Source organism: Cydia splendana, chromosome 11 (genome assembly GCF_910591565.1).
Source record: "Cydia splendana chromosome 11, ilCydSple1.2, whole genome shotgun sequence".
In the NCBI taxonomy this organism is placed as follows: domain Eukaryota; kingdom Metazoa; phylum Arthropoda; class Insecta; order Lepidoptera; family Tortricidae; genus Cydia; species Cydia splendana.
Window position 1 is genome coordinate 7,437,055 of NC_085970.1, and position 121,956 is coordinate 7,559,010.

Here is a 121,956-nt window from a genome sequence, read left to right on the forward strand (position 1 = left end):
CGGAACAACCGGCGCTGGCCGGATTACGTGTCAATATCAGAGGCGTATTTACCCTAGGGCCAATCCGGGCCATAGCCCGGATGCCGCCCCTGGCATTGCATTTTGTTTTTCTTCCTTGACTTCTGGGGCGGCGAAACGTATTGGCCCGGGGCGCCATATTTCAAAATACGCCCCTGGTCAACATGGCAATTAAATCCAAGAATGTACGGTGAACATCATTCTAGTCTAGAGAAAAGTCTGCAAAGATTTTGATAGCATACTCAGTGCAAGTGTTATTTTAGACGTCAATCTTCTATGAAATTATGACGTATTTAACACTTGCACTGCGTATGCTCTCAAAATCGTCTAACTCAAATTATACTAAAACTATTTATATGTAGGTACCTATTATGAGTAATAGGTACTCACGGTCAAAGTGGCCAAATACATGTAATTATTCTATTCTAAGTAATTAATGCTATAGAGTATAGGCTATGGCCATCACACGTATTACATCAGTTCTAAGTTCCATAAACTCATTTGGGCATAGGCATCGCAATGTGAAATTACTGGCTGGCCAACTTGCACACAGTAACATTTAACTAATCACTTTTAGACTTTATCTCCATGCAATACGGCTTATGATAGGTCAGTTAAATCTGTTGACGATACACACGGATTATGTTAGTTACCTAACTTTATAAGGAAAATAGTAGGTACCTAGATTTAAATTAGGGTAATGTTACCTTTTAGTCGGAGTAGGACGGGTTGGTATTAAAATTTTAAACAATAGTGCATTATGCAGAGTGCATGTTACCGCCACAATATATTTTATAACTTCACTCAGAATCTTGTCATAAAATAGTAAGGTCTTCAAATTGAACTACTGTGTAAATAAATGAACTTGGCGAGTAAAAACATTACCCCGTTGGAAAATTTGATAGATTTAAAACGGCCATAGAATTACCATTATTCATTATTTACTGAAAATGTTCCTGTAACTAGTTAGATTACTATATATTCATATTCACCTACTGTAAAAAATCTCGCATAAAAATATATTATGTCTTAAAAACTAGAATTTTAAAGTAGCCCCTGCATTTGATAGTCACCCCGTTCTACCGTACCGTTTTTGTGATATTTTATCAAACGCTATCTAGGTATAATTATCATCATCATCATTATTGTACGTTTTGTGAGCTTGCTATCTAATTCGAATTTCCCACTCTTTAACTCTAAAGTTAGCTGGAAGAGATCCCTTATAGGGATAATAGTTCCCCTTCGTTCCTAAATTTATGTAAATTTCATGTGAACCTATTTTTGTACAATAAAGTGATTTACTAGTACTACTTGATATTTTTATGGCACCGTTATTTTTGACCGTCAAAAATATCAGTTAAATTAAAAGCTTTCCTATATACTAATACAATACATCAAATTTTTGATTTTCTGCTTTCATACAATGTTTTTTGCTCCTCGAAATTTGCAACTTGTATAATATTGTGTACAGTCATGGACATTAATTGTTAATCCGTTGAGACATGAAGCTAATTTGATTGCTAAATTGTTATTGTACCTAATAAGTCTTATACTATTAAATGTCAAATGCAAAAAAAAACCTATAGACCAAAAATCCCTAAAATTAATATCTCAACACTTCACCGGTTTTTTTAAATCCAAGTTCATTTAAATCCACACGCATCTGATAAACCCTAAAACATGTTTTAAACCTTTTTAAGCCTTATACAAGCACATATTAGTATGTTGGCAACACTGACGCCTCCAAAACGGAAACGGAAGACATAAAGAGCGTACTCGGGAGCGATAGCGTGGTAATGTGATGAAATGATGGCTAGATGGCGGCACTGTGCATGCTTTACATAAATAAAGTTTACCGTAAAATGGGGTGAGTAGGGTCAAAACTGAAATTCAGACCTCGATAACATTTTATTTTTACATATGAAAACTGAATAGTGTATATAATAAGTGTTCCGGACGTTTGTATTTTAGTTTTTATTTTATTTTGGGTAGTTCCATTTCATAACTTTGACGATAAAGAGGAAAACCCACCTCACCCCATAGTGCCTCGTATTTGGGGTGAGAGGGGTTTTCATACAAAGGTGATTTTGGAAGATTGTTGGATCGATTTTTTTTATTATGCGTATTACTATAGCTCCATTTTAAATTGGAATACATTATTTTTGTAGCAGTAGCCTTAAAACCCCTTCTCACCCCCCTCTCAAACCTTCTCTCCCCATTCATAACCCACCTCTCCCCGCGAAACCTACTCACCCCGTTTTACGGTACTGTTTGGCTGGTATATAGGGGGTATTCGAATTTGACCTATTTTACACCATCACCACCGTTACACCGTTACCACTTAACAACTGGGGGTTAAAATAGATTGAGATAAATGTACCCAATTAGTCAAGAATTTGCATATGAAATCAGCAAAACTCTAAAGACATTGATGTCATTTTGTACTTAATCAGTTTGTGTAATAATGTCCTACAATATTTATTTATTTATTCAAATAGCACGAAAATATCACAGAAGTGCAAGCACACTCAACGTACCCTGAAGAGAAATTGCCCGAGGCGTATGGAACATAACTATGAAACTTTATATACGTGTAATTTTTTAGAATTAGTTTCGGGATCAGCCACTAGTTTAAATTCAGAACTCTGGTGACAAAAAATTATAAAAGAAAATCAACCGAGGTGCGCTAGAGCCTGACATTAGTGATATTCCGCCTGACATGTTCAGATATTTGCGAGCACCTTCGCCGCTCCGATATATCTGATGGCTACTACACCTACTTACGTTGAGGCGAGATCCTTTTTGACATCACTATTTCATAATATGTGATGTCACCCAATGTGTACGCATAAGTGTGATGTTACTTTTTCAAAAGACCTCATGCGGAGATGCCAAGTTAACATAAGTACAGTTAGCAAAACTATTACATACGCTATATCCGCAATTCTGCATACAAGTATGTATAAAAAAACCGGACAAGTGCGAGTCAGACTCGCCCACCGAGAGTTCCGTACTTTTTAGTATTTGTTGTTGTAGCGGCAACAGAAATACATCATCTATGAAAATTTCAACGGTTCAATTATCACGGTTCATGAGATACGGCCTGGTGAAAGACAGACAGACAGACGGACAGTGGAGTCTTAGTAATAGGCTCCCGTCCCGTTTTTACCCTTTGGGTACGGAACCCTAAAAAATAATAATCGCCTTGACCTAACCCAACAAACAATTAGGCGACACTTAGCGCTTATTTTATTACCTAAAGACATATAACGGCTGGAGAATAGCTATATACTCTAAGCTTACAGGCTCTGGTGACATCAAGGTCTTTAAGAAGTCCATGTATAGCTTTAAGATCCACAGTAGCCGTTTTGGCCGCTATAATGGATCTTAAGCAGCTAGTGTTATAGCTCAAAGTGAATTCTACCACCTTAACATCTATATGAGTAATAAGCAGCTGCAATTTTCACTTAAGGTTCTAAACAGGCGATAAAAACTCTTTTATAGCTCCGTTACTCGTAATCGCTTCTTAACTCTCTTGTCTCACTTACAGTCGAAAAGAGAAGTTATGAGTCACTTTTATAGATCATGTAGTCGCAGACGGGCGTTATTCAATACCTTAGTACATCTTATAGTGTTATTAGAGTCTTACTTACAACCTAAGCCTATAGCGCCATGTTAATATGACCGATGACTCAATAAGCAAAACAAAAACTGTTAATTAGAACGTAAATACTTAATAAAAATCGATAATTTTACTCAATATAGACATAATGTTAGTATTGTTGTATTTAAAACCGGACTTCACGTATATTGTGTAATTTTGCGAAAATTAAATACGGTGGACCACAATTTAAAAAATATTATATTCAGATAAATATGCAAAGGATCAGAGGCCCTTTAAAATTTTGTTAGTAATACATATAGTTATTGACAGTGTAATTAATTTCGCCATCATAAATCCGCAGATAACACCGGCATCGGTGAACTAAAATAATTATTTGCTTTTATTTATCCGCCATTACATTTCACTTCAAGCTGTCACAGTGCAAGCTTACAAATAATAATACAAAATGGAAACATCTGCAACCAAAGCAGTCAGGGCTAAGGAAAAAATGTGCAATTACCTTCTTGAGTGTTACAAATATTGACTTTAAATGCTAATATACCATCTAAAGCTGAAAGTATCATCTATATAGCTCTACACTACTACTCAAACAGTTAGTAGTCGCTTATTTGGCACCCTTTTAAATCCTAAGTTGTTAATCAACGCTATTACAGCACTACTTTAGCGCTCTTCTACTACAACAGTTTGTAGTCACCTATATGCAACCCATATAGCTCCTAAAGAATTAATTAACACTATTGTAGCTCCACTATACCGCTCTTATGTCTCTTTTTTTATCCCCTAACCCTACTGTAGCACTGTTATAAATCTTACGGTAATAAAATTTGTGCCCAATCCGGGGTTAAAACGGGGTTATAGCCGGCTATAACTCCTATTTTTAGAGTACTAACAACACCTAAAGAGTAAATAGGCGCTTATATAAATCTCTTGTAACCCTTAAATTTAGCGCCTAATGTTAGTTGGGAATTAACGTAACGTACGAGAGAATTGCTTTTGACCTATAACTAATTCCCCCGTCATTATTTCGGTCGGTGCCATGAACTTCTGACCCAAAGGGGAAACTAAACCTTATTAAGTACCTATATAATTATATACTTAAATGCGGTAGGTGGCAGGCAAGGAGGTACGGGGTGAATTAAACTAAATATTTGCAAATATACGTTTCGATACGTATACGTCGTAATTTCATTATTGTTTATAAAATCAAGCTAAACAAATCTACGAGTAATATCTAAATTCGGATATTGCGTTGATCCTCTTCAGTACCGGTTATGAAATATCGTCCGAAAACGGTCTAATTTTCCGGTATTTCGGGATTTCTAAAATCCAGTATTCATGGCCTAGTCTTTGCATTGGATATATATGCAACATTGGATACCTGGAAATAGTAGATATTAGTACTGGAAATAGTAGAAATGTAACCTTTCAGTTGACAAAACATAACCTGAAATTCTGAAACTAGAACTGTACTGCAGTCAAATCAAAGAGAAGCTACAGGGCTCGCATAATTAGCAGTAACACAAGCTTCCCTGGTCGTTAGGCGACAATGACCCACGCTAATGAGCTGTGTGCTAACACAGCACACAGTTTTGGAACATTTGTTTTATTTAAGATAAAAAAGAGGTAGAGTATTCATAGTCTGTATCTCTAGGTATTTAAAAAAAATTAACAAAATCTACCCTCAAATGGCTTCTTAAGCCACATTACATGATCAAATAATGTAGGTTAAAGTCAGGTCGTTCAGTGACAGATCCAGGTGGTAGGTATTTGGTTGGTTAATCAATAAATGTTATGAAACCCGAAAATGTACAAATTATTTGTGTAAGTACTTTTGTTTAAGTACCATACAGACTATACAAGAAGTATAGTTATGGCTGTGTAGCCATAATTAGGTACTTGTACCTATGCTTGTACAATCATATCCTTTAGTATCGTTTGTTAACTACAAAATTGGCAAACAGCTTCAAAACGGGAATTAAATCCCAATAGATCATTGGCTGTAGAGTGGGATTTTCCCCTGATTGGTAACCACGGTTGATAACCAGCTTAACTATAAATTAAAACTACTATCATTGCCTATTTTCTTCAAACAGCTTTCGGCAAAACCAAACGTTTGTTAAAATAATCAACAAGATGCAAAGTAAAAAATCTTTGTCAACATATTTTGGCCCTGTAGATGTTGTATGATTATAACTTGGGTAAAATCCCAAATTTTCAATAAAATCTTACGGCTAGGGGCGCCTCTCTAAGGCCATATGGCTCAAATATTCGCTGTCCTCGGGTGTAGTCTTGGTAGCTCAGATGGCAACGCATGGGCTAGTGATTCAGTGCCGCGAGTTGGAGTATCGTCCGAGACAGTGAATTTTTCCACTTTTAATCATTAACGTATATATATCTATGGACTGGCCTTACGGGCACTAAAACTGGTACTAGTTCAGCGGTGTTACTCACGAATTCCAGCCAATCGTGCATTCTAACGCAACTAGTTACGACCAATAGCGCGCGTGATGCGAACTCATCAACCAATCGCGTTGTAGCGGTGTCACACCGCTGTACTGGCTACGCTGCCCATAAAGCCAGTCCCTAGATATTTATGTCAATGCTTTTAATTTATTTCTAAGCTTCACAGAAAAGACGCAATTTTCCCCAACGTTTGTGACCCAAATACGACAAAGAAAAGGGAGACTCACATAAACTTTGGCACATATGATATGATGAACAAGTAGATAGGTACTTATAACTAACTTTACTTACCAACTTACTCTACCAGTCCAGTTACTAAACACTAAACTTGTGTTTAGAACTTCAGAAGTGCTTGACAAGATCGGAACACTGTTGCACTTGAATCATGACATAAATGCCTTTGTTTACAGATACCTACTATCTGCTGCATGCTGCATGTTATGGATATCGCGAGAAGTTTAGGGTTTACTTCTTTGTTATAGTTTATATATAGTCAAACAATGTTGCTGAAACGAGCAAAACTGGCAAACGAGCAGACGAATCGCCTGATGGTAAGCGATTACCGTCGATCATGGACATCCGCAACACCAGGGGGGTTGCAAGTGCGTTGCCGGATTTAAGATGGGAGTACGCTCTTTTCTTGAAGGTTTGAGGCAAGAAGTACTTTTATTTTTTATTACGTAACGTGCACTTACGGATACCGTTTTATTACTGTCTTCTGTGGCCCTTTGTAAGTAGTAAGGTGACCACGCGAGACCACAGTACGGCATTGGTAATACGATTCCTCAGGGCTGACTTAGTTGTGCTACTAATACGTATTTATTTGTATGTATATAAGTAGTTATGCTTATGTTTTGTAGAATCGATGGAAAGCGTAAACAAAGCGGGGTCAAATGGGATCCAAATCTTCCAATGAAAAATACCTAGCAGAGTTGAAACAGAGGTAAGTTGAAACTAGCGACGAATTCATACCTACCGCGTATTACCCCCGTATACCCTCACTTTCTATTAACCTATCAATACAGTGAATCTCTTATCTATACTACACACATACACACATACACATACATTTCTTATCTTATACAGTTTCTACCTGTGGAAACTTGTAATTGGCTTACTGTTTCTATGTTATTACCTAACTTGTTACTCAAGCTGTAAATTTTCCTAATAAATAAAATAAAATAAAATAGATAAGATAAAAGGTTACGCGACGCATCGCGTTTATGACTTATGACACCTCTGTAACTAAAGATGTGTGTGAGATGTATATCACCTAGAAGTCTGCGTGGAAGTATGATGATGATGATGAGATGATATAGATAGATAAATCTATCCTATAACTAGTACCTATCTAACTTTCTCGGGCCTAAAACTATCTCCATATACATATGTACCAAATTTGTTCTAATCCGGTGCAGCGGTAGAGCGATTGCAAAGACCTCTAGGTCAATGCGGCCAATTCCGTCGTACGGAAAATTCCGTCAACATGCGTTTTTCTCTAAAACGGTATACAATTAGTAATTTCCTCGACAAAGCAGCGATAGCTTTTAGTTTCAGCAATCGCTGCTTTGTCGAGGAAATAACTAATTGTGTACTGTTTCAGAGAAAAACGCTTGTTGACGGAATTTTCCGTATGACGGAATTGGCCGCATTGACTTCGGAAATCTATACGATCCATTGATGACGATCTTGTGTCGGAAATAGTTTTCAAAGTTAGCTTTTCAGTACGGCAGCGGTTTTTTAACATTTAAGGTTCAAGTAAAGGCTAGGCTAGGCTAGTTGAGTAAGTTACCTATAGAAACGGCGCGGTGTGTTGATTAAATTGTTGCACATAAAATATACTGCAGAAGTAAGCATAGTTTGTAAGTAGGTACCTTCTTAAGTAGGTACCTTCTTTGTGCTTTAGATGTTTTCTGAAATGGAAGGTCAATTGAGAGTAGGTACCTATAGGCAGGGTACCTAGGTAGGTAGGTACCTATAGTTAACACTGAATTAACCGTTTTTCAGGCCGCACCAATCTACAAGGAATTCCCAAAAAATCCAAATATACCTATTCCAATTGTGCTTTACTGGAACACTAAAGTGGAAAAGGGATCACGTAAAATCAATTCACGACATCCAATAAATGAACTATTAATAAGAAACTAGGAACGCGACCATAATACCAATAACGTGAAATCTAATAAAACATTCGACATTATAATAATAGCAAACGAATAAACATCGCCAGAAAAATATGCCTGGAAAAAAAATATAGCAATGTGATTTAATCACTTATTTGCTCATTAAGCCTATCAGCACGGTTAGCACAAGAGTGGCACAAGATAAGCGCGACAGACAAGACAAGCGAGAAAAGGCGCGATATAGGGCTCTCTCGCGAATCGGTAGCATAAGACCTGCGCGACAACCTGGAGACCTACCGCGAAAAGCGAAATGCGTAAATTGCGGGGATCTTTCTCTTTTACTATAATGAAGGCGTAATTAGAGTTAGGTACCTACAGAGAAAGATGCCCACAATTTATGAACTTCGATTTTAGCGGTTACAGCCCTGCAGGCTCGCGGACAAATGGGAAAGCGACAAATTGTTGTCCCTTGACAATTCCACGCGAGATAATCTCAAAACTCGTAGCACAAGCATGCAAACATAAGCATGGGAGACAAAATACCAAAATCGATAAATTGACAGATCGAGATAGAAATTGACGCGCGACTGCTGTCTGCCTGTCTAGAACAAGAGCCCATGACCCAAGACTGCCAGACTTAAGTCTTAGTCTAAAAGCTAAAAGTTTTTCTATGAATAGCCCCTTAAATAACAGGTAAGAAATAATGTGGTCACCCACGGACTGGTTAAAAGCTTGGCTTGAAAAAATTTTAGCTGAGTTTATCCAACATTTTAATATAATTAAATAGTTTTAATTCTAACGTACAATGCTCGTTCAGTAATCCGAATATTAGCAATAAATAAATCGCTAAAAACCAAACTATCATTATCAGCTACTACAACCATCAATCGCCCAACACATGTCTGCAAGCCGTTTATCTATAAAAAAATCTGTTAATGATTTCCGCATGATTTATAGTGTTGGGACCAAAAAATGGCGGCAAAATTAAAATGGCGGCAGCATGGACGGCAAGTTGTCAACATGGGGCAACTTTCGCTTGTGATTAATAACTCTCGAAGTTATCAGCTATGGGCACAGGGGAGCTTGGTGCAGTAGGGAATAGTAGACTAGCATGCATTTTAGTAGGTAACTATTCCCAGTGGTACCAACTAAAATTGTGCAATTGTGCGTTGTAATACGGTATAGAAACAAAGTTAAACCAACAAAAGTCTGCATCGATATTGATAGCCCACGCAGTGCAAGTGTTATTTAAACGTCATAATTTCATAGAAGTTTGTAGTTTAAAATGACACTTGCACTGCGTGGGCTGTCAAAATCACTGCAGACTTTTCTCGGTCTGACTCTATGAATCACTGCAGTAATATTATAATGACATCCATTACGAAAACTGAAAAAAAAGATTTGGTTGTTTTATAAAGTGGACTGTTGTGGACACTAGAGATGTGCGCCGATGGCAAAATCATCGGCGGCGGCGTCCGATGATTTTTTGACCGGCGGCGGCGGCGTGATCGGCGTGAAATCGGCGTGGCATAATTTTTGATACTGCATGAGAACGTGGCCGTAGAAACTCTACATTAAAGCTTTCTGAGTATTTACTAGGCTATCTAAAACATATTATGAGTGTTTTCTAAATTATTGTCGAAAATTATATCCCATCACGTCACTTGGCATTTAGCAACCATTTCTTACTAACCTGACGGTTACCAACGGTATGTTTAAATATTAACATAAAAATAATATACATATATAGGTACTTTAAAACGCTACATTCTATGCAATACCTATAATGACTTTGTAAGCGGAATACAAATAAAACACATAAATCATTATAAAATATTTTATACGAAATAATGATGAACTACTTTAGTGTTTTTTTAGTGTTGAGTGTTGCAAAGACCCAATTCATGTCCCTGAATGAGCCAGATCCAAGCGACAATAGCCCAATTTCCATCGATGGGCAACTAGTCACCATGTGCGATCAGTACAAGTATCTGGGTAGTATGATGCACCATTCTGGGAATGTGGAATGCAACATTCAACACCGAATAGCCGCTGCTTGGCTAAAATGGCGAGAAGTGACTGGTGTTACGTGTGACAGGAGAATGCCGGTCAAACTCAAGGGTCTGGTATACAAAAGTATAATAAGGCCGGTTCTTATGTATGGCAGCGAGACGTGGGCAACGACTCAAAGACACGTGCATACCATCCAATGCTGAGGTGGATGTGCGGCGTTACCAGGCTCGACATAATCCGTAACGATACGTACGAGGAAGCCTGGGCGTGCGCGACATTGCCGATAAAATGCAGGAGAGCAGGCTGCGATGGTATGATCACGTAAAATGAAGGCCTTCTGACTACGTAGGAAATTTGGCGCTACAACTTTCCATCCCAGGTCGAAGATCTAGGGCCAGACCCAGAACAAGATGGAAGGATGTAGTGCTAAAGGACATGAGTGAGTGCAAGTTATCCGAGGACGATGTCGTGGACAGGGCGAAGTGGAGAAGGTTAAGCGGGAAAGCTGACCCCGCCACCATGTGGGATGGATAGCTAGGGAGAGAGAGAGAGAGAATGATGAACTACTTTACATTTGTCTGAACTGAATTATCAGAAATGTATGTTAGAATAAAGATGTCATCGTTTTCGAAAGTAAACGCCAGGTTGATTCGCTCAACAGAATGTCTTTGAAGTGTCCCGTGTCGCATGGCACTTGCAGGGGAAAACCCGCGTGTCTTCAGACCTACATACTGCGAGCGACTACTCAAAGATTTGAAAGACGAGCCCTCTAACGTAAAATCGCTTGAAAAACTTTTTATGAGATAATACATTGTATTTCATAAAAGAGTTTTATGGAATATAAAGGTCTACTTTGTTTTCTTTACTGGTAGCTTATGATGACCCTTGGTGATTTAAGTTCCTATAAGTGTAATTGCTTAACCTGACTTTTATAACTTTCATTGAAATATATATTGTTAAGTAAAGAAGCCGATAATCACGATAAAATGACTACCTATATTATATGATAAATAAATCAAACCATATCTATCATATGATGACCCTTATGCGCGTCACCAGCATCACACGAGATATCATAAAATACGCAATTATAATCGTAGTGAATGCTGGCTGGAGATTCTAAGAAGAAAATAGCATTTGTATGTCCTAGGATATGCATACTTGCAATTTTCTTGACTTTAGTTCACTGATTAAATTGACAATCAAGAGACTAAAACAAAATGCGTTTTACAAAAAAGCTGTGCGATAAAATATTAAATAATAACCTGTGATCCAGAAACTAGATCTTGTTTAAATTAACGCTAAATCGTTATCACAGCTAACACCGCAACGACAAAAATGATGCTAATTTGGTTCACTGGCAAATAATAAGCGAAAAAGCATAAGGATCTTCAAATTATATGTCTGATACTATCTACTCACTACGCAAAATGCAATAAGACACGTTAGGTATCAAAATTTCCCACGCCGATTACACGCCGGTCAAATTTATCGGCGGCGGCGGCGTGGAAAAATCGTCGGGGGCGGCGGCGCGGCGGCGCGGCGCACATGTCTAGTGGACACTATGTAATTGAATTACGGGTAGTTTACCGTCATAAGTTCTGTCATTTTTTCGATTAAAAATGTCAACCTGCAGGATGGGGTTCTGTATTTATCTATTGTACCTACTGTTTAAGAACTACTGCGGTAGCACCCCGGAATCTGCCAGTCACCCAACACATTTTGTGTAGGGGTGAAATTATGGGCAGAATTAATTAAAAAAGTAGTCACGACCAACCTGTAGCTGAAGGCTAAATAAACAAGTAATTAATAGAGAACCAATAAACTTATAGTGCGTAGGAAGATAAGGTTAATGCTATGATTGCTATGTCGTTAATTATTTTGGAAATTATTCGTATACTTACAGGACATTGTAGGTGTTGTCCAAGTCGATCTAGAGTTAGACCAAGAAAAGTCTGCAGCGACTTTGATAGCCCACGTAGTGCAAGTATCATTTTAAACGTCAAACTCCTATGACATTATGACGTATAAATAACACTTGCACTGCGTGGGCTATCAAAATCGCTGCAGACTTTTCTTGGTCTAACTCTATCATAGCTGACATGATCTAATCTAAGAAATCTTTAGGTATCTTAAATTGATATATTCATATTCATATTCCTTTATTCAGTATTGGACGTTTATATATAGACGAGTGGATACGATTACTTACGAAACGTCCAATCTTGTTGTTTTACTAAATTTCCTGTCCGTTTTCACATAATCGTATACCAAGTCAACTTCCATTCAATTATGATACCCTAGTAGCTTCCATCAACTCGAGTGTTTTGAACGTATCAGTTTAGATACTGCTACAGCTTGTCCTGCCTGACATTGGGACATAATGTTATGTTAAGTTATATAATTTATTACATTCCCATCCATTCGAAAATAGCCCCTATAACTATGGAACAAAATTCAATGTTCTGCATCGCATTACGACCACATTAGCTTATCGAGCGCTTGAAGCGCTTCAAAATGCTTTATGGTATCCGTTTCCTGAGAAATGGCGTCGCTGGACCAGCAATGGACGAGTTGGATAACGTAACGACTTCATATCACTTTTGCGTTGAGATATGGAACCCATTAAGGGTAATAAACTCTGTTTTTATACTAAAGTTGGATTGGGCAAATCGGGTAGAAGATTGGGCAAAAAACTTGTTTTCTGGGATATAAGATATACCTACATTTCTTCATCTTAATCTATTGCAATAAAGTGAGAAAATGTATACATATTTGTGAACTTAACTGTAAGTATTTTCAGCTAAGAGCCGTATTCTCAAACAACAACTGTTTAAATACTGATGTCAGGAAAATTTAACAAAGCAATTAATCACAACCAATGCCAATAACAAACAATTGAACGTAACAATTAAGCATACTGTGACTAGATGAGAAACTGTTGCTATGCTAACCTGCAGTAGCAGTGGGGAGACACTCCAGACTTCGGGCAAACTCGGCTCCGTTCGGCTCAGCATTGCTCCGAGCAATTAGGGTTGGCACCACTTGACGTCCTTTTGCGTGCACGACCACAGATAAGATAATCACCTGATTCACTTGAATTTTGACAACCCTAAATAGTCGAAAGGGACAGTGCCATACATTAGACAGGGATAGCATGATTCGTCCCTGTATCACTGTCAAACTTCGGTTTTATAGGAAGTGTCCTTTCTGTACTACTGTACGGTGAGTAGACACATGACGTATTGAGTATTAAGGTCAACACGTCATGTGACATTAAGGTGACATTTAATAAATAGAAAATATATTTAATAAAATAAACAATAATTCTAATTACATTTTCATAAAGGTCACCTAAATGCCACTCACGTAGGCCACTAGTATAAGCACCAATTTACTCAATAAAGATGTTCAGTATTCAGCAGACTTTCTAGTATTCATTAAGTACCCGAACGCCCCACATTACATGGCGACCCTGCCAGTGGGACTGCTCAGCAGTCCTGTTATCATCACCACCTTCGGAATCGTCTAAGTTGCGCCGCCCAGCCATCCAGCCAGCCAGCCAGCCACCCAGTCACCCAGCAAGCCAGCTAGCCAGCACCACTAAGCACAGCACTTGACCGCGTCGCGCAGCTACGACCCTGAACAACTATGGAACCGAGCACAGCTTCAGCCCAGTGCGGCAATACGATCACAGTAACAATAAAGGTAAACACTGATGGACAGCCTACAAGAACAGCACAATGGACAAGGAAGCAGCCACATACCCGCCATCGACCCCAACCGCCAACCCCGCCAGTACAGCGTACTCAGCAACACCACCAAGCCAACACATCAAGGAAGAAGAATAAAGGGCGAGCCACACGCCACATCCAAGCGACCATAACCACCATTAATACTACAATAGAAGACCAGGATGAAGACTGGACAAAGGTACCTACATCAAACTAAATAATCTTCTTTACACATATTTTTTTTCTCTCTCTCGAAAATTATCATAAAATATAGTCTATTAAATCTAAACTATAATCTTAATAATGTATAAACTATTCTTTAAACATGCAGATACGTTTGCGAGCGATATTCCAAATTCTACTATCTATTAATTATAATTAATTTACGATTACTACTTGATGACGAAAAACAAAACATGAATATATGAAAAAAAAGAAAATATATTCACCAGTTAACCACAAGTAATTCACTTTAAAGTAAAAAAAAAATATAAAAAAAAAAATCAGTACAAAAAAAAAAGGTTATATATGTACGTATAGATAAAATTAAATATCAACAACTTATTAAAATAAAACAAGTAATAAAACATACATATAGATAAAATTAAATATCAAGAACTAATTAAAAAGCTAGTTATTAATTTCGTTTAGTAGTACCACTGTATATATATTGTATATAAAATAAATTAAAAAGAATATAAATTGATATAAAAAAAAATTAAAATGAGACAAGTAATAAAACAAAAACATTTTCTAATATCCATCAATAATTTCAACCAGTGCATCATTCGTTAATTAAAACAAATAAACAAAATTTAAACAAACAATTTACCTCATAAAGTTAACTCAAAAAAAAAAATTATACAATCAGCAACATTAAATAACTAACACGGGGGTGCATTCCATTATTTCCATTTTTGCAATTAACTTATATTATATATCTTTAAGACCACAATATAAAAGAAAAAAAAAATAAAATAAAAAGCACCTCAAATCAAATCAATCAAATCAAAAATATACTTTATTCATGTAGGCCTAGCAACAAGCTCTTATGAATCGTAATTAATCTTAATCTAATTATCAGAGCAATTTATTGATGTTAATATTATTCCATAATAAAATTGGATTATTATACATATCAAATTTAACACTAAGAATTTCACAAAAGGATCGTCAAACATTAAAAAGATTGTATAAAAAATACTAGTCTAGAATTTCTAGAATAAAATCTAAATGTCAAAAAAAAAAGCATAAGTAACAAAAGAAGTAGATAGTATTACATCGGAATATCCATTTCCTCATCAATAATCAAATATATCTAATAAATAAATAATCATTTCGAATAACAATTAATCCCACGTTGTAATATCATTCATGTAGTCTTGTGTGGTATAATAAGCTTTAGAAATAAGTTTACGCTTTACATAATTCTTAAATTTATTAATAGATAATTCAGTAATATGGTTTGGAAGTTTATTATAAAATCTTACACAATTACCCATGAATGATTTTTTAATTTTATGGAGCCGAGTGAAGGGCACTGCGAGCTTATGTTTATTTCTAGTATTAATATTATGAATTTCACAATTTTTCCTAAAATTTACAATATTTTTATGTACATACAGAATATTCTCATAAATGTATTGACAGTGCACTGTCATTATGTCAATTTCCTTAAATTTATCTCTAAGTGAGTCTCTATGGTTCATTTTGTATATTGCTCGAATAGCCCTCTTCTGCAGAACAAAAATGGTATTTATCTCTGAAGCACCGCCCCACAGTAAAATACCATATGCCATAATGCTATGGAAGTAACTAAAATATACTAATCGAGCTGTTTTCACGTCAGTTAACTGACGGATTTTGCTCACTGCAAAAGCTGCAGAGCTCAGTCTATTCGAAAGAGTAGCAATATGGGGACCCCACTGGAGTTTAGAATCTAAAGTTATACCAAGAAAAACTGTACTATCAACTAATTCCAATTCCTCATCCTTCACAATGACACTTGTTTGCACATGCCTTACGTTACTACTAGTGACAAACTTAATACATTTAGTCTTTTTCTCATTTAACAATAAATTATTAACATTGAACCAATTTACTACTTTTGAAATGGCATTGTTTACATCATTGTAAGCTTGTTGCTGTCGTTTGACTTTGAAAATAAGTGAGGTGTCGTCTGCAAACAATACTATATCATCAACACTAACACTCAACACTAACACTAACAAACTAACCTAACATTTCAAAAACCCACTAACCCACTACTACCCACCGCTAACACTAATACTAACAAACTAACCTAACATTTCCAAACAAAACCCATTCCCAACATAAAGACAAAACCACTAACAAGCTAACCTCACATTAACTTTGACTAACTGACAAACACTAGAATCTACTTTTCCACACATTAAACAACATCACTTATGGTCTTTTCAAATTATTATCCAATTTAACGTTCAAAAACTTAGCTTTCACACCATTTGGTTTTCAATAGGTAACATATTTAATATATTTTTGCAAAGGCCCTCTTAACCAGTTACAATTTAATTTCGTGTTTTCCAAAAAAAAAAAACCCCCCAATCAAATCATATCACTATTGCAATTTATCAATCACACTTTTATTGGTAAAATAGAAGTATTTTATATGTCAACACTTCATTACTATTTTAAAACACATTATTATTTTATACATGAAAACATTACTTACACAGAATATTTGTATGTCTCACGGAACAATGGTGTTCCGGACCTTTGGGAGGCATGCGCGGAGCCGAAGCCAACACGTAGAGGCCCTTTTGACACTTTAATGAAATGTAAGGGGTACACCGAGCGGATGCTGCCCTTGCCCGTGTCATGGGACGCACGCAGAGGCAGCACCCACCAGGGTGTAAGGGCTTTTGAGAGTTGATGGAATCTAAAATGAACTAGGTTATTGGGTGAAAGCGATGGACTAAGTACTGAGCTATGGGGTAAAAAAAACCGGACGCCTGCCTAATAAAACGGTATGCAATTTTATTTCCGGCAGACGGTGACTCGCCCTCACAAGATGGGCCCCCACAAAAAGCGACATCTAGGATGGCTCAAGGGCAACACCGGACAGAATATTATTATTATTTTAGGTCAAATAATTTCAACTCACATATACTTTAATACCTTTAATGCGAATTATAATCTATTTCTTTTATTATTATCTGTTCAAGTTAAAAAATTGATTACATTTTTTTTTATTAATTAACGATATAACTTATTTCTATGACATGTAGTCAATCTGAGTAAATATTTTGTTTTTAAATCTAAAGTAAATAAATAACAATCTTACATTAACTTACATTTATATATCAATAATATTCAATCCACGAATCTACTACATAACTAATGAATTATTGCATAAAAATAAGAAATTGCCATCAGCCACTCACCACTCTCATATACCTATAATAACCAAATGTAAGGAATAATAAAAAAATTAATTATAAAATCAATATTCACATCCAACAAATTGGCAATAACAACAAAACATACAAAGTAACACATATCAACACTAACTACTAATCTACTTAAACATACGATTAATGGAATGCACCAGACTTGTGAAGGCCGCGTCACGCGTTCTCGTCACACGTCACCAAATACGGATGTACATGCAACACATGCCATGTCATCTCAAATTTTCAAGTACATAAATTGAAGAAAAAAAAATAACCATAAACAGTTCATACATTTGACGCATTATTAGAGTTTTAAACTAAAAATTATTTACAACATATAATATGAAAATCAAGTACTTAGGTATCAAATAAATATAATGAAAGACAAATAAACAAAATAAAAGGGAAGGAAAAATATAAACATCACATTGAAAGAGCTAAAACAGATAAGTGTTGCAACCAACAATTAGCCTGATCAACTAAAAGTTATTGTGACTCTTATATGCTTTAAGTTTTCAAAATGATGATTTCCTTTCAAAACGGGGTAGCTCGTGAAAATAAATAATGTAAGCAAGGTACACCAGGATACACCCAGGCAATAACCCTTGAAACCTAAACAATTCGAGCGAGCTCTCAATTGCAGCGGTCCTTGGGCACACGGAAAGGTTTTTTTGTTGTTCCGATGTGTGAAAACAACTGTCTGGCAATACATATTACGCGTAATATGTATTAGCGCGCTATAATAAATAATATTTTTTCTTGTATCCTTAATAAATATGTTGTATGTAAAAAAAAGGTCGGCCGACCGAGAGCGCTATTAAAAGGCACTGTGTACTTTTTAAAAGACAGGTGACGGGTATCACTAAGTCAGCTTACATTATTAGGTCACAATGCAGACATTACAAAATGGCTCATTGGCGATCTATTCTTACAATAATAAACAAATTTTCCACAAATCACGAGCAAGAATTCTGAAAAGAAATAAATAAAAACAAATGAAAACCCCAGGGAAAATAATAGACACTATAACACATTAGAATAGCATTTTTTTTTACAAGCACTAAATCCTTGAGACATCATGATACGGTCGAGTTACCTTGCATGAAGGTCCTTGGACACATAATATGTTTATTAATATAAACATGTGTTAAAAAAACAGCCTGTAATAAAAAATATATACTTACATATAAAAATCAAATATAGCATTATACTAAATAAAAACCAACTATTAATCAAAACAGAAAAGGAAATAAATGATTTTTACCCAAATAAATAAATAAATTTAAATGAAAAGAAAATAAATAAATAATACAATAAATTATGTACTAAATATATTTATGAATAAAACTAAATTAAGACAAAGAACATTAATTATAAAAAAAAAAAAAATTACGTAATACCAACATTAAATAAATACCTACAATTACAGTGGTAATAATAAACAAATCAATTAAATAAAAATAAAAATACGTACAAAATTAAAATAAGTTAAATTAATAATAAAAAACATACGTGTAAAATATAAATACAATACAAATACACTTTGTATTGTGTCCATAATATAATAATAAATTAGTGAGTTAATGACCAGTTTACATGTCAAAGAGAATTCTCAAAGATACCTAACAACCTACTTGCCATACCTACAATAGGTCAAGGTATTAAAAAAAAAAACAAACAAACATATAAAATAATACAAAACTTATTTCACTCAAAAGCATACCACTTAATTTAAAAGTATAGAGTATTATATTATACTACAATACCAGTTTTTCGTCATCAATGTAGAAAAATCCTTTTAACCACATAGTTATTATTACCCAATGTATAAAAGAGCCATATACTGTTATTTAAAATCAGGGTACAAATATTAGCATTAAGTAAGAACATATTGTAAAAAAAAAACCAGTCATGCACCACAAAAATAAAACAACACACACATATGAATGCAACCATTACATTGTCAATGACATATTATCAAAATTATATATCAAATTTTCAAATTATTATACTTTTCGGCATCTAAAAATATCAGTCTACACTAAACCGTAATTTCATATAACAAATAGACCAAATTTATAATTTTAACTCTTATTCTCTAGAACGTAAGTATAGATTGCAAAAGTCCCAGGACGACGCTAGACATAATTTAATTAAGACAAAACAACTTAAAAATCAAAAAATAATAATAATAATAATAAATAAATAATAATTCATGTAACTATAACGTAGGAGACTTAATAATAATAAAAAAAGGAAGATAGAGATAACATGGACCCCGTATACACGGAACTCTACACAGTAGTTCAAGACCAAGGTCAAAATTTAAAAATATTAGTATCAGGAAAAGAAACATTGTACACCAAAACAGAATAAAGCACTATTACCATTAAAACTCACCTCTTCGGCACACCAGACACGAGAAACACACACACATACACACACAAACACACAAGTCAAATTCAAACGTAATTGCAAGTTCCATGATCGACACAAATCCACGAAGCAAGCGACAGAACTGATCTAATAATCTAACAATCCACATTTCTTATTTTATAAAATGCAATTCAAAACTGATCACATTTAAACTTACCAAGCCGACAGAATCCAAAAAAGGCTCTCCATCTTCCTTATTAGAACATAAGAAAGCAAACGACGCATTGTTATATCTAATGTTACATAGGAATAATTTTAAGTAAGACACGTACTAAATGTCAATACCGCACTTTTAGCTATAAGATAAATATAGTCATGTAACCTTTAGGATATTCAATAGCAGAGTAAGCAAAAAATCATAAATGACACCAAGGTGTTTATTGTAATTTAATAACAACAAAGTAGAAATACGTAACAGGAAGTGAAAACCAAGTATTATAATAACATTTAAAATCTAAAATAAATAATTTTAAGTACCTATTAATGTGTAACATGTTAACCACAGTTTTTTTTTATTTTTGAAATATTTTCAACATTGTAAACCTTTAATTGTTTAAACCATAATTTATCTTTAAACAACTTTTTAAAATAATCCATTAAATTATTTTATTTAACATACCTAATTAAAATTATATCCAATTTAATATTTAAGATATCCTTGCATGTTTTTTTTTAAGGTAGTTTTAGTGTTTTTGTTTGTATTTTTTTTTAAATAGCTATTATATACATATACGTTTTGTTTTAGATTATAAGATTAACATATATTGGAATAGTTAGAAATTAATGTCTAAGATTAAGTTATTGTTTATATTGTAATTACGACAAAAATATATTGTAACCTATTTTTGTCTCAAAAAAAAAACGGGGAAGGTGTACGGTGAGTAGACACATGACGTATTGAGTATTAAGGTCAACACGTCATGTGACATTTAAGGTGACATTTAATAAATAGAAAATATATTTAATAAAATAAACAATAATTCTAATTACCTTTTCATAAAGGTCACCTAAATGCCACTCACGTAGGCCACTAGTATATAAGCACCAATTTACTCAATAAAGATGTTCAGTATATTCAGCAGACTTTCTAGTATTCATTAAGTACCCGAACGCCCCACATTACACTACCGAGTAGGTACAATTAGTACCTACTCGGTAGTACAGTAGGTTCTGGACCAGTAGGGTGGAAGAGCTGCGGAAACCTTCCAAAAGGTTGGATCAGTTCTCGGATAATTCTAGAGCATCTCAAAATCAAAGAAGTGGTAATTTTGATCAAAGGAAATTTTGAAGTTTCCCTGATCTTTCCAGTTTTACAGTTTTACTTTTTCCGCGCCCCCTATAAGGCAGAGCGAAATACCAGTCAAGTAACGTACTTGTTCGTTACCCTTGAATTTTTTTCTTATTTTGCTGGTACAGTCGCCATCAGATTTATCGGCGCGACCAAGGTGCTCACAAATATCTGAACACGCCTCTATTGTCAAGGCGTTAGAGTGCGTGTTCAGATATTTTTGAGCACCTCGGCCGCTCCGATATATCTGATGGCGACTGTACATACCACAAAATTAAAAAAGGAGGAAGAGGGAGAGTTTTTGTTGAATTAATATTTTTTTTAGTATTTTCAACTTTCTGCTTTGCTAAGATCATGAGAGATCATATCTTTATATGTGTAGTTTATAATTAGAATATTGTTTAGAATAACCTGATTTGTGATTCATAATTCTTCTCGTTGTCTACAATCCTGCACTAAGTACAAGTTTTCTGTTTGACCCAATGGTTGACTGGTAGAGAATGCCTCAAGGCATTAAGTCCGCCATTTGTTATCGTGCAATAAAGTTTAAATAAATAAAAAATAAATAAATAGACTTAATATTATGTCTTATTATTTTTTTTGGTAATTCCATTTGGCGCAGATTGTAGTATAGACTGACGCATATATAAGGTGCTAACAAATTAGTCACGGATATTTTTACAGCTGATAGTACTCGGTTCTCGGAGTACATTTAAGTATGAAACATCATTGGTTTTGTTATCTTGTTTTGGAGAAAACTACGAAACAAATTTGCTACGTTAAAACACCCTGTTAATAAGATAATTAAATGAGACCACTTTAGACATTCTAAAACCTCTTTAAACTATCATTTCCCACCGAATCATAACGACATTTAAGAAAAACAACTTTTGACGTGACATGACAGACAGTGTTAAACATCTTGACAGGTACATAATAGGATGATTATAATTTTTTTTTTGTTCGGTAAATGAAAACAAAAAAATGATATACAAAGGTTCCTTAATTACAGTTAAAAGTTAATTGTTTTAATGTAATGTATCATCTCTTAAAATATCCGTGACTAATTTGTTAGCACCTTATATATAGCATTTGTCCAAATAGGTATTGAGAAGAATATAATTATAAAATTCTGCCCAAACACGACAAGTCAAATAAACACGTCGTTTAGCAAATTTAGACTTTACTATTTGGCGTTATGACTTCATTTAGATCTTTTATTATTGTAGCTGTATTGATTAGCCGATACATATTTGGGGTATAAAAGAGTTGGATTTCTTCCAGTAATCTTGTGTGATATCAGCTTCGGTACCTACAACTTGTCCAAAATGCTGAAGTTCGTTGGTTTACTCGCTTTCGTGTCAGTGTCTTATGCAGCTGTAGCAATATTCCCTGCTGAGGAAAAACCTGTAGACTTAAGTAAGACCTACCCCTTAGGGGCCTAAACAAGATGAGAATACTTGATATAAAATACCAATCGAAACTTAAACAATGTATGGAAATAGTCACGTTTGGCGTTTGTCATGCGTGTACGATTGTCAACTTGGCTAGGTTACAATCCCCCCCTGGGTAGAATAGCCTTGTTTGTTCGTGTATTTTTCGTTTGTCTGTGATGGTGGCATCGCACCGGCCAGGTATTTAGATCATCTTTTTTTTAATTCCTAACCAATTTTGATGATACTTACGTCAATCGATTTGTCTTAATTCCTTTGATTCTTCGCGTTTTCCTTGCGTTGGCGTGGTGAAAAATTCTGTGTTTCCCTCAGCAGCAAAGTTTGTTTAACCCTCGTGCCTTGGAACCCTCCCACGATCTTTTTATATACTTAATATAGGAGGCGAACGAGCAGACGGATCACCTGATGGTAAGCTAACCGCCGCCCAAGAAAACCCGCAATACTAGAGCGGTTGTAAGTGCGTTGCCTTTAAGATGTGAGTACGGTCTTTTCTTGAAAGTTTGAAGGTCGTATCGGTCCAAAAATACCGCAGGCGACAGTTCATTCCACAGTTTAGCTCTGCGAGGCAGGAAGTTTCTGGAGAAATCCACATTTGAGGACTCCCAACCATCTAAGTGGTGAAGATGGAAATGTCGCGTAGGGCGATGGCGGAATGAAGCGGCAGGGATTAATTCGCGCGATTCCTCAGAGCACTCCCCGCTCGTGACTTAATTTTGGGATCATTCGCTTGCTAAGTTCTCAACATTAGCACGGGCTATACAACAACTAAGTATGCACCCTTGTGAAACAACATACTATTATAAACTTTTTTTTTTTTCATTTTTCAGCTAACCAAGAAGGATGTTATATTTCCAAGATAAACCGAGTGCTGCGATACGATGTTAACTTTTATCCAAATACTGATTGCGCAGTGTACATTTGCAAGAGCTCAAACAATCAAACACTGTATGAAACGTAAGTAAAAGATGTTATTTATTCAAGTTACGGTTTCTTATCTCAAAATTATCGATCGCTGCGTGTTCCAAAGGGGATTTTTGCGGAAGATTCCCTTCGGTCGTGTTTTAATTTATCGCCATCCGTTGCATATTTCCTATTTTTCGCACTTGTATCTTAATGTACTAATTTTATACAAGGTGAGGTATATCTATGCCTAATCTGGATAGTCGTTTTAAAATTACGTTTGTATGGAGAACCGAGCTTGCTGCGGACAAAGACATAATATATGTAACTATCTATTCTCTTTGCTGCGGACTATTAGAGTTAGACCGAGAAAAGTCTGCAGTGATTTTTGATAGCCCACGCAGTGCAAGTGCCATTTTAAACGTCAAACTTCTATGAAATTATGACGTACAAATAACACTTGCCCTGCGTTGGCTATCAAAATCGCTGCAGAGTTTTCTCGGTCTAACTCTAACAACGTTACATGTGTTCTTCTATTGCTTATTTACTTAATGTATATGTATCTTTTTGACAGTTGTGGAGTAAAAGCTATTCGCGATGGCTGCAGAAGAAGCGCCATAGATAACAGCAAACAATACCCTGATTGTTGTTACCAAGAAGTATGCGATGGGACCACCATCCCAGCTACTGAAGCGGAGGCTATCGCTGCTTAAACGGTTATAACAACAGTGTCAATAAAATGCATAATCGCTAATTATAGTTTTATTTATTCCTTCTTTTTGACATTGATTCCCGTACAAACTGCAATCACAGAATAAATAATAGTACTACCGTCCAGAAAGGACACTTCCTACAAACCCGAAGTTTGACAGCGGTTCAGGGTCGAATCATGCTTGCCATATATTAGATATGGCACTATCCCTTTCCGCTATTTAGGGTTGTCAAAAATCAAGTGATTATCTTATCTGTGGTCGTGCACGCAAAAGGAAGTCAAGTGGTGCCAATCCTAATAATTGCTCGGAGCAATGATGAGCCTAACTGAGCCGAGTTCGACCGAAGTGAGGAGTGTCTCCCCACTGCTGCAATAGGTAATGTTGAAGATCCTAATAGGGATCTGCCATCTTATGACCTGAATCCGAATCATAAACATGTACAGTAGACACTTCACGCCAAAGCAAGTGCTGCCATCTACCGATCTTGTACATGTTCTTGTGCAAAGTAGGTTCTACCTTCTGCCATCTTGTAGGCTACCATTGGAAGCATAAACTTCTCATTTACGCCTAGCACCAAAAATTTGACGGCTCCTGTGTTGCCCAATTACCCTTCGGGCCTACAAGTTTAAATATGCAGCTTTTTTCTATTATGGCTTGACAGACTATAATTATTTATACCTATGTTACAAGATTACAAGTAAAAAAACACTATCGATTTTTTTACAGAAATAATCGATTAATCGAATACAGTATTAAGTATACTTGGTCAAGCAGATCTTGTCAGTAGAAAAAGGCGGCAAATTTAAAAAAATGTAGTCGCGAAGGATTATCGTTGCATAGAAAATTTTAATTTCGCGGCTTTTTCTACTGACAAGATTTACTTGACCATCTATACAAGTCAGATACAAGTGCATGTAGAACATGTGTAAAGCCCGCTCCACATTGAGTCGATTTCGCTGTCTGCGATTCACGCGCATAGTCTGGAGGGGGCTCATAGTCTCGGAGTACAGTCACCTGCAAGAATATGTTACACAATGAAGGCCGCAAACATACCTGACACGATCTTATTTGTAGAGCCATAAGAGCGTCTCACATATTTTTGCAGAGTAACATATTATTGCAGGTGTACTGTGACTGTACATAGTACATGTTCCTTTGTTCCTTTGGCCTGACAAGGGTTCATCATTCCTTTACGCCATACTTAGTAGAGTGCTGTTATGTTAGTATTTCGTACATTTTCGTAAATTCGTCATCCTACAATGCTGTTTTGCTAATAAGCTAATCTTACAAGATTTTTTAACGTAGATTTCATGAACGCTCGATATTGGTTTGGTCTGACATTGCTTTTTAGTTAGTGTAGCCACCGTTGGCGCTAGTAGTATATACAGCTGTAATGCTCAGCCAAGATATGGTCGGACCGGATCGATACAGCGATTTAGAGCACGATGCTTGTTTTTGTATTAATTAATCTTAATTGTAAATAGTCGTTATGTTGTATCTTCTTGCTGTGTAACTTTTTTCTTATTCAACTAACTGTTTACTGTATGTTATTTCTGTCTTTTTTCTTCTTGTCTGTTACCTTCCGTGATTCTTCTCACTTGATGGTCTCATCGGAAGATCAGCGCTGGAAGCCACCAGCAACATGCTGAGATGGGGCCATTTCGTGGCACTTTAATCTTATTTTGTGTTTTCTTTTATACTATGTACTGTTCCGATTGTTTGTGCTTACGAATAAATCTATTCTATTCTATTCTATTCTATGTGTTCAACAAAAACATAAGCTGACCAGACCAAAATCACGGTCCGGTACGCCCGTCTGTTAGCACTATTGGGATGTACATTACTTGGTAGTACATTAACGGACTTCGTTTTTATTTTTAACTAGGCGGCAACACTAGCAGTTCACTGTCACCATGGTATAATAATATGTCTCGCTGTCACTTGTCTGAAGTCACGTCACATCACTCACAACACAACATCCCGTAGTATCCATGCGTCCGTTTAGTTGTCCATGCCAAGTCCATGCGTTGTCCGTTTCCCGCTGTCGGCCATGTTTTCTTTGTGTCGCACAAACAATAAATTGTGTGTATTGATAGCCTGATATTATAGGCCAACAACCCGAGGTCGCATTAGTAATAATTTGCTGCGACATAGTTCATTCTGTACTGCTTAGAATACATAACTGGACCGCAGAAATACCGGTAAGTTTCTTTCAGACTTGCGTTATTTCTCATTTTTGAACCGAAATTGGCTAGCTTTATAGGCTAAATTGATATTATAATTAACCTTATATAATAACTAGAATCCCCTTTTAGTTCACTCCACTAACTAACCTAAATAATTTAATGCCTATTGTAGAGAGCACAAAATTGCCATTAACCTTTTTTTGGGAGGTTTTATTTTATAACTACTACTTGAAAAACTAGCCCTCATAAATTTGTTTTTAACCACCCATGGCAGTGTACATCGTGTACATTTGTTGCATTAATTTAGGTAGTAGACATTTTGTCTCAAAGCGATGTGTTCAATATTCTTTGAGATGTCTTTTACTACCAGTGAACGGTTTACTACACATATTTGACACGAAACAGATTTGCTACAGTCAAACAAAATGCTCTGCTTTCATTAAGGGGATTGTATTATTATATTATATTGTTGAATACACTAGCAGCTGAAAGCTGATGCTTGTATATCACTGCACTTGTTTTTTTTAACAATTAATGTTCATTTTATGTTAAGTGTTTGTCAAGTCTGTTTTTATAATTGTTCACTGAAGGAGCAGTATCACTGTTTCTGGTAATTTATTCCACTCGCATACGACTTGCACTTTAATAAATGCTAACTTTAATTTTATCATATGTTCTATGCTGCAAGTGGAAAATGGTATTTTGCAAAAGTCATATGACAAATCTGATAAATTTTTTTCTCATTCCAGCTTGGTCATCAGAATGCTCAGTGAAAGCAATATATGCTATAAGGATGTTTACAACATCAGATGCTCTAGAGAGACTACCAAACTTCAGCTACATTCTTACACATTCCGGACAGTTGACATAGCGGTCTCTGTAGCAAGCATCTGCAAATGATGTGAATTTTAAGGTATGTTTAAGGTCATTATTTTATTAAATGACCACAACAAAACCTCAAATCAAAGACATACCAGTTTAGTTGGATTCACAACACAGGCTTCATAAGGTGGCAAAATCAGCAACATGCCTCATCCCAAACAATTGAATGATGATATCCACATTATTCACAACAAGCTTCATCATATTGAAATAATAAGGTCATTATTTAATTGTTTGCAATGTGATCTACATAATGTGAATGCTCATCTAGACATAGGCTCATAGTTAATTTTATTAGTCCGGTTAATGCATTATATTGCCTATATTGTCGAATTATGGTGATTGACTATGAAATAGGAATTTTCATACAATGAAATAAAAAAAAAAACTCAATTTTATTACAAATAGTAAGTAATTAAGTATTTTAGATGAGGATAGGGCTCAGATTTTAAAATTAAGGCCCCAAAGTTTTTATTTATTAAAATTAATTTTATTTATTAGAATTCTTTGCAAAATTGTATGACTAATATTAGTAATTCCCTTCTGTTTTACCTCAAGTCAGAAGTAGGGAAGTGGGAGGTATGCATTCTCTCTCAAAATTTAATTTTTCCTTTATTTAGGAAGTGGCCAAAAGTAGTTAAGTCACCATCAAATAGAGCTGCCAAGGTGTTCAGAAATATCTCAACCAAGCATTTATGTATGTGAACCTTAGCCGCTCCAACATATCTGTCCACCACTGTGTATATACCAGTCCGACCACACTTAATTTTCATGCTAAGTGCTATGTCAAGTATGGAGCTTATAGGGATATGTATGCATTCTTACTGCCAAGTTTGTGTAAAATTAGCGTGCTCAGAGTCTGGCGGTGCTAACAGGAACATTCCAAATATTGTAAATATTTTTGCCATTACTTAGCTAAACTTGTTGGTTTTACTTTCCAGGGTTGTATGCTGACTTCAGTGCAAATTAAGCTATGCCCAGATCGGATGATGCATTTTGAACAAGTCAGAACTACATCAACTTGCTTATGGCGACAGTCTGTTGAGGGCAAACTGTAAGCAACGAGCCTCTACTGAACAGGAGTGAGGCCAGAAGGGTTTCTGAAGATAGGAGGCTTGGCATCATCATGATCATCTCCTAGCCGTTTTCGGCTACAGCGACTGCTTTTCTACCGCTGAGAGCGTTGCTGGTGCGCTCTCAGGTGACTGACGTAGTCAATCTTTGCAGAAAATGTGCGGCCACACTCGCTGCAGGTCAGCACCCCTCCGTCGTAATTATACGTGATGGCCACAGGAGGACTGGCCTTTAGCTCGTCACGCTTAGCGTCGCTTGTGAAGGCCCTCTGCACATCTGGGGTGCCTTACGACAACAACAACTTGTTCCTGTCGCACATGTCCAAAAAAATATGGCTTGAACGATGGGCAAGCAGAAAATGATCATCCTGCTATTATTCTATGGAACATGAGATGGATGCTAAGACTGGGTTACCATTACCAAAACCAGTGAAAGATTGTTATTCTAACGCTACTACACCTACCAAAGGCAAAATAATTGTATGAACAAACTAACACTTTATAAACACTGGGATCAGAAGGTTGGAATTGTCAATTTAAAGTCACTGAATATCACATAAAAGTTATACATTTGTTATATCAAAAACTATAATTATAGGATTAACATTGAAGGTCAATTATATCAATAAATTTAGTAAAACTGTTACAGTAATTTACAAGTACGTTTACACGTTTGGAAACTACCGGGCAGGTCGTAAGACGGGGAGCAACTGGCGAGGCCCGCACCTCGCGGCTCGCATCTAGAATGTATTGTCAGCATTCCTGTTACATAAGAAGATTAATTTGTTTTGGCTTACATGGAAAAATGATTGTATTTAACTTTTGAAACAAAACGAAATTTCCTTCACTGAAAACAAATGGGGATACAAAAGTTTTCAATGCTAAGTAATGAAGAAAATTTGGACGTTTGTGTTATTTGTTCCCGTTTTATTTAACTCTCAGATATCTTACAAATAACCATCAGCAATCAACGGTTTTATTTATAACAGTAACAGGGAATATGGTTGTTAAGTCTGTCCCTTTGTCATGTCACTGTGTTGTCTGCAGATGCCTTTCCATCACTATCTAGGATCTTCAGGGTATATATTTTGCCTTGTCAATTTGTTACTGCTAGAAAATACCTGACAAGGAATCAGTTGAGCGTTTGGAAAGTAAATAAACTAAAACATAATATCTACTAAAAATGCGATTATTACTTATTAGATACAAACCAAACATTGCAATGGTTTATTTTTTGGCCAGGGATGCCTTTTTCTTATAAATAGTAGTGATTTAATGCATCTTTTGCAATAACTCCAGCCAAATTGGCCAATGTTACCATGGCGCTCACTAGCAAACCACGGCTGCGAGAGACATGTTGAAATTTTTGCTGTCCTCAATGTTTTTCTTCTGAAGTCGTTAATTTTTCGGAAGGGACACCATTCTGCGCCACATTTGTAGTTTTTCTTGGTGGATTCCCCATCCTTCTGAAGTAAGAAGTGTAAGGGTTGTGTATAATTTATAAATCTCACCTCACGGTTTTCTTCATCATGAATTTAATTTGCAATTTTATGCGTCCAGCGTTGCCTAGTCGTTATTTGACTTCATGAAATTGATATATAATTCTCCTTTGTCATATTTTTATTCAATCTTTATTGAGAAGGAGAAGAGGGGTACTTATCTTAAAAAATAGTAAGAAATATTAACATCCAAGTCTCGATAATGTAACTTAAACCTTTTATTTCACAAACATAACATAAAATAAACAACTGTTAACTCTCCATAAACAAAACAGAAAATAAAAATAATGATATAAAAAACACAAATTTTAAATTACAATTGCAGAACCCCCCACAAATGCTGCCTCCAGAAACCTCTCATCCACCCGCTCTGCACCCGTTCAATCGACCACGGTGGCGGGATTCTTCTCTGGGGGCAGTACTTGTTATTGGAAATTGTGCCTGGCAGAGCGCGGCGGAGTGGTTGATCATGAAATGAAAGTACTGACGGACTTTGGAGAACTCACATTTTTATTAATAATTTAACTACATGATACGTGCTTACAGATGGACGGCTTGAGACAGAGAGAGCAAGAAAAGGACAGTATAATTTGACATTGACAGATATATCACAGACTAAATAAACAACTGTATTCTTTTAAGAAAAGGGTGTACGTATTCCAACTTTCCAACACTTGTGAGGTCTAAAGTATCCATACTGCGCGAACACCTCTTCCTCACGCTTTTCTAAGCGCTGATATCTTGTCTTCATGTGACGCAGTATGTGCCCGAATACTCAAAAGTATAAATGATCATTTGCTTTGGGATCGAAATTATCGTATGTCCGTCTCCATTTCGTTCGCATATCGAGGTGCCGTTTCGGAATAAAGCCTGGAGAGAATCGTTCTGCTCTTTTTGGGCGGAAAGCATTTTATTAATTTGTTAGTTCAACTAACAAATCTTGTCGAAAAGCAAAGCAACCAACCTGTATTTTTCGGTCATTGTTGTCGCCTTCTGTTTCAAATGGTTCATTATAGTCGGACTGATGCCCGGGTCTAAGTCCATGTTTTGTAGCTGAGTCTGTAAGGTCCTAATACTGGGTAAGGCCACCAGTTGTAGTAAGTATCGATACGTCTTAGATTTCTTATATATCGCAATTGCTAAGGCTTTTTCTAAAAGACTCCATAGTTTGCCTCGCGCATTTCTATTGTGATTGCATAAGTATGCAGTTATTAGGGTCTTAAGTGCCAATGACTTTATACGGGGCATTATATTTCCTTCTCGCAATGTAGACATTTTTCGCTTATAATAATCAATTTTTTTCAATAATTTTCTTGACTTGTGCTTCTGCAGATTGATCGGGTTGTCTTGGCTCGGGTTGCAAAACTTCAGATGTAACATTTATATTCACGGCTGTAAATGATAATACAGGATAGTTCTAATTTAAGAAAACACGAAAGGACACATACTGGGGCGAAGCCTTTTCAGTGTAGCTACTGTGATTACAAATGCAGTCAGAAGTCAAACTTACAAAAACACCTGATGATACATACTGGGGTGAAGCCATTTCAGTGTAGCCACTGTAATTACAAATGCATGCATGGAGGATCATTATCCTCTGTAGCAATTTCTAACTGGTCAAGGTCTGGAGTTTTATCTAACCTTTGCATGTATTTCGGCAATAACTTCCATTGTAGTTGATGTTTTACTTTGCACCTCAACTGATCTTGAACTTTCGGGTCTTGATTCTCTACGTATTCCTCTAGTGATTCTCATTTCATTGGTGAATTCACAGCTAACGGATCTTCTTGAATTGATAGATTACGTGGATGTATGTTTTCCTCTTCTTCTGGGACTATAAACTCGTCTTGAAATACGTCTTTATTCAGAGGATATATTCCTGATTTTGTAAAGCCATTTGAAGGGGTGCCCACAGAAGCATCTCGCGAGTACGCTTTCCCAAACAGCATAGACACCTGAAATGTCGTAACTGTTCTTCCAGGATGTTGGCGCAGCCATTTTTCTGTTACGTCTATATAGTAAAGGCTCAAGGGCTTAAAAAATGACACGGCCAGAGGCTGCAACTTATGAGTTGTGTGGCCCGGAAATGAAAGGATCACCACGCCGTGCGTTTTTGCAAACGTAATAGCGGCCAGATCTTTAGTGTGACTGGCGTGACCGTCTAGCAAAAGCAAAACTTTCTTCTCTGGAGTCGGTTTCACAGTTTCAACAAAATGTTGCAGCCATACATAAAATATATCTTTGTTGATATAACGATATACGAATATGGTACCAGGCGGTGCTCCATCTCTCATCTTTAGCTAGTCGGGCTGATGCCCGGCTCTAAGTCCATGTTTTGTAGCTGAGTCTGTAAGGTCCTAATACTGGGTAAGGCCACCAAGTGTCGATACGTCTTAGAGGAGATTTCTTATACATCGCAATTGCTAAGGCTTTTTCTAAAGGACTCCATCTTTTGCCTCGCACATTTCTACTGTGATTGCGAGAATATGCAGTTATTAGTGTCTTAAGTGCCAATGACTATACGGGGGCATTATATTAATATATTTTCTTCAATTTAGAAATTTTCCGCGTATAATAGGTAATAGGTAGGTATTCATTTTTTTCAAAAAAATTCTTTTGCGAGGTGAAACTTGTAAATATGTGAATATAAAATATTTACATTACATAAGCAATTTATTTCAACGAAAAACACAAAAATAAAGACAAATAGTTCCTTTCCATAATATAATAATACCACAATATTTCTTTATTTCTGATAAAAGATAAATTGAAGGTGCAGTTTAACAGCTTCTCCAAAAGAGATGCAGTTATTTGCCATACTAACTTTTATTTCTTTTTGCCTTTCATGTCCTGAGTATGACTTGTTTGTGGCGAAGTGAAAGCCATTGCATGAACAGCAAATGGCCATTCTCCTCCTCCACTACACAGGTATTTCCAGGATGCATTTATCCGCACTTAAAACATTTGGGCTTCGAACGACAGTTATTTTTGGTATGGCCAGCATATAAAATGGATGGATTTTAATTTTTAATAAACATTAATATTTAGGGATCCCCTAGGCTGCAATACAATGTCTTCTTCGTCTTGACATTCCCCGTTGTCTTATTGCCTTGCCTCCAGCAACTTTAATTGACAATATGGAATCTTTACTCCGCAAATACAGCTGCCGTCTCGGATAATGTATGAGACGGAAGTAGGCGGATAAACTAACGAAATACCACTACTTAATGTCTATAGGCAGCTTAACCAAAAGTCGTCTCCTTCACGAATTACCTTCTAAATACCTAAAACTGTTATGGATGTGTTCCTCGTTGCGTTGTCGTACTCTCATATTACTCAAAGGACTACTGCACTTTGCTATTCGATCACGACGTTGCGATATGATGGACGGCCAAGAGTGTCATTTGTCAAACGTGTTTCACATATTTTCTTCATCTTACGATTGATTTCCTTGTGATTCTACAGAATTTCTTTTTGGTCAGAAGTACCTATAAAGAACAGTCTTGACAAGTTTGCCCTGCAAGCCGATTCCTTTAATTTTTCTGGCATCTCGCACAAGGCCCGGTATACCCCCACTACGTCCAAGCGGGCGCTGGATGGATTATAATTTCAGTATGATGGAATCAAGTGAAACGGTCTCGGCACTTTTAAACGCCGCTGACTAAGTATTCCAAAACTCAAACAATCGAGACATTTCCACTGGGCCTTACGCGAACGTAGTTTACGGTAGCTCGTTTCCCCTTAGGTCGCATGGCCCGATTGACTAGTCCGATCAATCGGAATACGAATATTTTTTTTTTCCTGTTGGCTCGATTGATCGGACTATAAGGACTTCTCAAATCCTGTCAGTCCTACTATCGGAGTGACAGGATTTAAAACCGCTCATGGATTAAGCCTGTTTTCGGTGTGAATTAGAATTAGTAAATTTTATATATTGAAATAATAGGCATACTATTAACAACATCATAATTTAGTTTTATTATCGTCTAAAAACTGTAATAAATTGATGAAAACTTACATGAATGGTAATCGTTCCGCGGCATTTTTGTGTTTTTTTATTACAGCATGTCCATACTGACGGCCTTTTTTATACGTTTTATTTTTATGGTATTGATGCCCTTTATTCAGTAGTACGCAACCACCGTTACGGCGTAAGAATACAATTTTGTAGTGATCTATTATTTCCTCCATCTTCCGTCCGTCCGGTTTAATAAATTGATATTGATCAGATGTTGACATTATGAACTGACATCGCATCAAATAAAATATAGAAAAGTTTATCAAATGCCAGTGTCTAGTAATGAGTTAAGATTAGATAACCTTTGTGTCATCCGGACTTAGCAAAATATCAAGTCTACGGTTATGTCCGATCAATCGATCCAACAGGAAGAAAAAACGACCTCGTGGTTCGATCGATCGAACTAGACGAACTTTTAAAATCCCATTACTCCGATAGTAGGACCAAAGACATATGTAACTTCGTATAAGAAGAATAAAGTCTAAGGAAAAAACGTGCCTCGGAATTCAAGTAAAAGTCATTATCGAATAGATGGCGCACACACCTTTAGCCTATCCTCGGCTAGATGGCGCGACGACACCGTGTCATATTTAACAATTTTAACACATAGATATCAGTGAATGAACATGGATCAAAATGATATAAAAATAATAAAATCATTTATCCATATATATACATTTTTTGATAACTCTATACGTTTTCGTTTTGAGTTTTAGTCGTGTGTTGATAGATGGCAGTAAATTTACTGTGACTACAAAATTTACAATGACAGGACCCCTCTATACTATCTATTCTTTTTGGTAGGACTGACAGGATTACGTTTTCCGCTTTGTAGCGAAAAGTGCCTAAGACTAGAGAACCTGCCTAGGTAGCGGGTCACTGGCAGTGAAAGTATATGCGTTCAGAAAACTGATACAAAATTTTGAATTCTCGTTGAGAAATTTTAACTTTTTACTCTGAATACTTAACATGGCCAGAGGCTGTATGATTACGCCTACTATACTATAATAAAATAGAAATGAAGTTAAAATTTAAGTTACATTTGAAGGACTAACACGCCCAAATGTTAGCCCTTCATGAAAAAGCTGGATTCCGCCATAAAGGCGTCGCTCGCACCCTTATCAATGTATCTAAAACAAAGGGGATGCATGGTGAAAACCTGCGTGACAAACTTTTCGTCGAAAATGGAAAGTCTATTAAAAATCTACATACAATGAATCACTCGTTTATTCTCACAGGAATATTTTTAATTCAATGCGATGTGTGCTACTCTGCAGCGGCGCCACCATAATGAATACCAATGAATTATGTGGTGAAATGATGTACATAAAAGGTACATCATGTACGTATAATGTTTATGGCTGTACCTGTGATAGGAAACGAAATAATCGGCATTGAAAGTGGCGCCGAAACGGTATGAATTGTAAGAGAGGCGCGCGGGTGAGCGAGACGGATATAGAAATTCTTACCGCGGGACCGCGCTCCCGCGGCCCGTTCCGATTTCCAATAATAATAGTTATTTGTTTTACAAGGGGGCAAAGTTGTTGTTTAACCGCTCGTGCTAATATTGATACCCGAGCAAGCGAAAGATTCCAAACCACGAGCGTAGCGAGTGGTTCGAAAAATGGAATCTTGAGCGTTGCGAGGGTTTTAAAGCACGAGGGTTAAACAAAATTTGTCTCCGAGTGAAACACAAAATTTTTCACCTCACCAACCCGAAGCAAATATTAAATGTTAAATACCGTCATTATAGCCAACTTTGCCACCAGGAGAAACTTTGCCCAAAACGACAATTTTAAACATTAAATAATAGATTAAATTATTAAATATTTAAAGGAAATAGGTTAAATTTGTGACAAAACTATATACCAAACATATGCTCAACTTGACTTGGGAATTTTCAGCGAGTTGTCAAATATAGGGTATATTTCAGAGGGCAAAAATTGTTGAAAAATGAATGCAAGTAGAAAAAAAAATGAGAACACTGACAAATATTTCCGGGTTTCAGTTATAAAACATGAAGCATAGATTATGTCCATTGAGGTTTAATCTAAAAAGGCCTAAAGACACAAAAGTTTTGGCGGTGGGCAATGTAATCCGGTAATTTACAGACCTATGGATGCCAACATTGCCCACCACTTAAAACGGCTTAGGGTTGTCACTTTTGACAAATTTACCCAACTTCGCAAGTAAGCGAATGTTATGGTTATGTTTTGTACACTAAAGTAAGTTTATAATTATATACTGTATTTGATTGGTCTTATTATCCTTTATTTAGATGTTTTATCCCTTTACGCCTGAAAACTACAGCAAAACTCATATTTTAGTCCATTAAACTACAGGTTTTCTCTAAAGTGACAACCTTAGCCTTTGTAAAATGCTTAGGTGAGTCTTGTATGGAAATGGCCAAAAACGGGTAGGCAACATTGCCCACCAATTCAAAAGTTATTACACTTATCGCTAAGTTATTAACAGGGAACGGTACGATTGCCCAAAACCATTAAATAATCCTTAAGGGGCCCACTGATTAACAGTCCACCGGACGGTATCGGCCTGTCAGTTAGAACAAAATTTTGACAGTTCCGAACGACTGACAGGCCGATACCGTCCGGCGGACTGTTAATAAGTGGGCCCCTTTAGACATCATCATCATACATACGAGCTGTATTTGAACACCAAATTGACGTGGGCAATGTTGGCGCAAATCCCGGATATCTTTGCCCGCCCTCTAAAACGCCAAAAAAAGTGGGTAAAAACATGATTTAAAAATGTTCTTTAATTAAACTGATGCGTTTGATCACTATGGACGTGCTGAGCAAAAAAAATCATATGATGTGTTATATTTTTTTTTGAGATATTCGTGTTTTTTCAAAAAAAGCGGGCAAAGTTGGCTATAATGACGGTATCAAACAAAATCAAATCAATTTCAAATTAATGTTATTAAATATTTATCATCCAAAATCATCATTTAAAAGTCAATTCTACCAGTAAACATAAGAAAACAACTCAAAATTTGCATTTGATTACTTTGCCTCACATGTGAATTACTGATAGCAAAGTGCAACTTTGCTATCCGTTTTTGAAGTGCAAAGTAAGTCTTTCCGAGCTGGTGTGGTGAAAATTAAATTACCTAATGCAAATTTTGAGCTGTTAACTTATACGTTACGTATTATAATATGTATTGTCTTCGGTTACCGCGATTGCATATGTTACTCATGAAATAAAACTATTAAAACGGATTATATCGCGTATAAAGTTAGACCAAAGGAAGTCTGCTGCGATTTTGATAGCCCAAGCAGTGCAAGTGTTATATATATCGCGGTCTGAGTACCCACAACCCACAATACAAGCCTTCTTGAGCTTACCGTGGGGCTTAGTCAATTTGTGTAAAAAAATCCTATGATATTTATTTATTAATTTGTTTGATATTTTACATTAGTATTTTCGTCGGGTTGGTGTGGTGAAAAATGTTGTAACTCTCGCAACGCTCAAGATTCCATTATTCGAACCAATAATTCGCTTTTTTATATAATTATGGACAACAACTTTGCCCCCTCGTAAAACGAATAACTATTTTTCTTTTTACAGATACATAAACATAACGAAAGCCAAAACAAAAATATTATTTATGAAAATAAGTTCAAAAACTAAAACCCGACTACTGAAAATCGCAATGAAACAAGATGTAATTCTTATCTGAAACTATCATACAGAAAATGTTATTTAATTATATACTTTTAAATAAAAAAAAAATACAACATACTTAATATAATTTTTCTTTTGATACAAAAGTACAGACACAGAAACATAACGAAAGCAATAACAAAAATATTTATTATTAAAAAATCGGAACGGGCCGCGGGAGCGCGGTTCCGCGGGAAGAATTTCTATCACCATCTCGCTCACCGCGCGCCTCTCTTACAACTCATACCGTTTAGGTGGAACGCGGAATTGAAATGTAAATAAAATCACTAATCAATGCAAAATAATTCTCTTTTTTCAATAGGTACGTAATAAGCAGCATTAGTACATCAATTTACTTAAGAAAAAAATTATTAATATCATTTCCATCTATGAGTACTGTGTGGCGCCGCTGGGGAGTATTCTCCCCAGCGGCGCCACTTTCAATGCCGATTATTTCGTTTCCTATCACAGGTACAGCCATAAACATTATACGTACATGATGTACCTTTTAGGTACATCATTTCACCATATAATTCATTGGTATTCATTATGGTGGCGCCGCTGCAGAGTAGCACACAATGCGATCTGCGCGGATCCAAATTGCAATCAGCTCATCGGCCGAAGGAAAGGAAAAAGGGGACAGCTGGAAAGTTCTCTCTAACCAAAGACAAAAGTCAAATGTTACCAGAGACACGATGGGAAGGATTCTGTTCATCACCGAACAAAAACGCAACGGTATAATTTCGATTAAACTATTTTTGAAAAATAAATTATTAAATATATTACCAAATATTGAGGTGACGAGAGGAGAGAGGAGCAGAGGGGTTATTAAATTAAACACATGCGCTCTATCTAATGGTCCGTTTACTAGTAACTAATAATATCATCTGTCTCCCTATACTATACCACATTACAGGGGTAGTTAGCAAAGAAAAATGTTTGCCAATAACATTTTTCTTTCATTTTTAATTATCTGGCATAATAAAACTTAAAATATACGGACCTTGTAATGAAATTAAAATCGCTGTCTTTCGACATGCCTTCATGGCCTGGGTGCTGGCTCTGCCGGCTGCTCCTGCTGCTCATCGGCTGGCTGCTGGCTCCGGAGACGTCGGACCAACGATGCCCTTTGTCGCATTCGATTGAACCTGGTCAGCTCCCGCTGTACCATCCCACGGTAGTACCTGAAGTATTGTCGAATCCCGTGGTCGCGACGCAGATGGCCAGTAGCGTGGCCACCGTAATAAGAACGTACACCTGACACCAACACGATAATGTTTTGGTGTTTGTAGGAATATAAATATTAATGATTCTTATTTTGTCAGGTTGCATCGCAGGTCGATTTATTATAGGAAAGAGACTTGTTTCTATATAGGACAGAGACAATAAATTCACTAAATAAACGTACCATGTGTAGCAGGTTTAGAGGTACACTGTGCTGTTGCAGCACATGGATGTTGTAATGGTGGGTCTCGGCGTCCAGATCCGTGCGGCCGCCGTCGCCGTGTTGTATTATTACGGCCTCCTCGTTCTTCTGCTCACAAACACACTTGGAACATTGTTTCCCCATGATTACGATATTTAATTTTGCTGTCCGTAACGTGACTGCGCACGAGAGGTTTCCGAAGGTGACTAGCCATTGTACGCGAGTAGTAAAAAGTCTTAGTAAGCATAACGTGTCACGGTCGCCATGAGGTGACGAGAGGAGTAGAGGAGTTATTAAATTAAACACATGCGCTCTATCTAATGGTCCGTTTACTACTAACTAATAATATCATCTGTCTCCCTATACCTATAACCACGATATTGTTTAAATTGATTTTCTAAGAAACAAAACTATTCTTTACGGATTTTAGTCGACCAGATTCAATTAATAAATACAAAAACGATAGGAAAGTTTTTACTAAAACTGTAAAAGACGGTAGACGACAAAGCTCGAAAAAACTCGCTGTCAAACGTCAAAAGTAACAAGGTGAAAGGATCCATAAGATTGAGATGTATGAGAAATATTAAATTTGGATGAAAATGAGAACGTAAGTAGGTTAATTTAGGATAAAACTGTATTTACATAGACTATGGATTCCGACGAAGAAACACTCTGTTAACGTTACTGTTGAAACGGAAATTACGTAAAAAGAAGAGAAAATATTGTCGTCGATATTGGCAAGATCCTCTATGGAATTCTGGAATTCATGAAAGTGACTATTTTGTGTTGTATAAAAGAGTGAAAAAAAATTAAAAACACTTTTTTGAGTATTTAAGAATGCCAAGAAAAACATTTGAGGAACTTCTGCTTATAATTCAAAACGATTTAAGACATCGCGATACAAAATTCAGAATGTAAATTTCACCCGAAGAGAGACTAGTTATTACATTGAGGTAAGTAAAACGAAATCCTTCATAGAATTTTGTGTTTATTTATTCAAACATGCATAATTGAAAGTGGCTTTGTCGTTGTTGTGATACTTGTAGTATATTAGTTAAGGGTACTTGTAAAATACTGTATCTACCTACATTCATATATGGGGCATTTCACGTCAAGCGGGCAGCGAAAAAAGGGTAACGATCCGGATTTTGTTTATAACTGGGTTAATTGAACATGTATGTGATCTAAAAAAAATGGCATCTTTACTTTTTTTATTTATTGCTTGGTTACGATTATATACGACTTTAAAAAAAATACAAAATCTGAGTAATGGATTTTTCAAATGTCGTGGATGCAAATCATCAAATGCATTTTAAAATAACTTAATGGTGTTTTATATAGAATAATAATGTTATTTCTTGAAAATGAAAAAAAAAGTTAAATTTAATTTTTTTTTCATTTAGTAAACTGGAAGTATATATAAAAAAATTTTTTTTTTCTAACTTCGCATTTTTTTTATTTTTTTTATTTTAGCATAAAAATGTAGTTTATAACCTGGAAATGTTATGTAAAAAAAATTATAGTTGTATCTTGAAATTCGTAAAAGAAACTGATCAAAAAACTATGGTGCTGCACGGTAGTCACGGCACGTTTTCCTGAGTTGTTTCGTAGTGCGGTGATATCAAGTGTAACATATGGTTTATAAGTATGCAAAACGGCTATTACTATTACGATATTATTAAAATTAAGTATAATACTTCTATATTTTTTATGTTTTTTCATTGGGCACTTGGAATAAGTAAAACAAGAGAGTAGCATGTAATAAAATCTTTTATTTATTTGGTTATTTTAACTACTTTAGAGTCTGTGGTAAAACTGGTCCGTTTTATAGTTATACCCTCAGGTGTCGGTAGAAAAGCGTGGTATTTTTTCGTTCCAGGAATGGTGATAGCCCTGTCAAATCGTGGTTGCAAGAACAGTCTGTGTTGCTGTATATCTTCCTTGGCACAATAATATACTGCTGTTTCCTTTAACGATGTTCTCGCCCATTCATATAAACGCAAAGGTGTAGTTATTGCTCTGTTTGTTGGCATTTGAAGGCTTGCACGAGTTGCTAGTCTTTTCAGGTTCCCGCCAAGACCATCGCAAGGCCCCTTTCCATGTGAAGTTGCATGAAAATGAATTTCTGCTTCAATGCCAAAGTCATCTTTATAACAATGTATATTAACAAAGTTAAATCTGTTTTTAAAATGTTGTGAGGCTCCATCGGTGCTATACATAATTTTTGTCACTGCAATATTTTTTTCTGAGAGATGTGTGTGAAATATTTTCTGAAATGCGTAAAATGAAGCTGTATCGTGCTTTAGATCATCGGATATCATTACAATGCTTCCGTGTTGTAATTTATTCTGGTCTTTGTAGTAAAATACCGATGTTAGCAGCGTTGACTGATCATTATTCCAATGAAAGGACTGTGCGGAATCTTGTATAACGAAACTGTAATTTTCGGCAAAATCGCATTGGACTAAGATTTCACCTTCAGATATTGTCTCTTTTAGCTGTTTAAAAAAGAGTGCTTGTTGTTCAGCGATATATGCATGTGGTTTTAGGATATCTAAAGCATTACAAAAGCTATCCACAAAGTCATCTGCGGGAAGCACTTGGGTGACTATCGAAAAGCGGTCCGTTCCCATCCATTGTTCATACTGAACGTTTGTGATGTTATTGTCATCAAAAACATTTTTTAAGTGATCCCGAATCGCATCCAATCCAGGACAATCGTTACAACGTTCAGTTGGGGATGATTTAGATGTCATCAAGTGACATTTAGACGTAGGGTTAGGGCACATCATTCTTCGCAGGCACTCTTTATAACAAGCAAGGTGGATGTTGGTTTGAGCTCCATTGAGCATAAGTTTAACATTCTGGTGATATGTACACACACACACAACGTGGGTTCCGGAATCGCCAGCAAGGACACTGTTTCGGCCTGAGTGTGTAAAACTTAGTTAAGCCTACCTTAATGTCAGGATACTCATTTTTAAACTGTTGATACAACTCATTAATGTTGCACATCAAAAGTTGTTTCTGCAAGTGTGTTCTGCCGTCGTGCGTTTTGACAGATACAAAATCTTTTTTTCCAGGCATAACTCTGCTAATATCTTCACGAAGATAAAATGCTCTGACTAACTCTTCTGTTTCGACCGGTAGCTTACGGCCACTACGGGAATTGGGTGATGCCAAAACGCCAAATTGATCCACAAGTTCCTTAGCCTTTTTAGCTTGTCGTCGCGATGTCCCAAATTCTTCTGCGAGTTTGCTTTCACTCCAAGACTTTGGAGCAATAGTAAGTATTAGCATTTTCTTAGACGCAGATGTAGACGGCTCATTGTATTTCTGTTTCAGCTGACACAGAATTTCCTCATCTGCTATAGCTATGTCTGTTTGAGTAGAAACAGTTTTACGACATTCGTCTTCCGGAACAAATGAATCACTTTCTTGGTGCTGTGAACAATCAGTTGATATCTGGCTACCTTGAGACGACTGCGACTGCACAATATCGGGATTGTTTTCCGGCGATATTTCCTTAGAAAGTCGTATTCTGCAGGACGTGCACACGTAAACAAATGCTGACAATCCCCACTTCTCAGCTAAACTTGTAGAAATTTTTCTCACAATTTTAGTTCTCGGGTGAGATGTTAATTTAAAAGGATTATAACATCGATCACCGTAATAATTCATAGTATTCAAATATTGAATATTATTGCGACTAATAATACGACTAATTGCAGAAAACAGAACACAACGCGGTAGCGGCCTAAGTGACACTAAGAGGTAACGGAAATTCAAATATCGAATGACGCTTGCATAGCGTCACTATCTATCTCTTTCTAGCATATAACGTCGATATGAGGTGATAACTTACTGGTACCAATTATTTAATAAGAGATTTGTTTATTTAATTATGTACAGTCAGCATGTACATGGAGATAAAATATTGCTTCTCATTTTATTTTCGTATCACAAAAGTAAACAAGAAGTGTTTTTCATTAAAATACTTATAACATATTGCAGTGTTTGCCTATGTTTGCCATTTAGACTGCCATATTAAGCAACATTTCCGTACGGAGAGACGCGTAACCTAGCGCAGTACCTTCATACTTTGATCACATGTCTTCTACGAATTTCAAGATACAACTATAATTTTTTTTACATAACATTTCCAGGTTATAAACTACATTTTTATACTAAAATAAAAAAAATGAAAAAATGCGAAGTTAGAAAAAAAATTTTTTTAAATATAAACTTCCAGTTTACTATATGAAAAAAAAAAAAAAATTAACTTTTTTTTTCATTTTCAAGAAATACCATTATTATTCTATATAAAACACCATTAAGTTATTTTAAAATGCATTTGATGATTTGCATCCACGACATTTGAAAAATCCATTACTCAGATTTTGTATTTTTTTTAAAGTCGTATATAATCGTAACCAAGCAATAAATAAAAAAAGTAAAGATGCCATTTTTTTTAGATCACATACATGTTCAATTAACCCAGTTATAAACAAAATCCGGATCGTTACCCTTTTTTCGCTGCCCGCTTGACGTGAAATGCCCCATATAATAAATCAGGTTGAACTAGCTCGCGTGTTTTACTACATGGTGACAGCGGTGGCCACTAATTAATTTGAAGTTTGCGTATTTCTCCACCTCTAACGCGTTCTAAAGCAAAGGCATTACATAATAATCCAAAGATCGATGACCTCTTTTAATATGTAAGTAGTAGTCAGACGCACAGATGTTACAAATCAAGTAGCTTAGTAAGCTATTCCTTATCTTGTTAAATATGTTTAATTATTGTGTCCAAGATGAACGTATTATGCACTATTACTAATTAATTTATTAGCATCCTTAATTTCTATGCTATAAGACTCAGATTGCATTGGTAGTCTTGGCGGTTATGTTCGTGTTGGACATTAAGAGTAGTTATATAGATAGAAATAGTTATATGAATATTTCTGTTATTGGCATGGCAATGTAAATTTGTCAGTTTGTTATTATTTAGTATTATTTAATTTTGTAGCTCACTTAATGAAATGAAACTTAACTAGCGACCTGTTAATTAATTTGTGTGTATTATATAGGTACATAATTTAAGTAATTAGTTTTTTTTTTCCCAAGTAAAATGTATAAAGATATCTATATTTCTTTTTACGTTTTGTTTTTCCGAAAGGGATGAGATGTAGTATATTAGTTAAGGGTACTTGTAAAATACTGTATCTACCTACATTCATATATAATAAATCAGGTTGAACTAGCTCGCGTGTTTTACTACAATACTTATTAATACTTAAACTACGAGTATATAGATACTTAATTGTTGAAATATAATATTTCCGAGCAACAGTCTTCATTCGCTGAATCACAGGTTGATTACTAATATTATGCTAATCATAATCAACACTACAATTATTTAAGAAACAATTCTTAATGAATAAATCATAGATTGATTATAATTATAACTTATCAAAATTTGACCTATTTATGCAAAAATGATCGATAAACTAAATCACAAATTAGGTAAGGAAATAAGTAATCATAATAAAATTAACAATAACTTGGACTAACATTATTTGGTGAACACTATTCAATCTCAGTTAACTTTAACGGTAATATAAAATGCCAAGCAACGAAAAGTGTTTCTTTAACTAAATCAGATATATTTTAATTAAGAAAATAAGTAAACATAATCATAATAACTTTAAGTAACATTATACAAAAGGAACAATTCTCACTGAATAAATCACAGATTAATAAAATAACCTAATAAAAATCAATATTTTTCAATTTTCATTATACACCATGGGCCTGAATAACCCGAAATTATAAAAATTATAATGATATTAAGAAATATCTGGATTTGGCTTAGATTCAGAGATATTTTTTTAAATATTTAATATATAATAATATTATTAATTATTTAATAATTTTTTCGTCTTACTTAACTCGGCGAAAAAGCATTTTTGACTGAAGTTTACACCACTATGTATTCTAGTCTTGTCATACTAATTGACAGATATTAGAAAATAAATAAACCCCTCTTACTAAAAAAAAAATTTTTTTTTGAAAAGGAAGTCCTAAATTTTATTTTTAGGTTATGACTTATTAAATGCTATGTAAAAGTATTCAAAAATCTAAAAAAACAGTCTCTTAAAATTATAAAAGTCATACAACATTTTTGTTTGTTTTTATATCAAAAATGTGTGGTTAAAATCTTTCGGGTTATTCAGGCCCACGGTGTAGGGCCAAAATACTTTTTAATGCCTAATCCGAGCATACAAATTTCGAACAAAATTAAAAATAAAATATTAAATTTCTTTGTTTTTTTAGGTAAATATAGATTAGTTATAGTTCGATTTATAATATGCATACCTCTGCAGCGATAGTTTTAATGAGTTTATTATATTTCTGGCAACTAATATATCAAGGTGGTAAGAAATTAAACAACAGCGTTACTTTTTTACAAAATTAACTTTTTTAATTAAAATTGCACAATCAGACTTTACAATATGTCAGTTTTAAACTGTAACGCTTACATTTAGCTCTTAGTAAGTTAAATCACAGAAATAATCAGTTTCATGGAGTATTCTTAATAATTAAGATTACTGCGTTACCAAAGTGTCATTTTAAAACTTAAACTTTCCTATTAATAACAAAAAACAACTTATATTTAATACCACCTAATGGCATAACCTTCCACTTTTGATCAATAATACGTACGTAAGAGGTTCAGGCATTTAAGATCACTAGAAGCCCATGTATTACTGAAATTACTACAATAATCAAAGGGACACAAAAGTAACGCAGTAGTAAGCTTAGTAACACAGTAGTATTTTCTTACATACTATACTTTGTACTTTCTATAGAGATCTGTTATAATGATAAAACAAAACAAAATTTTACTTCTTATGACGTGATATAGTATCAAGTAACTCAAATAACTTCAAAAACAACAAACTTAGCAAATTTAATACAAATAATTCAGTCTTACTTTTCATATACGTTAATTGCTTCATCGTAATGAAAATATACCCTTTTACCTTTTACGATAACTTTAGGGTTAGGAACAATTTCCAAGATGTTATCGTAAGGCTCGTAAGAAATATCAGTCTCCACTGCTTTGAATTTTTTGCCAGTTTTATCTACCATCTTGTAAAACATAATTTTTACGTCTCCTTCTTCATCGACTTCACTTTTCGCAACGCCGAGGTAAGTGTAGTGTTTGTCTTTGACAGAAGACACTTTTATTAAAACATGGACACCGTCAGATATTTTTGAAGGATGAACATTTTCCTTTTCAATTAGCTGCATTTCGTTTATATTAGAAACCGATGGTTGGCTAAAGCTTGCTAAAGGTTCGTCGTCAGAGTTGGAAGATGAGGAATAAACCGTATTATAATATGATCTTCTAGGTACGGCAACGACATTAGAAATGTCATCTAGGACTGATTCCTCATCCAATTCAAACGAAAGAATATCTTCTCTAAGTGTATCAATGACAGGAACAGGAACAGGCTGATATGTTGTTGGATTCATGCAACGGCAAAAACCCCTTTCGCAAAAGCAACTGAGGTCTCTGTATTGAAGTTCACCGGGAGTGTCAGTAAAAACTTGATGTACTTGCATAGTACCCTGGAGTGGCACTAGGTTTTTAGGTAGTGCTTTTTCAACGATTTGAATGTCGCTTTCAGTCAGTAAGTACATTCGAACCTTGCTCAAATCCTTCAAAGTGTAATAAAAAGCTTCTGCATCATAAATATCGGTACCAGCAGCTACTTTTTCATCTGCGGTGCGTTTGAGGTAGCCACCAACGCCATCAGCAGCCCCTTTTCCATGACCAGCTTCAAAGAAATTCCATGTAACGCGGATGAAATTGTATTCGTTGAATAGTCTGTGACTTATGAAATAAAAATTTTGCTTCTGCCGGTATTGAGTAGCTGATCCATCGGAGAAAAAGTGAACTGTAGTTATATGACGGTTGTTGTGTTGTATTTCGCGAATAATTGGATGTAGGTGTGCCCAAATGGAGGCAGGGTTATGGAAATTATTCGCAGAAATGGTACAAAATGAATTTACAGTTGGCTTGTTATGTCCTTCAGGTTTTGTGTACATAACTCCTGTATGTAAAGTTACTTGCTTTCTTGATCCGCCAAAATGGTGGGACTGCACCTCTTCAAAATGCTTACAGTTATAGTTTTCGCTAAAGTCGACATGCAGAACGACTTCGTTATTATTCAAATTATCTATAGCATTTCGATAACTCTTGTACTGTACTTTAATGTTGTAAATATGTTTCTTTAATTGTATCAAAATTTGTTTTAAGTTTCCTATCAATTCTTCAACTGTTCCTTCAGCTATTTCCTTTACGTTTTTAGTAACTTTTACTTTTTGCCTGATTTTTCAATCATTTCCGATTTCCTTATCCAATGAGCCCATTTCACTAATCCGAGATTACCTGTTGTTTCCCTAAAAAGTATTTCTTTTGTCTTACAATCTTTACAATTGCCAGTCATACAAGCTTTGTTATATGTCGAGCATACTGTGCTAGCGATAAGTTCGTTCATGTTTGAGGTGGCAAGGACTCTTGTTTTGTGAAGAGCATCTATAATATACTGCGTAGCTCGTTGGTATCTCTTTTTGTATTTATCGCACAGCCGTTTCATCTTTTCGAGTTCTTCCTGAATTTTCAGATTTTTTCTGTAAACTGCAGAGCGATCTCTTCGTATTTGTCTTCGGCCTCTAAATCTCGATGAAACTGGAGTTCCTGACCGTGGGCTGGACGCCGGTGTAATGTTCATAATTTGTTGAGCACACTTTTGACGTTCTCGTCGTTTCTTGTTCGCAGTCTTCCATTTACGCTTGATATTTCTGTGTTCACGCTCTGTCATATCTTTTACAAGTTTTTTATTTGCGTGGTACCTTTCAAGATGTTTTTTTTGGCTTCAGCATTTTTTATAGGGTCCAACTTTAATTTAAGCCTATAACGACGTTGCTTTTCTGCGTTCGTTAACGCTATTTAGTGCAGAAGCTTCTTTCTGTGAAGAAAGAAAGAGTATTTTTGCATTTCAGTCTTAATAATATATTTCTAACATTAAAAATAATAAAAAACGCAACTGCGTTACCTTTACAACAACTGCGTTACTTTTTTCTAGTAACGCAGTGTAGCAGTTACGCAGTTGTAAATATTTGACTTCGTTGTAAATATTCACTAAAAAGAATAATAAAATGCAAATATTCTAACACTGACAGAAACAAAACATGACTAACTGCGTATTAAAATAACAATAATGTAAATATCGTCAGTACGTACCTTCCGACAGCGGTAACTCAGCGGCCACGCAATAAACACACGCACCTCTCTCAACGACTGTGACGCGACTGATCCGGCTAGCGGTCTCCCCCCCCCCGCGCAGTTGCTATCATTCGTTCTACTAGTTACAATAAGTCGAACCAAATGAAGTGAAATAAAATGTAACACACTCACTTTAAGGTTTATTTTCATATAGCAACGCAAGGTAGTTACGATTTTGTTCTTTGTTGGGGACACAGACTAAATATTTTTTTATTCCATGAAATATTTAATGTAAAAAATATCTATTGGCGTTGTAATAAGGTTCAAATGTTACATTTTCATAGGGACATTTAAGATTCAACGCCACCTAGGAAATATTGGGAGAAATAGCTAAGTACATCTTGACACAGTGCTCAAGGACAGCAATATTTTGTACTAAGAACGACTGCGTTACCAAAAATTACAACGTTGTTACCGCAATTTTAGGATAAATAACATATTTTCCCGGTCAAATCTTGTTTTCTGCGTTAGAAAATAATGTTATATTTCGATATAAGTATACTTTTTGCGCAATTTTGTACTGATATCGCATAAAATTAATTATTCTTTCGGAGGGACCAGTTTTTAGGCATCAAAAAGTATTTTGGCCCGTATATAATCACAGATTATTTTTAAAATTAATAACATAATCAACAATAACTTATCAACAACTTTTACAGATTAATGAAATTTTCATCCGTATCCTCAGAAAATAAGTCCCCGTATAGTGAATCTTGTGAAGTGTCATCATTTTGAGACATTTCGGTTTGAGTTAGTGGTGCTGGTGTCTGACGTTTATGAGATGACAATCTTGTAGTTTCCGTTGCCGTGCAATAACTCTGTTTGTTATAATTTTGCGTGTACACATTTGAGCATACTTTTTGACGACTCCCATTATTTCCATCTTTGCATCCATTTTGTACTCGGACTTTATTGTGCCGAAATCTTCTACAAGCGACATAAAAAAAGTTGGTCTTGATTATGGTTTTCTTGATTTTTATTCTGCATTCTCTCACATAAATTTTCTAGAAATCTTTCTTCACTGTTGTCTGTTGGCGTATTACGTTTTTGAGATCGTTTACCAGCGGGTGACTTTGGTGGTCTGTCACGTGATAGGGGATTTAAAAATATCAAATATTTTGAGTACAGATACTCCTGACTTTGGTGGTCTGTCACGTGATAGGGGATTTAAAAATGTCAAATATTTTGAGTACAGATACTCCCGGCTTGTTAAAGGACCCGATCCACTCTTTTTAATTTTATCGACTCCCATTATTTCCATCTTTGCATCCATTTTGTACTCGGACTTTATTGTGCCGAAATCTTCTATAAGCGACATAAAAAAAGTTGGTCTTGATTATGGTTTTCTTTTTATTCTGCATTCTCTCACATAAATTTTCTAGTAATCTTTCTTTACTGTTGTCTGTTGGCGTATTACGTTTTTGAGATCGTTTACCAGCGGGTGACGTTGGTGGTCTGTCACGTGATAGGGGATTTAAAAATATCAAATATTTTGAGTACAGATACTCCTGACTTTGGTGGTCTGTCACGTGATAGGGGATTCAAAAATGTCAAATATTTTGAGTACAGATCCCGGCTTGTTGAAGGACCCGATCCACTCTTTTTAATTTTATCGACTCCCATTATTTCCATCTTTGCATCCATTTTGTACTCGGACTTTATTGTGCCGAAATCTTCTACAAGCGACATAAAAAAAGTTGGTCTTGATTATGGTTTTCTTGATTTTTATACTGCATTCTCTCACATAAATTTTCTAGTAATCTTTCTTCACTGTTGTCTGTTGGCGTATTACGTTTTTGAGATCGTTTACCAGCGGGTGACGTTGGTGGTCTGTCACGTGATAGGGGATTTAAAAATGTCAAATATTTTGAGTACAGATACTCCCGGCTTGTTGAAGCACCCGATCCACTCTTTTTAATTTTATTTCTTTCCCTCGTGTAGCGATCTCTTATGCTCTTCCATTTTTTTTGTATCTGTAAAGCTGTAACAATTTTTTTTTTAGATATCTGGCAACTGGATGTTCATTCAAAGATTTGCAGTATTCATTTAGGAGGGGACATTCAACAGTGCAACAAATAATAAGGACAACATGCTTAGCAATAATTAAATGCTTAGGTCAGTGGTGGGCAAACTTTCTTCATGGGGGGCCAGAAACTTTAGGAAATTTAAGTAGAGGGCCAGAATTGTAGCCAATTTTTTTTTAATTTGTGGTAATCGTGAGCCAATGCATATAGCCCATATACTAATTATTTCATAGGACCGGCGGCGGGCCGGATAAAATCCATTCGCGGGCCGCAGATGGCCCGCGGGCCGTACTTTGCCCACCACTGGCTTAGGTGATATTTGTGAGCCACCAACACAAGAAACAGATTGGGTTAATATTGCAAATGGGTTTAAAGTAAAGACCAACTTCCCCAATTGCATCGGAGCCATTGACGGGAAACATGTCAGAATAATAAGACCACATGAAAGTGGGTCACTATATTTCAACTACAAGAAGTGTTTTTCAATAAATTTATTGGCCGTATGTAATTCAAATTATGAATTTATTTATGTTGATGTGTGCTGCTACGGAAAAAGTTTAGACTACAATATTTGCAAATAGCGATTTGAAAAAAAAATGGACGAAGGAGTGTTAAATATACCCCGGCCATCTTTAGTAATAGAAAACGAACAGCCGCTTCCTTTCGTCCTCATTGGTGATGAAGGATTCCCTCTATCATCATATATGCAACGACCATACGCAGGAAAAAAAATCAAGCAAAAAGTGTATAATTACAGGCTGAGCCGTGCAAGAAGATTTATAGAGTGCAGTTTTGGCATTATGGTAAACAAATGGAGGATTTTACATAGACCATTAAATGTGGGAATAGATTTCAGTATAGAATTAATAAAGACTTGCAGTTGCATATTACATAATTTTGTCAGATCCAAAACTACAAAAGTAATTTGCTATAAAAACATGCCATCAAATGGAGCCCTAGTGGATAATGTAAATATAGGTTCACAAGAAGTTACTAGGTTATCGAAAACTGGTGTCACTGAGAGAAGTATCGTGGCAAAATGATAAAATTTAAAAGATTTACACTTACCTGCATCATTTTTTTGCTTAGATGTTTTTGTTTGAAACATTGGAATAAATAAATAACACATTTCTTCCCAGGCCTTTCTTTTAAGATTACGATCACTGTACTCTCTTTTAGACAAATCCCATCCCGTCACAGGACGATTTTGAATTTCATGTATAAAAAGTTCAATATCTAACTCGTCTTCCGACGGTGGCGGTGACTGCGTTTCCGACATGACGTGTGTTTCCTGTGGTGCTTACGTAAAGACTAGTCAAGTCAAGTAAGACGCGGCGGGCAGGGAGCGGGGGGAGAGACGCTGCGCGGGCGCTGACTGGACGTTGGTCGCCGCTGGCGTCGCGGAGGCGCTGCGCGGGCGCGGCGTCGGCGCCGCGCGGCCGTTGTTGTATCTGCACGGTAATTGATATTTCTGAGACCGGTGGCGTGAGTTGTTACGGAATGTTACGCGACCCGATGCATCTCTTGCAGATTACAAGAGCTTGTAACGTTTCACACTGTATAGCGCACGCTCTTCCATTGCCAGCAACTGGTTTGCCTTTAGGTCCACAAGAATCTAAATCTGTAAAATTTACGTCAACTGATTTTTGGGATGCTGTTGATAATTCTAATTCTATTTGCATTACTAGCATCTTGAAAACTCCTTGAAGAAGGGAGGTATCATCCTCGTATTGTAAAGTGAATAATTAAGAGGAGGCAGACGCACATGCTCGTCAATAGACATCACTTTCTTCTCCGCTTGAGTTACAATATCTTGAATTGGGTTTTATTGCACGCATTAACCTTGTTTTAGTCAGTTCTTCGTCCTCTGTAGTGAGACAATTATTATTTTAAAGGTTTTAATAATCAATATCAATATATATAATAAAAGAAAGTGTACAATGTGCGTGCCGCTAAAACTGAGAAATGAGTCCCGATACGATCAAGGAAGCTATATGGGGTGGTAGCCCTCTATCTCCCGTCCATGAAGTTTTCCGTTTTTACCTGAAGGGTGTGCTTTTGAAGATATAAGGGCTGAAAGTTTCGCCCTCTGAGACCCAGAAGCAGTTGTTTTTATTTTTGAATTTTGAATCTTAACTTAATGAAGGAAAGTTCAGAATAGATCGTGAATTATATACCTACAAATTTTGTACCTGGTGATGTTTCTCGGGTCTCGGAGGCTAGATATTTCTAGAACATTCGAGAGTATTCGAGAGCATTCCACAGCATATCAGAACATTCTGGAATGTTGGCGAATATTCGAGAACATTCTAGATCATTGTGTACATTCCAGAACACTTTCAAATATTGTGGAATATTCTGGAATATTCGATGCCGTCTCGGAGGCTAGACATTTCTGAAACAGTCCAGACCATTTGAGAGTATCCGAGACCATTCCACAGCATATCAGAACATTCTGGAATGTTGGCGAATATTCGAGAACATTCTAGATCAATGTGAACATTCCAGAACACTTTCGAATATAGTGGAATATTCTGAAACATTCGAAGCCGACTCGGAGGCTAGACATTTCTGGAACATTCCAGACTATTCGAGAGCATTTCACGGCATTCTGGAATGTTGTCGAATATTCGAGAACATTCTACATCATTGTGGAATATTCCAGAACACTTTCGAATGTTGTGGAATATTCTGGAACATTCAAAACCGTCTCGGAGGCTAGACATTTCTAAAACAGTCCAGAACATTCGAAAATATTCGAGAGCATCCCACAGCATTTCAGAACATTCTGGAATGTTCTCGAATATTCGAGAACATTCCAGATCATTGTGGAATATTCCAGAATACTTTCGAATGTTATGGAATATTCTGGACCATTCGAAGGTTTTTGTAGGATCATAGGTACCTATTGTGGTAACGTCGTGAGGTTCGAATGTTCAAGAACATTCCGGAATATTCTGGAATGATGTCGAATATTCGGAAATAGCCTAGAATCCAGGATACCAGATCATTGTGGAACGTTCCAGAACACAATCAAATGTTTTGGAATGTTCTAGATTCTAGAACATTGTGGCCTATTTGAAGCCTTTTTTGTCTTTCCACGCAGTAGATTCCCGTTTTTACCTGAAAGGCGTGCTTTTGAAGATAATTTTACCCTCTAGACATTTCTAGAACAGTCAAGAGCATTCGAGAGTATTCGAGATCATTCTACAACATTTCAGAACTTTCTGGAATCTTTTCGATTGTTTGAGAATATCACAGATCATTGTGGAATATTCCAGAACACTCTCGAATGTTATGGTATATTCTGGAACATTGTGGCCCATTCAAAGCCTTTTGGCTGGAGCTACAGAACATTCTGGAATGTTTTCGAGTATTTGAGAACTTTCTAGATCATTGTGGAACATTCCGGAACACTTTCAAATGTGGAATATTCTGGACCATTCGAAGCCTTTTTTATAGGGTTGGAGCTACCTATTGGTAGGGGTATATATTTAAAGCAAGACAGTTGTGAGGTTCGAATGTTCGAGAACATTCTGGAATATTCTGGAAGTCCCAGATCATTGTGGAGTGTTCCAGAACACACTAAAATGTTGTGGAATATTCTAGAACATTGTGGGCTATTCGAAGCCTTCATACTCTCAGGAGATTTTCGACAAACACTTCCAGTTATTATATATTCCCATGATATTCCCTATGCTTTTCTCACGGTCAACTATGCGTAGGTTGCTCTCGAGTTGGAAATAAAAAAAATGTACATAGAAGTAGGTATAGGTATTGTACTTAGAAAAAATACCTAAATATAATTTCAAGTTTATCCTTTTATTACAACCACCACACAATTCTCATGTCAGCTCCCTGAGCGAAGCCGGGTACCTCAGCTAGTTATGGAATAAAGAAAACTAGTACACTACTTACAATACATTTATTTTGCCAAACAACAAATATCTAAGTTTGGAAGAGCTGGAAGAGCCTCTAATATTAACTTATGTTATTATAATATATTAAATAGCCTCGGCTAGCTTACAACAGACTTAACTAAGAAGAAGAGAGCAAATGTGGGTTTAGCGGCTACAATCTTATGGTTGAGCACTCTGGGTACGTTGTATAAAAAATAAGGAATATTATTTAAAGTAAGTTGGGCACCTTGGAGAATACAATAAATTGGTTGTCTCTGACCTTTTAAGTAGTGACATTAAAAGGAAGGTATCACTGCACTACCGGAGACTCGTGTCGCAATGCCTCTGCATCAATGGTAGTTGTAGTAGTAGCGGACAGGCCCCGACAGCCAGCACACTAAGCTGGCTTGGGAGCTGCCTTACAGCCAAACTGTAGTCTAAGTGGTAGGCCCCATCGAGGAGAAGCGGCATACGTGGCCGGAATTGACCAGCATGTCGACTCAATGAGGCCTCCACCACCACACCACAGTATAATAAATAGTACTAACGAACAAAATACCGCAGCACTCGTCTAACCCGAAGTCGAACAATAGCTCCTCCACGTTGGTCATTTTGGGCTGTTCGTGGTACAACGGGCTGATTATTGACGACACGATCATAAGCTCGCAAAATTGTCCTACGCCCAGTTGAATGGGGTGGCGGGTAAGTAAGTCTCTCTGTACCAGTGTTGCCAGGTCCAATCTGAAAAATCCAGAAGATACAGTCTAGAAATCAGGAGATTTGAAATAAAATCAGGAGACAAAATTTGTCATAAAAATAATTTTCATTCATATATTATTTGTGTTATTCCTCAGTTCATTGATTTTATGATTTCTTTTAGCATTTTCAGGAATTAAAAATATTAATTTATAATTTTAAGTTGTAGGTATTGATTTTTATCCCTATATGCCTTGGTATGTCGAACCCCACATAATGTTTTAGTTCCGAGCCTATTACGTAATTTGATTTTGTTTAAATTGACTGTTGAGAACACCCGTCCTACACAGGCACTGCACTGAAGTGCGGGAAAATCATTTTTTTTTAACAAAACTTGAGAGGTTTGGAAATGCCGGGGCATCACTTCCAAAGCGTTGTTTGTCTACCAGGAGCCGAAACAACTCTACCGCCAGTTCAAAATCTTCCAGTTGCGTGTTTTGGTTTGCGTGTTTGAATCGTTGTACAGACTGGTACTTCTTAATCAGACAGTTCACCAGGTTCTTCCTCTAAATATTCGACCTCTGATCATTGTCATCAATGTACAATGTAATTTTATCAACGATATCATAAAATTCTTGTATGATGAAATTTGTGGCGTTGCATCGTGATGTTAACTTTTGGAATGAAATAAGCATTAAATTTCTTTAGGACTTCTTCAAAGGTTTGCTTTGGCTCTAAATTAAACGAATTGTATATTTCTACACCCTTGTCACCCATGTTATGGAGCAGCAGAGCTATTTTACGGTAATCGGAAACAGCTTTAAGGTCCTCGGCAAAACATTTTTTAAAGCTCCGTACAAAACTTTGTTCACGGAGCTCTTATTTTCTGTGGGTTCACTGTTCTCAAAACATTTTACTTTGAATTCAACTCTGCAGTATCGCATAGCGTCGGAAACTTTTTGGCTGAACAATTTTCTAAATTATATTCACATGTTTTTTTCTATGTCCAGTAGGTACATGTATGTAGTTCTTTTCAATTTGAAAGAGTTGTTGCCGGTATATTTGTAATACGACATAAGCGGCATAGCACCATGGTTTACCAATTTTGCATCCATCTATTTCTATGTGCTTTTTTCCACTAATATATATGCTGTATTGAGCAGAACAATTAAACATCTATAGTTGAAATTACCTATATAGTTTTTTTTATAACTGGTCGTATACGATATTTGTTTTCTGCTACTTAAGCCATTTTTTGAGTAGAAATCTGGTTAGCAATATCAACCTCAGGTTTATGATAATACGCCAAAAAGTTCTTCCCTCTTTCAACAGCCATCGTATGGTAACGATTACTTTGATGCTGCAGTAATAACCCGTGAAGACGTAGCAGTAATAAGCATTGATAGCCTTTAATAACTTCATAGGTGAAGACCTATGAAGTAATTAAAGGCTATCCGCTCAATTATGACCCAACGCAAACTACCCCGCGATAGGCGGTACTTACAAACTGCTCGATTGCCAATCTCAGTACCACCGAGATGACAGTCAGTGACAAATGGCTAAATTGATTTATAAAAACAACGTTTTTTTGTAATTAAAAATATATTCATGTGTCGTGAAGTGGTGCAGAAGTTATTTTAGTTCATACCAAGGACAGTGGAATCACTTTTCACTTGTAGTAAACAGATAACTTCAGTAGAATTTGGAAAAAACATGACGATTTGTTTTCAATACTACCGTGCTAAGCTAAAACGTAACAACTGCATACGACTTTCATAATAACATACGACTTTTTAAATTGCGAGGATAATAGGGATGGTGTTATGCTAAATGAAGTAGACTATTTTATTAACTTGTGTTTGGTTTAGGTACTTTCTATATAATTATAAATGTAGTAATAAATTCCTTCTTACAGATTTCACAAACTGTGTTTTTGTAAGAAGTTTGCAAACCAAGACTTAGTTAAAAGACATGAGTTTGTAACAAAAAACAGAATATGTTACAATTGTTTAGGGAGTAATCACACTGTTAGATTTTGCCAAAAAACCACTAGCTGTCGAATTTGTCATAGAAAGCACCATTCCTTGCTTCATTCAAGGGAGGTCCCAACTTTAGCTGCCAATTTAGGGAATGTAGGTCAGGTAGCTGAAGGTGTTTCGGAGGAAGCCACACACGTCACTCCAGAGAACAAACAAACAGAGATCAAGCCGATAGTCAACTGCCATGCGACAGAGATTGCTAAAGAAGAAACGTTGTTACCCACAGCCCTGATAAAGGCTGAGTCGCAGACAGGTGATTATCAGGTGACACGCGCGTTGATAGATCAATGCTCACAGGCTTAATTTGTTACTGAAGCTGTTGTGGAGGCATTAGGGATAAAGAAATTTCCTATTAAAAGTTCAATCACAGGATTAGGTGGCGAACAGACCTCTGCGGTCCCTAAATATGCAGTAGAGTTGAAAGTTCAATCGCTCACCAATCCCACCTTCAGTATTGCAGTGAAGGCGTATGTTATAAAGAAGATCACTACTTACCTCCCAAGCGAGAAGGTAGTAGCTCCAGAGTGGGCTGTGTTAAAGCAGATCAAGTTGGCCGATCCAACGTATAGTTCACCCAACGAAGTAGATGTTCTGTTGGGAGGCACGGTTTATTGCCATATAATTATGGATGGAGTACTGAAAGGTCCAAATGGGTTTCCACTAGCTCAGCGCACCACGCTCGGGTGGATTTTGTCGGGCCCACTAGGTTCGGTGAACGTAAAGGAAACGGAAAATGTTACCGTCTTACACACAGTACCTGACTTGAAGAGAAGAAGTATTTCTCCAAGATAAAAAAGAACCTTTAGTTCACTCCAAACAGCTGAATGCAGGAATACGAGAGTGCAAGGATCGTATTGTATCCAAATCCAAGTCACAGAGAGAAAAGAAGAACAGGAACATGGTGAAATCGCCTCTCCTTGCCGATAAACCTGCAACAATGCAAATAATATAAAAGTTAAAAGGTCACACAATTTAGAAAGAAAGCCTTTAAAGCACATAACTGGATCTAAATACAAGCTAAAAGAAACTTTCTACTTACCACATTGCGCAGTTATCAGCAGACGAGCTGCTCCTGAAAATAAAAGTGGATGGTATACTTAATAAATAATGAAGTACTTACCTAGAATTAATCAAAAAAGGAATTTCAGCACTCGGTGAAACCGCCGTTGTTATCGCTGCCTGTAATAAAAGAAAAAAAAATAGTATCCAAATGTGTATATCACAAGCTAGAACAGCAATGCTATGTATAAAGCGAAGTACAACTATTTTTATGCATTTCAAGTATTGTTTATATTTAGAAATATTTTACTTACCATGATCGGTTGTCTTCTCTAATAGAATCTTGTATCCCAGATGATCGTATCTTCAGTTCTTCTAGTAATCTTCAGTTTAAATTAGATCACAATGTAGCTGTCAAAACCTTATAAGTAAATGTAAGGTGAATAGTATAATACAGTATAATGAGTAACATAAAAAGATTAAAAACTAAAATTAAAAACTACCTAAAATTTAAAACTAACTAAAATTAAAAACTACCTAAAATTAAAAACTAAACTAATCTAAACTAAAGTAAATCTAAAAAAGGCCCCCGCGGCATTGTGCCAAAGATGCTGGCAGCATTCCCTCGCTGAATGGCAATACTAATGCGTTGCGAGAGAAAGCTGCCAGCTCTCTGGTCACCGGTGGTATCGGCCAGCTTTTTCGACAGTTCTTTAAAAAGAACATGAGCGCTTGGACCCCACGGCCCCAGTGTCTCGACACCGAATGCCACAAAATGGTATTGGGGGCCGAGACCATGATACTTTGAAAACTTTTTGTTTTCAGCCGCCTCGGCAGCCGCCCCAGCCCTGGTCGAAGTTCTTGGTAGATGGGACGGTGCCAGTGTATCGACGCATGTGGCGTCCCAGACTAGCACCCGTCCCATCTTCCACGGGACCAGGGACATACCGTCCGGTCTCTTGCCGTCGTCCCTCAAAACGCCGTTAGGTTCGAGGATAGCTGGCGCATTGACGGTGGCAAGAGACCGGCGGATGATATCATTTAGGGCAGCGTGCCTGGAGAGGCGGCCAGCACTTAACTGACAAGAGAGGCCGTGGTGTCCAAGCACGTCGACGGTTGCGCCGCAGGGGCATCCGTGGGGGGCGCAGACCTTGACCCCTAGCCTAAGGCTTACGGCTAGGCGTAGGGTATCCGGTTCTAAATATGTACCAGAGGGGGGGGGAGGGGTAGGCATGCAGCCATTGGCCGGATTCCCGTTCTGCAGCAGCGAGCAGCCGCGCACGTGTATTAGGACCATCAGAGCTGGAAAGTAGTACCTCAAAGTTAATTTTGCACAAAGTGTCGTCCCAGCAACGTTGAATATGTAATTTTGAAGGTAAATCTTGACCCGGACAAGCCGTCAGCCAGGCGTCTCTAGCTTCCGTCAAGCACGCCGTCTCGTTGTTTAAAGGGCAGGCCCTTAATATTTTTCCTACGAGGGAGGAAGTGCCATGGACGGAAGATAGAAACGCCGGCAAAGCAACGCTAGAAATTTTGCGCGTACCCAGCCCACCGAATCTGATGGGCAGGCACGCCTGGTTCCAAGAATGCTCGCTAAGCTGTATATTTAGAATGGTTTCAAGGGAAGATCTAATAAGGTTGTCAATCGGTAATAAGGAGTTTTGGTGTTTCCAAAATGGACAGCAGCGGAGCAAATAAGTAAATTTTGGTACGAAAAGGCAGAATTTTAGAATAGTCAGAGCGGAATGAGAATTGATGTCGTTCAGGCGATCGGCGCAGTTTTTGAATTTAGTAATCGTGTTTGTGATAATGCTGGGGATGGCTTCTTCGAAAATTGGTGACCCTAGGAGGTTTAGAGAATCCTTATTGACTACTTTTATATTGGGAGTGAGGGCTTGAAATTTTTGTACGATGTCGGGATTGTAAAGGTTTAAATATAATTCGCACTTCGCGAAATTCAATTCCAGCCCTATAAGCTTAAATTTATTTTTTATTTCCGAAAGGTCTGCTAGTACTGTGTTTACATCTCCTCCTAGGGTGCCATCATCTAGATACCAAACGTTAAATTTTGAATTTAGGTTTTGAACAACTGGATTGATAGCTAAACTGAAGATGGCTGGTCCGAGAGGGTCGCCCTGCTGGCAGCCAACTTCGGAGGAAAGTTCGTGGTTTTTGTAAAGTAATTTCGACGGATATGCATAGCAATTTAATAAATAGTTATAAAGTTCCGGAGCGTGGTTGTTGACTTCGGCAAGCAGGGCGTCCCTATTGAGCGAATTGAAGGCATTTTTGACGTCAATTTTTAGGAGTACCTCACACTGGTCATTGAACAGGCAGGTGCGAAGGGCATGGACGGCGGCTTCGCACCCACCTTTAGTACCAAAACCAAGTTGTACCGGTTCAAATTGTTTTTGCAATTTCGAGAGTACGTGACGCACGGATATTTTAGAAGTTAAACGTCGAAATGTTGAACCAACAGCAATGGGCCTGATTCCCCCGTCTTTTTTTGTGAGGGCTATAAGATTTGCGCCGTAAATAATGGGTACAAAGAGGGGGTTGACTTTTCCGGAAAGCATGAGGTTGACAAGTTTGGTGAGGGCGATAATGAGGCGTTTGCCTGTATCGCCGACGCAGTGTGAGGTTAAATCTTTAAGGTGTTGTGGGGATAACCCGTCTAGACCCGCTGCAGAACCCGTTTTGAATGAAAGAATTGCATTTAATGTGTCCTTATCCTGAACTTGAAGACACACTTTGGGTTCTGTAGGCGGATCTAGGAAGTATGGAGTTGCTGGGGCGGACGGGTGTTTGTCGCGTAGAGCCGAAAGTGTTTCAGTCGAGTCCACAGACAGTACGTCAGTTGAAAAAAGCAAACGTGCAGCTCCTTTCAAGTCACCATCGCTCACTTTTCCCTCTACAGTCTTTTTCAAGTTGTTGCATGAACTATAAGAAAGATGGTTGTTTAGATGATAAATGGGAATCTGGTGATTAAGGGGGTGGGCACAGTTGTTTTTTATTTTTTGAGTAAGTGATAGTCGATTATTGTCTAAAGTAGCATGAAGAGTGGAAAATGAGAATGTAAGAAGGTTTTCCCAGGAATCTAGGCTATTGCTTTCTACGCATGTATTGATGACATCGGTTAGTCGGGTTGCTACGGCAATTCTTGCACCACGCGGTATTCTTTTAATTACAGGAATGTTGTTTTTAAGGTGGCTGAGGTGGAGATGGAAGTAGTTTACGTTCTGCTGAGGTGTTGACGGACTGGGTTGGGGCCCTACGGCGGGTGGGCATGTAGAGATGATGTGCGAATTTGTAGTTTTGTGACATTTTCCTATATGAATATTCAGGCCGTGAGTTGTTGAGAACGATTTGTGGCACTGATTGCAAGGAAATGCTTGTGAAGACGAGCTGCCAGTGGCTGCCGTAGAGGTCTGCATCCACCAAGGCTTAAAACTAAGGATGTGTAAAAACTAGAACTTACGTTAAAATAAGATAAACCATACGAAAACTATAAGATAATACAATGTTTACAAAAATAATAAAAAACTGAGATGACAAATGTCAGCACTGTCACATCGAGGGCGCAGTCCCCGGGCGCAAACGGAACTTCTTTTTTCTTTGTAGGATGCTGGGTTATTTTCGGCCTTTGGAATCTGCCGCAGATAAAAAGACAGCTTTGCACGCTTCGATAAGATATTCTTCTTTAAGTTAGTGGTTTGACATATGGAAAACTTCAGAGTAGACTATTTTGTGAAAATGCGAAAATATCCACTCAAACATAAAATTTTCAGAAGTGAGAATGTATATATTATGCTGCTAAGTGATTTGAGTACGATTTTAGTACGTAAAACAGTAATTAAAATATATTTTGTGTCCGGAAGTTTATTTACACTTCCGTTGTTGACAGTTGACAGTTAATCAATCAGGTGAATTAGTAGTAACTGGGGATATTTTAAATTTTTTGTTCTCGTGAGAACAGATTATTATTCCTAGAAAAAACTGGAGTTGAAGATGTCTTTTGAAGAAAGGGAATAATCTGCCTCAATCTTGTTTTGTTTTTTATGAAGCGTGGTTTTTCGGCAGAATTATTCAAAATATTTCTGTTTAGATCAGTGTTGTTTAAAAAAATATGAGTTGAGTCCTTAAGTTTGTTAACTTTAGTTCAAAACTGTGTCTTCGCAGTTACAATTTTAAGAAGTTATTAGACAATTAGATAATGTAGATTTTAAGGTGCATTATTATTGTTACTTACTAAGAGTTTATGTTATGGTGTGAAGATTAAAAGTTTATGTTGTGTTTATGCAAATGTGTTAAAGAAAACTGAGCCCACCTTTGATTTGTATTCAGTTCACTTTTGATTCCTTGGTCACTTCATGGTGGGCGGTTATGATGAAGGACATGTCGTCCTTGGTGGGCGGTATGTATAAAACGCCTTATTTACGATGTTGACTCAATTTCCCAGGAGATGTCGCTTTTTATTTCGGAAACTAGCTAACCCTTGTATACCGTGGATTTCTTAAGATATTTATTGAAATTTGTATTAAGTGTGATTTGTGTGAGCCAGGCAAATATACGTCAGTTTATTATTAAACTCGGTATTTGTTCTTACTTCCCCTTCGAGACCTTGGTGCATAGTGTACACTCCGTCTGCCTCGCGAGGTTCGCCTCAGTGTCTCCGGGATAAACCGCGAGGCTGGCTCGCGAGGCCAGCCTTGCAAGTCACGCATCCGAGGCTGCCTCGCGAGCGCGCGCGTTGGTGGAGACGCGGCTTAATCAATTCTAAAAACGATAAAATAATCTTCTTTCTTCGTTTTATATATAAAAATGAAATGCCGTTCGTTGGTCTCGCCAAAACTCGAAAGCGGTTGGACCGATTTGGTTAATTTTAGTATTGAATTATTTGGAGAAGTCCAGGGAAGGTTTAAACGGTGAGAAAATATTGAAAAAGAAATATAGTAAAAACAATCAATTTTGATTTCCCATACAAACTGCTCATACCAACCTACCTGTCAAACATTTGATATTGGGTCTGTCGGTACGGTACACTCGAGTTCCTCAAATTGAAGATTATATTAAATTAAGGGTTTTGAATTTTGTATTAATTAAATTACACGAAAGCCAACATGCTTACCGGCGGCGAAGCGCGCGGTGGTAAGTTGTCCTCCGTTTCCAGAGGATTAGGAGACAGCGTCGCGTGCTGGACGGCGTTACCCTCTATTTCAGGGCTATAACCGCGAAAAACGAAGTTCGCAAATTGCGGGCAACTTTTTCTGTCACTCTAATTACGCCTTCATTGGAGCAAAAGAGAAAAATCCCCGCTATTTGCAGATTTCGCTTTTCGCGGTAGCCCTTCAGGATCGAATTGCGGCGAGGCATGAGGATTGACCTCCACTGCCGCGGGATCGGGAATTGGCGATGTCTCAAGTGTGTCCAATATGTAATTATGCATAGAATCTATTGAAATCGTATCAGCAGTATCCGTATCTACGCTTGAATTGCGTCTCGGTGGTTGTGAATGTTGTTTTTTCACCCGAGAGCGAGACCGTACTGGTTTACGTCAGGAATTTTTACGTTTACGAATTTCAAAAATACTCTCAGAACTTGAGGAGACCTCTTCATAATTGTCTGAATCATCTGACCCACTTGTAACTGAATCTTCTGAAACGTTTGAAACATTTTGTGGTATTGACGTATCTTTTTTATTATATAAAGCATCCATGTCTAGTTCTTCTGTTATATTTAAGGTGTTTGCTACATTAACAATGTCATTAAATATAAGGGGGGTAGACAGGTTAAATTTGCTAATTATGGACAACCAATTATTGGTGTCAAAATCAAACCATTGTTCTAAATAGTTTATTGCCTTGTCTATGAACAGTGTAAAATTTCTTATAATCTTGTTTTTTATTTCTTCACCTAGGGAAGATTGTTCCATGTTATCAATTTTTTCATAGTTACAAATCCTTAAAATTGATCACTTTGCCTTTTAGTAAAATTTCTTTTTAAATCTGTCATCAAACTGTAAAAATCTAAAATTGTAACTGAATTACCTTCAAGACTTTTAATTGTTGTCGAGCGTAGTTACTGTGGGGCTCGCAGATTCCGAAGTCAGGAACTCGTACACGATGGCTGGAACGCGCTGGCTGGCTGCTGCAGATTACCTTCTTGATACCGCTACCACCATTACCGGGAGTGTAGTTGGAGTTCAATAAAAACACATATGTATGTTTTAGAAAACTTGGAGAGTGTTGGGAGGCTGATGCCTCTGTGGCTATTGATGAGTGAGTGACAAGCACCCAGGGTGGGCGCGTATATATAGGCGCGCTCGGCGCCATCCCCACCGTAGGTACTTTAGGCCACGCCTACTCAAGGCGTGGGTGTTACGTGCAGAGTAAGTATTTTATTTATTGAACCAATCACAGTAGCGTATTACAAATGTTTACAAAATTAGGGAAAAGGGTAATATTTAATTGGGGAACAATAAAGACTTATAACTAGACACGTGACATAATAAAATGGTAAAAATAAGACACAAGTTACATGGTAAAAATAATGACAATAAACACACAGTAAAATACACGACAGAAATTATAATTATTTATTTACACGTTCTTTATATTTTACTTTACTAATACCTATTCGCGACAGTTCTCCCCCACGTGTGTCAACACCGTATTTAGAGGAGCGTGTAGGAATAAGCCTGGAAGCTGAGCAGCAAACGTCACCTGCGCGCGTGTGTACAATGGCTACTCTTATTTGACCGTCTACATCGGGAAAGAGTTGTGCGATTTCGCCTCTAGACCATGTACCTTGTGGCACGGAGCAGTCGCTTATCGTGACGCTGTCGCCTACGTGCAATTTCTGTCTGTTGTGATGAGCGTCGGGTATATTCGTAGCTGCAGCGGTAGATGATAGTGGATTCGTTAGAGGCCTTTCTAATGGTAAGTCGACCACGGGAACCTTGAGGTTGGCCCCGCGACAGGTTCGACACCATTGGCGCTTATGTGATCGATAACGAATACTACCGCGCAATCCGACTATGTGATATTTTTGTTTCAACTCGCTTATCACTGTCGAGTGGTTGCCGTTGTACAGAGCGTGGAAATGATGAATTAGCAGCTTGGCGAAGTCTTCTTTAGCGCGTAGGACGGGTAATTGCTTGCCTCCGCCGTCTGTCACGATGACTCCGTATTCGTCAAGTTTTACTGCTATTCTGCGTAGCGGAGATCTTTTCGGTAGCGCATGCCCAGCTTCCAGGGACTTTACCTCTTCTGGATAGGCTTCATATTGGCTCCGTTTGATTAGCGTTATCTCAGCTAAAATCAAATTCCCCTTGATCATTCCTGTATCTGTTTTCTCATATGGCAACTTGGCGTTATTTACCTCGGTGGCAACCAGAACTCTAGACGTAGCCCTAACTAAATGCGTGTATTCGGAAAAACTGTTTACCTTAGGCAGGTACTCGAATTTACTTTTAGTTTTAGAATTTGAGCGTACGGACTTTGTCACGCGTCGTCGTGTACGACGTATCGCGGCGTTGTCGGCGACGGGCGCGGGCGTTCGAATTGTTGACGATCGCGGCTTATGATCGCTCTTTGGTTCGGGTTCTACAGCCCACCGGGAGGTTGCTACAATTTGAGCAGGTTTGCTTTGGTCAAACGTCGACGCGGGCCGCGTTACGGGCAATTTCTGCGCGGTGGGCACGTCTTTGGGCGGGTTTAGAGAGATTTCGCTCCCCCCGGCGAAAGACGTGTTGCCTATTCTACCTACGCTAGACGTTGTCGCGGGCTTGTTTGACGCGAAGCTTACTGTGTTTACGGCTCGTGTCATGCTAACCTCAGTTGCCGACGAGGCCGTGTGTAATCCGTGCAGCAGTCTATGATGACCTGCTTCGCATTCGCCTACACCGCATGCTACGTATTTGCATGTATTCGGCTGATGAGGCGCGGATCCTAAACACTTAAAACACAGCCGCGCACCCTTCGCTAGTTCCCATCTTACTCCAGTAAAGATACGCTTACGTTAAACATTAATTAGTAATAGGCAATTTTGTTTTTATTCCTGTTCTTTAGATCATTTTAAGATACTTTATTTTCGAATCCAAAAAACTTTCTGTCCGGAAGTAGGTAAAAAAAAATAGTTAAAAAAAAGAGCCGTTCTTGTTTGTTAAAAATAGTAATAGTATTTTTAGTTCGTAAACGTGACGAAAATAATATTTATAATGAGTCGACAATGGAATCAGTCAAAATATTAACACGGAAAATAACTAATTCTATAAATGGCGGGGCCTCACGGATATACGTCGTAACTTGATATAAAAAAAAAGTAATAATTAGGTCTTTGATTGAATTACCATAAAACTACCTCATTAAGCTATTTATCCGAGAATCCGACATCAATATGATTTGTATCACTTGTATATATATTTACGCCTTAAACATGCTAAAAAAAATGGTTATAGATATAATTTCTTGCAGACTTTGTTCTGATAACGTTCAAAGTGATATTCAATACATAATCACACAAAAATATGGTCAATGTAATAAATATGTGCATTTTATCAAATTCGCTAAATGAAACTACCAAATTTGAACTCTTTGCGCTAATGCTAAGGATTACATTTCCTTGCGGCGCGCGGGGACAGTTTCAATGCGGGCGGTGGCGGGAGTTCGTGCCAAGGACGCGTGGATAGTATGTAGGTAAGTATGTACTTACCTACAAGTTGCTACAAGTGACAGGCCAATTCGAACGTGCGCGGGCGTCTCGCTCGCACCAAATATTTGTGCGGCCAAGTCTGAGCAAAATGAACGCGCGCGTGAATGATAGCTGATTAAAAATAACTGATATCATTTCCAATATTATTGGTTGATGTTCAAATTATATTCGTAATTATATACGTCAATTATGACCCACTACAAAAATAAAAATTGCGCATGACTATCTATCGTTCTTATTTAATTTCAGAATGGCATAGTGTGGAGTGGCATTATAAAAGGAATACTTATTATCGTAGTCATTTGACAGTTTTGGTGACACTTTCACATTCTGTCACAGCGAAGTGTGTAGGCCCACTCTTTAATTTGATATTAACGTCTATCCAACAACTTTGTCAGTAGAAAAAGGCGCGAAATTCAAATTTTCTATGAGACAATAACCCTTCGCGCCTAAGCGTCTGTAGACTTTTTTTTTTCAACAAACGTATTATATTGACTATTTCGTGCTCTTTCAATTCATAGTTTACGTTCCATAATAAGTATAACATAGTAAGTTCCATAATAAGTATAACATAGTATAATAAGAGTCGACGTGAAATATATGTTTACACTTTTGCACCTTACTCCTTTGCAATAAGGCGAAAAGTACGGCTTTAAAATGACAGCGTTTTACACAAAAATAAAACGCTAATTAAATAACTTACCATATTCGGAACCTAAGAATAAATAATATTGAGAGTGGCAACACTGTCGTAGGGGGCTATTCATAAATTTAAGTCATTTCAAATTTGGGGGGGGGGGGTCTGGACATCGCATATACCTCCCTCTCTACCCCACACTCCTACCACACAGGCAGGTTGCTTTGTCAGTTATACAAGACAAATTTTCAAGTCATTGTCTCAATATTATACATATTTGCACCATGCAGGATTAAAAATTTAGGTTCCGAATAGAGATGCACCGGATATTCGGTTACTATCCGGTATCCTATCTCGCCCTTATTTTAATATCCGGACGGATACCGGATACTAAAATAAGGGTACTAAATAACTATGCTTGATATCGGAATATAATCGTACTCGATTATTATTTTAAAACAATTTAAACGTTCCATTCACTAGCTCGCGCACTAATTTCGTACCTAGTGATAGACCTATATACCGCGCGAAAGTTCATTACGAAACAGGCCAAAACTTCCACAATGCGCACCTGAAAAACCTGAATATTTCCGCCGGCCGAATATTCGGCGGCTGAATACTGAATATTCGGCCTATGGTCAGGCCGTACCTCCCGTATCCTGTATGCGGCCAAACAACTATCCGTTGCATCTGTAGTTCCGAATATGATAAGTTATTTAATTAGCGTTTTATTTTTGTGTAAATGCTGTCATTAAACAGCTGTACCGATATTCGGAACCTAAGAATAATATTGAAACATGTTTGTTATCGCCTGGTGGTGGGAAGACGCCAAACCAATGTGATTATACATATCCTATGATATACTTATTATGTGTATGTAATATAATTATATTATGAGTGTTTAATTAATAATGTAGTACGTACACCCTTTATTGTAACACCTGTGAGGAGAGAGATATTTAATAAAGTATACAATTTGATAGGTACATTTTGTAAAATTAACATTTATTGTATTTATTTATTAATTCAAATAACAAATTGCACCTTACAGCTAATGCCAAAGCAGCACAATTTGGAACACATTAACAACATAAAGCATTTTTAACATTATTTATAACAATACAATATACAGCTAAGACACATGTATTCATTATGGTATGCTACTCTTAGGCATCTCTCTTTCTAATATCCTCTTGCACTTTCACATCACTATTCCGGATCGTTTTTATTTGCTAGATAATTTAACGGACAACTATAGTATTGTAGGAGAGGACGGAAAACCGCTAAAAGATGGACGAGTGAGTTTGAGGGCCGACACGTTGGTGAAGGCCCTCGAATAATACGACTCCATCTTTAGCGTTTCCGGCCGAGGCATTACATAGTGCTTTTCACGACTACTGCGAGGAAATAAGGAAACATTTGGATAACTATAAGTACTAGCCCGCGATTTCTCTGGTAGCAAATTACTAGCCACTGCCTGTGCTGTCTCTTGAATTTCGGTAGGCGTCAGCGTAAGAATATCATTTTCTTCACTAGAAGACTCATTTTTATAGCGAGCGTAGATACGTGTTTCTTATATTTTATAGTACTATCCAATTCAGTGAGAATTTTCCGATCCCGCCTTTTTTCTTTTTTATCACATTTAAGAGGCGTTTTTATGTTGTTTGCTTCAAACGAACTCTAAACTTAGAAGCGTTTTTGCTAAAAAAAACCACAAACAGCTACAAAAGTAAAAAACGCCTTAAGCGTGAATCGAATGAACTGACTGAATGAATGAATAGTTTGACATTTCGTTTTTTTTTTAAACAAGAAATTGGTCCTATAAATAACCTAAATTTATTTTTGAAGGAAAAAGTTGCGCCAAAAAAGACCTTTTATTGATTTTTATGTTTTAAATTATACTCATTGCTGTAGCGAACTGTCACCAATGACAGATGATGATAATAATGAAACATTGTAGTAGTGGTGGTTCAGGTGCTACAGCTATTGCCTACTTTCCAGCTTGGTTTTAGACCATCTATTGCCACATTTCCGAACAGTGGCGTGAAAAATTTAATTATTTATTTCACACCAGCTCGGAAAGGCTTACTTTGCACTTCAAAAACTGAGAGCAAAGTTTCATTTTATTCACAAGTGAGGCAAAGGAATCAAATGCAAATTTTGAGTTGTTTTCTTATGTTTGCTGGTAGAATTGACTTTTAAATCATAAATATTTAATAAAATTCATTTGTATTTGATTTTGTATGATATTTTTACATTTAATATTTGCTTCGGGTTGGTGTGGTGAAACATTTTGTGTTTCACTTGGGGCAAATTTTGTTTAACCCTCGTGCTTTGAAACCCTCGCAACGCTCAAGATTCCATGTTTCGAATGTTTTACTTGCTCAAGTATCAATATTAGCACGAGCGGTTAAACAACAACTTTGCCCCCTTGTAAAATAAATAACTATTTCAATATAGTCAGCTAAACTGAGGTACAAATTCAAAAACTCACCAGCAGTTTAGCTTCACGACCTTCCAGATGGAAAAACAGCATGCCAATGACTTGAAAATTTGCCTTGTATAACTGACAAAGCAACCTGCCTGTGTGGTGGGAGTGTAGGAGCGAGGGACGTATATGCTAGAAAAGGGCAATACGACCTACGATAGTGTTGCCACTCTCAATTAGAAATGCAATGGATAGTTGTTTGGTCGGATACCGGATATTCGGCCCGACCGTCGGCCAAATATTCGGTATCCGACCGCCGAATCTTCGGCCGGCGGAACAATAAAAAAAATAAAAAATCATTTATTTCAGACCTTGGTTCATACACTTACACCAAAAAACTAATTCACTACAAACTAAATTTAACAATACCTACATTTCGGTTTTTAGGTGCGCATTGTGCAGGTTTTAACCTGTTTCGTGGTGAACATTGGCGCGGACTCATTTCTATGTTCGAAATGAGTAGGTACCTACGCGTGCAAGTGAGTGGATGTTTAAATTGTTTTGAAATAATAAACGAGTAATGTACAATATGACCGTGACTGTTTCTTAAATCCAATTTGTTTACTCTGAAATCAAGCAAAGTTACTATCCGGTATCCGGCCGGGTATATTATTCTGAGGTTCCAAATATCGGTACAGTTGTTTAATTGTTGCTTAATTTGGAGATTGACCCCAATTTCATTTCTGATCAAATCGGTCGATTTGATCATCCCGTCTGGACTTCACTTAACAGCCGTAACACATTACCGCGCCGTTCAGGGTCACGGTGCGCCAAACCATAGCCTGATGTCATGTAGGTATGTATAATGTACTTAGTCCAAAATTATGTTATTTATATGCATTAAACGTTAAATCTGAACCAATTCGATTACTATTCTATAGTGAAACACATTCAGCTTGACTAGAAAAAGCGCGGCAAATTTAAAACATGTATAAGTAAAAAGCATCTGAGGTTTCAATAGCGCTCAGAGACCTGACTTTTATCTCGATATCGTAATTTTCTAGCGACAAATCCATTATCTATACAAAACTGTCGCAAAAATGTTATCGCTTGTATATCGTGGTACAGGATAGGATGGAGCCATATACTTTACTACTTGCTTGCAAGTATCGTAATTAAACAGTGCTAAGTAGTTAAATACGCGCAATGTATTTTTATGTCATAAATAATGTATTTATTTAATGTTAATTTAGTATTAATTATAGTATGTATATTGTTTTATCCACAAATATGAATAATTGTAGTTAATTTACCAATAAAACATAATTTATACGGCCACAAATAAAATATTAAATGCTTCTAAAGTCTGTTTGGTTATTTCTACATGGAAACGAAGTCATTTCAAATTATAAAAACATTAACTGAACACCTTATTGCCGCCTGCAGTCACCGCTCGCCGCTCAGCTATCCGCTGTCGTTAATACAACGGCCTTACGTTTTATGACACTGAGTCGCGTCAGGGGAGCGACACGGTTCGGTGCGCTTGCGTTCAGTCGAGTTTTGGAATATTACTGCAAATTTTTGTTGTTTGTTAATTTGTTGGTTATTGTTGTTTGTTAATTTGTTGGTTGTGGTGTCGACTTTTATTGCCCTAGTCGCCAAATGATGTTACTAGTGAAATTTAACCGACACCACACGATAAAAATAAGTTTAACAATAATTACTTAATTAAAAATCGAATAAAAACGGTATTTCTAATGCATAACTTATATTTTTTGCTATTCAATTAAAGAGTACTAACAAAATCCTAACTCAATTAATTAGTGCAAATGTTTTAAGGTTTGCGATTCCTGCTCGGCCTTGCGTCGCAAGGTGCCCGGTACCACTGTATTGCAGCATTAACTAGAAATGCTTACTTTGGGGAACATTAGCAACTGTCGTTTTTGATAATTACATTTTAGTGGTGAGGGGTGGTACTTAAATGACCGCTATTGAAACCTAAAGTTTAAACTTATAGGCGTGAAGATTTGATTTCCCTAAGAAAATTTTAATTTCGCGTCTTTTTCTGCTATCAAATCGGGTGTGTGTCAGTATAATAGCCCTATATAATTGGCCTATTATTGTATTAAATTTAACGCGCACGCAAAGACGGAAAGCCTGCAATTACGTAAAATTTACTTTCTTATTTACAGCACTCTTGCCCAGATTAAAGCTGATAATTAGTTCGAATCTAGTCTCCCATATTTTTTACGTTCACTGGTACATATGTTTTGACCGAGTAAATAGTAAATATACTAAATACTTTTTTAAATATTCGCGCTCGGGGCGATGGAAGTTTCATCGTTCCGTCGCCCCGCTCCATGCAACGACCAATCGCGTTAGCTCGCTGGCTCGTGCGCGGCAACTTTAAAGCAACGATAACGTTTTTGATGGTTTTTTGTGTTACGAATCATATTTCAAGCCGATTTTTACAGTATTCGATGAAGGAGAACTCATAATAAAAATCCCATATGATATTGATCTATTACCATTTTTAACCAGGCAATTAATGCACAACCCCATAAAACCTCCCATACGGTATTATTTAGTGTACGATTAAATTGCAACGCTTGTACTTATTGTAATTTGGAAATAATGAGAGAAAAAATAGCCTATTACCATTTTTGAGGACGGAAATATACTGAATTTAATAATAACCGTAGGTTACTTACTTTAAATGTAGGATACAGAATTATTTTTTGTGTGATTCATGCTTAATGTCATAAAGCAAATATTTCTCTATGAGTATAAATTTAAAAAAAATTATTAATATTTTTTACAAACTTTCTGTGATTTTTTATATTTTTACATTTTTTTTAAATACCTAAATGTAATATATTTATTTGGATTATGTGTCGACGTAATCACTAGATTTATTATCTGTCCCATACACCGAAAATTTCAGCTATTACTAATTATTTCCATTCCGCCATACTAGCCGAGCGTACCTTTCTTGGCCTATCTTTCAGAAATCGTTGCCGCCGTAAACTGTGCGCACGTGCTAACCACGTGATCTTCGTTACAAATGGGGCACGTATTGCGCGGCGGGACAGAGATGGACGATTCCTGTTTGAATCTAGCTCCGGTTGACGCGGGTTTTTTTTTACTATTACTATCGCGGTGCTTCATTTGGGCGATAGTACACTGAGAGAAAAATCGGCCGACAAAGCACAATAAATGCTTTGTCATTTTTTTTGTTGTTGTAAGGGCAATAAGCTTTGTGGCGAAAACAAAACGAGCTTATTGCCACCGACAACTTTTTTATTGCTAACCGTAAATCAACAGTTTATTGTATCGGTAACAATATTTACATTGCTACCGGAACAACCTATGTTTCCTTTGTCATGGCCTTCATATAATATTGCTAATTTATCAACGTTAGACTTAGCTTCTACAACAAAGCATCTATATTTTGTCGTAGCGACCAAACTACTTTGCTGTTTTATCAAATCACGTGGCTTGTTACTGCAACAAAGCGTTTCTGTTTGTTCCAGTGACAATGTCACTTTGCAATGTTATCAAAGTTTTACATTGTTGCTGGAGCAAAGATTTTATCCTTTGTTGCAGGTACAAACGTACCTTGCTAATTTATTAAAGTTAGATTTTGCTTATATAACAAAGCAGTTATATTTTGTTGTTCTAACTACTTCACTTTGCTCATTTTAAAACTAAAACGATTTGTTACTGCAACAAAGCGTTTCTGTTTGTTCCAGTGACAATGTCACTTTGCAATGTTATCAAAGTTTTACCTTGTTGCTGGAGCAAAGATTTTATCCTTTGTTGCAGGTACAAACGTACCTTGCTAATTTATTAAAGTTAGATTTTGCTTATATAACAAAGCAGTTATATTTTGTTGTTCTAACTACTTCACTTTGCTCATTTTAAAACTAAAACGATTTGTTGCTGCCACAAAATGTTTTTTTTTGTTCCAGTTACAATATCACTTTGCAATGTTAACAAAGATTTACCTTGTTGCTGGAGCAAAGATTTTATCCTTTGTTGCAGGTACAATGTGCCTTGCTAACTTATCAAAGTTAGATTTAGCTTATATAACAAAGCAGTTATTTTTTGTTGTTCTTACAACATCACTTTGCTCATTTTTAAAATAAAACGATTTGTTGCTTCCACAAAATGTTTTTGTTTGTTCCAGTTACAATATCACTCTGTAATTTAATCATAGCCCAACATTGTTGCTGAAACTAGGTGATTTTCTTTTATTGCACTAACAAAGTGCCATTGTTATTATATTCAAATATGACTTAGTTTTTATAACAAAGCAGTGTATTTTACTGAAGTTAGACTTTGTTGCTACGAACGTTACTAAGGTAGGTACACTCGACGTCAAATCAAGACTTTAACAAGATATAAGTTTACGACCAATTTAAGCACTAATACATCATTTCCCGCCCCGATTTCTATTCATTTCATAACCGAATATTGGAAACTCGAATAACCGGTTGTTACGGTTATTTTCGGTTATAAATTCTATGAATTTATCTTCTTTTTTGGCTGTGACACCTGTGACTATAATTTTTGTCATTCGTGTACTTAACGAAAATGTACCAAATTTACTTCCCTATTTATGAAATACATATTTTGATTGAATATTGTATCACGTCCAAGGTCATATTTTAACTTTTACTGTATTTTGTGTGCGTTATTAAATAATTACAACCGGCCGAGTGCGAGTCAGACTCGCGCACGAAGGGTTCCGTACCATTACGCAGAAAACAGCAAAGAAATCAAGTTTGTTGTATACCCTACTTCAACTGTCTAGCTATCACGGTTTATGAGTTACAGCCTGGGGACAGACAGACCGACGGACAAACAGACGGACTGCGGAGTCTTAGTAATAGGGTCCTGTTTTTACCCTTTGGGTACAGAACCCTAAAAACGAAGACTTACACTCACATTCCTTAATACTGTACATTTATTGTCGTAATTTTGTAATTATATTATTGTAATAAAGTTTATCATTTTTTGTCGAGATTCGAGAATAACCGTAACCGATTATAAACGATTATTTTTCGGGCATAACCGTAACCGAAACCGGTTATGAAGAGCCCATCAACGTGCACACTAGCGCCACTGCTAAATAATGGTGATTATTTAAATTTAACGAAAGATATTTAAAAAAAGGGGGCCGCTACGTACTGTATTTTGTATTTAAATACCTTTTGAATACATCAGACTAGGTTTTATGTTGCTGGATTCGTCGATCTAGGAACTCAAAACAAAAACGGTTGTTTTAACTTTGGACGCATAGATTGACGAATCCAGCAATAGATCTTTCGTTAAATTTAAATAATCACGATTATTTAGCAGTGGCGCTAGTGTGCACGTTGATGGGCTCTGAAGTTTGGCCGGTTATTGCATTTCCTAATCATGAGTGAAGTGAGTAATCGAGCATCACTCAAATCGAACCTTTACATCAAAAATGTCAAAAACAATTTCCCTCTTTAATAATTTTTTAAAAGTTAAAGGCACAAACTTATTCTGCCATTTAATTCAGTACCATTCAATATATAATATACTTGGTAAAGAAGATCTAGTCAGTAGAAAAAGGCGGCAAATTTGAAAAATGTAGACGCGAAGGGATATCGTCCCATAGAAACTTTGAATTTCGCGCCTTTTTTTACTGACAAGATTTGCTTGACCAGCTTTAGTTTGTCAAAGGACTGCCGCATTTCAAAGATAGACAGAGAGAATCATACTACCTTTGTCTTGTATTAGCACCCAAAAGAAAAGGATGAGTATAGTTTTTTTTTGTTCTTATTTACTGACAATTTGGTTTGACCAACTATACTTAATTATGCAATAAAAATAATAATTGTGCAATATAAGCTGTATGAACACGGATGAGATAAGTTGTTATTAAGTTAATATTACTGTATTGTTTTTTATTTCCCGTCCGCTAAAACAGGACAGTAATAGTTAGTTTTTTTTTTTTGAGTTTTACAATAAAGAAGAATTTGCCGTACTATTTTTGCTACAATACGGAGAACATTTCCGAGCACATTGGAAAAATTGATTTTTTTAATGCATTTGCGATAATTTTACGCGAGTGTACAAGATTTAATTCGTCACAAATTTAATTTGTCAATTCGACAACCTACCGAAACTAACTTTGTAAAAATGGCAACTCGCGGGCACGGGCGGGGTACGGGGTAAGGGGTATGTATGTTGTCGTTTCGTTTAGTTTTTTTGTCTTCAAATACGAATGTCAACGGTAGAGAATGGACGCGCGCCTATATTACTTAGTGCTACGATTCGATCACCAAGTAAAGTGCTTTTATTATGAAAAGTGCAAAATGGACATAACTAGTTTTCTTGACAGTGCCGGGCTGACACATTTGTCGCAGCGTATGGTGGGTAAGTGTTTATTTATTCTTATGAATGTTATAAATATGAAAGTGAGTTTTTATGTTTATTTGATACTCTTTTATTCACGCATTAACTTTTCAACGGATCATCAAGACCATTTTCGTTTTTCTGCTAAAACATACTGCGTTCGATCGGGTCGGATCGGGTCTTTGGGGTGATGGAGCGTTATTTTGTCTACTCATGTCTGTCTGTATACATGGCCACAAATCAAAATATAACCAGCAGAGGTGCGACACAAAGTGTGAAAACACGAGGCGTGTTAAAATAAAACTTGATGTGTAGCCGTGTGTAGATATGACGGCCGTCAGTCCAGAGCACATTATTTTGGCTACCTCTATGAGCAGGACCACCGTGCTATTGTTTTGTACAAAGATGTGGATTTGAACTTGGAGTATAATATACCAAGACTCCAAGGTGATGGGTTCCAAAGTTTTCAAACACATTGCCTCGCACTTTTGACCATAATTTGTCGATCCAACAAAACTATTGTCATATCGACAAAGATACATATTTACTAACTAAACCTTGTTTCTATAGCAATGTATAACATATTGTATTGTCGTTTCGGTGACGACCGGTCTGGACTAATGGGTAGTGACACCGCCTGTGAAGCCTATGGTCCTGGGTTCGAATCCCGGTAAGGGCATTTATTTGTGTGATGAACACAGATATTTGTTCCCGAGTCATGGGTGTTTTCTATGTATATAAGTATGTATTTATCTATATAAGTATGTACATAATTATATCGTCACCTAGCACCCATAATAGTACAAGCTTTGCTTTGGGGCTAGGTTGATCTGTGTAAGATGTCCCCTAATATTTATTTATTTATATCGACAAAGGTAACTATTAACTAGTTACAGAATGTTGTTTCTGTAGCGATTTACCTGAACTTTATCTTGCTTTCAGAGGAGGGAGTGACACTTAATTTTTTGCTGCAAGCAAATGATGAGGAGTTGTCTGAACTGACAACAAAAGTTGCAGACAAAATAAGACTGAGATCTTCATTAGAGAAAATTAGCCAAAAAGTTGGTAATCTTTTTTAGTAGTTAAATAGTAGTATTATTATTGAAGCTTTTCCGTAGCAGCTATAGTTTTGTAGTTCAGTTGTTAGTCTGGTTGAGTAGTAGCAAAGAGAATAGAGTGTATAGAGATTCCGTCATGGTAAATTATGTAGTCACAGTACATTTACTGCCATCTTTCAACAGAAGATTAAAACTGTTAGATCGCCATCTACTCGAGAAAAGGCTGAAGGTTATGGCGCTATCGCTTGAATAGATAGGAGGCTGCCGCCATGCGCCTATGGAAGGCGCCGAGGCATCTTCGAGCTCCCCGTAGGGTTAGGGTTCCTAGGCGTGTGGCTCTGATGCGCCCGAGGCTGGGGTGCTGCCGCGGTGGCGCGAAGGCAAGCGGTGGGCCCTGAGCTCCCGCGTAGGCCGCCCCACGTGCCGCGGACCTCGCCTCGCCGCGATCCCAAGGTGACACTTCGACAGGCGCCTCTTCATAGCAGAGGAGGAGATTTTAAGTAAGTATCTTTATAATATTTAAAACTTTCGCGATAGACGCGAGATATATGTATCTTTAGTTAAGCGGCCCATATTAGGATATCAGCATAAGCTGCATAAGACCATATCATATTTGGCATATCACGATTACACGCCTATTATCACACGTTTCACGACAACAGCTACCTTGGTTGGCAGGTAGGTACATAAATAATCCTGACACCTTGACGTATTTATGTAACTATGTAATGTGGTGACTGCGTTCAGTCTCGCTACCTTAACGACAGCTCGGTAGACACGGTCGCCACTCACCATCGGTTCTACGAGTTATGTAAAAAATATAAAAGATTTAAAATTTGAAATGTTTTGTATTAATGGATTTTCTTTAAAATGAGCTTGTTAACTGCATTTTACGTGTAAGTTTCTGGACTTTTGTAATGCCACCTGCTAGGGTCTGTGCGGAAAGAGAAGAGTCGTCGTGAAATGTATGGGCTCCCCTACATTTCACGACTCTTCTCTTTCCGCACAGACTCTATTTACTTGTTATTGTGACAAAAGTCTTAATTTAATTTAATTTGTTATTGTTTTTGGTTTTGGGTTTGTTTGTTTTGTATAACTTGCGATGCTCACTGATTTACTTTTATTTTAGTAAGTATATATTCTCATGAAGTGAAATGTACAATTTCTTTTGAGAAAATAAAGTTCTTTAAGCATAATACAGAATTCTTAAAATTATTTCTTTTTTTCAGAACGCCCCTTTTATGAATGACCCCGGACTGTTCTCTCCAAGGTCCAGCGCATGCAGCAGCCCAGTGCCAGTAGCTTTGCCTGAAAGGCAAAGTATATTAATTCTAGGACCAAATGGAACTCTTGAGGTATGTATTTTGAATCTTAATCCTTAAAAAAAGAATTCTGGGTGGGTAACGGAAATTTGGTGGGTAAAGATTTTAAATCATTTGAACAGCTTGGCAGATATTTCTGCCGGTGACTGTACCTACCTAACAATTTTTTTTTCAGGGTACTCCATTAGAGATCAGACCAAGTGTACAGCCCACTATACAACAGATCACACCTGTGCAACCACCTACGATACCGGCCACACCTGTGCAGCCTCCACAGCCTCCACAGGCGTTGCAAGATTATAATAGGGAAGGATACTTCGAACCAAAGGTAAAAACTGTTTTCATTAGTCTTAAGAGGATATTCCGCGTTAAAATGGAAAATCTGCCTTTTATTTTTATTAAAACACTTTTCAGTCTTGAAATCACCAAAAACGCAACGTTGCCAGCTAAGTCCGAGTCCAAGTGTCCCCTAAGCGATATTTTGGTAATTTTTGTGATTATGGAATTTTTAATTTTCACAATAGGATTGTGAACTATAAATATAAACTAAATTTTCCATATTGAATGCTCATACACACACACACACACACACATAATCACGCCTATATTCCCGGATGGGGTAGAGTGGTAGACAGAGCGTTAGAGGTCACATCATGCCACTTTTGACAAAGTTTTGAGGCTTATGATATCATCAGAATCGGCACGCGGTGACAGGTTATCAGTCTATCGCCCACGGTCCAATCCATGTCCCTTTACTGATTTTTACAGTAGGTATGCCCGGGAAAAAAAGCAGCTGGAACATTCTATGTTTATCTTTGTCTCCCAGCCCAGCATGAAAGTTAAGCTATTGGTCATAATGTATGTATAGGTAATGTATTATAAATGGTTGCATTTGATTGTTTTGCAGTTGGTGAGGAACAAGCAAATTCAACCGCGTTGCTGGGAATTGTTGTTGTATCGAAAAAAAAAGTGTGGAGGCTGTCAAGGCACGAGGCAAGCACTGGTTTCCTGGCGCGCGTTGCAGCAGCGTCAGAGATTGCCACATATTGCCCTCAACAAGAGGCATTCAACCTCTCAAAAGGCATAGAATCAACCATACATACTTCCGGTCGGACCTTCATGGGCTAATATACATACGTATGAAATTGTTACCACTGCTGGAGGGCTAAGATATGAAGTATCCACCATTTGTGAGACTATAAAGGTGACGTATAATTTATACTGGGCATTGGACTTAGCGTACCCTAAGGTAGCTGCACCTTGTTGGATGTTTATCCAACGGGCCATATTTAAGATGAAATCTAAGTTTGACTCTGAAGGAGTTCCATTAAGAGCTTTCGCTATTAAATTCGCTTGATTAAACTTTTGAACGCCTTTTGATAAGTGTCTCGCGCCATTAAACTAATTTACTAATAAACCTTATTTGATAATACCTAGCTTGATACAGTTGCGTTGACATTAACACGGCGTTCTTGACGTCCAAGGGGATAAAGCAGCTACACTTTCTTTGCACGAATATTGTAGAAAAAAGGAAAATGACTACTTGTGCGGTATGCAACACTTCCTTTGGCAGTTTTATTCGGTTGAGGAAGCACATGGCTTTTTATCATAAATAAGTTACAACTTTGATGATCATTACTTTGCATACCGTGATCAAGATGCTCCTTCCGAAGATGAGCCCGTATATCTTGATTATGACACTATGCAGTATCATTTTCCTTGCAATCTCATCAATATGAGTCATGGTGGGCTGACTATGAAAGATGTTTTTTGCGTAAGCCATTGTAATGTAATTAAGTGTACTCATTACTACTGTTACTGTTCAGATTAAAGGATCCGGCATATTGAAAGCAGTTTCGCCGCTGTACTAATAAACCATTCCTCCTATACACGCTGATGTTGGTCTCTGACGCGTCGGTCACATGCAGGAATAAACACAATGCTCTATGAGACGCCGCAAAGCGACGCTGATAGATCTGCCGCGCAGACATGAGTATCGCTGTGCGGTGTCCCATACCTACAACATTGTTTATTGGTACGCTTGACCGATACCAGCGTTAGCAGGAAATCAACCCTTAAAAACGCAACTGTCCGCAACCGCGTTTGACCCGCTTTACTACAGCCATTATGACAGTTTGCGCGGCCCCACAGGGTCATTGACGTCATTGTATAACTTCAACCCAATCCGGAAAACAACGCAAATGTATGGTCTAAATAAACTAAAGCTGACACTCAGCTCATACGTTTCCGTTGTTTTTCAATTAGCAACAACCCTTTCGGCTCGGCCACGACATTCAGTGCTTTGCGACGGCGGCAGCGATAACCATAGGTTGGAGCGAAACAGCGATCGGACCTTTCGTTCCCACCTATGGTTGTCGCTGCCGCCGTCGCAAGTCGCTCAACTCAGCTCAGCTCTCAAACTGCGCCGCCCCGCGCTGTTTCTGCCTTGCTTTTTAGTGTGCCGGAGCCTTAATAAAGAAAATAATAATTATTATCTATGTGGACTGGTGGTCCAAAAAACGCTTTTTTTATTTTTGAATGTGCTGTTATTTGAGGTCGGTAATATTGTAGGTAGGTACATGTAACAAAGGACCATGTTATGTTATTTTCTAGAGGCCTGGGGCCTCAACTGCTGTTACTTAATTACTTAGTGATTAGTTAAAGTATCTTTGAAATAAATACACATTAATGTACAAGTTAATGTTTTATTCACTATTTTTGCATTTCCCTCCTATCATAAACATAGAGGGCAAATTTCTTTTTAATCACCGCCAATTAATTGTTTTATTTAAATAGTTTCTAGTAATGTAAGTAATTGTTTTAGTCATTACATAACGTCGCGTTGTTTTAAGCTGTCAACTCTGTAAACATAGTATTTTAGCTATGTATTGCAACTAACCAGTTGTGCCTACCTTACCAAACGTCTTCAGGGGCCGATATTATAAGGGGGCAGCTGTAAGTTTACAAGCGGAGGAGAACAATTTACAAGCGGAAGTCTCTTTCTATCTTCTTCTGCTAGAAAGAGACTTCCGCTTGTCTGCGCTAGTAGTTGTATCCATGAACAGAAAGCGCTGTTATAGCTATAGCAATAAAATAATGGCAGCTAAAATTATGAATAATCCTTTAAAATATTGCAAGATATATATTTTGTTTATTTCACTGTCTGATAATGTAGATTCAGGCTCTCATTCAGGATTAAAGGCTATTTAGTGTTTATTATTTATCTGTCAGATTTAAAAAGTTTATTAGGTACCTTAATGAATAATGCTATTTGCGAAAGTATATATAAAAAAAAAATGTATTAAGTATTGTCATATCTAAGGCATAACACAAAACTAAACAACTTGCATGATTTTTGAAGAATACTTTTTCATACATTTTATAATTTAAGCTGCCTTTTTCTCATCGCTATGATGACAGTCTGAAGAGTGAGTGACTATTGATTGGGTAGCACCAACAGATTTGTTGGAATAGCTAACTAAATGCTGTGTTTACAGATCAGTGTGGACAGCTTAGCAACATGTTATTGGTATTAATTACAGTTGCTGGCATATTAAAAAGTAGCTTGCTCTCACATAATATAGGTATATTGTGTCACTGTAGCAATACATTGTGAGACACACATAATATAATATTGTTGTCACTGAAAATTTTTTTTTTTTTTTTTTTAAATCCTTTTTTTTTTAAGGGGTTTTGTCACGCAGTGACAATGTCACCCCCGTAATGAGATCTAATAGTAATAATGATGTAGTAGTGAAGTATTACCTACACCACTACATCACATATAAGTATAGTTTGCACATCAACCTGGCCTCGTCTGATAGTGGCGATGCCAGGACGATGTTGCAACTACCTATGTTGGTAGATTTAATAAATGTCATGTCATTCCTCAGCGCCTCATTACGGACACATTCCATCAACACATGGTGAACATCTTCTATTTTATCGCACTCTTGGCAATTTGGTGAAGCCGCTAGTTTCATCAGGTGCTTGAATTTGTTTGACGGAATGTGCCCGGAACGAAGTCTGAGGAGTGATACTACCTGTTTCCTGCTAAGCTTTTTGTCAAACCAGGGGACCTGAGGGGGCTGACATTGAACTGTTCGGTACCAGATTCCTTTAGTGAGAGACCGCTTATCAAAGTATTCCCTCCACATCTGCCTGCAACTAATCCTAACTTTACCTAGTACTTCGCTGTGTACTGGTATACAACGGTATGGAATACCGTCGGTTATTGCAAGTTTTGCTGCTCGGTCAGCCTCCTCGTTACCCATGATGCCAACATGAGAAGGTATCCACTGTACAATCACTTCCCTATTTAGTGTACGAAGTTTGTTGATGGATTCAAGGATGGTGTAGGCTATCGGATGCCCTCGACTGCTCGAGGGTAACCGAGCCAAATGTGAAAGGGCACTCCTTGCGTCTGACAAAATTACACATTTGTTATGGTCTATAGACTCTACATATGACAACGCTTCGGCTATGGCAATAAGTTCACAGTGCATAATAGATATATCAGCTTGTATGTTAAACTTTCCCCGGAAATCCACCTGAGGGTCAAAAAAAGCCGCCCCACATCCTTGTTTCTCCTTGGACCCATCAGTAAACAGCTTATAAAATGTGCTATACTTACTTTCTAAGAGATCATTACATAACCTATATAAATCTATTTGGTTCACATGTTTTTTGGCAGTCTCTAAACCCTCTATAAAAACATATATATTATTTGATAAATCGTAGCTACTTATCCAACTATTCATTGAGTACATAGGTAATTGCTCATGTGATTGTACTGGGAGGTTACAGAATTGGTTATAAGTTTCAATGAGTAGCGGCTTTTTCTTTGTTCTCCAATACCTATTTTCACATGCCCTATTTAGTTCTTTTAACACATGTATTGTAGCATTATGTTCCAAGCATTTGCCTCTTAAATAAAACTTAGCCGCCAGGTATTTCCTCCTTACAAAGAGGGGCTGTATGCACAGCTCACTTTCCATGACATGTATTGGGGTACTTCTTATAAATCCGCCAATAACCCGCATAGCTTGGTTTTGCACTCTGTCCAGTTTGCATAAATGGTTTTTAACACTAATATCGTACAAAAAACAACCATAATCCAGTCTACTACGTAGGATAGAGATATATAGGCGCCTAAGATGGGTTGGATGGACACCCCACTTTGCTCCAGCTAGAACCTTAAATACATTTAGAAATTTCAATGTTTTCTCACGGGTTTCATTTATGTGTCTTCCCCATTTTAGGCTTCTATCTAACCACATACCTAGATATTTCACACAATCAACCTGTTGCACCTTATTGCTGCCTATCTGTAAATTTACTCTATATTTGTTTACATTCCTAGGATGACCTCTAACAAATACACAGACTTTAGTTTTTTTATGTGATACATTAAGACCCATTCCTTCTACTGTGCTATTAAGAATATTTAAGGAATCCTGTACTGCATTAACTGCATCCGAGAGGTGTTTGCGGCTGGCATAAAGTACAAAATCATCTGCATATTGTGATACAAATATATCTCCCAGCTGTTTACAAATATCTAGAGTCGCTATGTTAAATAGTAAAGGAGATAAGGGGTCCCCCTGTGCTAAACCCATTCCCGTAACTCGAACTAAGGATTCATGACCCGACAAGTCTATAGCCAGTTGTCGTGAATGTAAAAACTGCCAAAGATATTTACAGATAACATTGTCCACACCAAGGTGGTCTAGTGTTTTCAGGAGACAAGTTAAACTAACATTATTGTGAGCACTGTCTATATCAACGAAACAGCCCACCGTGGCAAGCCCGTTGGTATACCCAGTCTGGATTCGTGAAACTAGCCTAGTTAAATTGTCCATGCAAGATCTGAATCTCCTGAAACCTATAGTCTCATCTGAAAAATGGTTTCCCTTTTCGATATACCATTCTAGTCTACGTGTAAGAATTGTGTGAAATATCTTGCATGGACAGGACAGCAGAGAAATTGGTCTAAAGGTCACATCTTGCCTTGTGTCTGCACCGAGTTTCGGTATAGGAACTATTTGAACGCTGCGCCACTGTATCGGGACAAAGCTGCTAAATAAAAATATATTAAATATATTTACCAGTACATGTTTGGCTACATCTGGAAGATGCCTAATCATAGAAAAGGATATATCATCCATGCCCGGTGCTGTATCAGATTGTTTGATAGCGTTCTTTAATTCATGTACCGAAATCGGCGACGACAAACATATGCTATTGCTAGCAAAGGTAGGGGCTGCGGGTGTTACATAATCTGGTGCTAAACTGCCTAACAGATGCTCAGCCTTCTCGCGGCTTATTGTTGTTCTAGGTGCTTTGTAGCCCTTCAGCCATTTCATTTTGTTCCACATTTCACTAGAGGATGTAGCACTATCAACACTATCACAAAACTTTTGCCAAGCCTTAGCGCTTCCTTGTCGAATCAGCCGCTGAGCAACACTAACTTTATTTTGTAAAACAGATAAATTATCCGGTGTAGGGTTCCGTCTGAAGATTGCCAACGCTCGACGTCTCTCTGCAACGGCCTTAGATATATCTTGATTCCAGTAGGGTCTTGGAGTAAATTTTTGCTGACGAAGAGGATTCTCACATATTTTAATTATAGGAATTGAGGCATTCGCAGCTCTGTCCATAGCATCAATGAACTTGTCATATGCCGTTTGTGGGTTCTCTGGCAGGATCAAGTCCGTGAATTCTTCTTGTGCAGTGGCTCTATACTTTGCCCAGTCGGCTTTTCTAAAGTTACGTCTGTTTTTATGTCTATCAGACTTATTAATATCGGTATTTAATTTAATCATTAAGTGATCGCTGCCAAGATTTTCGTTAAGTACTGACCAATTGAACTTTAAAGCTATATCTGCAGAAGCCAGAGTAACGTCAGGGGAAGATTTCTGTACTGCGCCGTTCACCAATTTCATTCTCGTGTGAGTACCATTGTTCAGGGTAACAAGACCCTTTTCAACACTAGAATCATGAATCTGTTCCCCTCTCACATCCATTTTTATTGACCAATTAGTGTGGTGGCCATTTAAATCCCCTGCACCCGCGCGCGCCTCATTGCCGACAATTTGCAATGTTATTTTTCGTGCGTTACTGCCACGAGGCGTTCACTTATTACTTACTGTGTTGCGATTGAATTTTTTGACCCGGCTTACGTTTACGGAACTCGATAATCTTTCTACTACTGTGACTTGGCTTTGTTTACTTAACTTTGCTGATCAGCTTATTGTTTTGGACTCCGTGAGTTGTGGTTACCTATTGGACCGCACGCAATTCATCTACCTTTATTCAAGTAATTAAGCGTAATTAGCCGAAACCTTTATAAGAGTGTAATTCATAAGAAGTACATAAGATATAATTTATGTACTGGTTTGCTGTTAGCTTTTAATTGTATCACTTTACATATATGTTACTCAAATAACTAACACGGTTACACTGTTGTAAGAACATTATTTTTCAGGTAGGCCTTATTATACCTACTATAGGCCTTATTACCTCCTAGTACCTTAGTAGTAGTAGTACTACTACGGAAATTGATTCAAAGACTCAAGACTGACTTAAGTGGCAGTAGGGTGTAGGGTTTTTTCTAGGCTTAATGAGTTCGCTGAAGCTTATTTTTTATACTTAGCGCACAGAACCACTAGTTTAACAGTATCAGCTCTAACCACATGTCACCATTTTGTCCTTTACGTAACAAACTCAGGGGCCCAGAATATCCGATGTACCTATCAAATCAAGATTCTGTACCAAATAAGGCCCGGTTATTATAGTTCGTTATTTTTTAGCATTAGAAAGAAGGTAAACAATCATGACGTGTCTTTTTATTAATAATTATTGAAAAACGCTTTCAAAAATTAGTTTATATTACTTATGAAAGCAAAAGAATATAAAAAAGTATATGATTAATACATACATACATACATACATACAATCACGCCTATTTCCCGGAGGGGTAGGCAGAGACCACGGATTTCCACTTGCTACGATCCTGACATACCACTTTCGCTTCCTTCACATTCATAACATTCCTCATACACGCTCGCCGGTTTAGGGTGCTCTTGCTCATTAATATGATTAATATGATTTTATAATTCTAACATATTTGCTATGACTTATTTTTCAATGGTAATTTTTAATAAGACATGTCAAAATCTGTTACCTTAATGCAAAAAAAAACGAACTTTAAGCGTGCTAACTTTCAAATTTCATTTTTTATAAGATAGTATAAGTAAAAAATTTCATTTTTTATAAGATAGTATAAGTAGATGGGCAAAAATTTTGCGTCCATGTCCACCAGTGAGTAAGTGATTGAGATACCTAAACATTTAACTTTATAATGTAAAATGATATAATTTACTAACCTACTCGTTTAATTTCAGGTAGGTTGAATAAGGAACCAAGTAACCATGGGGAGGAGCAGTATTTACTAACATTTTCTTTTTGGGTCTTCAGAGTGTATCGTTTCCTTTTTTTTGCACATATTACACTTAAATATATATTCTCTGTGTAAACCCTTACGTCTTTCAATGACAAAAGCAAGATCAGCAAATGTACAATTTGTATGATCGTGCCTGATATTTGAGATCACAGAAAATAAATATTTTAAATCCACTATTCTGCGACCTTCTAAAATTTTGTTTTATCATGATTCATGATCAAAAAGCTCGGATTCAATAGTCATATCAAACGTCGATTATGCAGTTGATGATGAGCTTGCATTTTCTACCATTGGTGCTGCAAATGCATCAACCGGTGGCGATAAACTTTGCCCTCTTGTAAAACAAATTACTATTGTGATTGTGTCCAGCAAAAGGCCAAAATTCGGTTTACTTTCCTGTTTAAAATATTACTAATTTATTCATATTTCAGATTAGGTACATAGGTAACTGTCTGAATGTTACAATGCCAGCTGGCAAATTCTATCACATTTGTTTGTTTGGTAGTCATGGTAACATTCACTTACATTGATATCCTTATTAAGATCTGTATCTTATTATCCAGACCTTAAAATATTGCCACCGTTGCCCTTTAAAAAAATACTGTTTAAATAATTGGCTACTCAAACAATGCTTCTATAGTATAAATAATGACTACACAAAAATGGGTAGTATTGTATATAATGCACGAAATAAGGCCCGATTCTTAAGCGGGTTTAAATTTTGAGGCCATGTCCGCTAATACTATAGACAAAATATAAAGTTTAATAAACACAAAAAAAAAAACATTGATGGGCCTTATTTTATAATTTAGGCCTTACTTTGTAATTTAAAGTAGAGTTAGGTCAAGAAAAATCTATAGCGATTTTGATAGAACACGCAGTGCAAGTATTATTTCAAACGTCGCTTCTATGAAATTATGACATATAAATAACACTTGCACTGCGTGTGCTATCAAAATTGCTGTAGACTTTTCTTGGTCTGACTCTAAAATATTCTTTATTACACCACAAACATAAAAACAAATTAAAAAAAAAACCGGCGAAGTGCAAGTCGGACTCGCACACGAAGGGTTCCGTACCATTATTTATAAAAACGGTCACCCATCCAAGTACTGACCCCGCCCGACGTTGCTTAACTTCGGTCAAAAATCACGTTTGTTGTATGGGAGGCCCCACTAAAATTTTTATTTTATCCTGTTTTTAGTATTTGTTGTTATAGCGGCAACAGAAATAAATCATCTGTGAAAATTTCAACTGTCTAGCTATCACGGTTCGTGAGATACAGCCTGGTGACAGACGGACGGACGGACAGCGGAATCTTAGTAATAGGGTCCCGTGTTTTACCCTTTGGGTACGGAACCCTAAAACCGATTTACTATGTAGATAAAGGTAGCAACAGGCGGTCTTATCGCTGTTAGTTCTTATTCTTCGTTTGTTTAGCATTAGAGTGAAGGTGACGTGTCTTTTTTAAGCATGCAATCGTATAATTATTTAGCTTTTTTTGTAATAGTTATGTACTTAGTGGTTAATATTAGTATTTACTATATTTTTTTTCAATAATGCTTAAAAAAAATCGGGCAAGTGCGAGTCGGACTCGCGCACGAAGGGTTCCGTACCATAATGCAAAAAAAAAAACGAAAAAAAAGCAAAAATGAACGGTCACCCATCCAAGTACTGACCACTCCCGACGTTGCTTAACTTTGGTCAAAAATCACGTTTGTTGTATGGGAGCCCCATTTAAATCTTTATTTTATTCTGTTTTTAGTATTTGTTGTTATAGCGGCAACAGAAATACATCATCTGTGAAAATGTCAACTGTCTAGCTATCACGGTTCGTGAGATACAGCCTGGTGACAGACGGACGGACGGACGGACGGACGGACGGACGGACGGACGGACGGACAGCGAAGTCTTAGTAATAGGGTCCCGTTTTACCCTTTGGGTACGGAACCCTAAAAACGAAGTATAGACATGACAACCAAATATTAACGCCATTGTAGGGCAGGATATACAGAACATGAATCATTAGTACTGTCACGCTCCGTGATTGTTGAGCCATTTAGGGTTCTAGCTAAATTGGACATTCCATAGAGCACGAGTAAGTATGGAACAACCAATTCAGCTAGGACCCTAAATTGCTCGACAATTACGAAGCGTGCCTGTAGGTACCTAAAAATTTTGTTAACCCATTTTAACCATGCAATAAAATATTTTTGATTTTGATTTCTAATTTGAAATATTAGAATCAAAAAGTTCATAATAGATTGTAAGTATATCATAACTACAAAAATGTGTTCCCTACTCTCAACCCAAAACCCCTTGTATCTTAGGATCTAGATATTTTCACACAAGACGGTTTATCGATAACTTCTTACATCACTAGATTATCGACATTAAATGTCGACTATTGCCCATCACTGTTCTGGCTGTGTACGTATTTAGAAACTTGACTCCGCCCCTAAAATTAGTGCGATAGGGACAACTGCAGCTGAGGCGAAAAATCCTGCGTAAAAATGACAAAAATCGAGGTTTCGTAGTCCTCTTTTTCCTCCCCCAAAACTTAACCAATCGTAACCAAATTTGGAAATCTAAATGATTATGAAATTATCTGTGTCGGACCGTTTTGCTTTTTTGGCTAATTGATATCAGTTTTGAATACCACGCCTCTCATTGCGGCATAGTCTATTAGGCCATTTTGGCCGTTTTTGAAGGGCTCTAGCGCCTTAAAAAACAAAAATATCAAAAAAAGCAAAACGGTCCGACACAGATATTGACAATATTAATCTGTGTTGAAAAAATCATTGCTCTAGCTTCAAAAACCACGGAGGAAAACGAGGACTACGTTTGTATGGAGGAATGACCACTCCTGTTGGCTCTTAAGCCTGGCAGATCCTTCATATACTGTAAAACTATTGATATTGTCCCCTCTAAAAAGGTACTCACACAACTTTTGATCTTATCTCTCCATGCAACACCTTCCTCTTCAAACAGTTTCCTCTTAAGTTTAGCCAACAACAGCTGCCAGGTAATTTTTTCTTTGTGCTCCGATCGTTCTTCTTGGCTCTTGGGACCACCTTCACTGACACTCTTAACCGACATGTTGTCATCAAATAAAATCTCCGCTTGATCTTTCCTATTTTTCACACTTTTCTTCTTGTTTGCATTCACTATCCTATTAGAGTTGACTTTAGTTGAGTTTGTTTTAACCGACCCAGAGTAGCTAGACTTCTCAAGCTCATCTTTCTCTGTAGGAGGTTCCCGAGTATCCTGAGATTGTTCAAATAGAGCTTGTGACTCAACTGGTTGAGACGGTTCTTGTGGCAATATCTCAGGTGTAAACATTGGGGACGGAATATGAATAGTGTACATAGCAAGCGCCCTTTTATATGAACAATTAAATTTTGTCATCAGGTCTCTTATTTTCCGTTCTTTCACATACACTGGGCATACTTTCGCCATTGCCATATGACGACCCGAGCAGTTGTTGCACTGAAAGATTGTCGTCGTGCAATTAGGATGATTCTCTGAGCATTTAGGGCACACAATTTTACTAGAAGGGCACATTTTAACCGTGTGGCCATACCGCCAGCACCGTGCACACTGTGTTACAGGATAGTTATATGGAGCGACCTTGGTTCTAGTATCATAAATATAAACATATGTCGGCAGAGATGCGCCCTTAAAGGTAATTCTAACAGCTTCACTTGTTACCCACTTTCCGTCAGCCGTATTCCTGCGTTTCAAACGTTTCACTGCCAAAATCGCCGTCTCACTTACAAGATCTTGTAATATCTCCTCCTCAGTCATCTCAAGGTCAACATCAAAAATAACACCATACGACTGATTCTTTTCAAGCGTTCTATGACATTTAAAGCCACCCTCGTTAAAGCGCTTTGATTGAATTAGCGACTCAGCACTGGTATCACTACTACAGTGGATCAACACTTTGTACTCATTAACGTATTTTATTCGTGTTATGCCCTGTATCCCTTCGGCTTTTAATAGTTTCGCTAATCCAAATTGCTTCGGTAGTTTTTCTGTACACGTAATACAAACTTCGGTCATAAAAGTTATTTCTTCCGCAGTTCCCGTCGCGACATTATTAACTCCCCTTCTGTTGAATCTTTTTGCCCTTCGGCCCACTCTAGTCCACTGCTCCTCTCCATTTATCTCCCTACCTCTTTTAGAGGGCCGATCTAACTCTAAGTAATGCTCGCTTTCCATGTTTTCACCACCGCCAAACACCATAACCTCACTTTCGTCACAAACCACGTCGTTATTCTTCTCCCTGTCATCACACTGATCACTTTCCGAAAGATTATCTTTATCCATCTTATCCATTTAAATACAGGCACAATCTTGAAATCATTGCTTGTGTACAAACTGCGCGCGTGTGACCTTGAACCGTACGAATTCGAGAAATAATAATTCGCCGCGTCCGTCGCTCACTAGCGCCCGCGCGCAACTGCACTGAAAATTAAAAATGAAAATGAAAAAATGTTTATTCGGTTTTAGAATTACAATTACTTATACAATTGTGTGTTGGCGCCTCTTTTTAAGTAACAAATACCTGTGTTAAGAGGCACTCTGAAAACAAAAATGTCAATTTCACAGCAGATCTGTGACTGCAAAACTGTATCACTATAGCAATATGTTGTGTGACACGCATATATTGTTGTCACTCTGACAACATAAATGTTGTCGATATGGCTACATAACTGTATCACTATAACAATATGTTGTGTGGCACGCATATATTGTTGTCACTCTGACAACAAAAATGTTGTCGGTTTGGCTGCAAAACTGTGTCATTATAGAAATATGTTGTGTGACACGTATATATTGTTGACAGTCTGACAACATAAATCTTGTCTATTTGGCAGCGGAGCTGTATCACTGTAACGATACATTGTGCGACACACATAATATCGTCAGGTGACAAGCAAAACTCACTAATTACCACCACAAGTTCATAGCCATGGTGAACCATATTAGTACTAAAAGAAGGTCGATTTTTGTTTATTTTTTTTTAGTAATTAGTGACTTTTGCTTGTCACCTGACGATATATTGAATATATTAATATATTGATATTGATATATTCAATATATTTAGTGTGTCTCACAATGTATCGCTACAGTAACACCGTCCGCTGCCAAATAGACAACATTTATGTTGTCAGACTGACAACAATATATGCGTGTCACATAACATATTGCTATAGTGGCACAGTTTTGCAGCCAAATCGACAACATGTTTGTTGTCAGACTGACAACAATATATGCGTGTCACACAACATATTGCTATAGTGACACAGTTATGTAGCCAAATCGACAACATTTATGTTGTCAGTCTGACAACAATATATGCGTGCCACACAACATATTGCTATAGTGACACAGTTATGTAGCCAAATCGACAACATTTATGTTGCCAGACTGACAACAATATATGCGTGCCAGACAACATATTGCTATAGTGACACAGTTATATAGCCAAATCGACAACATTTATTTTGTCAGACTGACAACAATATATGCGTGTCACACAACATATTGCTATAGTGACACAGTTATGTAGCCAAATCGACAACATTTATGTTGCCAGACTGACAGCAATATATGCGTGCCAGACAACATATTGCTATAGTGACACAGTTATATAGCCAAATCGACAACATTTATTTTGTCAGACTGACAACAATATATGCGTGTCACACAACATATTGCTATAGTGACACAGTTATGTAGCCAAATCGACAACATTTATGTTGCCAGACTGACAACAATATATGCGTGCCAGACAACATATTGCTATAGTGACACAGTTATATAGCCAAATCGACAACATTTATTTTGTCAGACTGACAACAATATATGCGTGTCACACAACATATTGCTATAGTGACACAGTTATGTAGCCAAATCGACAACATTTATGTTGTCAGTCTGACAACAATATATGCGTATCACACAAAATATAGCTATAGTGACACAGTTTTGCAGCCAAATCGACAACAATTATGTTGTCAGACTGACAACAATATATGCGTATCACACAACATATTGCTATAGTGACACAGTTATATAGCCAAATCGACAACATTTATGTTGTCAGTCTGACAACAATATATGCGTATCACACTAAATATTGCCATAGTGACACAGTTTTGCAGCCAAATCGACAACATTTATGTTGTCATACTGACAACAATATATGCGTATCACACAAAATATTGCTATAGTGACACAGTTTTGCAGCCAAATCGACAACATCTTTGTTGTCACACTGACAACAATATGTCACAAAACTTGTTTTGATTATATGACAACGTTGTACACATTGCTATAGTGACACAGCTCTACTGTCAAATTAACAAAGTTTTTTGTTGTCAGAGTGACAACAATTAATCACAAAATTTGTTTTGACTTTATGACAACGTTGTATACATTGTTAATAGACATTGTGTTCTGGACAATTGTAAAAGTTGTTGCAGAATGTTGTTATATCAACAATAAACTAGCGACAATAAAAACGTTAACTCAATAGCAATGTAACAATGTGGGTTGTGTGGCGTTAAAGTTTTATTGTTAGATCAACAGTATTTTTCTCTCAGTGTAGAGTTACTGTGCGAACTACTTTTCGTTTCGCGTGGGTAATCTTCGTGGAAATCTGACTCCGAGCCCGTGCTACAGTCGCGGGAGAACGCGGGGACGCGAGATCTAGAGGGAGCGTTGCTCGACCGCCTAGGTTCGTGTTCAAAAGATACCGTGTTCACTACAGCTCGCGATCTAGTAGCCGGTCTGCGGTTTACGCGTTTGGCTGCAGTACTAATATCGTTGAGAAACTCAGATAAAGCGGCTAAGCCGGGAGTTTCCGAATTAGTCTGCCTATATTTGGCCCATTCGTAACGCACTATCAAATTTAATTTGTCCACTATTTTGTTCACTAGTTCAGGCGCGTGCAAATATTTTTCTTGACGCAATGATTTTACGGTGGCGACGGCGTTCGCGATATGCGCGGCAAACGACGAGATATTAGCATTGTCTTCAGACAAACGCGGCATGCGTTTGATATTATGCAGCTCCGTAAGCACAATTTCCTCGGGGTCGCCAAATTGCCGTTCTAGCGCTTCCATAATTTCGTATGGATCCTGAACAGTGTACATGATCGATTTTACGGCCGTCCGGGCCTCGCCTTTAAGCGCGCGTCTGATTCTACTGACATTATTGACGGCACTAAACATGGGCGACGTGTCCTCGAACTCCGCTCTAAACGATATCCATTCGGTGATATCTCCGCCGAACGGGGGTAGCTCAGGCGGCTTGTGATACATCGGCGGGTAGGTACCGTGTGGTACCTCTAAATATCGCGGTTGCGGTTTGCTGGCCCGGTCGGGCGCGGCGCGCGGCGCGGTCTCTTTCGGCGGCGGGATTTTTACGTTTTTACGCGCGATCTCGCGCTGTAGCGTCGCTTGTCGTTCTACCCAACTTCTAGTTCGTACCTCGGCCTCGGACTCGACACTGCCGCCGTCAGACTGCGCCTTAACTTGGGCAATCTGCAGCATTAACTTGGCAGTATCGGACTCTGCTTTGGCTACGACTAGAGCGGCTTTACGAACCTCGAGCTCTGCTAACAGCACGGTTAATTCACTATCGCGGTCCCTACTTACCGATTCGCGAACAGACCTAACTGACTCGCGAACAGACGGCGCTCGCGGCGGCGGCGCAACAACGCGCGGCGCTGGCACTAAAGTATTCGACCGACTGCGAACTACCACTGTATCGTTATGACGCTCGTCTGAGTGTACCGACTCATTTTCTTTCTCATCACTAGTTTTCTGGTCGCCACTGGTGCCTTTGCTCCACGTATTGGTTGCGCCGGACGTAGTATTGCCGGACGAGGGCGTAGGCGTGGGGACAGGCAGGTCCCGTTTGCGTGAGCGTAGTGATCTTCCGTCTTGCGACATCTTCTTCTTTCTTGATTTTTACGCACACAACACAACACAACACTTGACACACGCGGGGGGTCCCTAACTATATACAAATTTACCTGCCTAACGCCTATGCTCTGACGCTACCGAGCGCAGCGTCAGTGCCCCTAAGCGTGGATCCCTCGGTGCACTGAATCTCCCGCAATGGCTAAAGTGCAAGGCCTAGAGCGTTCGAAAGCAGTGTGATGGTATCACCATGTGACACATGCAACTAAAGTTGCCAGGACACGTGAGTGGAGGCGAACCTACAACACTGCACGGTCCACCGGCAAGCCGGTAATGGTGGGGTCGTGGGGACGGAAAAGGTTGGTAGATAAGGTCTGAGCCGAAGCGAACTTCGGGGGCTCAGCGCGTTCGTTTTTCTTATTTCTTTGTTCTCCTGAATTAAGTATAGTTCTACTTAAAATTCAGCGCGTACTTGTTTCTTTCTTCATTCGGCAAACGAAGGACCATAATGTCGAGCGTAGTTACTGTGGGGCTCGCAGATTCCGAAGTCAGGAACTCGTACACGATGGCTGGAACGCGCTGGCTGGCTGCTGCAGATTACCTTCTTGATACCGCTACCACCATTACCGGGAGTGTAGTTGGAGTTCAATAAAAACACATATGTATGTTTTAGAAAACTTGGAGAGTGTTGGGAGGCTGATGCCTCTGTGGCTATTGATGAGTGAGTGACAAGCACCCAGGGTGGGCGCGTATATATAGGCGCGCTCGGCGCGATCCCCACCGTAGGTACTTTAGGCCACGCCTACTCAAGGCGTGGGTGTTACGTGCAGAGTAAGTATTTTATTTATTGAACCAATCACAGTAGCGTATTACAAATGTTTACAAAATTAGGGAAAAGGGTAATATTTAATTGGGGAACAATAAAGACTTATAACTAGTGTAACGTAGACATTTTCTTAAATTTTAAATTAATATTTTTGGGTTGAATTCCTTTTCTTATTTCGATGATTTTAACAATATCCCAAACTAACTCGATTGGTTGCACTTATTTGCATAATCTGTTGCATTCAGATGCACCTCTTTATGCTTATCTGTTGTCGGGGTTGTCATACGAGTAAAAATAATTAAAACTTGAGATATTTAGGTTGTCACTCCAGGAAAACTTTGTATGATTTAGATATGTTTTTTTAGGTAAGAGAGAATTTAGATGTTAAATAAAACATAGGAATCACAGACTCCAAAAAGGGGGCTCTGATATGAAACTTTATTAGATTTATTGATAAAATATATTTCTTAGGCTCAGGAGTGAATTGTTAAATAAATCAGTCAGAATTTTCGTAGGATTTGTGTCTTCAAGGGATTGGCACCCTACTTTTGTTTTGGCCTTTTGTACTCAACATATGAGGAGGTCATTTTGAGATGACATGCACTTTTGATGTGTGGACCCCTCCGGGGACGCACGCTCGCATGAGTACTATTTGTGGTGAGACCACACATTCGCCATGTTGGTCGAAATGCTGGAAGCAGCTCGAGTCCTTCGGTGTGCTCCACTGAGTAAGTACAAATGGAATTTAGGTGTGATCAACTCCACAATGGCGCGAAACGTTGTGGGTTCGTCCTTAACCAGGTTTTTGGTTCTTTACAGAGTTGACTCCTGCTCGAGGGTTGGGAGTGCTCCGCCAGAAGTCCTAACAGCTTCCAGTGCGGTGAGCTAAATTTCCAATTGTTTCATATTTTCTTTAGCGGCCATTAAGGCGTCGGCTAATGTATCCATTTCTCGGTTTACAGGAGCCGGGAGCTTGTGAATTTTTTTGGAAGAGCTTTCGAATTCTTTTGAAATTCATTTGAAGATGTTTAGAAGTTGTAAAATGAGGCTGTGGGATCTGTACCACGCCATCTGCAGCGGCCGGCTCCAACCAGGTTAGCGGCCAGCTTCCCGGGGAAAGGCGAGTACGCCCCCCGCTGCTGCAGTTCCAGCAGCAGTTTTTGAGGTCGGTCTGTTGCATAACTTTTGAGTGGCATCCGCCGCCAACTACAAATTTAAAATGGTTAATTATGATTTAATTTTATTCAGTTTGAAGTTTTGAAAGTTCTGGTGCATAAAACTTAGGTATTTCGAAATTTAGTTTTTAATTAATGGGTGTAAACTAGGGTGGGTCGATTTTGTAAAAATAATATTTTTAATGCTGGGTACGTTTAAAAAGTTGTGTTTTGGTCTGTTTAGCATCAGAAAAATAATCAAAAAAAAAACCTATATAACTTTTAGCCCTCTACCATGGCTTCAATATTTCTAAATTATATATTTTTCGACGTTTTTATTTTTGTATCTAAAATGTGTCCGAAAGCTTTTTTATTTAATTTTATAGTTTATTCATTCATTGCGAGTATCGGAACGTACATTACAATGGTCTTTTTTTTAAATCATAGACAAAAGTAAGCTTTCTTGCGTCAAAACTGTCAACTCAATTTTCGCGTTACCCGCCAATTTGTTCATAAATTTGTCAAATAGTTGTTTTCATAACTCATTAATAGTTTTTAAGTAAAAATAAATAAAACCAAGTGAAAATCTTATTAAACATTTAGAAAACCCTATAATAATTCAACTTTATTCAAGTTTTGTTCATAAATATGAGTGCTAAGCAATCTACCGTCAAAACACGAAGTGAAGTTACTTGCCCTTTGTTTGGACCACCTTCAGATCTTAACGTGAAACTTTTACCGACGATATCAGACACTATTAAGTATATACTTATCGTAAGACACCGTATGCAAGATCTTAATTCCGGAAAACAACCGTCAATAACCCATGTTTTTGCTTGTGTGAGCTGCGACATCGAGAAGATCTGGGCTTCCGCTTCTATTCCTACTGTAAGAGAATAAAGGAGTTGTTAAAAAAGTATTACGACGAATACTTAAAGGTAATACGGTACCCTAAAAGTAAAATAAACGACAACTATAGGGATAAGTTGACGAGCTTTAAAAACGGCTGTTTAACGCAACTTTTCGACATTGCAGCTTGCAAGTGCACGATTGTACTGAGGACCGATTATTGTTCCTGTGCTAAACAAAATAAAGTACCAGTCATCGAACAAAAATTTCTACTAGATCAACGATCTCACAGACAAATGATTATAGCTGGTGTAGACAAAATTCAGACTCAAAAAAATTGCTCAAAAATTGAAAGACAGCAAAAGTTGCAGAACCGTATGATGGATTTTTATAACTCTCAACCAGGTCTAAGCTCCAACCGAAAAATAGCACGTACTTCGCTTGCTTCACATACTGATTCGAATGCCATCATAGATACTCCATCTGTAATATCACTGCCGAAGACTGATACACCTTATAACACCCTAAGATTGCCAGAACTGGCGAAGACGTGTGATCGGTACGGAATTTCAAATCGATCCGGAGCTGCAATCGCAACTGCTGTGCTGCAAGACGTAGGACTTATATCTCACGACGACAAAAACTTAGTAGTGGATAAAAACAAACTATGGCGGGCTCGAAATAACGAAAGATGTAACTTGCAGGAGAATATGAGTCATGATCAATTGGAAGCGATTTATTTTGACGGCAGGAAGGACAAAACCTTGCTTATCGAAAATTCGAATGGTCGCTCCTATCGTAGACTTACTGTGGAAGAACATATATCGCTTATAAGTGAACCAGGCTCTTTATACTTAGGACACACGACACCACGAACAGGAACTGGCAAAGAAATTTGCAATTCAATCGTTGAATACTGTCAAAGCCACGAAATCGACTTAAATGAATTAAAATGTATAGGTTGTGATGGGACTGCCACGAATACTGGGTGGAAAGCAGGAGTTATTAGATTAACTGAGTTGAAGTTGCAAAAACCATTACAGTGGCTTGTATGCCAACTCCATGCCAATGAGTTGCCTTTACGACACTTATTTTGTCAGCTGGATGGAGGCACAAGTGGACCTAGAGAGTACTCGGGGCCCATAGGAAAAGCTCTAGAAACCTGTGATAAACTGCGTGTAAAAAAGTACGCAGCTATTACTAGTGGTATTACTGATATAGACCAAAATGTCCTAAAATCTTTAAGTACGGACCAAAAGTATTTGTACGAAATGTGTTGTGCTGTGTCGACGGGAACTTGTAGTGCAGAACTCGCAAATAGACAACCTGGAAAGATGGCTCATTCTCGTTGGCTTACCACAGCAAATCGTATATTACGATATTATATTGGATGTGAGAAACCGTCGAATAAATTGAAAATTCTAACAGAATACATTGTCAAAGTGTACGCACCGGTCTGGTTTGAAATAAAGAAAAAATCGTCGTGTATTTATGGAACCCACCACGTATTTAATTTAATACGTTTAACTAGATCATTCGGTGACGATGTGAGGTCTATTATTGATCCAGTAATCCAGAGGAATGCTTTTTTTACTCACCCTGAAAACATACTGGTGGCTATGATATCGGATGAGAGAAAATCTGTGAGAGAACTTGCTCTAAGAAAAATTTTACAAGCAAGACGACAGCCAATCACTGGTTCTGTCAGAGTGTTTAAATTGCCTCAGCTCAATTTTAATGCAACTGATTATATAGACATGATAATCTGGGCTGAGTGTCAAGTTACACCTCCGCCGATTATGAGCCATGTGTCTGAGGAGGATTTGCAGAAGATGATAGATGACGTCTCGCTAGCTCGAGATGTCGTTTTCTCTAAGTTTCCCTGTCACACGCAAGCAGTAGAACGGTGCATAAAACTTGTAACGGAAGCATCGATTACGGTGGCTTCAAAAAATGCACGGGATGGACTTATTCGGACCAAACTGAAATCCAGATCTGTAATGCCATCTTTTGACAATAAGGCACAATACAACTGCTAATTTAGTTAAAATTCAAGTTTTTCAACACTAAAACTTTCGACATTATGCATTTATTTTGTAACAAAAATGGCTTATTTATAAATAATTAGACTATGTTTTATACAATACATGTGGTTTTTATTATTTAGTACTACAAAAAAATATAAATAATCATACACGAAACTGACGTCGAATATTTCAATAATTTAAAACTTTGAGCAGCTGTAGAAGGCTAAATCATATAACGAATCAACATTTTTTTAACTGAATATAAGAGCTTAAACAAAATAGCAACTTTTTAGACCCCCCCAGGTACGATTTACGCAAAAAAATATTTTTTCATACAATATCGGCCCACCCTAGTGTAAACCCTTATAACTAGAACCTGTGAAGCGACCCTGCTTTGCCACTGAGCTTTTGCAACAACATTTGGTTAATAAAGTTTGTTAGATATAAATTTGTTTAATTGTCTCTCCTGCTAGCTTTGCTACAGCAAGGTTTCCGTTCAGTCTATTTTATTTAATTTTGATTTAATTTTATTTTGTTAACATGGCTGTTTCCAATTTTCGACAAGCCGGAGCTTTTTCTTTTATTTATTTTACCCCCTTACAAAACAGCCGTGTTACAATGGCGCCCAAGGATTTTCATGTTTCTAAATAATTACTTGCTGGAGGAAAAGCCTAGACTTATTTTTATGCACCAGAAAATCATTTTGTTTAACTCACCTTTTGTAGAGTATTTTGTTACATTGCAAAGATGTTTTAGGTATTGCATACCATAATTTGGGCATTTGCCTACATTTCTATTGAATTTTGTGCACAATTACATGTAATTTTTCTGAAAACGATTGAATTTTGTATGACACATTTTGAGGTTATAAAAATTTGCTGACTTGACAGATGTCAAAGCACATGTTGCATTTTTAGTCAATTTGGACACTATTTTGAAGTTTTGACAATAGTATTTCGTTTGGTTTCACATTTAACATTTTAATTTCAATTAAAAATAAAAATGTTGTATTTTATAACATAAAAAAAGAGAACACAATTTTGCCACTTGGGATCACATGTAATATTTGTATTTAGTTTAGAATTTCATATTTTAAGAGAAAGATTTGTGAATTTTAATAGAAACTTGTCACTTTATTATTTTTATATGTTTGATGGAACTGCATTTTTTTCAATAGTTTGTATATAAATTTTGTAACTTTTTACACAGAGATTTGTTTTGTATGGTTAAGCCTAAAGGCATAGTAATTTCACCACATACCAAGTGTTGTTAAGGAAAACAATAGTTAACACAATTAACATAATTTAATTTCATTTTATTACACAGCACATTTGTTGTAAACATGAAGCACCAGAAATTTCAATGCAGTAGCATATTTAGTATATTAAAGTTGAAACACAACACTCAATTTCACAGCTTATTGATAATAATTTATTTAGGAAGGTCAATGCAAATCAGGAGCTCATCCTAGGTCCAAGCAGCTGTGGAAGCAGTGTCGGCATTTTGTTTTTCAGAGCTCTCCGCATAGCCGCAGGGGAACCAGTTTATTATAGAAGTATGGTCTGGCAGTAGTGTCCGGCAAGCTTCTTGTGGTGTTTCATAGTGATTTAAACTTCTGAAAGATTGAAGATATTCTTCTTTGGCGTGCTAGCGCATTCAGTTCCAGAACAATTATTGACATCATTTAATTTTCAAAATTAGCAATTCCTGTGATCTGGCTGTCCAGTTGTAGAAAGGGCTGGATGTTTTTTGTTTTTGTAGTGGTGATATATCCAAAGTCAGCACGGTTTTGATGTAATCTGTAACAATTTCACTTAAATTTTGAGGTATGCAATACATTTTTGGTTACTTTATTTCATTTGGCTTTGCAATGACATTTAGCGTTTATTTTGAAGGGAGGGGGATAATCGTGTGAAATAAGATGACTCCTGATCTCATAATTTAGTGTTTTACCTGTATTTTTGGTAGTTTTCGATTAACTCTGAGTCGAGTTTTGAGTCGCTGAAATCGACATTTATTTAGCGGTTTCGAGTTTTAATGGTACTCCACACAACTTACGACTTGTGTTTCATATTAAATGGTAATTTTCCAAATTAGAATGGTATTCACAACCAAAGTTTTACTTTTGTGATTTAGTTTAATGTGCAAAGTAATTTTTTTAAAGCATAAAATTGTTTTTTTAAAACACAGAGACGTCACTAGGTTGCGTTCGGAAACGCGTAATTTTTAGAAATGTTTTCTTTATTTCGTAACGAGTTCGGCGTTTAAAAAAACGCTCGTTTTTTTTAAAATGTCATTTTGAAATTTGTTTGAATATTGATATTTATTTAGTTAAATACAATATAGTTATTTTGTTTTAGAACATTACGAGATTTGGTTTTAGTCAGGTTTTAGTACTCAAATTTAATGAGATAAATTAATTTGAAGTAGTTTTTTTAATTCGGCCAAGATTTTAGTTTAAAATTTCGTTTTGAGATTTGGCGGGAATTTCGAATAAGGCTCGTGGCATGTTTTGGATTTTGACACAAGTTTTTGGTAGGTTTTCAATGAGGTGGTATTTTCCAAGGCCTCGCCTACACAATAACGTTTAGTTTCACGGTTGTCTCGTTTGGAGTGTTGGGTTTTATGGTAAAATATCCAATCACGACTTTATGCACGGTACGTGGTGAACAGCACTGACTGTATTCACTACTAATTTTGTTTGGGGATGGAAGAACGGGATTTGAAATGCGTGAAGTATGGTAGGGGCGACAGATGAGATATGAAAGGTATGGTAAAGTGTGTGAAGTATATTTGGGGCGAAACAACTTGCTCACCTTTTAAGGTCAGAGCGAGTCCTTAACATGGCAAATTTGGATTTCGGTAGTAGGTTTCGAGTGCTTACCACACTCGAGCACGGTTTTGTGCAATTTTGCGTATTTGTGGCTACGCTTTTGGTCGGTATGGGGTTCATACCCAGCAGTTACCATTTTTGAGGGGCTGTTTTAAATTGGGTTCTTGCTTTTTTGGACATATCGACCGCGGTACCCCTTTTGGTTTGGTACCTCTTTTTATCGTGTTGACGATCCAATGTGCCATTTTTGAAGGCGTTGGAACGGCACACGGTGTCTCCGCCACCTTTTTACGCCTGCTACCGCAATGCAAGTCAGCGAAATGGTTGAAGTTTTTTAGGTTTAGTGTGGTTTGAGAGTTTTGGGGAGTTATCCTTGGACGCACGATCCCTCGTCTTGTACCAGTCGTCGTGCCGCCAAGGACGACAAACCACTCACCTGCTATGTTATGTACCTCGTTTTGTTTAAGTATACCATATTTTCATATTTTTTGGTATGGTTTTTTTTGATTCCGGAGAGTGGGTGGGGACAGGTGTACCTTACCAACTCAAAGGGCCGTTTTGGATTTTTTAGGGTTCTTTGATGATTGTTGTCTACCTGAAGGGTTGGGACAAACCTTAGTGTCCTCAACCGGTAGGGTTGCAACGAAGGTTTTAGTTGAAGGCTTATAGTTAGTGGACTACTTATAGGTCTCATTTCGCCCGGTCTATCTGAGTTTTTTGAGGAATGCTGAACATCGGTCCTGGCGGTTGGTTTTGGCTTTCTCAGCACAACAAGCTTTTATCGCGTTGTACTGGGAAGGCCAACGGTTTGTTTACGGGTTGGAAGGATAGACGGAGGTTTTTTTCTATGTGCAGTGCAGTTGGCCGCATAGTTTTTTTTTCACCTTCCGTGGTGTTGACGTGGGTTCGAGATGTTGTTTAGATTTTTTTTGTTCGGTCAGAACAGCAGTTTGTTTAGATTAATTAACGTTTGTATGATTTCACTTTTAGATTTTGGGTAGTTTGTTTGAGCATTTTTGGTAAGTTTGAATCTCGAAGTTGCGTCAGACCTTTTGTTGAGATTCTAGGTTTTCTAGATCAGTTTTTTGAGTAGATTAGTTTTCTGGCCCTCATTTTGTGTTAGTGGTGCAAGTCGCTGAGGACAGCGAGCGGTTCACCTACGTTGAACCTTAAAATCGGGGAGGGGGGTATTGTAACGTAGACATTTTCTTAAATTTTAAATTAATATTTTTGGGTTGAATTCCTTTTCTTATTTCGATGATTTTAACAATATCCCAAACTAACTCGATTGGTTGCACTTATTTGCATAATCTGTTGCATTCAGATGCACCTCTTTATGCTTATCTGTTGTCGGGGTTGTCATACGAGTAAAAATAATTAAAACTTGAGATATTTAGGTTGTCACTCCAGGAAAACTTTGTATGATTTAGATATGTTTTTTTAGGTAAGAGAGAATTTAGATGTTAAATAAAACATAGGAATCACAGACTCCAAAAAGGGGGCTCTGATATGAAACTTTATTAGATTTATTGATAAAATATATTTCTTAGGCTCAGGAGTGAATTGTTAAATAAATCAGTCAGAATTTTCGTAGGATTTGTGTCTTCAAGGGATTGGCACCCTACTTTTGTTTTGGCCTTTTGTACTCAACATATGAGGAGGTCATTTTGAGATGACATGCACTTTTGATGTGTGGACCCCTCCGGGGACGCACGCTCGCATGAGTACTATTTGTGGTGAGACCACACATTCGCCATGTTGGTCGAAATGCTGGAAGCAGCTCGAGTCCTTCGGTGTGCTCCACTGAGTAAGTACAAATGGAATTTAGGTGTGATCAACTCCACAATGGCGCGAAACGTTGTGGGTTCGTCCTTAACCAGGTTTTTGGTTCTTTACAGAGTTGACTCCTGCTCGAGGGTTGGGAGTGCTCCGCCAGAAGTCCTAACAGCTTCCAGTGCGGTGAGCTAAATTTCCAATTGTTTCATATTTTCTTTAGCGGCCATTAAGGCGTCGGCTAATGTATCCATTTCTCGGTTTACAGGAGCCGGGAGCTTGTGAATTTTTTTGGAAGAGCTTTCGAATTCTTTTGAAATTCATTTGAAGATGTTTAGAAGTTGTAAAATGAGGCTGTGGGATCTGTACCACGCCATCTGCAGCGGCCGGCTCCAACCAGGTTAGCGGCCAGCTTCCCGGGGAAAGGCGAGTACGCCCCCCGCTGCTGCAGTTCCAGCAGCAGTTTTTGAGGTCGGTCTGTTGCATAACTTTTGAGTGGCATCCGCCGCCAACTACAAATTTAAAATGGTTAATTATGATTTAATTTTATTCAGTTTGAAGTTTTGAAAGTTCTGGTGCATAAAACTTAGGTATTTCGAAATTTAGTTTTTAATTAATGGGTGTAAACCCTTATAACTAGAACCTGTGAAGCGACCCTGCTTTGCCACTGAGCTTTTGCAACAACATTTGGTTAATAAAGTTTGTTAGATATAAATTTGTTTAATTGTCTCTCCTGCTAGCTTTCCTACAGCAAGGTTTCCGTTCAGTCTATTTTATTTAATTTTGATTTAATTTTATTTTGTTAACATGGCTGTTTCCAATTTTCGACAAGCCGGAGCTTTTTCTTTTATTTATTTTACCCCCTTACAAAACAGCCGTGTTACAATTGTAACACGTGACATAATAAAATGGTAAAAATAAGACACAAGTTACATGGTAAAAATAATGACAATAAACACACAGTAAAATACACGACAGAAATTATAATTATTTATTTACACGTTCTTTATATTTTACTTTACTAATACCTATTCGCGACAATTGTTTTATTAAACGCATTTAAGATGTGACTTGTAAAGTTCAAATATCATTCTATTTAGTCTTTGTTGTCTGTGTGGAGTAATAACAAGTTTTGGATAATCATTGGACAATTTTCCGCAAGGTCTATGAAATATCCTCTTAAGGCCTCCAAGTTAATCAAAATGGTATCAATACACGGCAATAACGACAACCAACGCGTCGACTTCATTTTTCGCCAAATCGTACAACCTATATCCATTACTCTCATAGCCAAGAAAGATACAACGCTTGCTTTTGGGTTCAAGCTTATTCCGTTTCACTATGGCGTGGTATAGTTACCTCTATACCGGTGATAACCTCAAATCGAGGCATTAAAATTTCCTTTATATTGTTGATGTCCTCGAGTTGAGGTATTAGAATGACCTCTGTCATCTGTATCCACGATATCCGTAGCCATGGTACTGGTTCCTGTTGAGAGGTAAGCCTCTTAAATTCAGCATCGTATTGGTCTCAGGCTGCGCAGACTCCTCGTCCTGTGCAGCACACAAGGCATCCTTGAAGTCTGTGTAGGCTCGAGCCGCTATAATCGTACTGGGCTATAACCGCGAAAATCGAAGTTTGCAAATTGCGGGCATTTTTCTCTGTCACTCTAATTACGCCTTCACTGGAGTAAAAGAGAAAGATCGCAATCCATCAGCAAACTTTTTTATTGCTAGTTGCTCTTTTATTGGTTTAAGTACCTCACAAGTATTTTCGTTTGTGTTGGCTTGTGAGATAGTTACACCCCAGGCCAAAAGTATGGAAACAAACTTATATGACAATAAAAAACTATAATTTTCACATAAATAACGTATTTATTAAAAAGAAATATAATATTCAAAATTCTCCTCAATATTTATTGATATTTCGATTGACAATAATATGAGTTTTATCGAAATACACCTAAACTTTGTTTTCTTCAATGTATCCAGCCTTTTATTTTATGACTGCAGCACACAATCTCGGCATTCTTTGAATTAATTTATCAATCGTACCTTGTTCAAGATTACCCCATCAGGCTGTTAACAAATGCGTCCACTGTGCTGTAATAATAAATAACAAATATAAATCGGAAGTATTTTTCATATTCCTTCCTGTACAAATGACAATTTTTTGGCTTTTTCTTCGAAATCGCCAATAAAATGTATTAATACCTCATAAAGTTCTATGATACCTAATGATAATGTCAATTTCCAACTCAGAAGTTTCTTACTTGTGGCGTTAATACTATCCAGTAAACATCCCCAAAAAGCAGCCATGATGGCGGTTTCAAAACATTCAAGTTTCAAACGAATTCCTCTTGCTTCGCATATAACGGCTCTCTTCTGTTGTGTGTAATTTTCGATGCACACTAACGCTTTATGGATTTCGTTCCACGATTCCCATAAACTTCTGCATGTGTCAGCACGAGCTGACCAACGAGTCGTAGATATACCCACAAATTACACACAAATTAAGAAACATAAAATTTCAAGTTGACGAAGAATGGCTAGGCACCTTGATGCTGGCAGATGCCTTGTTTTTATTCCTACACATAGACGCTGGAGATGATGGTACTGGTACGGCGTCGGCTGGTGTTTCATCTGCCGTTTCTATGAAGTGAGAGTCCGTTGTCAAGTTTACATGTCTTTGGTAAGTTTGTATCAATCAAATGGGCACTAGTTAATACCAGCTGCTCATTTATCAACATATAATTTACTCTGGCATCTAGATAAATTGCACCCAGAACGGAGGAACTGTTCTCTAAATTGGTCCTTTAACAAACCCACCTTCCGAGTTGTGGAATAACTCCTCAGTCCTCAAATGCCTTAACTAAATTATCCCAAATCTGTTTTGCATTTTTAGCATCTTGAATATGTACATAAAGTATCGGGTCTATCAGTAATATTAATTTTGACTTTGCCTTGACTCCGGTGTAGTTTCTAACTTTTCATGCTGCAAGTAAGCTTTTACAGCACAACTCCAACTAGCCCAATTATTTCTGCCAGAAAGCTTCTCAATCGACATCAATGAATCGACATGTTTTTTGTACAATTTCACCCTGAAATAGCTGAAAAGTAGAAATCAGTCGGTAACTAATTTGATTTGGTTATAGGTGCGATATTTCTATTTTCACTATTAACAACTTTTTATTAACACACTAATACAGCGCTTGCTTTTGGGTTCAAGCTTATTCCGTTTCACTGTGGTGTGGTATAGTTACCTCTACACTGGTGATAACCTCAAGTCGAGGCTTTAAAATTCCCTATATATTGTTGATGTCCTCGAGTTGAGGTATTAGAATGACCTCTGTATGGTCCCAACTAGCAAATCTATGTGCTATAAAAGTTGAGAGCACGTTTTTATTTTCGCTTTTTGGTGCTATAAACGGTGTAAAAACAGTCGAGTAAAAGTCCTGTAAGCGTTTACTCAACGCGAAAAGGCGCACTTATACAGACTAAAAGTGTTATAAAAATCGAGTAAGCGCTGTATAAGAAGCAAAAGAGTTGAGTAAAAGTGGATAAAAGCACTTCTAGTGTTTTAATAGTAACGATAGTGCTTTTACTCGACTATTTGTTCTATAAACATTAGCAATTTACTATTACTCAGTAAAAGTGTTCTATAAAAGCAGCCGCACTGCTTTTTCTCAGCAAAAATGTTTCGTAAAGGTAGCCGGATTGCTTTTACTCGGCATTTTAAATGTGTAAGAGTGCAGTAAATGCTTTTATTCAACTAATATGTGCTAAAAACGATCTCAGGTAAGCGATTATATTTCAATTATTTGATTAAGTTTGAGGCCTAATCGTCTTCGCGTGTCTAATAAAACAAAAAGTTACTTAAGTATTTTTTACTGCTGTCATCCATGACATTTATTTTTACCGTGATTGTGTACATAAGTTTTTACTGTCTGTAAGTACACGTAATACAGTAAAACCCAGCGCGAAAAATACTTTATTGATAAAACCAAAGGCACTGGTTCATATATATTCATGGGCCGCCTATTTTCTTAAATTTCAATAAAAAAATATTAATAAAAATAAGTAAAAATTTGCTTACACGATCTAGTTTCTGTTATATCTCATTAATTCGACTATAAGTCGAGTAACTGCGTTTACTGCTACACTTATAGCACATGATGTCGCCATGTTTATGGATTTATAGTCCGATGGCCGACTGCATGAAACCCTACCTGATAAAAAAATTGAAAAATCCTACTCTGTAGGGGTAGCTGACTTTTAGCAGCTTCAACTGCTCTTGGTCGGCCGTGGCTTAACTTGGCAAATTTTGCGCAAATGGCAAAAAAGTGGTACAAATATTCATCAAAAAAACAAAAGTGGTCAGCTACATCCTGTGTTGGCAGGTTCCTGTGTCCGACCGAATTTGTGGTACCAAGTGAGCTACAATTTACCTCATCGAAAAATAGAATGTCACTTGTATGGTAGGATAGCTGCCATTGACTTTTTTTTTAATGCGGACGGACTGAAAACGCTGTCAGGCTAAGGTGAGGCCGACCAAGACATATGTCAACAAATTTAATGTAGGTATTACAATCAGTTGTTTTGATTCTATTTTTCGATGAGGTAAATTGTAGCTGTCACGTGGTACCACAAATTCGGTCGGACACAAGAACCTGCCAACACAGGATGTAGCTGACCAGTTTTGTTTTGCTGTCCTCAAAGGCAGCTATCCTACCATGCAAGTTTCATTCTATTATACGATGGGTTTTTTTTTTATGAATTTTTGTGCCACTATTTTGCCATTAGCGCAAAATTTTCCAAATTAAGCCGCGGCCGACCAAGAACAGTTGATGCTACTAAAAGTCAGCTACCCCTACAGAGTAGGATTATTCTATTTTTTTGTCAGGTAGGGTTTCATGCAGTTGGCCACCGGACTATATTGAAACGTCGACATGGCTGACTTGTGCTGTTAATGTAGTTCAAAACTCTTTAAAAGTACTCTAAGCTGAATACATTTTGAATAAAACCTGTAAATACACTTCAGCTCCTATAACAGCGGTTTGAACCCCATTACCCGAATTATGATATAAGCGCGCTGTTACAGCAGCATTGTTGCCAAATGGTTATTTGATTGCTTTTAATAGGCTTTTATAGCAACAGAGAAGAGAGTTGAGTAACAGTTGTATTAAAGCGCCATATTCAGACAATTAGCTAATCTATAGCTGTTATATGATTTTAATAGAACAATTATGCTGAATAAAAGTGATTTAGTAGCGCTAACTCAGCATTTATTAAAAGGTGGAATAAAAGTGCTAAAAGATAGTGCTATAAACATTTATACGACATGATTATAGCACTAATTAGCGAAAATTGCTAAAAAGTCGAGTTAACCGCTATTATACGATATATTGGTGCTTCAACAACCGTAACTCGGCTGTTATACGATTACAGGCTGAGTAAATCAATTCTTATACGACTATTTTGCTAGTTGGGGTATGTACCCACGATATTCGTAGCCATGGTACTGGTTCCTGTTGAATGACTTACCTCTTAACCCTTTATAAGGCAGAGACGATTTGGAAACCACTTAGTTAATAACCATTTACGGAGAAGAACATCCTCTTTTTTATTTAACTATAATGGTATTATATAGCGAATATATCAGGCTTTCTTTCCTCATTCATACTTTTTCGGTCAGTATTTAATTTTAGTGTAATTAATTAATCTATATTATGTGGTCAATTTATGCACTATGCCTGTCAAGGAAAGCAAGCTATCGTCATTGTTTCCATTATACTATTAAAAATATACACGTCGCTGTATCTAATAATTTGAATTATAGCTCTTCCAATTCACGATGGCGAGTGGCGAGACTTATTGGTATGATGACAAGGTCTAATTTTGATAAATCCACTCTCCATCGTGAATTGCAATAACTGCACTACGTTGTTTGTAGTGTCAGGAAAGTGTATCATTTGCCACTTAAGATTAATAAAATTATAAAAGGTTACATGCTGTATCGATAAGTATTGTAATTAGAACTTTTTGCATGGTTTTTTCAGTGATATTCGTACCCACCACAAGATACACAATAATGTTCGATTTACCGTATGTAGTCAATTAAACGCCAGTCTGTACAGAGCACCTTATGTTTGTTATGTCAATGTCAATGAATAGGTGTATTGGAAACAGATCATCTGAAAACTCAAGTGCACTAACAGGCAGAGTGCATATATTGACCACATGTTTTTCTTAATGATTTCGTTTTTTTTTTCCGTAGATGTGTTCCCCAGTGCATTACAAACATGGTAGTGTATTTAACTTTCACGTAGCATATCTGTATAACTGGGGCCTTATAAAGGGTTAAATTCAGCATCGTATTGGTCTCTGGCTGCGCAGGCTCCTCGGCCTGTGCAGCACGCACTGCATCCTTGAAGTCTGTATAGTCAGCAAACTTTTTTATAGCTAGCTGCTCATTTATTGGTTTAAGCACCTCACAAGCTTTTTCGTTTGTGTTGGCTTGTGAGATAGTTAGGTTTACGAAAATATCCTATATTTCATTTGCGTATTGCGAAATAGACGAGACATACATAGCGATGGTTACGTTTTTAGCACGTGCTTGTGCGATAAAGTGTACTCTCTTGCTCTCCTTTTGTGCAAGAACATTTTGTTGGTGGTGCAAGGTTAGCCGGCAGCCCTCTTCATCCATATCATATAGACGTTCTGGATGTTAAGGAATATCTTTGCTATCTAAGATATAAGACAAAATGTATATACAGGGTGGAAAGGCACGACGATCCTTCCCGGAAGTATTAGGTCGTTTAAGTGATACAGAGACTATTGGTAATGGTAAGAATCGTTAATTGAGTAAAAAATAAAAATTGCAAAAATACTACTTTTTAACTGTGGTGATAACCCTATAGCATGTGCACATGACGGCTAGATTAAGGATCTCCGTCGGGAAAGCTCGGGACTTTACACTTTTTTCCGATCGTTGACAGTATCGCAATGATGTATGAATGACGCATAAATGTCAAATAAATCAAATGCATGCAAAAATATTACAAACAATTTTATTACTTTCTTAGATAATTACTTTTTTCCAATATTTAATACTATCTTCTTTTCACATACGGTGTTCAAATGTACCTCCGTGTATTACAACGCCGCCGCAGCCCGTACCCGAGTATGTCGATGCACATGCGATATAGTGTATGCTCTTCGTCATTTATCCTCCGCAGAAAGCACCAATTAGCCTTTGTCTCATTTCGTCCGCAGTTTCACATTCCGTTTGGTTTGGTACACCATATCTTTTACACAGCCCCACAAATTTAAATAGCCACGAGCATCTAACATTTTTATTTGAAGAATATGACATTCAATAAGTATAGTTCAATGAAAATTTAATTTCAAACATCAGACGTCTTGTCTATTTCCTACCACGCAAGAAGGTTTGTTAGTTTGGTATTGAAGAAGTATTTATTCTTGATTTATTCTGAGTATTTCATTTTTGCAAGTTCATTTGGTGCAACCAAAGAGGATTTGAAGAAGAGAGTTACTGACATGGTAAATTATGTAGCTACAGTTCATTTACTGCCATCTTTCGACAGAAGATTAAACCTGTTTGAACGCCATTTGACTTTGATCCTTATTCTTTAACTGATATGTGTTAACTTTTTAAATTTTAATATTCACGCCATCTACTCGAGCATAGGCTGAAGGTTGTGGCGCCATCGCTCGAAAACATGGAACCATACCTTTGGCCTATAGTCGAGTAGATGGCGTGCATATTATATTTAATAAGTTAACACATATCACTGAAAGAATAAAGATCAAAGTCAAATGGCGTTCTAACAGTTTTATGTTCTGTCGAAAGATGGCAGTAAATTTACAGTGGCTACATAATTTACTTTGACAATCCGTCTCTATAGACTTTATTCTCTTTGGTGCAACTAACACAACCTACATGTAATTTTTTATTATTTTAAATAGTTTCCAATTATTCGAAAATAATTTTGTGAAACGTGTTAAGAAACTAAAACCTTTTTATCAGTCAAGGAAACCAGAGATATTTATTATGAAAGAGGTTGTTGTTGTTGTTATTATCATAACTACTTTATTTACAACTGAATAAATTCACATTCTATGTTCAAAGTGGCCTCCGTGCATAATAATGCAGGCTGCAGCCCGTGCGCGAGTATGTCGGTGTACCTTTGCTAATATTCGCTCTCGAACGTTTCTACGGCGCAGGCTGGCGAAAGCAATGGTTAACCTTTGCCTCATTTCTTCGGCGTTGTCACACTCCGTTTTGTACACTATATCCTTGATAGTCCCCCAAAGAAAAAAGTCTAGAGGCGTCAGATCCGGAGATCGTGGTGGCCAACGATGCGGTCCGAACCGGCCGATCCATCTATCTCCGAATTCGTCGTTCAGGGCTAGCCGCACTTCGTTAACAGAATGGGCCGGTGCACCATCTTGCTGGAACCATACTTCTCTACGCTCGGCCACTGGTAAATCGTCAAGGTAATTCTGCAACTCCGTATTCAACAGTTCCAAGTATCCAGCTCTGTTCAAAGTTGGAGGCAAAAAAACAGGTCCAATCAGTGTATCCCCGTGTATTGCAGCCCAGACGTTAACGGACCACCGATATTGGTGACCCGAATGTCGGTATTCGAACGGATTTTCTACTGCATACATATGTTCATTTCGCCTATTCCACATGCCGTTACGGGAAAACAAACTTTCATCGCTCCAAATAATGCGGCGGATGAACAGGCGATCTTCCTCCAGTTTATTTAAAAGCCAACGGCAGTATGCTGCTCGTACAGGGCAGTCCCTGGGCAGCAGAGCTTGAACTCGCTGAATGCTGTAAGGGTGAAGACGTGCACGTTTCAAGATTTTGAGTACTGCGGTATGAGTTAGGCGGAAATGTCGGGCTGCCTGCCTCGAACTAGCCCTTGGATTTTGCTCGAAATACCGCAGCACTCGCTCTTCAAGTCTTGGTGCAATGTGAACTACACCTCCTCCCCGTTGGTCGTTTTAGCCCGTTCGTGGTACTATGGGCTCATTATTTGCCACGCGATCAATGGCCCGTAAAATTGACATACGGCTAGTTGGGTGTGGTGGAGGATATCTTTGTATGTAGCGTCGTAACGTCTCGGCGGTATTATAATTACACTCCCCGTATAACATAAGCAAATTTAGGTAATCGCGGGCTCCCAAGGGCATTTTGGAACTAGGTTTTATCGCGTAATTTGCAATTTGTGGCACATTTAATTTCAAACATCAGACGGTCTGTCTATTTCCTACCACGCAAGAAGGTTTGTTAGTTAGGTATTTAAGAAGTATTTATTCTTGATTTATTCTTAGTATTTAATTTTTGCAAGTTCATTTGGTGCAACTAACACAACCTACTTGTTATTTTTAATTATTTTAGATAGTTTCCAATTATTCGAAAATAATTTTGTGAAACGTGTTAAGAAACTAAAACCTTTTTATCAGTCAAAGAAACCAGAGATATTTATAAGACGATTGCGTACTTTTGAGTGGTTGTCAATGTCACCATTTGAACTGTCGTTGTAAACAATGTTGTGGTTAGTATTATTAATATTAAGGAATAACATAACTATTTCATTCAAGTATTGAACAAGTGGAACCACTAAGAAAGCGAAAATCCTGCAATGATTCTTACCGTGCTGTAAGCAGACCTAAAAATGGTTAGATGGCAACAAATTAGCATAATTTCCTGTCGAATACTGATTGTTTACAAGTAAGTTCATTGACCCTGTCACCTGTTAGGGTTAGAACAAAGTAGTTTTTTGCGTGGATGTTTAAAAGGTCATAATTTAGAAACGGTTGCCCATATTAACATAGTTTCTATGGAGAAAATATAGAGCTTAGGCTAAACTATCTCCCATTTCCGGAAAGGATCGTCGTGCCTTTCCACCCTGTATATTGTTACAATTATTATTTTAAAGGGGCTAAATTAGAAGATTTTAAAGAAAAAAAAACACTGTGGTTATAAACTTTTATTTATAGAAAAGACAATGCAATACCCGGGGCCTTAAGGGCCTTGAATACCTGAAATTATTCTAATTAGGGCGAGCGAAGCGAGCCCTATCACTATTCGACAAACTATGCATTCTTGTGGTACACTTTACGGAAAAACTACTGTACTGTTAGGTTTGAGATGTAACATAGTAATTTAAATTCATGTCTAGATGTGTTATCAAACATAGAAATATCATTTTATAAAAAATAAAACAAAGAACTTTGTATTACTACTAGCGCCATCTGTTGGCAAAATAATGAATTCACATTCGTGCTAATTTTAATTATTTATTTCTCTAACAGATGGCGTTAGTAGTAAATAAATAAATATTAGACATTCTTATACAAATTGACTAAGCCCCACAGTAAGCTCAAGAAGGCTTGTGTTGTGGGTACTCAGACCACGCGACCTATGTGGTATTTTCAATTTCAATAATGTCGATGGCGTCTATTCTAATTATTTCTTACATAGGGTGGGAGGGGGCAAAAACTGGCAAAAATTGTCTTACGTAATTAATGAATGGCGCCTTTAGTGTTACTATTGCTTGGAACTGCTAAAATTATAAATAAAGATAAGCATATTAATACAAACTTCAGTGACTTAGGGCCGATACACGACTGCAACTTGTATGGGAACTGCACGCCGACTGCACGCCAATTGGAACGTCGGCGTGCAGTTCAATAAAATGACCCAGAACCCTGGCAGTTCCTCGTGGAACTCAGGTTTGGTGCAACACAGACACATTATGGTTTGGTCATCCGACTCATCTTGATGAGCACTTAGGAGAGTAGTAGGTTAGGTACCCAAGATAGAGCTGATGCTGAAACCTGGCAGTACCTAGTGGAGCTCGGGTTTGGTGCAACATATATAGACACACGCTGTTTTGGATATCCGACTCGTCTTGTGATCACTGGGTAGACCAGTACCCAAGATAGCTGATGCTGAACCCTGACAGTACCTAGTGGAGCTCGGGTTTTATACAATAGGCACACGCTGTTTTGGTCATGTAACTCGTCTTGATGAGTACTTAGGAAAGTAGTACCCAAGATAGAGCTGATGCTGAACTTTGGCTGTACCTAGTGGAGCTCAGGTTTGATGCAACATAGACACACGCCGTTTTGGACATCCGACTTGTCATGATGAGCACTTGGGAGAGCAGTACCCAAGATAGAGCTGATGCTGAACCCTAGCAGTACCTAATGGAACTCAGGTTTGTTGCAACAAAGGCACACGCTGTTTTGGTCATACGACTCGTCTTGATGAGCACTTAGGAGAGTAGTACCCAAGATAAAGCTGATGCTGAACCCTGGCTGTACCTATTGGAACTCAGGTTTGGTGCAACATAGGCACACGCTTTTTTGGTCATCTGTTTTGGATATCCGACTCGTCGTGTGATCACTGGGTAGACCAGTACCCAAGATAGCTGATGCTGAACCCTGACAGTACCTAGTGGAGCTCGGGTTTTATACAATAGGCACACGCTTTTTTGGTCATGCGACTCGTATTGATGAGCACGTAGGAGATTAGTACCCAAGATAGAGCTGATGCTGAACCCTGGCTGTTCCTAGTGGAACTCAGGTTTGGTGCAACATAGGCACATGCTATTTTGGACATCCGACTCGTCATGATGAGCACTTGGGAGAGCAGTACCCAAGATAGGAGCTGATGCTGAACCCTAGCAGTACCTAATGGAACTCAGGTTTGTTGCAACAAAGGCACACGCTGTTTTGGTCATACGACTCGTCTTGATGAGCACTTAGGAGAGTAGTACCCAAGATAAAGCTGATGCTGAACCCTGGCTGTACCTATTGGAACTCAGGTTTGGTGCAACATAGGCACACGCTTTTTTGGTCATCTGTTTTGGATATCCGACTCGTCGTGTGATCACTGGGTAGACCAGTACCCAAGATAGCTGATGCTGAACCCTGACAGTACCTAGTGGAGCTCGGGTTTTATACAATAGGCACACGCTTTTTTGGTCATGCGACTCGTATTGATGAGCACGTAGGAGATTAGTACCCAAGATAGAGCTGATGCTGAACCCTGGCTGTTCCTAGTGGAACTCAGGTTTGGTGCAACATAGGCACATGCTATTTTGGACATCCGACTCGTCATGATGAGCACTTGGGAGAGCAGTACCCAAGATAGGAGCTGATGCTGAACCCTAGCAGTACCTAATGGAACTCAGGTTTGTTGCAACAAAGGCACACGCTGTTTTGGTCATACGACTCGTCTTGATGAGCACTTAGGAGAGTAGTACCCAAGATAAAGCTGATGCTGAACCCTGGCTGTACCTATTGGAACTCAGGTTTGGTGCAACATAGGCACACGCTTTTTTGGTCATCCGACTCGTATTGATGAGCACGTAGGAGATTAGTACCCAAGATAGAGCTGATGCTGAACCCTGGCTGTACCTAGTGGAACTCAGGTTTGGTGCAACATAGGCACACGCTATTTTGGACATCCGACTCGTCATGATGAGCACTTGGCAGAGCAGTACCCAAGATAGAGCTGATGCTGAACCCTGGCTGTACCTAGTGGAACTGTGTGTGTGTGTTTATGTGCGGAGCAGCGTGATTACCGCCAGTAGGTGTCCAGACGGGATATTTTTTCGCTCAATTGTGTGGTGTGGACGCAAAAATAAATTCAAGGACATATTATATATTATGTAGGAATATATTATATATTATGTGTTATTATGTTGGCTTCCTTACAAAAAGTACTGGGCGACCGTGTAGGATGTAATAAGCGCTTATAAAATTGTATATTACGTGTGGATGATATTGGCAATTTGATTTTGTCGTCTGGACACGTTTTTAATGGACAAAGTAAAAGCTGTAACAGACAGGGCGTACCGGACAGCAACCGGGGTCCGGTTAGTATATTTCTTTCTTGCTCTCACTTATAGCTGCATTCTTAACGGACTTATTACGTACCCACTCGATCGAACATGAAACAAGCCTCGGATTGGATCAATTCGCGGTCCGGTACGTTTAGGTAGAAAAACTCCGCGAGCCCTTACAAAGCTCCGCTTTTTGCTAGTTCTAGCTCTTAAAATTTAAACAAATACTCTAATAGGGCAAAGAGAGCAAATGTGGGTCTAGCGGTTACCTACGCTTACGGTTGAACAATCTTAACCTGCTACTTATTATTAAATTGAATTAAAGTTGGGCGCCGTAGAAGAAAAACTAATAACTGGAAGGATCTGACCTTATTCGTCGAGTACCAGATCACCACCGCCACGTCTCCAAAAGCTCGAGTACAGGGCCGAAGAAGCACTCGCCGACCACAACAGGGCACCGGGCACACAAAGAGGGTAGCCCGCTCTCCAGCGGACTTATAGTATAACTGTAGACCCTGAAAAGGTTTTGAAATAGTAAGACAAAAGTACACAAGCTTTTGGCAACGCTGAAACCTAAATAGCTTTACAACAATAGGGACTCAAGTCGTACATAATTTCGAATTTGGAACGCAACGCGTCAGATCAGACGTTCAAATTATGAACCCGAGCAGCGGAAGGTTACACTCTTAAAAAACAGGTGAAAACTTACTCGTGGTGGAAAAACGGCCCGCAGAGATGGGGTGCATCGTATGTCAACATTCACGAGGTCTATAAATTTGGGCTTCACTGGCCCCTAAAATTCGCCACCATAGCAGCCGGTATCAAACCAGGGCTGAAAATAACCTTACCTTAACCTAACTATTAAATTGAACCTTACACACAAAACCCATTGCAAAAATCACCAAAATACTCACTCAAACGAGAGATGGCTCCCGATGTTTTTTTTTGTGTAATTCAAATTATGAATTTATTTATGTTGATGTGGTCTGCTACGGAAAAAGTTCAGACTCTACAATATTTGCAAATAGCGATTTGAAAAAAAAAATGGATGAAGGGGTGTTAAATATACCCCGGCCATCTCCAGTAATAGAAAACCAACAGCCGCTTCCTTTCGTCCTCATTGGTGATGAAGGATTTCCTCTATCATCATATATGCAACGACCTTACGCAGGAAAAAAATTATCACACAAGCAAAAAGTGTATAATTACAGGCTGAGCCGTGCAAGAAGATTTATAGAGTGCAGTTTTGGCATTATGGCAAACAAATGGAGGATTTTACATAAACCATTAAATGTGGGAATAGATTTTAGTGTAGAATTAATAAAGACTTGTTGCATATTACATAATTTTGTCAGATCCAAAACTACAAAAGTAATTTGCTATAAAAACATGCCATCAAATGGAGCCCTAGTGCATAATGTGAATATAGGTTCACAAGAAGTTACTAGGTTATCGAAAACTGGTGTCACTGAGAGAAATAAATTTGCCGATTACTTTATTTCAAATCAAGGAGAAGTATCGTGGCAAAATGATAAAATTTAAAAGATTTACACTTATCTGTATCATTTTTTTGCTTAGATGTTTTTGTTTGAAACATTGGAATAAATAAATTACTCATTTCTTCCCAAGCCTTTTTTTAAGATTACGATCACTGTACTCTCTTTTAGACAAATCCCATATCACAGGACGATTTTGAATTTCATGTGTAAAAAGTTCAATATCTTAAGCTTCTGTTATTACCATGACTTGTATATTATTACATAATTATTTAATGAACAGCAATACTTCTTCACAAATATATTCTCCACAAGGCACAGTTGACGTTTACGACAATAATGATAACCTAATTCAATCTGGTTCGTGGCGTACACAAATTACAAGTACTAAGTACTAATGCTATTCAAAATTTGCCACAAATACCACGCCGAGGAGCTGCTAGTGCTAGGCAAGTGCGTGAAGAGTTCAAAACCTATTTTTCCAATATGACGTTAAATTAGAGTTCTTGTTAAATTATTATTTAAACAAATGTAAAAAGGTTTAATAAACACTTACATGTGATGTCGTATTTATTGGTGTCCTCGGATTGAGCCCATCACCCAGAAACGAATCAAGAGCACCATACGTAAACCTCATTTTCCCCAGCACCTGATTTACATGAATCTTTAACCATCTTTCTATATTTGCGGTAACTAGCATAAAGAGATTCCTTCTTCTTTTTCAGTTCTGGTACTGGTATTTCCATTAGCTCTCCAAGCCGATTCCATGCGTCATGATTAAGATTTTTTTCTTTGTAGTGTCTATGTTTTGCATCCCATAAAATAGGCTCTGAATGGAAATGCTCTATGAAGTTTAATTCTAATTCGTTATTCCACATTTTATAGCACTTAATTATACTTACTTCACTGACGTAGCAAAAACTACCCAACTTGTCAACACGACAACCGCGGTTGAACTGAGACCGAACAAGAATGTGATACCGTTCTCGTTTCTCGCCCGAGAAACCCTTTGAAAATACCAACACCGATCGGGGAACAGGCGAGCGCGAGAAAGAGACGGCAAGAAAGCGATCACATTCACGCTTCTCGGGTGTTCTCGGCGTGAGTCTGTATGGGCTATAACTCGTCTTCCGACGGTGGCGGTGACTGCGTTTCCGACATGACGTGTGTTTCCTGTGGTGCTTACGTAAAGACTAGTCAAGTCAAGTAAGACGCGGCGGGCAGGGAGCGGGGGTAGAGACGCTGCGCGGGCGCTGACTGGACGCTGGCGTCGCGTAGGCGCTACGCGGGCGCGGCGCCGGCGCCGCGCGGCCGTTGTTGTGGCGTTGATGTTCGAGAGACGCTAGATGTGGGGGGGCAACGTAATCGCTGCTTGTAAAAACGTAATTTTTTTCTGGGACAAGCTTTATATAGCAGCAATCACATTAAATATGTCCAAGCAGTTTTAAAAATTACCTATCTTAGGTAGTAGTCACACAGGATACAGTTAGAAAACTTTCACCAAAATCAGTAAGCTCTCGATAAATCAGGAAATATTACATCCAGATACCATACCTCCAGGTCAGGAAACGATAAAGCCCATGGATAAATCCAGTGGTTTGTAAAGAAAAATCTCACAAAAAACTCTCTGGATGCTGTAAAGTTTCCACTTTTCGTCTGGTGTCTGGGCATCAGCTAAAACCTTTTCTAATGCTCTGGTTCCCTTAACGGGAGCCCAGAACACTTCGCACCGCCTTGGCGTAAACCACTGGTTGTTGACTAATGACCGCCGTCTTTTTCAGTAAATTGTATCACCGAGTACATGTTTTTGATGAAACTAAGAATCACATTAAGCACAATCAGTCAATCACGGACGCGTACGACACAACAGGTAAACCGACAACAGACTGCGCAACGGGAAAACAAAAAGAAGAGAAAACAGCGTCACTCAAAACGTCACTTCAATCAAACTGACTGAAATGCGTTCCGTTCCGATTCCTTTTCATAAAGCTTCTTGTTATTGATTAAAAAACCTGTAATGATTTCCTACTTTATATATCAACTTTGAAGTTACCTAAAAAGATGGAAATGTTTTTTTTTACTTTATAAATGATTTAGAACACAAGATTGACAAATTGATAGTCTGGCTAGCCAAAAATTGTTGACAGATATTTCGTTCTTGTATCACCAATTATCTATGATTTAAAAAAAGCTAAAAGCCAGTTGTCAATTTATGTCATTCATTCAAATTGTTTGCGGTTTATAAGCGGTTTATTTTAAATAATATTAATAATGTCTATACTGAGTGAGGTTCGCAAACTATTATTTAAGCTCATAAATAATTACGATAATGTGCGAAGTCGACGTGTAGCGTTGTATAACGAAAAACCGCAATGTTTACAACTCCTAAGCTTTTCTTTTTTAATCTTGTTTATTTTATAAGCCATACATCTTATGATTAAGTAAAACTCCTAAGCTTTACATTTAAACAAATTAGGAGGTTGGCGCTCTATAAATATTTTGATACTTAGCATTTAGCATATTTGGCATAGTATTTGTTTTTGTTTTTTTGTGATGGATTAATATTACGGTACCTATTATCGAGCTAGGTCTTATTTACACTACGTTTAATTTTTCGCCTTGTTACAATATGGTATATGGTGAGAAAGTGTTAACATGTGTTTATCGTTGACTGTACTTTACATAGTGGTAGAAATTATGTGAGCTGACTTTGAGTGCACGTCAACGTATATTTTACTTATACACTTAGGTACCTTACGTGTGCACAGAAAATCAAAAATATTTTCTAGTATCAAAACTATAATTCCTACTACACAAAGTGTGACTAGCCCAAGATTTTTTGAATTTCCCGCCAAACATTTGTGTAATATTTCAGTAGCCAGACTATCAATGTAAGGACGTGTTAATGAATCAACGACATATTGGAAGTGTTCTTTATTGGTATAGCGCTATCTCTTTCTTACCTAAGTGTTTATACGTATGTCTATCCTTATTTCTCTAGTGTTGTTATTACCTATCGAATGAGAGTATTATGGTTCGACCTAAACATCGACTTTGCCCTTAAATGCCCTTTGAAATTTAAATTGAAAATAATATTTGTATTGTTTTGATTTTAAATTTCACATTTATCTTGCCCTTACATGCCATTATTTCAAAACTACAACTTTAAATTTAGAAATT

General features: G+C 37.5%; 2 protein-coding genes and 3 long non-coding RNA genes across 5 annotated transcripts; 4 read left to right on the forward strand and 1 right to left on the reverse strand.

Moving 5' to 3' along the window:
- Positions 1-22,386: 22,386 nt before the first annotated feature.
- Positions 22,387-24,166, forward strand: LOC134794770 (uncharacterized). Its single transcript, XR_010144718.1, has 3 exons — positions 22,387-22,553; positions 23,416-23,542; positions 24,063-24,166. It is a non-coding gene; the product is annotated as an uncharacterized LOC134794770 (long non-coding RNA).
- Positions 24,167-26,171: 2,005 nt separating this feature from the next.
- LOC134795023 (uncharacterized) lies at positions 26,172-29,257 on the forward strand. Its single transcript, XR_010144761.1, has 3 exons — positions 26,172-26,402; positions 27,137-27,300; positions 28,211-29,257. It is a non-coding gene; the product is annotated as an uncharacterized LOC134795023 (long non-coding RNA).
- A 10,633-nt stretch (positions 29,258-39,890) lies between these two features.
- Positions 39,891-118,822, forward strand: LOC134795112 (uncharacterized; the record flags this gene model as incomplete). Its single annotated transcript, XM_063766945.1, has 6 exons — positions 39,891-39,922; positions 50,327-50,439; positions 50,661-50,903; positions 61,004-61,022; positions 109,662-109,685; positions 118,492-118,822. Coding segments are annotated over 6 exons (762 nt in total), but the record flags the coding sequence as incomplete, so codon positions are not given.
- LOC134795024 (uncharacterized) lies at positions 78,246-79,478 on the forward strand. The gene is made up of 3 exons (XR_010144762.1): positions 78,246-78,561; positions 78,704-78,856; positions 79,436-79,478. It is a non-coding gene; the product is annotated as an uncharacterized LOC134795024 (long non-coding RNA).
- On the reverse strand, positions 89,831-91,370 carry LOC134795113 (uncharacterized). The gene has a single exon (XM_063766946.1). It carries the CDS (start codon positions 91,331-91,333, stop codon positions 89,831-89,833), a length of 1,503 nt encoding a protein of 500 aa, XP_063623016.1. The 5' UTR covers positions 91,334-91,370.
- Positions 118,823-121,956: the final 3,134 nt, after the last annotated feature.

Bases quoted from the DNA above. Each gene is read 5' to 3' on its own strand.
- LOC134795113 (XM_063766946.1), bottom strand. From the start codon at position 91,333: ATGGATAAGATGGATAAAGATAATCTTTCGGAAAGTGATCAGTGTGAT.